General features: G+C 47.8%; 4 protein-coding genes and 1 long non-coding RNA gene across 7 annotated transcripts in view; 3 read left to right on the top strand and 2 right to left on the bottom strand.

Annotated features, from left to right (window-relative positions):
* The window catches only part of TMEM207 (transmembrane protein 207), a 6,218-nt gene extending 4,641 nt beyond the window's left edge, over positions 1-1,577 (top strand). For both annotated transcript variants that reach the window (XM_085069394.1, XM_085069393.1), the window contains exon 5: positions 1-1,577. This exon is cut by the window's left edge and continues 462 nt beyond it. The gene's annotated coding sequence lies outside the window, so the exon portion shown is untranslated.
* A 5,087-nt stretch (positions 1,578-6,664) lies between these two features.
* On the bottom strand, positions 6,665-14,779 carry CLDN16 (claudin 16). The gene is made up of 5 exons (XM_085069392.1): positions 14,448-14,779; positions 9,786-9,888; positions 9,379-9,543; positions 8,114-8,305; positions 6,665-7,779 (listed from the first exon to the last, which is right to left on the bottom strand). The coding sequence occupies exons 1-5, from the start codon at positions 14,559-14,561 to the stop codon at positions 7,640-7,642; spliced, it is 714 nt and encodes a 237-aa protein (XP_084925518.1). The 5' UTR covers positions 14,562-14,779; the 3' UTR covers positions 6,665-7,639.
* A 13,699-nt stretch (positions 14,780-28,478) lies between these two features.
* On the top strand, positions 28,479-39,485 carry CLDN1 (claudin 1). The gene is made up of 4 exons (XM_085069391.1): positions 28,479-28,785; positions 36,894-37,058; positions 37,504-37,588; positions 38,089-39,485. The coding sequence occupies exons 1-4, from the start codon at positions 28,563-28,565 to the stop codon at positions 38,249-38,251; spliced, it is 636 nt and encodes a 211-aa protein (XP_084925517.1). The 5' UTR covers positions 28,479-28,562; the 3' UTR covers positions 38,252-39,485.
* LOC146433256 (uncharacterized) lies at positions 39,404-40,603 on the bottom strand. Its single transcript, XR_014854027.1, has 2 exons — positions 40,530-40,603; positions 39,404-40,409 (listed from the first exon to the last, which is right to left on the bottom strand). It is a non-coding gene; the product is annotated as an uncharacterized LOC146433256 (long non-coding RNA).
* A 36,685-nt stretch (positions 40,604-77,288) lies between these two features.
* P3H2 (prolyl 3-hydroxylase 2) lies at positions 77,289-140,183 on the top strand. Of its 2 annotated transcripts, XM_085069389.1 has the most exons (15): positions 77,291-78,052; positions 124,673-124,819; positions 125,741-125,930; positions 128,325-128,456; positions 129,558-129,700; positions 131,038-131,127; positions 131,612-131,652; positions 132,119-132,213; positions 134,904-135,031; positions 135,518-135,613; positions 135,695-135,845; positions 136,354-136,471; positions 136,632-136,707; positions 137,626-137,766; positions 138,783-140,183. In XM_085069389.1, exons 1-15 carry the CDS (start codon positions 77,603-77,605, stop codon positions 138,873-138,875), a joined length of 2,091 nt encoding a protein of 696 aa, XP_084925515.1. In that variant the 5' UTR covers positions 77,291-77,602; the 3' UTR covers positions 138,876-140,183. The 2 variants fall into 2 exon arrangements, with proteins under 2 accessions (XP_084925516.1, XP_084925515.1); XM_085069390.1 differs by lacking the exons at positions 136,354-136,471; positions 136,632-136,707; positions 137,626-137,766; positions 138,783-140,183 and adding an exon at positions 136,131-136,345 and having other exon boundaries at positions 77,289-78,052.
* The last annotated feature ends 366 nt before the right edge of the window (positions 140,184-140,549 follow it).

The raw sequence follows: 140,549 nt of genomic DNA, 5'->3' as shown, positions 1-140,549 counted from the left end.
TGGTGCAACCCCATGTGTTTTAGGACTAAATGTTGATAAATGACTTGATAGTTGCTTCTCAAACTTGGGCTGCCTCCTTCACTCGGCACTGTGCCAAGAAACACCCTCTGGCAAAGTCATGTTGTTCTAATACATTGTAATGCAATCATGCCACTCTGTGATGAAGGATCATTTGCCACATTTAAAATATTTAGCGCAGCATATCAGATTTGTCTAGTGCAAAAGGCAGCAAATTTATGGCCAGGGAAGAGAAAACAAGAGACAGGGATTATGGGGGAGTAGCAGCGGCAGGAGCTGGTTACAGAGCATAAAAAAGTGAGTTTGCTCATTTGAGCTGTTCTTAATTTCACAGTGACTGTCCCCAGCTACTCTTGCCCTAGCACTGCAGTCCAGCAGGCTTTGAATGGCCCAGGACCCACGTGGAAGTTCCCCAAAGTCATGAATTGGAGGTTTAGGTACTTAGTACTTAGCTACAGAAATCTATCAGCATTTCTTTGAGGTGATCACTGCAGACAGCATGGAAAAAGACTTTAAGAAGCCATCCAGACTTCCTTGTGCCCCAGCAGGATCAACTAAACAAAAGTGATTGCTTGGAGGTATTAGCCTAACTAGTTCTCAAATTACTGAGGAGAGATGCCGAGTATCCCCCTTAGCTGGATTTCAGATGAAAGCAAAGATTTCCTTTTGTTTGTCATGGGCAGGTCACTGAAGGCTGAATTCAGCCAGCCTGACCTCTCTGCCTCTGCTCTCTCAGTGGCAGGGCTGGGGGTTCAGTCACACCTCTCTTGCTGCAGAAGACAATGTCACAGCTGGTCCCATGCTAAGCTCCCATTTGGGCAGCTGGGTCTATCTGGGATTAGTGTCTCAAGAGATTAATGGAAGGCCACAGCCTCCATCATGGAGCACCTCCATGAAATAAAGTGAGGTTAGCACCATTTCCCATGCTCAGGAAGGAAAGTGGGAAGATATATCCACTAAAAGGTATAATATTCTCATAATGATTCTATGTAAGTACATTTGCTAGATAAAGAATTGCAGAATATTTTGAGAGAAAATTATTTGCCAGCACCACTAAAATCTTATTTTAGAAGCAGCTTTAATGTTTGACTCTTGTGTGAAAGGAAGTAAATGTTTCTTGTAGCCAAATGAATGTTTGTGCCAGCAGGCTAAAATATTACTGGGTTTATTAATAAAGGAAATTAGCAAGACTCAGCCAGGGGAGAAGGAAAGCAACTTCTGAGTGTCCTTTTTGCTGGCTGAACTTAGTAAGAATCACAGGTAATCAGCACCTCGCAGGATCAGATCTTTCGTATACATGACTGCTTCCACCACACAACCCCTTCAATTTATGCCCTGAAGCATGAGATTTGATTATGTTTGTCACTGCAGCTTGCATAGCCTGTTAGTGGGCATTAAATCAGCCGTCACTTGATTCCCACCTACACGCCGTGTCTGCTTCGGTGACCCCTCCGTGGCAGTGAGCTCCACAGGTTCTCTGCATTATGTGCTGCATAAAACATTACTGCCTCCTGCTTATTAATGGCTTGGCTCTAAATAAATTGCTGCCTTTAATTTCATTGAATGTCACCTTCTAATCAGATGGCTGGAGAGGCTAACAAGCAAGGACTGCTCTGGTTTCAATGCCTCCAATCCCTCTGCATCCCTCTTTCTCAAGGACCAGTGGTTCCCGAGGTGGTAAATCCTTCCCCAGCCACCCAACAGAGGGCAAGCAAGGCTTTCAGCACACAGAGACATTCAAGGAAACGGGTTTGCTCCCCTGCTACTTGTGTGCATTCAAGTGCCTTCGGTTTCATGTTTGAGGAGCTTTAATTATGCACAAAAGGAATCAAATTATTCCGTCAGAACTGTGACAAGTGGCTCATAGTAAGCTAATGGCTGTCACAAAATCTGGCTCCATCTGGAGTCACCAGCGTGGGAGAACCTGTGTGCTGTGGTACCTGTGCAACATGACAGGAGCCACAGGAGCTTCCAACAACTGCTGAAAGCCAGGAGGAATCTGCAAAAAAATAGCTCTTGTAGGGTTGCTGTGCAGGAGACATAAACTAATGTTGCTGCTGGCATGGGGCAGAGAAAGAGAGTACACTGAGAAGGGGCTCAGGGCCCTGGTCCTTGGCTTCCTGATCACTGGAATGGAGAAGAGGATGGGTTTCTTCCTTCTGTAAAAGCATTTTGGGTGGTCCCACCAACCCATTATTCCCTAAGAAAGTTGCTTGTCCCAGCTTGCCACCTGACTCCCATGTGCTCCAGCAGAGCAGACAAGGTTTCTCCAGACCTGTGTTCCCATTCTTACACAAGCAGAGATTTTGCCTGGTAATTGATATTTTTATAAGCACTCAGCCCTTAATGAGGGCAGTTAATGCAGCTTGGCTGATGTTTCCAGAATCGCAAGGAAAGAAAAGCCATTTCTTTATAATTCATCACCTTAGGAATAGGGTTCACCTTGGAAAAGCACTTGTCCTGCTGTGACTCTCTGGCTGCCACTCATCCTCTGACTTCTACTTCCTGCTGTGTTTGAGAAGAAATGGCAAACGGTTCTAGAAAAAAAGCAGAAATCACTAGAAGGCAGATTTGTGGGGGAACTTGCTATCAACAAGCCTTGTGAGGGGGAAACGGGAGCAGTGTGGAGGAGCTAATTGCTTGGTGACCATCTGGAAGCAAAAGACAAAGAGAACATGGTGAGGCACACGGCTGGACTTTCACCTCTGCAGATTAAGAGCAGAATAATAAAGTCATAAAGTGGCTGTCAGGCAAAATAGAGCAAAACCAGAGGCAGCTGAGCTGTAACAGGGCATCAGTTTGTAATGCCAGGAGGGTTTGTACATGAAAGATGGGAAAATAATTGATATGCTCATTAATCTTTCTTTTCTTTTTTCTTTTTTTTTTTTTTTTAATTGTCATTTAAAATCCTGCATTATGGGCTGACGAGTTCTGCGCAGGGAGGATGAGGACGGGACAGGGGACAGATGCCCGCTCTCTTCGGGTCACTAGATGGCACAATTCTGGCTCTTTCCTTCCTCACTCAAAGGCATTTTACAGCAGGGACCCAGGAGCTGCAGGGAGAAAATTGTTCTCGCTGCCGTAGCGGTGGTTGGACAGAGTATTTCAGTCATTAATCACTTGCCCACAATATTTAGCAGATGCAGAAGAGCAAACCCTGGGAGTCCAGCCCCAGCTGAGAGAGAAAACCTTGCGTTCTTGGTGGAATTTTACTTTTCTCTCTTGGAAAGTTTATTAAATGACTCCAAGTAGATGTGTCTGAGCCGGGATAAAGTCTCCGGCTGCTGAAAATCCATTGTTGCAGGTGTGCACTGGGCTCTGAGGTTTGTAGCTGCCAGCAAAGGTCTAAGCAGCCTCCAAAATCAAGCCTTTCGTGTGTCCTTGCAGGAGAGCAGTGATTCCCCTCACAGGAGTCAAAGCAGGTCGCTTGGCAAAACACCTTCCTGAGCAAAACCTGCATACAGGTTAGAGAGACACAACACTCAAAGGCAACTGCATTTATTCTGTCCCACTGATGTTACAATATGCAGGAAAAACACAATTTTGCATTAATGCTCCTGTCTACTGCAAATAATTGTTCACATCTACTGAATTCACACCAAAATTACATGGCAATGTCTGTGAAAAGGCAGGAAATCCATATCTTGGGAAATATTCCTGCAGCTGCAGTAGGAGATAGCCTAGTTCACGAGGTCACAGTGAGACAGCCCTAATTGCAGCTGGAGTTATTGAAAGCCCATATGAGCAAGGCTGATCAAGGCAGGGAGAGGACAAAATGCTGCATGCAAAAAAGGACAGCCATTGCAGATGTCATTTTTTTACTATCTCCCTCACTTGCCCGTATCAAAATGGGAAATCAATAGCTATCTGTAAGGCATGGAATCAAATTAGCAAAGATCTTAGCTAAACATTTTACTGTTTTCCATAAGCTGCAACCAGCCAGATCCCTGGCAGACTGCACAGAGCTGTCAGTGGAGAGGAAAATGGGGAACCCCAGTTCGAGGAAGGACCCTGGGGAGGCACACAGGGGGGAAAGGTACTCCCAGCTCTCTGCTAAATCCCTGACTCTCCCTATGCCCTGGAAAACGAAGCCTGAATTGCCCAAATGTATAAAAATACCCCTTGGAAGCTAGTGAAGATATGGAGAAACTTAAAAAGCTGTTGGAACTGATGGACTAAATGTCAGACCCCAGCTCAGCTGGAAATTGTAATTGAGCAAAATGCCTTAGTAAGACATCAATGGCCATCAGGAAGGGAAAATCAATCTATTGTCATTCCTAGTGAGCTGCTGCTGAATGGAATGTAGGTAGGTATTAAGGAAATACCTTAATAACTGAGCTCACCTGATACATCTTTAGCCTTAGGGACTGATTGTGATTTTGAAAGAAAAAATAAGTACTTTCTGGGCGGTTTCTTGCTAATGAATATACAATTAAACTAGAACAGATCTGCATTGTTGCCTGATAATGAGCTAATGAGGAGTGAAGCCTGCAGTCGTGAAACCAGTGTCAGTATTAAATCAAACAGGGATTAACAATTAAAAATTAACAGCTGATCAAAACATCAGATAGCCTGTCAGCAGAATTTGAATAATGAAGCAATGCAGTACTGGACTGGTTACAAAACATTAACCTGGCAAAACTAAGGGTTGCTGTGACCTTTTCCCAGTCCTCTTGTGCAGGAGATAGATCCTCAAAAACTATCATAGAGTTTGGCTAGAGGTATGATGAAATAATTAACCCTTATTCTATATAGATACTGAAGAAGAGATGCTCACAAGTGTTGATGCAATGCTCTTCTTCATATGCAAAGAATATTTGTACATAAATTCTTTGTATGTGAAGTGTATTTGAGGAGGATGAGTTAAGGTAGTATTTGGGGTATGCTCTATTTGGTGTATGCTCTGTTTGTGTACCCCCAGGAGAAACACAGGTCTGATGGGAGGGACTAATGAAACTAATCCTTTATATTCACCCCTGATCAGGGCACAGACATCCAGTGCTCACTGAGCCACTGCTTGGTGTGACCCAAGTCACAAAACAGCTCCACCACCTTAAAACAAGCTGAAGACCATTAGGACAAAAGCCCAGAATTCTCTTCAAGTGCTGAATGAGAGAAATCAATGGTCTGAGATTTGCAATTACACCTGCATTTCTTTTCTGCTAAACAAGAAATAAATCTTCACGGCAAGAAATAACCTTTGTTCTCAGAAAAAGCTATAGAAAACAGCAACAAGAGGCTGGCGGGTGTCCCTGAGTGTTTGTGGGAAGGGCTAATGTGCTGGCTGCATAGACTATGGAGGTTTTGATTCAGGGCTGATGATGTCTTTGCTCAGTACCTCCTCCCCAGGAGCATCTCAGCTGGGTGAGCTGGGCTGAGGCTGCCTGCAGCATCTCTCCTCCCTCGGGGAGGCTGAGGGAGCAATTTGCCTCTCTGGGCAGGAGAGGGGATGTGGGCAGTGGAGCAGTCACTGAACACAGCTCTGCCTCTGGGGTGTGTTCACCCTCCATCTCCTTCTCAGTGTGTCTCTAAAGGAGCAGGGGAGCAGGGAAACAGCCCAGGAACCAGACCCAAAAATGTTCTTAGAGTTTCCCTGCCCTGGCAGAAAGTATCAGCAGTGTCAGCTCTCCTGTCCCAAATCCCCATAGCAAACACATTTCTGATGTGACTGTGAAGAAAGTTTTTTAAAAAAACCCACCAAGATCTGAATGCAGCATCCTGCAACAACAGGCAAAAATTCCTGTCGCCTCCAGATCTCTTTGTGCATTCTTGGTATAATCTGTGAATTCATCACATCGCTCATAACTCATCTACTCGTTGTCTCTCAGGACCTTGTAAAAAAGCCTCCATCACCTCTCCTACTGTGTTTACATCTGTTCAATATAGCTCATCTGTTGGCAGTAACCTGCTCTCAGTTTGGCTGACATAAACGCCTGCCAGCCCAAGCAGCACAAACTCTGCAGGAGCAAACTCTGCAGGCATGAGCCTCCCCTGCCTGCGCAGCAGAACTGCCACCAGGGATCTCACAGAGATGGCAGCCCTGAGCAGGTCTGAGCCCTGTGGAGGAGCCTGAGCCTGTGGCAGAGCCATATGGACCTGCTACGTCCTGTCTGTTCCAGTTCCCTGGTGCTTCTTGACTTGGAGCCATGTCAGGGTTGAGTTAGGTTTTGGCCTTGCTGGTCAGTTCTGTGCTGCAGCACAAGGTGCTGCTTCAGGATAATCCATCAGAGGACTCAGCCCTTCGTTTTCCATCATAGGAGTTATCAGAAGTGCTGCCTGGGACACAGCCCACTCCATCCTCAGCCACCCCACCTTCACCTGGCCCACATGACATAAGGTTTCACTTCACACTGTCTGGGAGAAGAAAACCCAGCCTGCCCATCAGGCAGTCCATGGAGGACATCTAACTCTGGTGGTGCTTCAGCACCCACAGCTGTGCACACCCTGCTGAGGCTCCACCTTTGCTTCTCCACTGGCCCTGAGCAGACAAATCTCTGTTCTGGGAGCCTTTTCTGAGCCCCCAGTGCCCATGACATGATCTGGTGCCCATAGTCAGAAAGGACTGAATTTGGACAGTTCCTACCAACCTTAAGAAAACTCTGTCTCAGCTTGTCTTTCCATTAAGGGCATGAAAGAATGTTCACAACCATCCTTAGGGAACATGTTAAACCATACTGGGTTTTTTCTCACCCACTGTAGCAAAGACCTGGCTGATGCTCTAACCTCATCCAGCCCATGGCAGCCTGAATTGCAGCAGGGGACAGCAGTCCTGAACTGGGTTTAAATATCTTTTAACAGAAGGGGATGATAGATCTTGCTATCATTTATCCTACTTTCTCACTAATGTAGATACATTGTAATGCACAAGTTCACATTTTGGATCTTCATTCAGTTTGTCCAAGAAACATTTTTATTAAGCAGAATGAAGCTGGCAGTTTCCAGATTTCAGCAAGTCTAGAGCATCTGTAGTGCACATTTGAACACTGACTGAGAAGGACTGTATTTTGCAAGGAAGAATGCACCTGGATTCACAATGTTTTCTCAGTGCAGAGGCTCATGGATCCAAGAGGGGTCAGACATTTAACACAGGTCTTATCTCCTGAAGGACTCTGCAGGTGCCTATGAGAGGGGCAGACCCCCAAGCTGAGTGCACAGGGTCCAGATGTTGGTCAGACAGTCAGTCCCTCTCTTTGACAGTATTTTCTGCTTTGTACACTGTCGACACATTGCCAGACATGGAGCAGATCCATCTTGCAGTTTGGGGATCTTCATGCAGAACACCGTGGTCTGATTCAGGAATGGCTGATTTATCTCACTTCTACCAATAGTGTTGAGACAAATGCTGAAAGAGTTTGTGTTGGCTATTTCAGTCTGGCTTATGCAAGTGGCCTCAGCACTCAAGGCAGCAGGATTCCATTAAGCAGGATCTTCTCAGAGTCTGCTTTCTTGAAGGAAAGGGTTGGTGAAGCTCTCATAATGCAAACATTGTAGCATACAGTAGATTAAGAGATTCTTGAAATTTAACTGCATCTGTATCACAACCACAAGAGCTTGAGTCTCTGTGCAATGCACTACAAACAAAAGCAGAGCTCTTTCAGGAGCACTTACCTCCTCCTCCTCCTCACACCCTTGTGTCCACAGCATACATTTTGGCAGTGGCTGTTTGCGAGGATGGCAAATGCATGTTTGTTACGACAGTCGCAGCTGAGGAATAGCCTTTTCTCAAGGAATAAGCAGAATGGAGTCTTCCAGAACTTGTCTCTGTGAGGCACAGGGAGAGAAACAGGAACTGCTAATGAGTGCTTGGTGACTTTCAGCTGCAAAGTTTCATGATTCAGGGAAAGCAGCCCTCCAAGATGTGACATAATAACAACAACAACAACACATTTTATGTCATCCTTACACGTCAGCTCTCACCTGAAGACCTTGATGTGCTTTCTAGAGCTGCTTAAGACTATTCCCATTTTACAGCTCAAAATACTACAACTGGAGATGAGCAACCATCCCAAAGGCTATCCCCAAAGGAGTTTCCCCACCCTGTGCACCTGTAGCACACCCTGAGCAATGGCCCTATCCCTGATCTGTGCTTCCTCACCTCTGAAGGGATACATGCAGCAGGTGAGCAGGGACCCCGACAAGAAGCAGCCAAGTGACCCTGCCATGCCCAGCCAGCAGGACCAGCCAAACTTGTACTGGATGCCCAGGAAGATGTTGTGGAAGAGCAGAGAGGAGCGCTCCATGTAGACATCCACAGCGTACCACACAGAGCCAGTGATGCCAGGGAGACCTGCAGGGCGGGAGAGAGACACAGAGCCACGAGGGAACACAAACAGCAAACCTGAAGCTACAGCTGCTGTCTGCTGGGTCAGACTTCAGGAGGGGAAGACCTTCCTCAGACAGCAGGTTCTGGCCCCTGTTCACACCCAGCCTTTGGTGGATTCACCCTGGTTCCTGCTGACATCCCGCACTGCCAGGCAGAGGCTGCACCTCACGGCTTGGCACTTACACACACCACCAGCACACTGGCAGCTTCAGGTTTCTGCAGCAGAAGGCAGAAACCTCCTCCCTTCTCAGCTTGTTGTAAAAATATCTCCAGAAATTAATTTTCTAATCTGTTTTGATTTGCAGAGCTTTGATGAAGTTTTTCAAACTTTGAGAAGTGAATGGAAGATGTTTAAAAGAACCTCTCTAAGTGTTTTATGCATGCTCCTAGTGTCTGGGCTGAGTTATTAAACCTGCTTAGGCTGAAGAAGAGGTAGCTTCTTGATCCTGGCATAAAGTCAAATTATATGATTTGGCACCTAGTTGGCTATTTATTTTTGTATTTAAAATTCTCCCACTAGCTGTAACAGCAAAGCACCTCAGCCAGTCGGGTATTTATCACCTAGAAGGGACAGACATGTTATTATCCTTTTACTAGAGATCAGCTGCAGAGATTTTGGGCTAAGTGACTTGCCCAAGGTCACACAATCTGTGGCAGAGCCAGGAACCAAACCAGGATGCCAGGACTTTCTAGTCCTTCAGCAATTGGTCTAGAGACCTAAGGCAAGGCCTCTTTGCCATATCAACGTCAACTGCTCCACAGTAAAACAGAAATAAATGGAAGTCAGCCAACTCAAAGCCACCTAAAAACTCAAAGTCACCTATTCAAAATATGAACTGAAAGCAGATAAACTCAACTATGTGCTGTCAGAGGCAGGTGGTGAACAGAGGAAGCTGCATTGCACAAATAAATCAAATAAAGATCCTTCCTCGTACAGAAAATCACCAACCTCTCTCCCCAAAATAAAAGAAGGCTTTTAGTGTTTCCCCACTTTGCTAAAGGGTGTCCTACAGAATAGGGACACGGTGGGGAAATACCTGCAATGAGCAACAGAACTCCAGACACCAGGCAGATGCGCAGCTTGATGAGTGGCTCATCAGGAAGGAATTTCACACAGTCCAGTCCCAGGACCAGGAAGAGAAATCCAAGTCCTGACAGGATATCTGCTGTGATCATCATGGCTCGGGTCAGCACCAGCTTCACTGCAGGACAAAAGCAGATCCTTCTAGTGCTCAAGGAATGGAAATGTGGGCAGGTAATGGGGTCAGATCACATAGGAACTTTTTTTCTGGCGTTCAGCTTTCTTCAGCTTCCCCTGGGAGTAATACCTCACTGAGAAAAGCAGCATGCCTCTAATTATCTGGCACTGAGTAGAACAGATACTCTTTCAGTCTACACTCAAGTGTCCTCACCACTTGTAGAAACATTTCTGACTCTTACATACCAGGATGCTCAGCGTAGATGGAGTCGTACTCATCACAAGTTTGAATCCCATCAAAAACGTTTGTGACACATTCCCACCACAGGCCACGGCATTTTGTACTCACCTGTGGATTCAGGAGACAAAGAAGACCATAAGTTAAAATATCCATCTACACAGCAGGTGGCCATCTTAGCCCTTCAGCAGAAATCCTGGTACAGTTACAATGATGCTCTAAACCAGAGTGTTTAGCTTGACAAAGAGAAAAAGCAGCAGGATGGAGGAAAAGAGCAATGTTTTCTGTGTCCCTACTAATGTTTCTACATTAGAGCAAAAGAATTCAGATGAGACATTAGGGAAAAAAAAAAAAAAACAACAAACCAACCCTGCCTACTAGTAAGGATAAAAATTGTGAAGGAAATATCTGGGAGGAGCTGGGGGGTGGCTGACCAGAAAGATCTGAGAGCAGGTTTGCTCACTCATTGCCAAACACTTGTCTAGGCTGAGCAGGGCAGGGCTATGGACCAGACAACCTGAGACTTTGTTGCCCACACTCCCCTTCCTTACACCATCCTCCTGACTGGAGGAACAGCTCTGAGAGTGGGAGAGGAGTGCAGAGGGGTCTGGATACGAGCCCTTCTGCAGACACCTGAGGAGGGCTGCCCCCAAATGACTCAGCTGGAAACACTGGCTGGAAAATGAGAGGCAGTCGTGCTGATCCTGGCCCTGGGGCTCCCAGGGTGCTGCCAGCCATGGGACCATGCGTGGCCAAGCCACAGTCATCACTCAGACATCCAGACTGGGGCAGAGCATGCAGTAGCATCATGGTTAATCGTCTCCACCATCCTGAAGCCGTAGATACCATTCCCAGCCTCCCATAAATCACTTAAATATGGGAGGTGTTTTCATTACCAATGCAAATATGGCAACAAGCACCTCTAAAACATTCCTGGAATTGCTCATAGAAGAAGCAGAGTTAATGTCGGTGCAGCCTTGGACTCCAGCCTGCCTGCTGCTGCCAGCGACACCCTCTGCAGTTAATGGAAGGAGAAACTCCTCCAGCAAATGGGTTTCACACAGGGGAAGGGAACCAGGCTTGCTTGGGTGATGCAATAAATTCATTTTTCTTGCACTGCGTAAATCACAAAGCAGATAATAACATATCTCAGCCACGTAATAAAGTCTTATTCAGGATGTATTGAAGTCTGTAGCCAACCACAATAATTTCTGCACAATACAATGTCTGAGCCAAACCGTGCACCTCCTCTGTGATACTGCTCTGTGGATCAAAGGTGAGCAAAAATGACTCACTACTTCAGACCAGCAGAAGAGATACTATTTATATTTGAATGAAAATAATCTACATGTTTTGTTTCATGAAGATGAAAAGTGCTTAACATTTCTGAGAATTTCAGAGCATATTTAATGAAAAATACACTGAAAAATGAGAAGCAGTGATGGAAAAAACTGATTTCATTGATTCTGTGCTTTTCAAGAGAACAGTATCTTGTAAATAATTCGTCATGTTTACATTCAATGTGTTTTTACCATGGCCTTCTCAACACAGTTGAAGGTCCTCTTCTGTCTTAACTCACCACTGTTCAGGCTGTGCTTGAAATTAACATATTTTTATTAAATTACATTTTGTTCCACTTGTATTTGTATCATTTCTCTTTCCTCCCAAACCACCACAGGCGTATTCACACTACTCTGCATTCAGCTAAGAATGTCAGTTACTCCCTCACTTGCTCACATTATTATTGTTTTTTAAATCTTACAAGCAGCATCTACATCTAAATTATTTATAAATAGACTAACAGGATTCCAGTCTTTGCCATCCTCCAAGCAAAACAGAGGTCTTAAGGCACAACAGTTATGGTCTAGGTTGTGAAATAACCCCTTTCCCAGACTAACAAAACCTTGATTAATGTTTTGCGTTTCTCGGGATGTTTCTGTTGTCATTACTCCTGCTAGAACCAGCGCCGAGCATGGGCAAAGCAGGGACCAGCCCATCCCACACAGCCTGTGCACAGCCAGGGATAAACAGCCCATTGTCTGGTGCAGGAGGGATGGGAACAGGTCAGTGTGGGACCTGTGGATGCCCTGAGCACTGCTGAGCTATTCTGGTTTCTGCTGCCAAGGGGCAACCCTTGCTCCCCTCTGCTTTGTGCACCGTTGGTCCTTCTGGTTGTTAATCTGCTCCCAAGCCACCCTTGGGCATCTTCCCTTGTGCTGACAGCACAGACCTTCAGGCACACAGGAACTCGCTGCTCCAAAGGGCACAGGGGTCAGGGCATGGAGCATCATGTGGGCACGTGGATTTCCCCATCCCATGGCTGGATCCATGCACCGTGTTGGTAGCACTAATTCCCCATCACTTCCTCACCTCCCTCCCCCACAGCAAATCTGCTCCAGCTTCCCTGGGCCCAGCTGAGGACTCCCTGAGCAGCCACACATCACAGCCATGCTCCTCATCTCCTGCTTCGATTACAAAACATATTGCCACGACCTGCTTTCCCTAATTCAAGTATGCATGTAAAACACGAACTGCATAATGACTGTAATAGATATAATTATATCCTATTCATAATGTATAATTAATATTAAAAGAATTCTCATACCAAAAAAAAAAGAAAATAAAATTACAGAACAAGCACACACTTCTCCTTCTGGGGAAAGCGGAGAAGACAAATGCATAAGTGATGTTAGTCACAGCATTTTACCGCACTGTGAAAGGTGCCAGCAGACAGTGATTACAAGCCCAGCTCGAGAGTAAAACAGGCAGCATTTAACAGTAGTGGTGGTATTTATAATCCACCTGCAACAGGGAGGGACCATCTAACCAATACAGATTATGGGCTTTTTCCACTACAAACTCCTGCAGAAACTGACCCAGCCTTGTCTTGATGCTTCACAGGGAGTCACCTACTTAAACAACTTTCTGCGTGGCTGTAACCTGTTGTTTCTGAAAGGTGAGGAGCTGTGAGCGCAGAGCTGGGGCTCCTGCAGCCTCTCTGGAGGGGGCTGCTCCCTGCACTCCCTGGCCTCTTCCTCCTGGGATGCTCCTCTACAGTGGGACCACAGTGAGGGCTTCATCCTCCCCAGGTGCCAGGGCCAGGGTCAAAGCCGAGCAACCAGCCAAGAGCCAGCAGCTACAGCTGCTGAAGGATGGAGTTCCCTTCTCCTGGAGTCAAAGTTGCCTAACTTACCCTTTTTCCAGCTGAAAACAGGAGTCGGTGTGGACTCCACGCCTTTCTAGCCATGGCCATTCCCCTGTTTAGAGAGGCAGTGAGTCATTCGGGTCATTAAGGAGATCAGTGGTCAGGTATTAAGGCTGGGGGCGTTTTTCTCCATTATTTAGTATTCACACTCAGAGCCGGAATGTGAGAATAGTGGCTGCTAATAACCCAACTGGGTGTTAATGGAGCACTTCGGACAGCCCATCGCAGGTGCCTTTGCTCCAAGAAGACAAGGTTACACAGCCTCAGGGTTGGTTCTTTGCTGGACTCAGGAGCAGGGTTTCTCTTTTCTGGTTGTCCCCACAATCGGATTCACTTGGCTTTTCTGAATATACTGACGCCTCCATCTGACTATTCCCAAATGAAGAGTCAGATCCATCCAGGATCACTGGGTGCACTCTATTTACATGGTAAAGAGGAACATTGAGTAGACACGCTGACCATTAGCAACTGCACTGCATTGGATCTGTGGTCACCTCAACATCTACACCCATCTTTAGGGTTTCTGACAGTCAGATTGTCAGGACTTTTTGTGGCATAGAGGAAAATGAGTGTTTTTCTTGTAATCAGTTTTATCCTACTTTCCTTGGATAATTCACCCCTTCATGTGCTGCAGCTAAACTCTGTTGCAATCACAGTGCAGAGGAGTTCTGGTTTCATATACTGGATAGCAGATAGAAAGTTTCCTCCCGATGCATTCAGCCAAACTTTTTGTCTTGGAAGGCATTTCACCTTCACAGCATAAAGTACCTAATTTGCCAGAGAGTAGATTCCTACACTGTGGACATGCAGCTTTTAAATGTACAGAAATTAATTACTATGCTGGGAAGAAAATCACAAATTTGCAGTATTGAGTGCTGGAAAAACAGTGATGATTTGGGGCCTGAATTGTCTGGGGCACACCTTGCATGTAAGCAGCAATCTGCTCCCTTGTTTGCAATTTACTTTTGCCAATACCTTTCTCTAACATGAGAGTGCTATTGTCTGCACAAGTTCCAGGAGATATTGAGTCCCCATGCTACCCTTGAATTTCTGGTAGCCCTGTAGCTCAATGGCTCTTAAGAAAAAGACTTGAAGAGCACAGTTGTACATGCTGGATGTTTCCACCAAGAAGTCTGAAGCACAGAATTAGAAACATCTCCAAAATGTTCATGCAGGTTGGAGATACAGGATAACTCCACTCAAGTTCATGCACATTTAAAACTAGAGCTTTTAGATCTTTCCTGAACTTACTAAGTGAGAGCACAGTCTGGATAATAAAGTCTGTCAAAGAGAATTACACAAAATACCGCTTTTCCCCTGCTCTTGCCACAGTAATTAATTTCATTGTCATACACTTTGATCCAGCACAACAGGGAGAAAGAACATGAGAGTGGAGCAATGACACCAGGAACCAAACTCTCTCTAGGACACATTGGTTTTGGTGATCTCCTCACCCCAGTCTTACCTCCAGGGAGTCATCAGCATTCACCATCCAGCAGTCTGTCCAGGTAGATGTTATCAAAAACCCAGCAGACAAAAAAGCAAAAAAGCAGCCCACATATTGGAGGAAAAACCTCATGCCAGCAGTCACTCAGCACATCCAGGAGAGTGAGAACAACAGTGCCCAACCTAAAGCTGGGGCAGAGACAGAGCCTCAGTGTCCCTGATGACCACCAGCCTCTCACAGTGACCATGAAGAGCAGGACCTCCTCACTCGTGCAGCTGCCATGTGGCAGTGATGGCTGCAGGAGCAGTGCTGCCCTGCCTGGGGTCAGGAGGAGGGAGAGTGCCCACGGGAGCTGCCGCAGCCAATCCGCCCTGCACCGCTACAGCTCCTGTCATGCCTGACTGCAGAGCAACGGGGCTGGCAGAAGAGACATGCAGCGAGCCCTGGGCTGGCAGGGGAGGCAGGTATCATGGCAGGTTTTGTTAAAATAGGGATTAAAAAAAGAATCAAACTTGTCCTTCAGGGCAGAAGATTTGAGCACTGCTGGGGGACACACAGAAGAGCTCTCACATGCACACACACATTTATTTCTGATCACTGGTTTGTGCCCTAGCAGGGAGCAACTCCAAAGTGTCTTGGTGTAGATCCCAGGCCCCTTGGTTGTTACCCAGTTGGTCTCTGTTACAGTGATGATCTAGTTAAATGCAGGAATGTCACCAGGGAGGGAAAAGAAAGGTAGCAGTCATGGGTCTTCAGAGCCAACACCGAGCCCCATACCAGCTCAGACACGGAGCTCTGTATTCTGAATTTAAATCAAACCTCAGTAACTCTTGTGTCATGGGATTCAATTGGTTCATGCTATGAGTACAACTCTCATGTGGAAATCTTGAAGTTTTCAAACCAGTGCCAGTCTGGAGGATTTCAGTTGGTTGGAATTTCCCTGCTTGCTTACTCTGATTGCAAACTTCCTGTTTTGCTGCAGGACTCCCCAGGTGAGCAGGGGTCATACAGGCTGCCAGGTCTGTGTAAGAAGCTTTGCAATGTCTCCTTTCATGCAGTGCTGGGAAAGCCATCAGGACTTCAGAGGACCTTTCAGAAAAAACAAGTGGGAGTGGAACTAGAAATTCCTCCCATCCCAAAGGTACAAATCCACAGAAACCATCGCATCCTCAATAATCTTTATTTTTGAACATATAGCGAAGCAGTGACAGGCTGCATACCTGCCTTGAATGAGCAAATCTTCAACACGGGGCACAGGAGCAGGATCTTGCTCTGCGTTCAGCTTTGCTTCCAGCCCTTGTCCAAGTTCGCTGTGTCTGTCATCTCAGCTGTCACCTCCAGATGGAGCCAAGCGGTACCTTTACAGAATTGCTCAAAGCTTCCACTTCTCCGGGATTTCCTTTCAAATACCACAGCAATGAGAAGTTTATCCTTGCAATGGATTAACCGTACAATTCCTATCATAACCTCATGAGGAGGTTTTACTGTCAGAGATCACAGTTTTTACCCTCGATGCCAGGCTCACTCCATTCCTCAGAGGTGACTCTGTGGAATAGGTCCTCAGTACATCCTCTGAGAGCCTTAAGTGGAGAATAAAAGTCCCAGGTCATAAAGGCAGGGTATGCAAGAAGGTCTGCTGCTTCAGCTTTCTGCCTTCTGTTTCCTAATTCCATTTGTAGAAGCTGACAAGTGAGCAACTTTTCTTCTTCCATCTTCCCCAAATGCAGGCCTTGAGGTGGTTATGTGGATATGATGCTTTCTGCTGAGTTTTCTGGTGTCCAAATGTCTGTAAAAGTCAAAGAAACCTTCATGATCTTCACTTCATGGCTGTCTGTGACAAGGGTAGGTTTGTGTTTGCAACAGTTCTGACCCACAGGAACATAGCAGTGGCCACACGAGTCCCATAAAGGATAATGACTTTCATTAGCCATACATATATATATATATATATACACATAATTTATGTGAGACAGGTATTGACAATAAACATCATCTTCCTGTACTTGTCTTGCACGATGTTCATTAACGTCTATCTGCATCCATTTTTTAAAAGTATCCTAGTCAGTTGTTATTAGTGGCAACTCAGAAAAAGTGGTGTGGTGAGCTCCAGAAAAGCCTGAAAAATCTGAGACAGCCTTCCCACAATTAGCATTAAGTCCTTAGCAGTGTCAAGCCCAGAGTTTAACAGCAACAGAGCCCAGACTAGCCAGGAAATGTATTATAGCCATATGAATCTCTTTGCCTTTCCTTCTGTCCTATACCCAAATACAAGCTGTTTTCATAGAGGATAAGCCCAGTGGAAAGAAAGGGGACATTTTTCTCTTATTTGGTTCATGGTGAAAGTGTCTTGATACAAGCATGACAGAGGTGGAAAGTCAAAATCGCCCATGGTAATATCCAGAGAGGTGTTTTGTGCTGGGCTCATTGTACTCTGTTCTCCAGCTCAGCCCATCAAATGCCCATGGATGTCAGACCAAGAGACAAGCTCCACTAAGGGATGGAGGCAGCAGGTGAGGCCCCAGTGTTGCCTGTGCTTCGCTCCATGTCTCCACAGCTGTTATTGTATTCCTGGCGATGTTTTGTTTATTTTCCGCCTGCCCAGCAATGTGTGTTGCTGTCCCAGGCCCACCCACCTGCCTGTGTTCACCTTCCCTGCAGGGCAGGGCAGGTGAGTGACCCTTCCCAGAGCAGGATGCCAGTGCTTCCCTGGCCATGAGTCACTGGGGACAGGAAGTGGCTCCAGCCATTTGCATCTAGCTCAGGGCTCTGGAGCATCCTGGCCTGGACAGCTGAGCAGGTCAGGATCCTTCAGTTCTCTCTGGTTTAAGACTGCTCCAGAGTATGCATCACAATGAAAATTATTTGTGATTTTTCACCTGGTGGGGAGACCAATCCAATATATAGTCCTTCTTTAGGTCCCTGTCTCCAAACAGTCCCATGGAATATGCTGGAGTTACTAGAAAGAATACAGTATTCTTTTTTTAGAAGAAAATGGCAAGATACATGTTTAATACTCTGTATTTAAAACAAGACAGCATCTTCTTGAAGCAAAGTCTATAGCAGTTTCTCATCATGGTCTGCTTTCCTAACTTGCATGACAGATGTCTCCTCAGCTTAGGAAAACAGCTCTCCCAAAATAACCTCCCAAGATATCTTTGTACAGCCTAAAACCTGGCTGACATGACTCAGAGTAGCTTTCCAGTGAATTTGTAGGCTTTACTACATATGCTGTGCTTTGACACTAACAAAAGCATTAGGGTATCCTAATATTTGATTGTCAGAGCTTGGCTTTGTCATGCTTTACTCTGCTTGGTATCGATGCAGCAAAACTTTGCTAATGTAAGAGTTTTATCACCTTGACTACACTCAGCCCCAGCTCAGGGACAAATGCACCATGGGTCGATTGCTTTTATTACTCATTAACACAAGGTGGTCTGTGCTCTCCGTTAAAGCCAAGCTATTTATGTTAGAGAGAGAAACTGCTGTCAATCTTGGGAGCTGCTTGTGGTCAGTCTACTGACAAACCCATTTTTGCAGCAACACCTCACTGAGGTCACAGTCCCATGAGCATGGAAGGGTGGTGTTCTGCCTTTACTTCCTCAGTGTCTAATATATAGTGTGGCAGAGGGCCTGGAGCAAGAAGGAAGTGGTGATGCTGTGCATTCATGCATGAAATACAAACCTTTCTGCGAGCAGGCAAGCAGCCCATGAGGTGGCTTGTGCTCAGGGCCAGGGGCTTGTCCAGCAGGAAGGGCTCAGGAGTCAGAGGGGATGCAGAATTTTGGAAGGGGTTTTCCTTTGGGTGCCCAACCCTTCCCAATCCTCCCTCCTGGTTGTACTCCCTCCATTTTCCTGCTTCACACACCACCATCCACAGCCTCTAAGTGTCTTCACCTCCAGAGCAGTGCTCCTTGGGCACGAGATGTGTACACACATAAATTACAGAGCAGTGTGTAATGTACCCCTTCAGCTCAAATGGTCACAAAACCCTGGGATTTAGCTTGGCTTTAGCTCAGTAACCCCAAGGAAAACAGTAAGACTTCTGAGCAACCTGTGATTTTTCAAGCAGGCAATACACAGGATTAAAGGAAAATAGGAAAGCAAAGGTGTGTTCTAGTAGATGAGAGCTTAAAAGATTGGTAAGTAAAAACTGTGCTTGTGAGTGTGTGTTTGTGTGTCTGTGTATGTTATACACACAGGAATGATGCTTGTACACACTCCTTTAAAACAGCTTTTTAGTCACTCCAAAGCAATAAATGCTAACACAAGCATTTCATTACAGTCTTTTCAGGTTCTCAAAGTACAATGCTCTCTTCAGTAAAATAAACTTAGTTTTATGGCTGCCTATGAAATCCCACACCTGAGAAACACATAATCTCAATGATGTACTACTAACCCCATTTTAGAGCTGGGGAGAAAACGATGCCCTGCCTGAATGCCTTAAAATCGAGAGCGAGGAGTCACAGTCCCGCTCCTCTTTGGCACCGGGGCAGGACTCTGCCTGGGCGTGGCACGATCCGTGTCGGTGCAAACGTGTGTGATCTCCCGGCTTTCCCGAGAGCCCCGCAGAACACGCGGTGCGGTCACCGCATACCAGCTCCGCGCAGGTGTGTTGTGTGCAGCGCATCGGACACACCTTTTCTCGGCATGTCACAAGTTCCAGTGCACAGCCCTCGTCCCCAGGCACCCCGGGGGCTGTTGATGCCCTGCCACGTCCCTGCGGCGTCATCCTCAGCCAAGCGTGCATTTCCCTGAACTTTCCCGGGCGCTGATACGAGGGTGATTCAATGCAAGTGAAGCACAAGGTCTGTGCCACTATTGGCAGCCGTGCGGGCAGGGAAGGGAGAGCAGCGGGAGCATTTAGCTCTCTCCAGAAGACCAGAGGGAAGCGCGGGAAGAAAGGTGTGGCGGTGGAAGGGGCTTGTGCTGTGCCTGTGCTCGGGGCTGCTCCTCAGCGACATCTTAGCTAGTGACCCCCTTGGCTAGCTTAGCTAGGGGCAGTGAGTGCGCTTCACCTTGCAGGGCTCTCCTGGCCGAAACCCAGCCCCCCTTGTGACTCACTGCACAAGAAACATCCGCTTCAGACCTCTGTGCCTCTCGCTGATACTCACCAACCTGCTTATCAGAGTGACGAAAGACACTCTAGGAGACTCATCGAGAAAGGGATGAAAGTAACTACTGGGTTAGAAATGCAGTTTGGTAACAGGATGTTTGGTCTGCTATAAAAAGCCCAGGAGGACAAGAGCTGAGGCTCGGAGAGAACAGTTGCTGCTGTGATTCACAGACCATGAACACAGGAGAGTTTTGAGATCTGGTTAGATGAGTGGGGGGCAGGTTTGGGTATAGGATCTGCAAGGAGTTTCTCTGCAGAGCTCTGGGGCTGTGACTGTTAAAATCAGTGTCTGCCCACCTGCCTGGCACCTGTCCCTACCCCCTGTCCCCTTCTGTTTAAACACTCAGCATCCAAACTGCACACTGAGCACTGCCCAGAGCTGGCACAGAGTGACCCCCGGCTCTGCCCTGCTCCCCAGAGGAGCCATACCTCTGTGCTCGAACGGGCTCTGGCAAGGGGGAGAAACCAACTGCAAACAAGGCCACCCCTTCACTCCAGCCCTCTCCCTGTGCAGGTAGAGGACAGGGCAGGGATGTGTCTGCCCTACTGCTGAGCAAATGATCATGAGCAGAGCCCCTCATGGCTCACATACACCCCATCACTCCCCACCTTCATCATGCCCACAAGCTGTGCTGTAGGCTGGAGGACAAAACCATGGAGGAGGAGGGAATTGGGGGGAGGACAGCCTACTCCTTGATGAAACCCCTATGGAATGGGGAGACAAGGGCAGAGGTGCAGTCCCAGCCCTGGGACAGGAGACAACAGTGGAAGACTCCAGTCCACATCTCACCCAAGGCATTTATATAGAGTGTCTTGATCTCCTCTCCTCTATTCTCTCCTGTCCTCTCCCCCACATCGGAGTCTCTGTACACTAGGAGAGGAAAGCACAGCATGTCTTTTCCCTCTTTGTCCTGTTCTGTCCCTATTCTGCTCTGGTGGTCCTGGTTCACGTAGGACCCAGTTTCTGTTCTTTATGATGTGTTGTTCCTCACCCAAGCTCTCCCCAAGGAGATCATCCCTCCCCCTTTTTCAGGCTTAAAGCTTCATTTGCACCTTCTTTGTCAACAGCACGGGGTGTGGGCTCTCGGAGAGCTGCCGAAACGCCCATCGGCAAAGCCGCTGTGTACCTCGGGCTTAAGGGAGAGTTTCACGAGCAGAGAGGCACAGCTGTGAGAGAAACACCCCCAGGCTCCGACTTGCAGCCAGATAACTGGGATTTTAAACTCCCTCTAGGTACTGAAATATGACCTTGGGTTTCTAATGTGCTTTCCCAGTCCCAGTGATAAAGGGTGTGTCGGAAAGTCAAGGGAAGAAACTCCTTGTCTCCTCCTCTGCCTACACAGATCTGTGCTTTCAGTGCAGATGGGTCTTGCACTCAGCCAAGGCTTTTCAAATGAAATGAGTTTCATTTCCATGTAAGCACTAGAATAGCTGGCCACATTTAAATACTTCTTAAAGTGTTTAACTCTCCTCCCCACTGAACAATCCAGCCATGTGTGTCACAGCAGTGGCTACTGAGTGCTTCAGAAATACCTGGCTCTGATTTGGATGTCTTAAAGAGGACTGAAGTGTATTGAATGTCAATAATTTCAAATCACATCCTTCTGCTCATCTCAGTTTCCAGAGACAGCTGCTTGTTGGAAGATGGTTGTACAGGGCCAGTGTAACTGAGGATGCTGAGCAGTTGTTAACTGGTTCTGGTGTGTCTTAAGATTTCCTGCAGCACACTAATGTCTGTATCTTGAATTTTTCCAATATCCAGGGACAGCACCAACAGGTTTGGTCTTATTGATCCCCAGAGGAGTTCCTCTGTGAAAGGGACTAAGTTCAGCAACTGGAAAAAAACATGAAACCTCACCTCCCAACCTTTGCATTGTCCCTAACAATTTCTGATTTAGAAATCTGATTTCTGATCTAGATTCTGATCAGATTTCTGATCTAGAAATCTGGCAAGAGTTTATGGCAGAGCCTTTCTAGGAAGGACACTGGATCCCTTTATCTTCCCAGCACCAATTATCTGGCATGTCATAAGGGCTTAGGAAAAGGGCAGAGGTTGCAGTCCAGGCACCAAAAGGTGAGACATAGCCATACCCTGAGATGAGAATCTTTGAGTAATTTCTGAAGTGCTGAGCACAGCTTGGGCTTTTCCTTGGCATGAAGGTTGCCCCCAAAACCAGACTCACAGGTACTTGATCTTGATGGCTCTCTTGGTCAGTGGTTGAGCAATGGAAATGGTGGTAATTCTGACTTCACAGAGGTAACTCTGTCTGAACAGTGATTCCTGTGGAGAACCTCAGATGTAGTCATTAGGCATCTTCTCTCCTTCCTCTTTGTAATATCCTTCCAATGCCCCCTTCCTTCATCTGATTTCAAGAACAACCTGAGGTTATTCCAAAGAGGAAAATTTTTCAGTGGTGATTCTGAAGGTGAGCAGATCCTTACAAGTCTCAGGAAATTAATTCCATAACTAGGGCATCAGGTTCATAACTGAGCATGGACACCACCCATCACTGAGTTCCCAGTGGGCACTTGGTGAGGTTTGGGTAGAAATGTGATTCTTGCTATAACTGCTCCTGGAGGATCATAACCAAGACCTTGGAGGCATCAGGAACATGGTGAGAGCACACAGGATGGGAAGATGGCAAGGGTTAGGTCTTCACAGAGGCCATTTCCTGGAGGATCTGAGAGATGTTTTTCCATCTGCACTTAGAAAACTCTTCCATGGATGTTACTAGGAATGACTTTTATCTTGTCAGGACCTTGGTGCACATCTCTCATGGCTCATGCACTATGACACTCACACACACACGGATCTGCCTCCCTCTCAGTCAGGTCTGGGTCTCACTAATTCTCCTTGCTTCCCCTCTCCTGCCATGGGACTGTGACACTAGGAACTGCTGTGCTCCACGTGTTCCTAGTGGCACATGGTGGGAAAAGTGGCCACACTTTGTGGTTGATCCCTTTGACAGGGCACTTTCCATCTGCCACGTCACTGCTGAGCCTCTTCCCCAGACACCTCACCACACCTGTTCCATCATGACACCATGATTAATTTCATACATTTTGACAATGGCATTTGGTGTTGATATTAGGTAGAGCTGCCTTCTATCTACAACATTTAACTCCCTGCTTTTCCCACCATTACCTCTCTAGTACTATGAAACTCATTGTTTCCAGGAATTTGATTGTGTCTGACTTTTGTTTTCTATCTGGCCTCTGGTACAGAATGTCCAGTGAAAGAACAATGCTAAAATAGAAAAATTGAAAACAAAATAAATCCTACCACACAGGTCAAATCTCTTGGCCTCCAAAGGCTGGGTTTTGTGCCATGGAATCTCTATCAGAGCTTCCAGTATTGCTTTGGCAAACAACATGTGAGCAGCCAAGTGCAGGACCACCTTTATTCCTCAGCAGATCACTGCCTTGCACAGGCAAGCCCTGAGATCTGAGAGCTGTGGGTAATGACACAAAGGGCAGCTTTACACATGCCAAAACCACTTATTTACAGATGAGAAAGATTCCAGTGTTTTTGGGGCATTCTGATGCCTTGTAGTAATTTGTTGGTTGCTGATTCAGAAGAGGAGAAAAAACAAAGGTAACAGGTGAAAACCAAAAAGCTGGGGAGGAGAAATGATTCCTTTCAGAGCCCTCACTAGAGGGAGGTTTGGAGGAGAAGTCAGGAGTTCAGCCTTCAGTGTGTTACATATAAGCACATTTTAACTGCAGCCAGATGAAATCCATCATGTGAAGAGTGGAATTAAACTACTCCCCAAACTGTAACCTTATTACAACCGGTGGGAAAATATGAATGTTTGAATGACTGCAAGAAGAGGGTTGATTATTAGCTTGATTTATCTCCGGCTGATTAGGAATTCCAGGTCATGTCTGCTGACCAAACATAGAAAGGTTTATGCTGTTTCTGTCCCAAATATTTGAGAAGGAATAATTCATACAGACTGTTTGAAATAATATTTTCAGGATATATTCCCTGTGTGTAATCAGTATCAAGTAAGTCCTGTCAGTCCCTTCAACTGATGCTGCTTCCATCAACCACAAATTTCAATACCAAAGAGGAAATCTGAGCTTTGCTCCAGGAAATTGAGATTTCAATTCATCTGTGCAGGTAAAAGCTTTGGTTTTGGTGCTTTTCACCACCCTGTGGTTTTTAGGCAATAAGAGTCATTTGAAGGAAGTCTTCTCTGACAACTTTTTTGTAAAACTTTGTACTGCATGGCAGCCCCACAGGAGTGAGCAGCAGATGAAGGGTTAAGCTTCCCTTGTGCTGCTGCCCTCTCCAGCCCTGCGAGCTGAGATCTTTGGCTGCTTCAGCCGCTATCATGGTCAAACACAGTCTGCCCCTCACTACAAACCAGGCTGGACACAATCCTGACTAATCCCAGGGAAGATCTACAGTGGTTTTACATCCTCCTGACGTCTAGGCAAAGACATCTGGGCGCTGCCTGCAAAACACTGCTTGGAGCTAAGGTTCAGCAGGGGTGTTTCTCCTGGATGGATGGAGGAGTAAGTGGGAGAGAGGGAAGAAAAAGCAGCCTGAAGATAAACAGTGAAGTCTTTTTAAGGTTTTTCTAGGCAATGTAAACCTGAGCTAAATGCATGTGGTCCTATCAGTCTGCCCTTTTCCTCCAGAATCTTGGGGACTTCAAATGAAACAGAAGTCAGAGAGTTCCAAAGAAACAAGGTGTTGCACTTTCCTGTGAAGCACAGAGTAATCCTGCGAAACTCCTTCCTGCAGAATGCTGCAAGAGCCAGAAGTTTAGAAAAACAAACAAAGTTGAATTTATGGAGGGAAAATTGAGTGAACAAAATTAAAGTTAAACGTACTGGCACTGGCTCAGAATATATTCAGACATGGATCGGGGGGGCTGTAACACATTTTGGGGACGGGTCACTGTGCTTGCATTTTTCCTGGGTCTACAGCTGGCTGCCACCATAAACATGGGCTGGGGTGGTGTTGTCTGGCCATTCCCATTTTCTGGTCCAGTTGTGGAGCTCATGCCTTCACTCTGAAACCAGAATAATGCAGCTGTGCCTGCTCTGCACACCTGCTGCTCTGCACACCTGCTGCTCTGCACACCTGCTGCTCTGCACACCTGCCCAAACTTATAATAACTTATAATCAGGTGTTTCCCCCTAATACATGAGTTTCAGCTCAAGGATGAATTCAGGGCAGTCTGGGAGCCAACTTTAGGGGGCACAAGGACAGATAACCACACATGAGCCCACACTTCCTAAACACAGACACACACAATGAGACCTTCCCCAAGAAATGGCTTAGAGAAGAGGAAACCAGGCTGCTCACCTGCAAGTCCTGGCAAGCGTTACAGCTTGTTTTTGCCAGAAAAGGAAACAGGTATCGTTTGCTGCCCACAGAGCTCAGATCTCTGCTGACTACAGCGCTGAGGCTGCTCTCTGACTCACACCCCCCAAGGGAGCAGCATGACCAAGGTGTTGAGCATTTGGCCACTGCAGCCACGGCTGTGGCACACGAGGGCAATCTCTTTGAACAATTAGAGGAGTCTGTCTGCCTGCAGACAGAAACATCCCAGTTTGATTTCAGCGGCTGTTTGTACACATGCCTCTTCTCACTAGAGCATGCTCTTGTGAAGGACAAAAAATTCAACTTGCATGTTTACTTGAGAGCAAGCCAATCACTAAGGACTGTCACCACTGAGTACCTTTAGCCTAGAGAATACAAGGGAGATTGCAACATCTTGGATAAACCCAGGTCTTTCAGCTGAGATTAATGATCTGAAAGAATGGTATTTCCCAAATGTCAGGCATAAAAGCTAGGTGAAAATAGAGTGAGAACTCTTTGGGACTTCCAATGAAAAAAAGACCAAAACTGAAAGAACCTCAGGCAGAGGAGGAAAGACAGTGATTGTCGAGGAAAAAGAGGGTTTATTTTGCCCATTGAAGCAGTGCAGAAAATCATCCAAGAAAAGAAATAAGATATTTCAAGTCTCAAAAAATGAAGAAAGTTCAGAAAAGGAGACTAGGTGCTCTTAGGTATACTGTAAAATCCACTGCAAATTCCAGAGCACTGAGAACATTGATGAGTGACAAAGGGGAAAAGCAGAGTTTCAATGTTTATCTTGCTGTGTAAATTCCTTGTGATGATTCCACAGAAATAGTTTTGGGGTTTTGAAATCTTTCATGAAATGTGAGTAAAAAGTATCAACCTCAAATTGCCCTTGGAAAGCAAAGTACAAACTGGGCATTCATGAGGCTGGCACTCTGTGCATGAGGGGACTGGAAACTCTCTGTATGGATTGTCAGGGATGTTCAGTGGTCAGAGAGGCACTGTCAGCACCCCTCAGGAGCACAGCATCCATGTCCAGGCACGTGTAGGCTGTAACCCCACAGTAACACTCACAGAATATTGCTGTCTCCAGTCTAAGTTCTATGGCTCTCTGGAAGAAACTGAGCCCACATGGTGTCTTACTGGATGTCCAAGCCGTCAGACTCACACTATGGACAGATTTGGCACAAACTGTCCCAAAGGTGCCACCAGGATACACCCTAAGCCAATTTTTTCCCCAAGGACAGAGTGGTCATGAATTTCAGTCCATCCAAGAGCTAGCAGCATAGTCAGGGTGCTACAACATGCATCACATGGTGCTGCATGGATTTCCCCAAGACCACTCTTGATGTCTCTCCCAGTGTGAGTGCAATCACATCATTGTCACCCAGGACTCCTCCCTGTACTTTCCTAGAAGTTTCAGTATGAAGTCCAAGTCCTTCCCTTACAGAATGGTTCTGTTCCCCTTCCTGGCTTCTCAGAGCCTTTAGATAAAGGATCCAAACCTGCTAGAAGTGTCTTGGTAACTTTCAACCCTGTCCAGAGCTGACCTTGCACTGCAGGAGTCAGTGAGGAGCTGCCCAGTCTGGCGGTGTGGGGGCTGCAGGAGGGTCAGGAGAGGGGTGAGTCAGTTCAGTGCTCTGAAGCATTGGGAACACTGCACATTCCTTTGCAGATGGACACTGTTGGACTGAAATGACTACACAAATGTCAATGATCAATTCCAGACACTCCTGACTCTGCTCTCCTCAGGTTTGCACAGGTTTCTGCCCTGTCTCTTCACCAGGCAAGGAATTGTTCTTCACAGGAACCAGCTCCAACAGCCAGCACCATGCTGGTTTCTCTGCTCCCTGTATCAGAGTTCTTCATGATTATGCAGATAAATGCATCTGCTTTGTTATCTCTGCATTGCCAAAGAAAACTTTGCTGCTTTCTTATTCTCCACTCCCAGAACTATAAAACTGTGGTCCACAGAGACACAGGAAAACACCATTTCTTCAGATTGCAGATTCACAGATTGTAGATTTTTCCTTCAAAAGTGAAAAAGGACATGACTGGAAAAGTTTGCTACCAGGCAGCTGGGGTGGATTTCGTCACAGCAGCACTGCTGCCCAGACACTGGGGACCTGCAGCCTCAAGTGTTTTCAAAGCAAACCAGCCTTGCTTTGTCTCTGGCTGGTGGGGCAAGATTGCAGTGGCTTCTCTCCCTGTTGACCCCCCTGGCATTGCACAGGACAGGTCAGGTAATCACGAGCCTGTTTGTTTGTCTGTTTGCAAATCTCAGGAAACAGCTCCAGCAAAATCTCCTAAGTCATCAGAATGCAGCAAAACACGGTGTCAAAACAATGCAACCCCATCCCTACCTCCAGCCTGATAATTCTTTATCAGGAATTATCACCTGTTTATCTCAGAGTTTGGGATTACAGCAGGTCCAGGCTGAACGACCCCATCCAGCCTGCGGTGAGGGCAGGCAGCACCACCCAGCCCACGCCGTGCTCTCTGAAGGAGACAGCATCTCCTCACTTTGCGTGTTCTGAGTCCCGATATGTCAATATTCAAATATTCCTGCAGGAGAAAGGGGAACTATAGTAACTGAGCAAACACACACCCAAGAGAGAGGACACTCCTTCCTGGTCTGTAATCCCCTGGTTCAATAAACCTTAGCAAATCACCGAAGTGAAATTTCTCCCGGTAATGTGGAGGTGTACAGAACATTGTCCTCATTAAAATGGTAGTTTCAGAAGTTTGGATTCGTACGTGGATGATGAGTGTTTGCACAGCTGCCTCTCTGAAAGCCCTTCAAAATCATAGCACTCACTATTCCCATGACTGCTCTCCTGCCTCCTCTGTAGCTGGTTATCCCAAGTGTGCTGCATTTCCAGGAGCCAGGCAGAGGCTGCCAGGAGGGAAATGCCCCCTGCCTTGCCTGGCGGCCCTGAGGTGGGCTGGGGAAGGTGGTCCCACACACAGCAGCTGGACAGGTGGGTCTGGCACAGCCCCGTCTCCATTCCCCTGCCCCGTGCTGGCTCCGGGAGGGAAGGTGTCCGCCGGAGACAACTTTGCAGCTCCAGCAGGTGAAGCCCGGCAGCGGGCTGCCAGCCCCAAGGAAGGTGAGCAGGGCTCATACTCTCAGGACCCGCAGCTGTAGGAGGGACCAAAGCCAGGACACCCGTTGGAAGTGCCAAAACACCCAAGGGTGCCAACACATCCCCCCGCGGGGGGCAGAAAGGACCATCCCACCATCGCTTTCTCCGAAGCGAGGGGCAGCGCGGGGCGGGGGTTACTAGGGACTGTGACTCAGGGCGAAACCGGGGCCGGGGGGGTCACTGGCGGGTGTGTCCGGGGGGTTACTCTCGGGTGTGTCCGGGGGGGTCACTCTCGGGTGTGTCGGTCACTCTCGGGTGTGTCGGTCACTGGTGGGTGTGTCGGGGGGTCACTCTCGGGTGTGTCCGGGGGGGGGTCACTGTCGGGTGTGTCCGGGGGGTGGTCACTGTCGGGTGTGTCCGGGGGGTCACTCTCGGTGTGTCCGGGCTGCGCGGGTCGCGGAAGCCCCGCGGGGCGTGGTCGGGGCGCGGCCGGCAGGGGGCGCGCAGCGCGCGGGCTTAAGAGGCGCGCGGGGGGGCGCGCGGGGGGCAGAGCGGCGCGCGGGGCAGTGCGGAGCGGAGCGGGCTGGCGGCGCGCGCTCTCCGTCCCCGCAGACATGGCCAGCGGAGGGCTGCAGCTCCTGGGCTTCGTCATGGCCTTCCTGGGCTGGATCGGCATCATCATCAGCACCGCCATGCCCCAGTGGAAGATGGCATCCTACGCGGGGGACAACATCGTCACGGCCCAGGCGCTCTACGAGGGGCTGTGGATGTCGTGCGCCATGCAGAGCACGGGGCAGATCCAGTGCAAGGTGTACGACTCGCTGCTCAAGCTGGAGAGTAAGTCGGGGCTGGGGAGTGGTGAGGGTGTTGGGGTGTCCGTCCCGTCGGAGCCATCCGCTCCGCCCCAGCGGCTCTTGCTCCGGTCGGGCGGAGGGTACCAGTCCCGCAGGTGCTGCGGGGTACCTGTCCCACTTCGGTGTCGGTCGCGTCGAAAATCAGGCTGAAGTATTTGGAGTGGGTTTACCAGTTCTGTTGCACGTCCAATGTCCTGTCGTCGTGGTCCGTGTCGTCCCCACAGCCCCGCTGCCCCGGTGTCTGTTGCGATGGGGGTGTCATTGCTCTCGGGTCTCAGGGTCTCTGTCCCGTTGGACTTACTCAGCCTGTCCCTTCGGGGTGGAAGGCGCAGAGCTCGGTGTCCCTCCTCTCTTTCATGATTCTTCATCCTGTCGGGGGTCGTATGCGTGTCTCTCGGGGTTCCCCGGTGGCTCTCCCCGCCGGAGCTGAGGGTCACTCCCCGCTGACTGTCCTTTGGGGTACCCTCGGCAGTGCCACCTCCCCGGCCGGGGAGTGGGGGGCACTCGGGGGGCAGTGCCCGGGCAGGGAGCCGGAGCCGTCCCGCGGCCCGTCCCCCCCAAAAAAAACCCCGGGGGGGAAGGGTCAGATTCTCTACGTGTGCTCCGGAAAGAGCCGTGTTTGCGAACGAGAGCTTTTGGCTATGGAGGTCCAGCCGGGGACTGGGCTGCCCTCGCTGGGCACGGCTGAGTGGGAGGAGAGCTCAGCAGCGTGGCCGGAGTGGGCTTTTCGAGCACCGGTCCTGTTTGCCTTTGGCTGTTTTGGTCTTTTGTTCTCTGGGAAAGTCGCTGCTGCTCCCGTGGCGCTTTTAAGCAGCGGGCTGGCAGGTGAGCTGGCCTCCTGCCCAGAGAACACTGCCTGTAGTTTTTAGTCAGGCCACTATGCCAAGATAATTGTTGGGTCTCTTATCTTGTCCTGGGACGGCGAAGCCATCTCATGCAGGCAGGAGCTGCAGCCTGACTGGCTGGAGTGTCACTCGGGGTGCTCAAGCCGAGCTGGAGCTTCAGTAAGGGCTGTTTCTAGAGCGCTGGGGCAGATAACTTACGCTGACACCGAAAGACATTTAAAAATATGTTCTCCTTTCTCAATACCCCTCACTTCATCCGGAGTCCTGGAACACCCTCATCCCTCCCTAATTAATAAAGTAATAATTGCCACCTTGGTCACCTTCTCTTTCCCAAAGGAATGAGCAGGCAGTTTCGCGTTAACCTAGGTCCTTGGGGAGTATCCCCGAGTCCGATTGCCAGCAGCCCTTCCTGTGTGTCACGCAGTGAAGCCGGACCCACCTTGGCGGCCAGCCCACATCATCCCTGCAGCTCCCTTGCCCCAAAGCCCCGCAGCTGGCGGAGGTGCGGATTGCTCCCATCGGGAATGCTGCGCACCCCTTGGCGCTGGCGGGGTGCGGGGCTGTGCTAATCGGGGCAGGGCTGAGCGCTCAGCCTGAGTGCTCGGGGTGGTAATTAGGTGTAAGCTCAGCATCAAGCCTCTTATCTCTCCTGGGGGTGGGGGGCGAAGATGCCAGCAGTGGCTGAGGAATCTCCATCCACCCCCTGGATGGGTTGCGAAAGGTAAGCTTGCCTCGGGGGCTGTGTGCAGCCCATTGTGCTGTAAATGAGACCCGCCTGCGGAGCCCGCCTTGAAGAGGCTCCCCAAAACCTGCCCCAGGCCCTCCAAACCTGGCCCATTCACGGCTGAACGCCGAAACCTGCTGCTCCCCTCACCTTTGAGCTGCGAACAATATGGGCTCTTCTCTTCCAGGGCTAGGGGGAAGGGAGGTGACAGGGACCGAGGCTGAGCTACTAGTGTTCTTTTCTGCTCTCTCGCCGTGCTCTGCAGGACAGTATGCCTGAGAATTCTCAAGTAACAGGGAGATCACAGGGGATGCTATCCTCACAGGGAAAATCAGCGAGGGCTGGCAAAAGGTCTCCTCGTTCTTATGGTCCTTCAGCTTGTTTAGGCTGTACCTCTCCCGCTTGAAAGCAGGTAATGCCTGGGAACATACACCTTAGCTGTCGTTTTCCCTGTTTGTGTCCCTTCAAGGTCTTGCAGCCACATAGGCTTGGGCAGGGACCAGCAATGCTGGTTTGGGTGAAAGTGGGAAGGAAAAAAAAAAACGACTAACCAAAAGCCCCAAACCATTTATAGCCAATTCAACAGCCACAGCTCGGGACAGGAGCAGCGGAGAGCTCCCTTACTGCATCCATCTGTGTCCTGCTGAAGGTGGTACAGCTGTGTGGGCAGAGCTGCTGTGTGGGCAGAGCTGCTGCCTGGCCACGCTTTCCTGCCAGAGCTTCACATGCCCCAGGTGCTCTGAGCCACATGTCAGAGCCTCATGCGCTGATGGGAGAGGCTCAGATCTGTAATTACTTTGTCCCTGTAGAAAGGACTGAACCTCCTTGCACCTGCATTAACTCGTGTTTGTGGGAATGCTGGAAGGCTTTGCCAGCGAGCTCTGGAGTATCTGGTAGCTGTTGCCATTCCTCTGGATGTGTCAATGTTTGGCTGCAAGGCAGAGATGGGGCTGGCACAGGCTGATGAGCACCATTAGCCAAGAGAAGGGCCTCCAGCTTCCCGTGTGGGCACACTGCTGGAGTGCACCCGTGCTGGCACTTGTCCCGCAGCTGTGTTCAGCTGAGGGCTTATGTCACTGCTCCTATTCAGGCAATAGAAAGGCTGCGTTTTGCTGGCTTACGTGAAAAGCAGTGCGTGGCCACACGCAGACATAGAGGCAACAAATGCCACCCTTGCAACAAGGCTTTGTTGCACAGCCTCAGCATTGTTCTTGTGGTCCTCCAGCATGGTCCATGGAGCTTAGCTGGGCTTTGTGCTCCTCGGGGTCTCAGGGGGATGGCCTCAGACAGGAGGGAGTAGGGCTCCTGGTACCTGTCTCTGAAAGTTTCCAGCCCCACCTAGCCACATTCTGCTGTTCAGAGCAGATGTTGTTCTGGATCCTGTCTAGGCTGTTTTAGCTGAAGATACTCATCGACCTGTTTGGTTTTACTGGGAGAGGTTCTGTGTTTGAGACAAGCTGAGACTCATCTATCACTTCATCACCAAACCTAGTACATCCACAATGAGCCTTTGTGCCCTAGCCCAGAAAATAAACAAGGGTTCGAATGCCCTCTGGGTCAAGCAACATGGCTGAAATGTGAAATCTTCCCTCCTACACCTTTACCACCCTGGCTGAGCCTGTTCCAGGAGCTGGGGAAGAGAATGGGTGGGGGGAAGGAACGGTTCATGCTCAGGTTACTGCTGCTCTGTTCTGATGCTGGGGGAGCTGGGAGGGTGGCCCAGGGAGGGACAAAGCATGAGGGACATATGTCCAATTCTTCATCTTTAGATCTTGATTAAGCAGGTAGAACCTGCTGGTATCTGTGCTTTCATGTGGGCTAAGGGTTAATTTGCTACCATGTTTCTCAATCCCTGTTCCTTCCGGATGAAATATCATGATTGAGTGATAAAACAGTCTCACTTGTGCTGGCTTTGAGAAGGTAGAGGGTTACTTGGAATGCCACCGAGGCTGTTCCTGTGCAGTGCCCTGGTGCGTCTGCAAGAGGGGATGGGAGTCTGTTGCAATACCCTGGCTTTATTGCTCTGCAAGCAGCTTCTAAGCAGCTTTGGTAGTTGGTGTTACTATGTGTTACTAAATCTCTTGGTAAGGGAATTTCCAGGCTTTGTGGGAAAACAGGCCACCCAGGTCTCCTCTGACCAGGAATCTGGAAATGGTGGTACCATGTGCTGCTCGTCTTACCACCAATCTTTATTTGTCAGTGAGTGCAGAAGGGCCTTGAACCTTACTATGTTTTCAGATATGCAGAGTACAAGGCCACTTGTTACCTACTGAGCTTGCCTGCTTTACACTGGACATGCAGTGGGGAGTTCCCAAGCTTCCCTTTTTGTCTAGAAACAGGACCCAGAGTCCCTGTCCTGCCCCAATTCCTCTGTACAGTCTTCTAGACTAGTGGGGTGATGCTTTGAAAGTGTCCAGACGGGAATCTGATGGTGATGGGTATGCAGGGTGGGCCTTTGCAGGGTCTGATGAGGGGTTGAAAGCCTCCAAGCCATTAGCAGCTTTTGGGTGTGAATGACTGCGAAGTGTGAGAGATGTTTGCTGTCCACACTCTGTAGCTGTTACTGTTTGCTTGGATCTTCATTCCCCTGCCTACTGCACAAAAGTAACTTTCACATGCTGGCAGGGCAGACTAGCAGGATCTCAGATCCCAGTCCTTCCAGGGAATCCAGCTTTCCTGAAACCCTGGTGGGAAGGCTTTGAAGGCTGCTGACTTCTCTTGGGAGGTGAACATTGGAACATGCTTCCTATATTGCAGGGGTGCTTGTAACTCCTGGGGAACTTCCCTGGGAAGGATTAGAGGGAGCTGCACAGCATCTGTTTCACCTGTATTCTGTCATCAGTTAGTTGGATGGAGGCCCATGGGAAGGGAAGGAAAGGTCCTTATTTTAAATTAAGGCAGTGAATGAGCATCCCTATCAGAGAATAATCTGCACACAGTGCCATTACAGCAATTTTGCCTTACAGTCATTACAAAAATCCCATGGCACTTTCCCAACAGCTTTTCTATAATATAAATGACATAAACAGATTGAATAAGGAAATGGGATGACAGAAAAAAACTCTCAAACATCTGCAGGTGAAGTACTTTTGAAGTATTTTTTTATATAACTAAGCAGTTATCAGCAATTACTTCTGTCTCAGTTAATGACAGTTGTGGGAAGGAAAAAGTATTACTTAGGCTCCAGATAAACTAAATAAGGTCGTTTGTCCAAAACCACAAACAATAATTCTGAACTGTTTGTTATTATGTTTTTAATGTTTTATTTATTATGTGGGGTTTATTCTGTGAAACAGGTGTGAGCTGCAGCAGCATGTTTGCAGACTTCAGTGGTATTTTATGTGCCTTTATGTGCAGAGTGCATATTTGTTATTTACTGTCATCAGTAGTTTTAAGCCTTTGTTCTTCAGTACTTGCTGCTTTCTTGCTATGGGCTTTTCTCATTGCTACCCAGCAATCAAAAGGCTTGGCTTCAGAGTCAATCCTGGTTTATACTGACAAAATACTTTTGCCATCTGGCAGCTGTTGTTTGGTGCCAGACCAGTTTGCCTCACCTTGTGTAGAGGACTGGTTTTTTTCCCAAGGGCTCCTGAGACTGCCTGGGTTTTCCTGTTCCTGTTGGCGAGACAGTTGCAGCAGCAAGGAGTGTGGGGGAAATCCTGTTTTCCCTCTAATATGGTAGAAGTTGTAAAGTTAAATTGCTGTGAATTACTTCTACTTGCTGCCGGTAGCCTTTCCTGTTCAGCAGGTTGAGACAATATTGTACTTGTATAATTTTGGATTTTTAAAGCATCTGGAAAGGCCTGTGTGAACAACAGAACTATTATTAAAGTAGCTTTCCCAGCCCTTGGATGTGCAGCTCCCATTGACAGCGCGTCTGTTAATGTGTAGTTAATAACTGGGAGCTTGTATGATGATTAACTGTGGCCAGTGCACTGCACACATTGCAAAAGTGGTAGGAGGACAAAAGCGCTGCCTCCCAGGCTGTGCTGGGAGCACAGGGCGGGTGGAGGATGGTTGGCTAACACAGTCATGTCACATTACAGCTTCTTGGGACAAAGGAACAGAATGTTCTGCAAAGGCTCCAACCTGTTCTTCTGTCCCACTGCAAATTTCCTGCATGTTTCTGTCCTCTAATGCCATGGAGCCATGCATGAGGAGGGGGCGAGGGCAGCACTTGTCCCACCACTGCCTGCTGAGAGTGGGCAGCCCTGGGGAATGCTCACAATGCTGTATTTTGTTCAGCTGCTTCTGCAAAGCTGTCGTGGCATGCATGCAGTTAATACTCATACATTTTGAGATTTTAGCAGGTTTCATAGTTGGGTTTTTAGAGGTCATAGAAACTCGTTCCAGCATTTTCCTGTGTTTGTCCCTTAGCACTGTGTGTGAAGGTGAAATGATTCTTCCCATCCTTATAACTGGTTTTCTAGTTTTTAGAGATAGCATTGCCTATTTTGAGCCTCATGAAAGAACTCTATCAAAACTCTCTCCTATAAAGTAATTTCTTCTGCAGCAAAATGGATCCCAACTTACTGTAGTCTTGATAAAACAGGTTTGGAACCTTTGCAAAAAATACTGTTTCCCATGCTAAGGATAAACTTGTATTTAGCCATGGGCCCCTCCAGAGCTGCTGCTATATGGCACAATTTAGCCTTAAATGTATGGCAGCTGAATTGGTTGCCTGGGTGGCAGCCTGTCAGTTGAAGTCTTTCTGAACATGGGCATTACTTTTGTAAGGCAGAAATTACTTTTGGAGTGTAATCTCTGACATTGGAGATAAATCAATTAAAAACGAGTTTGGATGCTGCAGTGGTGATTTATGCTAAAGTGACAAATGGCTTTGTTAATGGGGTGCAGCAGATGGGTTTTGATTAACACATGGGTGGTGCGGAGGTGTGTCACCTTCTCCTTTGAAGGAAGTGAAAGATGACATTAGCCTAGCTGATTGAGGAATTTTTCCCAAGAAAGCCAACACTCATCCTATTAAAGTGTGTTCCTTCCTGTTGCTCTGAATATTGTCTTTTTATTGTGTTGCTTGTAACTGGTTTCATAATCTGTTAGCAGAACAATAAGGTTGTGTGTGAAGGGACAGATCCAATCTGTTTTAAAGCAGAATTAGAGCCTGACAGCCTGGTGTTGCTGTGGGTCACAAGAACTTTCCTGCAGAAGCAGTTCTGTGGGACAAAGTGTAGTGAAGAAGCTGCAAAGGATGGGTGTGTGGCTTTGCTCTCCTGGCCAGTGTCAGGTCTGACCTCTGAGTTCCAGGCTGATCCACAGAGCCCATTGTAGCAGCAGGGACTCAGGTGGGTTCACCATGCCAACCTTGAGTGTTCAGGTGCTCTGAAGGCTTAAATCTTGTGCTTGTTCAAGCCTGAAATGGTTTGCAGAGCTCTGCCAGGATGCTGTCAGGGTGTTTTGAAGGGTGAGCTTCAGACCTGAGATTCTGTGTCAGGGGACATATGTGCCTTGGTTACAGCATGCTCCTTGGAGCTTATTCCTTTTATTACCCAGCCCTGTTTGCTCTCAGGGCTTAACAGGGCTCTATATGAAAATCCATACTGTTCAAACAAACCTGAATTGCCAGACAATAAAACTCAGGCTCTTATTTCACTGCTAGTCAGGTGTTTTGTCACCTGAGGGGTTTTTTTAGTAATGACTTAATTTATGTCACTACTTTTCTTTCTTCTTTGGCATCAAGAAAATCTGAGTTCAGAAGCTCACATTCATAGGGTTAGTGTGTCTATGCCTCCAGATGAGTCCATATAAAAACCAAATCCTGGAATAAAGTACATCAGGTCTATCTGTTGAAAACTCAGACAAATTCAACGCTTGCCTATGGGAGGCATCACTCCATGCTCCAACTCTTCAAAAGCACAAGAGGCTCTTAAAGTATTTCAGTCTTTGAGTCAATTGAGCTAAATATTTTAAGTAGAAAACACCTATTTTTCAATTGACTGGGAAAATCCTATTTATTTTGCAGTTGTATTTTTATACCTTCTGGGACTCAAACTGAGAATTTAGCACAAAAAAAAAAAGAAATCAGCACTGGGTTAATAGTATAAAAGACAAGTTTTGGAAGTGCTGAGCAGTAAAGGGGCCTTGCTGTCTGCTGTGGGGCTATTCATATGTATGTAACTATTCATATTAAAAGGTGTGCTTAAGTACTTTGTCAGGGTAGAGCCTAAATCTGAATAATTCTTTTGATAAACAGATATGTCCTTCCAATTGGGATTCAAATGATCAAGGAACAAAAGATGTCTGAGGGCAATTCCCAGGTCATTTCCTGCAAAAAGCGCTGCATGCCCTTGTTTACCTTTGCATTTTAGAAGAGGCTAAGAGCCTTCTGATCCTGATGTATGACAGTCTTGAGACTAAAGCTGAAAAGGAGTGTCTTGCTTGGATGTATCCTGTGTACCAGGGAGCAGGAATATTTAGATCCATGATTACTGAGGCCAGAAATTTGAATTTCTATTTGTATCTTGAGTTTTCTTTGTAAGTAACTCAAATCCTAATGTCTTCCAGGCAGTCTGCAGGCCACGAGGGCTTTGATGGTGGCTTCAATACTCCTGGGGCTCGTTGGAGTGTTTGTTGCTGTGACAGGCATGAAATGCATGAAGTGCATGGAAGATGACCAGGTGAAGAAGATGCGGATGGCTGTCTTCGGTGGGGTGATCTTCATCATTTCAGGTTGGTAGCACACAGATGTGCTGAGTGTTCAACGTGCTGCTTCCTAGGTGGCATATAGCTTGTGAGGGACGTGGAAGGGCTTGATTGTTGCTCCAAGTGTGTTTTGGTCTGGGAACTCCTTAGAGGACTTTGACACTGTAGTTCAGGTTACATGAGGCAGCTTGGCACTGGCATTGCCCTCTCTATGTGCACTTCATGCTTTCCATATCTGTTGGCAGAGCTGGGTTTGACCCTGCTTCAGTGGAAAAAGGCTGTCAGTGGAGAGCCATCCTGCCTTTGCTGCACTGCAACTGTGGGGAAACCTCAAATCTGTTCTTCTCTCCCAAACAGCTCAGAACTTCCAGGGCTGCAGCAGCTCAGCTTCGCCCCAGATGCTGATTCTGCTGCAGTGATTTTGCTGATTGTTTTTTCTTAAACCATGACATTGTGTTCCCTTTACTTGCAGGTCTGGCAGCACTGGTGGCCACATCATGGTATGGCAACAGAGTGGCTCGGGCCTTTTATGACCCTTACACCCCCGTCAACACCAGGTACTGACCCATTTGCTCTAACACATTATAGTTTAGTGTGACAAATACTCACAAATACTGTACTTTGAGTACAGTAGCTCAGTTCAAAGAAAGGAATTTTCTGAACTAGCTGGGTTGGTTTCAAAACTAACTGGGTTGGTTCAAAGCTGGGACCAGATCTCATTATCTGTGTGGCTCTTAGGTCTTGGCTTTAAGGCAGCATCACTGACAGAGACCCCACTGGTGGGACTTCTGGGATTTTCCCCCACTGCATGCTAAAGGCCTGGTTTGCACAGAGCTTGGCCTGTGGCTGTATGAGGTGACCCAAAATAATTAACTAACCCAGTGTACAAAGCTCTGGGCTTTGAGGGTTGACAAAGCCTGGCTGCTCCAAGCTGCTGCCTTGTAGAAAGCCACATCCATCCAAGTTTCTGCTTCCTTCTGCTTTGTGTGAATGTATTACTACAAGTAATACCTCTGGATTACAGGGTTTCTCACTTTCCCTCTTCTTTCTTCTCCAGATTTGAGTTTGGGTCAGCTCTCTTCATTGGCTGGGCAGCTGCATCTCTGGCCATCCTGGGGGGATCCTTCCTCTGCTGCTCCTGTCCACGGAGAGAAACTTCCTATCCACCCACCCGAGGCTACCCAAAAAATGCCTCCTCCACAGGGAAGGATTACGTATAATGAAACTAAGAAGAGGAGCCACCAGCACTGGTAGTGAAAACATTTTGGAGAGGACACTACAATGCCACTGTCCTGAGCAGAGTCCAGGCTCTAGGTTCTGCCTTCCTCTTCTCCTAAAAATGTGTATATTTTTGTAATCCTCTTTGCTACTGGACGTAACTTTTCCTTTCTCTCCCAGCCCATGGAGGAAGGTTAGCCTAGGTTCATAGGTATTGCCACTGGAAAGATGAAACCTCCAAGCTTGGGTTAAGTTTAGTATTTGGGAGTAAAAGGGAAAATTATACTGTTTTTATAGATGGATGTTGGTGCTTTTTTTAGGGTTTTTTTTAAAAAAAAAAAGAATAGACTGAAACAATTCAGTCCCATATCCCATTAAGTTAGAGCCCAGTGTGGTGTGTGTAGAAATTAAAGGAACATATATTATATACAAAATGATGAAACCAATAGCTTAAGGGGAAACATAATTTTGGGGAAAAGACTTTACATGTAGAAATGTTTGAAGAGATGTAAAATGCTCTTGTACTGTCTTACTGGCATCATCTTCAGCACCCTCCTTTCCATGCAGACAAAGGGTCAGAAAGAAATTGCTGTGACTTAAGTGGAAATCCACAGTCTGTGCACATGCTGTTGGCCAATGGAAGATGCAGTGTAAGGTAGTGACCACAGAAGTTATCAGACTCCCAAAGCATCTGCAGGATTCCCTGGTGCCAAGGAAGAGCTCCAGGAAAAGGATTGCCTTCTGTTTTCACTGTGTGTCTCTGGTGGGGCTGTGGCTGTTCCTTAGACACTGAGTGCTGCCAGTGATTTTTTTTTTTTTTTCTCTATGTTCCCACCCTGGTAGCTGGGCTTGAAGCTTTATCCCCTGGTGTGTTACACATCACCTTTTAACACTCTCCTCTTTCCTCGAGTCTATCTCGTTTGGGCTTAGTTTCCCAATCTTTGTTTGCCTGATGCAGCTAGCTGTGTTAAACCAAACTGAATGCACTGCCACTCCCTGATGTTTCCCCAAGGATACCTCACACGCTGCCATTCCATCCTGTATTTCTTGTAAACACTTTCAGTGATGATATGAAGGCAAATTCCAAGAAAACTGACCCAAAGGTTATGGCATTTTCTTGTTAATCCAAGCTTACCAAAGAGGATGAAACAAACATTTTAAAGGTACAGCCATCCTTGCATCTTCAGTCATATTAAAAAAAACAAACAAAAAAAAAATCAAAAACAAAACCAAAAAGCCGTTTATCAAAGGTTCCCACCCCTTCCCCTGAAACACCCAGTCAGTCACTTGGCGATGGCTGACACTGGGAGTTAAATCTTGTAATTCCTAGAAGGATGTTGCCACTTCTCCAAGGCTCAGCTTCTTTGTATAGAAGGAAACTGGTGCTTCTGACCAGGCTTTATAATTGTGTCTATGTTCAGAGGCATCAGATCTCTTGATTTCCTTCTGTAAACAGGGAGAGTCTCTGGGTGAGCTATGTACCACATTGGTGGTCTGTACAAGCCTTGTGCCTCTGTTTTACCTGACTCCTGCAGCATAGAGTTACTAAAAGAATCCAACCAGAGCATTTTCTTCAGGCTTGAGTTGATGTTGGCCTGTACTTGGAGCTGGGCCATGTGGCTTCCCCTTCTCCATGGGGAATTGCCTGTGCACAGCAGCTGCCTCGGGAGACCTCTTGTCTTGGGAGGTGGCAGCTCAGGTCACGTTAAAGAGCTGCTGAAGTCTGTGCTTTTGTATTTGCATTAACCCTGAGCCAGGGAGCAGACGCTTGTATTGGGAACTTGTACAAAGTGTTTAAACAATTTCAATAAATGGACTTTTTTAAGGAAAAATCAGGCTATTACTTCATTTCTTGTTTTTGAGCAGAACTTGGAACGGTGCGCATGGAAGTGAAGAATGGGACTTGGGCTTTTGGGAGCCTGCCTGCCAGGATGGAGCTTGTTTAGCTGTGTGTATCTACAGCAGACATAGGCGGGGACAGATCTTCTGCAGTGAGTCAGGCAGTTGTGGCCTCTGGCAGAAACTCACCCAGTAATCTGCTCCGATTGCAGCCCAGGAACCAGAAGGTCTGCTCTGCTCCTCGACGAGGCAAGCTGCACCCTGGGTGGAGCAGGAAGGGGCAGGGGGAAGGCAGACTGCTCCCTTGCAGGGGAGTGGGAGCTGCAGGAATGGGGAAGGGATGGGGTGTGGAGCCAAGGTGTTCCCAGGAGATGTGCTCTGTGTTTCAGCAGGGTTGTCTGGAGCTTTATCTGGGGTAGGGTTTGTGCAGGCTCTGGCTACCTGCATGAGATGCTCTGCCTTCAGAGCAGCAAGAGTCCTGCTGATCCATGTGTGTCTCCATCCCTCTCACTCCAAAGCCCTTTAGGGAGTGTACTGTGCTTCTCCTATTGTGACAGCATGGCCTTTTTTGCAGGCCAGGTAGAGAACGGTTCCTGTTGGGCATGGTTTCTTCTAACCTGCACTGATACCTCCCCAGGGTAGCAAGGCTCTATCCCCCTGCTTCTGCCTGCCCTGGAAACCTTTTTCGGTTCATCAGGATTTTATGTTTATCCCTTTCATGTTTTTAAGTACTTGTGATGAGAGGCAAACTTTATTTAAAACATTTTCTTAAGCTCAGTGAAGGAGCTGCCTCCTCTAGTCCCTCACTCTCCAAAGGCTGTTTGCTTTTGTAATTACAAACAATAGGAATAAAAGCTAATTAGGCCTTGTAAAGCTGGCAGAGCAAAACAGCCAGGCATGTGGCTGGCTGAGTGAGCTTGCAGTGCCTGGAGCAGGCTGGTTGCCTGGCATAGTTTGGGGTCTATGGTCATTCTTATTCCAACCTGTCAATTAGTCAAGGATTTCCATTGAGATTAATTTTTTCCCATGTTTTCATGCTCGCTGCCTCTCCAAGGACTTTTGCAAGTTCTACTCTGAAGTTTGCTGGGCAGAAGAAGAGAGAAAAGCAATGCCACCTATAAAATGGTCAGTAGGACTTCTCAGCAGATGGCAAAAATAGAGCCCTGCAGAAGATGCAGATCTGTGTGTGTGGCTGGCACAGGCAGGAGGCAGAGGCTACCCTGTGTGTTTGCTGTATTTTTAATTGGATAAAATTCAAAGCCAAACTTTCATTTTCCCTGCCTTTCTTCCATGATCATGCAATCCTACTTGGCCATGTTTTCTAAAGCCCTTAGGCCATCTCTGCTGTAGGCTGCACAGAAAAGAAGTTGCATGGGTTGAAAGTTGGGGGAGAGTTTCTCACTGGATTTCAGTCTTAGCATGTGCCTGACATTCCTGCTGCTAAAGCCATCTTGCAATGAAATGATGGCATTTGTCTCTGTGGACAATGGGAACTTTGAGTGCTTCTTGGCATCTTCTTCTATGTCATATTTATTATTCACATAGTGCCAGAGCTCTGCATACTATGCAGGGAACTTCACTGTCAGTGGGAATTACATGCTCATTTATATTGCTTACATATTTCAAAGGAATAAGAGAGCTCAAGATGTTTCTGGAATAGCATCAGCCTGTTGTATTTCTGGGCTTCTCCAACTCAATAATTTTAAGAAATCATCCATGCCCAATGCATTTTTCAGATTCAGTTTCTGATTTGCATGTGAGCTTGTAATAAATTTGGCTTTGTTTTCTCTATGGCTCTGAACACATAGTTAAAGAGCATTAAAGCACTGAAGACTGACAATTAAGATTCCAGAAATAGCCAACAGACCTGTTGACAGCTGTTTGTGAAATATTCATACAAGCGCAGAATCATTTTAATGTAAGGCAGAAACAGAAGTAATAGCTTTACTGAGGGAAAGAAGTTAATGAAGGACCTCTGCTTGAGAGAAAACGCCAGAAATGTCAGTAGCCTTCTGAAGTTGCTCAAAAGTAGCAGATTTACAAATCTAGATGAGTAACCAGACTGGAAAGAGCTCGAGCCTTTGTGTCCTGAGCATGGAGAGATATGAAATAATTTTGGGGCAGCCAGTGAAGTGACAGTGATGTAAAATTGTCTCGATGTTTTAACAAAGGACAGCTAAAAGCTGCCAATGGTGGCAGCATCTTCCAGGGTCTTACACATGAGGCTACCTGAACAGTTATTTTGCAGTCATCTCTTTGCACAGTGTCAGGGCTGCAGTTAAATCACAGAACAGCCTGGGTTGGAAGGGATCTCTAAAGGACATTCCCCTGCCATGGGCACAGACATCTTCAATAAATCTTGCAAAATGAGATCTCACAAGTGGCCAGAGTCCTGCCAGCTGGTGTGTATCCCATCAGGATGTTTGCCCACCACCTACCAGCTGGCAGAGATGGCTGGTGTCACACAGCAGAGGTGTCCAGGTGAGCCACAGGCTTAACACAGCATGTGTGCTTCAGCTGGGGCTTTGCATCCAACTGGGCAACTGATCTGAGCTTTCCAAACTGGCCTTCGGATTGCAACACAAACAGCATTGCAAGGGTGTCCTCCCTGTCCCCCTTCATTAGGCTCTTCATTCCTCCACTCCCACTGGTTCTTCAATTTGCCTAGTTGCTGTTTCCCTGCTTCTAGAAGTCCAGCCTGCAACAAGGAGCTTGTTCTTCTATAGCATATTGTTTTTGGCCCTCTCTGCAGCTCCTGAAATCCTGCACTCCAACATCTGCATCACTGAGCAGAAAGGCAAAAACACTCCTTTGTTGAGCCTCATGTGCTTGACTGGACAACATCCCAACTCCTACAGCTTTTCCAGAAAAGCCCTGCCTGGATTCCTAGCATACTGCATCAGGGACTTGGTGTTCCTAGGGTCTCCATTTCCTACAGGGACCTGGTGTGGACACCAGGAGCCCCTGGAGCTATGGAGCCTGTGGTGCTCCTGCTTTGCTGCCTCAGGGGCCACAAGGAGCCATCAGCTGGTCAGTCCTGCCTGGGCTGGGGGCCAAGCCCTGGGCAACCCACCTGGATAACACATCTGCCAGGTCTGCCTTGAGGCACAGAAGCTGCTCTCCCCTCCTATCTGGCTCATCAGCCTGGCCCCGGAGCAGGTTTCATGTTAAAAACTTGAATTTTTATGTTAAGTTTCTCTCATTTTTGCCTTGTTCTGCTTCCATTGTGTCCTGCTTCACTATAGTTGCACAGGTCCTCCCTCCTCCTAGAAGAAGGACTATTTGGAAGTGTTTTCATCACCAGCCAGGTCCATGTGACCATTCCAGGCTGCTGCTGAGCGGCACAGCCAGGCTGGGTGCTGCATTCTGGGACATTGCACAAGTCCCCATTCTTACCACGGTGTTTTTGTTCTTCACCTGCCGCATTATAAAATTCCATACCTACTAAAGCTACATCATTGGGTCTTGTCCAGGAAGGAGAAGGATGTGACTGACATAAAAACCTGCATTTTACATAAGGGCAGAGAACAAATCCTGACAGTGAAGAGCCTCCACCTTCATTGCCAGCAAGGATCCCCAAGACTGAGGGGTACAAAGATAGACTTTGTCAATGTCCTGTAGGTTGCAGGTGGATTTTAATTAAAAAATAAAAAAAAAATAGAAAGTGAGGGAAGAACAACATGAACTAGCTAGTGCCAAGCTTCCTAACTTCCCTGGCTCCTAGGAAAGTCTCAGCTATGTGAAAGCTGCTCAGTGCTATTACCACTGTTCTCTCCTGCCACGGATTTACCTCCCACTGCAGCCAAGGGCTCTGACTTTTAGCTTGGGAACCACACAGCAAGGTTCAGCAGGTGGGAGGTGTGGGATGCTGCTACTCCCAGCCCAGCTCTCCTGGCTGCCCTCGGAGCCAGCTGCCCCAGCAGGACAGCAGCCGTGGAGACTGAAAACAAGCTCAGCCAAAAGAAAAAAAAAAAAAAAGCCAGAAATAGCATTCTTATTACAAGGTAAACAGCATTAACTCCGTCTTGGGGGAGTAGAAACATCGCGGCGGTGATCGGCTTTTCTGCCCACAAGCTTGGAAGGGCGGTGGAACGCGCTCCACCCTCCCTTGTGCAACACTCCCCACGCAGCAGCTGTAAATAATCATTTACCTGTGTCTGCCCCTCTTTGGCTGCTTTCTTTGAGGGCCTCCCTGGTTAAATGCAGCTCCCGGAGGGGTGGCTGCCCTGAGGTGTGCATGGCCAAGCTCTTGGCAGAGCTCTGTCACAGCAGCGGAGCTGCAGCCCTGGGTCACTCCTGCGAGCAAGGCTGCGGCAAGGGGGATGGGAGAGTGTGGGCTGCATTTGTTGTTTTTCCAGGGAAAAGAGCTCAACGGTTCCTTTTAACTATTGTTTTGCCCCGACCCACAATAATATTTCTCCACGCTGCGTTCTCTGGAAAAGGTCTGGTGAAAACACATTGGCCAAAGCACGTCTGTCAGAGAGCCAGGTCTGCTTGTTTACCTGGTGCCAGGATTTCAACACAGGTGCTCTGAGGTCTTCTCTGGACCTTTCCCTGGCTTCAGGTGCTCAGAAACTGGGGGCAGAAAGGGGAAGACAATCCCTCCTATGTGCTGTTTTTTTCCCCAATGAGTAAAAATGCATCACAACTGACCCAGACATGCAGATAATCGCTTTTGTTGAGATTTACTGGTCACTGTCATATTGTAACATGACAAAAGCGTTCTTTGGGAAGTATGTGTGGGATGGATGCTCTGGGAGCATGGGCAGAAATGTGACCATGCCCAGGCAGCCCTGTGCACAGAGCAGGGGACATGAGGAGTAATGAAGCCCTCAGCCACTGCTTTCCTTCAGGGAGGGATGTGGCCTTGGCCCAGTAAGCACAGTCTGCACAAGAGGGAGTCTAATTTACAGTGCCCTGTAATTTGCTGATGCTGTAATATGTTTAGCTTGGGGAAAAGGCTGTGTTGATGTTAACGTGTTCACTCACACTGGAGCTGCGGTATGTTCCATCCACATGGAAAACAACCCCACACAGGGGTGGGTTGGGCCATCCTCGTGAAAATAACGGGCAGTAGCTCAGCTGGGGCTGAGCTGTCAGGGGTTTCATGGTGGGAGCAGCCCCCTGAACCCTCCAGACCCAGGTAGGATGTGACAACCCAGCATCTGCTGCAGTGATGCAAACTCTTTTCTAAGAACTATTGCCCAGGTTAATGACTCCAAGTGTCAGCACAGGACCAAGCAGTATTTCCCTAATGCTTTTGAACTGGCCCCAAATCCCTGATTGCAGTGTCAGGAACATAGCTCCATCCCCCATTTACAACTTTTCCTCTAGCTGGTGCTTTTTTGAGTCCAGGCAATGAAGGTGAGAATATTGTTGTCAGTACCAACAGTGATAGCAGAAATACCACAGATGATCTCAAGACACACACTGGGGTGCCAGGGTGATACCTGACAGACAGAGAGCAAATAATTCCTGCTCTGTGGTCAGGTCCTGCTTTGGGATACAGCATTGGCATGGCTCAAACATGCCTCTCTGTTTTACTGGTAGATTTGTTAGTAGGAATTGCTTACACTATGCAGCACTTGAGCTCCAGGCTGTCTGCTGAATGCTTCAGGGTAAGGCTGCAGGAGTAAGCCCTGCAGATAGAGCAAATACCTGTTTGAAATTCAAGCTAACTCCAGAGCAAGTATTTCTCTCCACAAGACTTACATGGCTTTTTACACCTAAATTCTTCCTCATCCTCAGAGCAGCCAAGTGAGTTAGGACAGCATGTTCCCTCTGCTTACAGATGGGCAGCAGGCAAACTATAGCCCTGAACTTTTAATGCCTGAAACCAAGTGAAGTGTCTACAGATCCAGGAGGCTTTGCACTTGAGTATCCTGTAATCTGTGCTGGTGCTTCTCCTCCACAAATGCACCACAGGCTCAGGGAGCTCTGTGTGTGTTGTGGAGCTGACCAGGTGTGAGGAGTTATTAACTGTCTGCAGGCACAGGACAAAGATGGACCACTCTCTCCTCAAGCTGCCCTGGAAAGGGAGATGTTTTCCTTGCTCCATCCTTGTGAGCTAGATGTTCTTGACTCCTTTTTACCATCTCTGGAACACACTGAGCTGAGCAAATAGTTCTCTGCAGGGTTTGTCAGTGGGTGGTCAGGCCAGCAGAAGGCAGGGAGCAGGGCTGAGACCCTTCAGCTCAGAGGAAAGGGTGAAAAGCAGACTGGGGTAGGACCATTCTTTTGGCACTCTCTAGGCAAGGCAGGTCAACAAGCTCCCAGGCTTTCCACAGAATTCTTCAGAAACTGGAACATTAAGTAAGAGTGTGCCTGGTGTTTTACATTTCAGAGAAATGACCACATTTTCCTTGCACACACCTAATTCTACTGAAGGCAAGAGTTAGTCCTGACACAGAGCAGCTCTTATCACTGCGAGATAGTGCTTTAATAGCAATTTCCGTAAAATTTGTTCCCAGAGCCAGGCTCAGGCCAGCTTTGAAAGGTGATGACATCAAGACCAAAGTTAGGAGCAGATGAAAATTGCTCTTATAGAATTGCACTTGGCATGAACCTTTTTCCAAGGAAGACATATCAGGTGTTTCAAAACAAGTTAAAAATATTAATTACAGCTGTAGCAGTAGCTCAAAATGTGACAGGCCTTTTAGAACTTGTTGCCATAGATCACAATGTCAATATTGCAAAGGAGTAGTTTGTTTCCATCATAATCAAGTTGTCTAGCACTGAATAATGGACTACTGGAGGCTGCCTCTTTATCTTGGCATACACAGAGCTCAGCAGTGTGTGTCAACACCAAGAACACTTGAAGGATTGCATTGCTTTGTCTGCTTGGACCCAAAAATACAAGGGCTTTGGAGGGGATTCAAACTGTTTTGTAAAGTACCTACTCTAAGCCAGCTTACCCCCTTCTAATATGGGCAAACTTGCTTATCTGTGTCCTGGTGTTCAGAACTTAGCCCTCCCTTTCCTCCTATTATTCACCTGGATAATGAAATCTGTGCTGTGTGAAAGGGGCAGCGACACACAGTGCACACCAGCTGGCAGAGGTTTCCATTGGTGCACTGCTAACCCAAATTATTTCAGTATTCTATAAATGGTGTCAACCCTCAGCCCCTCTGAGCAGTGGCTTCAGCTAAGCTGTGCCAGGTGCTGCAAAAACAGCTCAGAGCTAGGAAAAATACATAATGTATTAAGGGTGGGACAGAACCAAATATATACACTTAAATCAACTTGTTCATGCATGACTGGAGCGCAGTAACAGCTCTGGTGGAACAGCCAATATCGAGCTGAGTGTCCCTGAGCCTGCAGCACCTTTTGAGGCATAACTTGACTGTTCCTGCTAATTTTAAAGAAGGAAAGGATAGGACAAATAAAGCACAGAGGGTCACACAACCAACCAGTTGCTGATGTCACATTATGTGCAGGGCAAGATCTGCTCCCTTCCTGCCAGAGCAGAGATGTGCAAGTAAAGGAGTAGATCTGCTAATCTCTTCCATGATGAGATTTAGATAAAGGCTTGTTTGGGACTCTCCTGTGACATGGGTAATATTGATTCACATCTCTTGGACAAATGAGAGCTGTGATTACCACATCCATGACTTCCCACAAGAGATTCTGTCAGGATATTTGAGATTTTACCTTTCTGCAGAACTGAAAGAAGTTCAGGAAAAAATGCTGATAAAAGCTAAATACACACTCTCCCTTCTTTCCACAGAATTCAACTGCAAAACAACTTACAATGTAACTAATAAAAACTGGCAAGCTTCCTTTTGGAGTCATAGCTTTTCCTCTCAAGAGCAATTGAGGCGATTTCCTATGAAAGCTTGTTTCTGCTCAGTGCCAGTAGTGGTGTTTTTCTTTTCAGGATAGGTGGTTGCACGTATTTGTGGAGACCACCGGTGCACTTGCTGCTGGATGTGCCATAATGTGGGAGAAGGTGTGCTTCCTCACAAGCGTGGGTCTGCTCCTAACACCAGTAATCCTTCATCCCCATGATCCTTGGGGCTCTCACTGGCAGTGAAATCTTCCATGTCAGAGATTTATTTTTTCCGGCTGGATGTTTCTCATGTGGCTTTAATTCTGTTTGTGGAGGCAGCTGCAGGCACAGATCACAGGAACAGGCTGGGCGCAGAGTCAGCTTCCCACAACTTATCTCTAGTTGACTAGGGCAGGTGGGGAAGGGAGGATGTGGGCTCCATCCGTCCCAAAACCTGTGGGATGGCTGAGGATGGTTACTGTAGTGATGATATCTTCTTGCAGAGAAGACCAGAAGAATGTGGTGGGTGCAGCCTGGGACACATTCCCACACCCGCCTCTGTGCACTTACACTCATTCAGCTCCAACATCCCATTAAGCTTGATGGAAGCAATTAAAAAAAGCAGCAGTAGCTGTTCTTGCTCATTTGTGAAAACCAGTTAGTGAGATTCTGTTACAGATGAGCAGTCAAATTTTAAGCTGACTGGTGAAGTTAGGCTCTCAGGGTAATTCTGTCTTTTGGAAATGTTTTGTGTGTGTGTGAGTGTAACAACCCAGCCCAGCACAGGGAGCCTTCCAGCAGGGCAAAGTTTAACTGCTCAGCAGAGTGGAGAAAGGGGATCTGCTCTGACTGGGGCCAGCAGGAGAAAAAGTGTGCAAGTGTGCTCATCTGCAGGTGACACACACACACACGACTAACTTTGCAAGGGCAAATGCCAGCATCTGCTTGAAAAAGGCTCCTAGCAGCATCATAAGAGCAATGAAAGCTTGGAACTGCTGCCATTTGTGGGACAATTTATGTTATTTTCATGTGGGGATCCCACTGGGAAAAAGGTTAAGTCCATTTGTTTGTTGTAACAACACAGGAAGGGAAGAGGTTTTCCTTTTATCCTGCTAGCACAGCTACCTTTGGCATCATATCCCTTTTCTCATCTGGTTGAGATCCATATTCAAACTACCAGAGCTTGTCCATAGCTACCACTCAGTAAACAGTAACGAGCTACAGACAGCCTTTATCTAGATTGAATTAAGCAAGCAGCAGATTGAAAATGCAACATGTTCACTTGTCCTTTTGTTACAGCAGGAAGGGGTGTGTTAGACCCCACTAGGAAAGGGTATCCCTTGGTTCTGATCACAGAAACTTGTGACAGCAGCTGATCGAATAAAAAGCTCTTGAGTTACAATAAAACATCCTAAATGTGGTTGATGAGCTTCTGACAAAACCAGTGGCAAACCCCTGCTTCAATTGGGTGCTCACATCAGTTCAAATCCAGAAAAGATCACAATCTCTCCAGACTGCTACCATTCGAAAATGCCATCAGATTTTCCGACCTGAAAGTGCCCTGAGGCAATCCTCGGCTATTGACTCTGGACTTCCATCAGCCACCGAAACTTAAACTAAGTCTTCACCTTTTGGATAAACAAACCACCCTTTGCCTCCCTGATCCTCATCCAACAGAACACTCACTCTTGGAAATTAAAGCCAGCTAATTTACTGATCTCAACTGCTCTTTTCCCAGCATGATATTCCATGCTGTGAGTCATCGACAAAGGCTCTCCCCTTTGCCATTAAGGTCAGCAGCAGCTTTAGCAGGGAGCAGGTGCTTGGTCAGAGCTCCAGGCTGAGCTGGCAGCACCACCAGCACTGTCCACGTGGAGGGAGGTTTTCCACATCTGCCTCTGCCACAGGTACAACGTTGGACCGTAATGTCAGAGGAGGTCAGATACGCAAGATAAGTTGCATTGCCTGAACCTTGTTTTTTAACAACTCTTTTCGGATGCAAATAATTCAGTTTAATACAGGTAGGTGCTGCCCCAGGTCTAAACGTAATTTGGGTGACAAATGAGGAATGGCTTAGAGGCAGGGAGAAGTCACCTAACTTTAGAAACAGTTTAATCTCTCTCTTAGAGCTGCAACAATGAGGACTTTTCTTTGTGTTTCTGTCCTCAAACAAACTTCCTTTGTTCTGGTGCAGTTTCTCCTCTGGAATTTGCTGTCCCAAGTGCCTCACTCAAGTCATGCTCGGGCTTGCTCCAATGCCAGCAATGTCTCAGAAGGCTGATGAAACCTGAATGATCCCTGCTCCCCTTGTATGCCTGTGTCCTGCCACCCAAATAGAAGCCAGGAGGAATTTCCCAAAACTTTGGCCCAACAGTTCTGCGTGAGGAGCAGGAATGGAGGGATTGCACCTGCTAGAGCCCAGCTTTGGGTAGAGATACTGAGTCACTCAGACATCCAGAGTGGTGGTTGACTCACCAGGAGCATGGGAATCTTGTCCTGAGTCCCTGATGAGCGTTTACACACCCAGGCACACCTCAGCTGGAGTGGAGGACAGGGAGCCACCCAGAGAAGTCACCAGCTCAAGGTTAGGACACTGCCTTGAGAGGACATGTGCAGCCTCCAACTGACCAGAGCAGGAACATGAATTAAATCTTCCATCTCTCCCACAGATATCCCAATGACCAGCACCCGAACAGGCTGCTTTTGTCCAAGCTGGTGCTGTTTTTGGCTTTGAGCATGTCTGGGGCAGAGGATGGGGAAATGCGCATCAGTCCTCCCTCAGAGCATCCAGCAGGAACTCAGCTCTTGGACAGCTTGGCATGGCTTGGTGAAAGCCTAGGATCCTTGGGATCAAGGACACCCTTGAGTGAGGAACGACAGGCTAGGAGCCCAGCCCATTCCCACCAGCTGAGACCAGCAGATCAGCAGTCTTGGTGGCTGACTCAGCCCAGCTCTCCCTTTCGGCTTTACTGAGGAGCAGCTTCTAAATCATGGTGTGACTTCAGAGTCAGGTGAATCAGACACTTGATCAAGAGTCACTCTGGGATTTATGGATTTCGGTGCAAGCTTAACTGTGGACATGGGCTGAGGTCATTGGCTGAAGGACAACATCAAAGTGCAAAATCTAAGGCAGTGAGATGCCTGCTGCAAGAACCCCCCTCCATTTCATTGCTGCTCATGGATTCATGTGGAATCAGGGCAGCCTGGAATCTCCTGTGTCATACTTAACCCTTATCAGGTCCCTCTACACATAATTGCAACAGGCAGGATCCAGTCTAGAGTGAAAAATCAGCCCTGTGTTGAGTGAGGAAATTCTTGGTAGTATCTGCACCATGCTGCTTAAAGGGCCCATGTGAAGCTGGGATTTGGAATCATTGGAGAGAGCAAAGTTTCACCTGGAGAGGCTGTTCCCATGGCCACTGCCTGCACCTGCCTGTGTGAGACCCACTTTGAAGCTACAAGTGGGGAGCAGGAAGGAACCCACCGTGCCCCTAGTTGAGTCTGTATCTACACCCTCACCTTAGCTTCTTGCTGGATCCTGGTTTGCATTTTCTCCTGTGCTTTGCGGGAGCAAAACTCAGGTTTCAGGAAGCGTCTCATTAAATTTTCCGTATTTTGAAATGGAGTGACTCACTCTCACCAAGGCAGCCACTGTTTTGTCCTTGCTCTGTGCACTGAGACAAGCACAGGACTCACCCCTGCCCCACGACTGGCCCCAGGATTCTGGGGAGTCAGGGGTCCAGGCAGCAGCAAACACTCATCACCTTCCCCCTCAAAAAATGTCCCTCTGTGGCTTTTAGACACAAACATGAATGCACATGAAAGGGCAGTGGGTGGGGGTTTGTGCTGAATAATAAGCAGCAGCCAAACAAGTTGAGCAGGTCTGTGGAAGCAATTCAGGCAAGCCAAAAAGATCGGTAAGGTGAGATGTAATTATAATCCCTCGGAGCTGGGACACAAGCAGCCGAAGGATCCACGACACAAACACCAGCCATGCAGCCCTGCTGCACCAGGGGGAACTAGGCCTGAGTAACAACATGTTTACAACTTCACATTCATCCTGGCTGAGCCAGCCCCACGGTGATGTAACTGTGAGCACCTCATACCCTGGCCAGGCCAAAATCTTTTGGGGTGTAACAGGAGATGGGGAAGAGACACACAGATACATAGGTCAAATTTTCTTTTTTCCTTTCCTGTGCCCTATCCTAAAAATACTTAACTGAAGAGCAATTAATTCAGGATTTTTCCTCTGTTTTCCATTGTGTGTCATGTGCTTTGCCTGGTGTGTCGATGATGGAGGAACTGCAGAGCAATTACTCACATCCAACAACAGTAAAATGGAAGTTCACAGCCCAAGCAAATGGTCCCCAAACCTGTACTACCCTGTTAGATAATAAAAAAAGCCTAAAGGTACCTTGGTTATCCCCAGCAAATAGCCTATGGAAGCATCCTGCTCATTCAGCTATCCCTCACTCATTTTCTTTCTTTAGCTGTATGAGGTTTCCAGTCTCAGCTGCCCAGTGGCACAACACAAAAGGGGAAAGGGTGGCCCTTGGCAGCCAAGTGCCCAGAAGCTGAAAGAAAACCTGTTTTAGCCAACACAAAGCTTAACCTAATGAGGATCATCAATAGAGAAAAATATGAAAGCAGGAGAGTTTCAAATTGTCCTGTCACTTCAGGTAAGGTCTGACTATGTACACCTAAAAATGGAAATAAAATCAAAGGGATGGGGGGGTAAAGAAGCTTGAGAAGTGCTGAATGCTTTCAGGCTTTGTTCTTTCATCACAAAAAAAGAGGGGCACGTTTTCCCCTTTGTAAGTTGTATTTAAGAGCTAGACCCTTCTTCATTTCGAGCCAAGGGAATTTTTGCTTTTGAGTTTGGAAAAAGCAGAATCAGGGTCATGATTTTTAAAAAGCTTAAATCCCAGGCGTGTTTTAGAAACAGATTCAAAAGCACATGCTCACTGCAATTATCTACGCCTGCGGTGTTTTCAGACATGTGGACTTCAGGAAAACAATAGCCAGCCCTGTTATCAGCACAAAGGAGGATCAGTTTGGAATTACCGTACCTGTAACGTAGGCAGCCCTCAGCTCTGAGGGTTTCCATTCCCGCTGTTGTTCAGCCGTGAATTTACTTACAACATTCCTGAAACAGGGAAAAAAAAAGAAAAACAAGGACAGAAGGGCATTCCTGACTGAAGTGTGGAGCAGTTGAGAGCCGGCACCCTCTAAACAATAACTCTCAGCACAAGTCTTGCCTAAAATCAGGGGGATATTCTGCCACTGGAAACTGATGGTTTTTGAAGTAGGGGAAAAATCAGAGAGAGGATGTCTGAGCACAGGGATGCTCCAGCTCCAGAGCAGGCACTGCACAAGGGTAAAGAGGTGATGGATGCAATATTCCCCTGTACAGCAGTTATGACTCTTGCATCCATTTACAGCAGAGGACCAGGATGAGCCATTGCAGCTCCAGAAGATGGTTTAATAGAAAGGTTTGGTACTCATGGGATGTATCCAGATGTACCCAGTGTGATCACTCAGAGGCACACACACCTTGGGTAGCTGAGCTAGGCTGGTGAGGAACTGTCTCTTGGAAACCCTAAGGTTGTTATTTAGGTTAACTGCATGTGACTATTTTATGTATTTGAGTTTAAAACTCCCGAGGATAATATTGCTGAATCTCACAAAGCTGGATGGGAATCAGCGAGGCATGGGCAGTCAAGCCTTAAGGACTTGAGCTGGGGAATAAAAAAAAAATAAAGAAGAAAGCAATGGTGAGTTTTAGCAGGTCCTGGCTCCTCTGAGCAGCTCCAGAGGAAGTGGTCCCTCTGTGGTGTTTGCATTGCAAACTATGCTGAGCAGGTAGTGACGCTGAGTAACCAGAGTACCAGAAACATCTTAAAAACAGCTTAGAAATCTTGCGTCTCTGTGTCAGGGGCTACAAATCCTCAGTGGCCTGGATGCCTGTGGGGGTCTCTGAAGGGTGATGAGCCACCCTATGTGTGGCTGCTGTGGCAGAGCAGAGCCCACGGCAGCCGGGGGACGAGGGGACAGGACACATACACGGGTATCTGTAGCAGCCATCTCGGCTCCTTTCATAATCGATGGGGAGAAACTGGGAGGGAAGCATGATTCATCCCACCTGCCCGACGCTCCGCCCCGGCTCCCCATGGGTCGCAGCCCTTCTGCCTGGAAAGTGTCCTGCCAGACTCTGCCGGGGCTCTCCTGCCTGCTGTCACCCACACCCGGCACCCCACACTGCCATGTGTGTCCCCTGTTGGTGTCCCCAGAGACCCAGACCCCTGGCAGGACGCTGCCCTCTCCCTGCTGGCAGCTTATGCTGTGAGTTTTGGGATGGAGCAGAAGCCGAGATGCAGAGCAGCACCCCAAACCAGCATCCCAAACCAGCACCCCACCTCCTGCTCGGGTGATCCCTTGCTGGCACTTGGGAACAGGAACAAGCTTGTGTCACCCTTATCTGCACTATCTCAGCTGTGCTTTTCATTTCTCTGTGTGCCAGAGGAGGAGCTGAAACCTGCACCAGGTGTGATTCATGTGCCATGGGTAAGCCCCGTGGTGGCGACTAGCAATCACTTATATAAAACGCCGCGTTTCCAGGGTACTGAGCACCTGGGAACTGTGTTCGATTGTAGGCAGAGTGCTTGGGAAGCTTCTGGACCTCTCTGGTCTTTGGCAGGGGCACCCATGAGCTCCCCCCTGCCCCAGGCTAGCCAAAATTGTGATGCTGCCTGGCAGGCAGCCAAGGTAATAGCCCTGCCAGAGGGCTTTCCCCTGCCTGGGGAGCAGATACCCAAACCTCCCTGGCAGGCTTATGTGGAGAGAGAAAAAAGCCAGCAAGAAAGGACTTGGGGTGGGAGGAGGTAGAGCGAGGTGATCCTGGAAGGGAGGGTTTGGAGAGGGGGAAGTGCTTGGAGGCTTGACTGGGGAGGAGAGGCTGGTGGAGGTGTAGGGTGAGAAGGTGACAGTGGAATGTGGGGACTGTGGGAGAAGCCTTGCCAGAGTGATGGGTTGGAGCTGGGGGAAAACCAGTGGAGGAAGGGCAATGAGGCAGATTGTTTTCCAGCTTTCTGTTGCAAATGAACAGAGGTGGGAGAGGCTCTGAGGGCAGATAGGGAGATTCAGCTAATCTCTATCAAGTTAACCATTCTTTAAAGACTTGCTGAGCAGGTAGTCCCTCCATGGGGGATACCGGTGCCAGTCCTGATCCTTATCCTGCTGTGCCCGTGGAAATGCTCTGCTCACCACTAACTCAGCACGTGCAGAGCCTGAGTGAGTCCAGGCTGATGGCTGAGAGTGCTCCGTGCCACCCTCACACCCCCGGGTCTCCTGGCAGGGGCCACACGGAGCCTTTGATGAGGCTGGATAAAGGGATCTGGGAGAACTGGTCCTGCAGGGAGTCTGGCAAAGCCCACCTGACATCTTGTGCCCAGCTCTGCTATGCACTGGTTAAAGCTGGCTCCATTCTCAGCCAGCAAAACCCCCTGATAAGTAGTAAGTCAGCCAGCTGCATATTTACCTTCCAAGGGTGTCCAGCACTGACACGCTCTGCCGAGCCAGGCCCAGCTCCAGTGAGAGGGGGAGTGCCCAGGAATGCTGCGGTGGGGAAGTGGGAGGATTTATAGCTGTTTGCAATGGGGGTCAGGTGGGTCACCTGAGCTGAGGGGGCCTCCCAGGTCCTTCTTCTTCCTTGCCAAGAAAGACTTTCCTTGTCTGGCCTCCCAGAGAGTTGGATCGTGCAGCCCCTTCCCAGCCAGCGGGGTCACTTCAGAGCAGCTGAGCCTGGGAAATGACCCCATCAGTAGGGTTCCCATTCTGCCAGGAGCAGCACCCTGCTGCTGGGATGGGGAGATGGGCTCAGAGGCTGCTAGGAGGCTCAGAGGCTCAGAGGAGCTAGGCAGAGAAATGAGAGCTGCAGATATGTTCTGTATTGCTGAGAATTTCCCTTTTGCCAGCTGACCATCTCTTTGTAGACCCCCACCCTTCCGGGCTGCCCTCACACCAAATAACAGCAAAAAATAAACATTTTCTGGGTAAAGTGGGGTCAATGCCTGACCCGGGAGGGCTGCACAGGAATGGACTTTGTTTTCAATGTGCAATGGCCTAGAGAGACTGGTTTTACCAGCAGAGTGTTCTGCAGGGATTGTAGCACCCTGATGTTACCCCACCATGGACTGACACACGTATAACTACAGCTGAATTCCCCCAGCTCTGCTCACACACTGCTGGGTCTGCTCACTTGTTTGTTTTTATTTTTTTTTCCCCTCTCTTTTCCCAAGAATGCAGGAACCTGCTTCTCCTGGATGGCTCTGAGTTTCTGTTTGCAGCACTCCCACTTCCAAAGCGGAGCTGAGAGTGCAGCCAGCCGAGCTGCTGGAGAACTGCACTGTGTCAGGGAAGCACTTGGTAGAGGTGCTGAGCACCCTGCAGTGCCCTGAGCAGCTGGCCTTGCACAGGGAAGGGGCAAGGGGTTGGAGAGGGAGATGTGCAAGGAACCCCATGTCCTCCCTGGGCAAGATACAGCTGTGGGGAGTTGGGGAATGTTATTCCAGCCATTGCTCCAGGGAGGTGTGGCAGGAGGGCTCATATTAGCAGTTTTCCACAAAACTGGATGAGGTCATAGAGTGTTTCGAGTGACAACAGGTGGCATGTAGGCTTTTCCTCTGAGTTCTTGCAGGAAAAGACAGAAATCTGAGTTAGGTCTAGCAGGATCTCCTACAGCCAGGCCCTGGGGACAGGGTCAGTCTTTCTGGGTCAGTGAATATTGAATATTTATGCTAATTGAAAAGCTTGGCAAGGTGAAGGCTGGCTCTACAGGTTCACGTGATGGTAGCCCCACTTCCTGTCTTAAACTGTGCTGAACACCATTTTCAGCCTATTTTCTCAGCAAATGCCCTGTCAAGGTTTGGGTGCTTCTGCTGTTGGCAAGGCACTTTTATCCAATCCCCATCGCTGAGATTTCTCACCCTAGTTAGGAAATCAGTTGCAGAGCACCACAGGTTCCTCCAAACAGCACCATTTCCCAGCCTGGTGAGCCTCGACCTTCCCGAGACAAAGTCTGTGAAGGGGTGAGAGTCACTGTATCCCCCTACAGCCCTGCCTGGCCGCTCACCACACTGACCATGCGCTGAGCTTTGCAGGCAGGGGATGCTGCTGCTGCTCCGCAGGACCTGCTCTTGCAGCTCCATCTGCAGGTGCTCATCCGGGCTGTGCCTGCACTGAGCCTCTCCCCGGAGCGCGGATTTCCAAGCAGACTGCATTGCTCATGCTGGGCTTGCACAGTCTGTTGCTGTCTGTCCCTTTCCATCGGGTTCCTGCCCTTGGTTGCGACACTGGGGTGCTGCTCCTCCTGGCTGCCCCACTGTCTGCCTCTCCACGTGGTGTGTTCTCATGTTTTGCCTCCAAACTCTTTGAACCAGTCTGTAAGATCCTTCTTATCCTCCTCCAGATCTTCCCCTGAGAGGATTTCTCTAGGAAAGTGATGAGAAATTCATCGTCTAGCTATGAGGAGAGGAAGGGTGTGGGGTGGTATCTTTATCTCCCATCCCTGCTGGGACATTGGCTCCCGTGATGTGACCCATTTGCTAACAACCACGTTTTCAAACCCTCCAGCAGCTGTTCTGCTCACTGCTGGGTGTCTCAGGAGAACAGGACTGCAAAGCCACGGGCAGCAAAACCTGGGAAGATGGTCTAAGCAGCATGCAAGATTCCTATACCCATCTGCCCATGCTGCCCTGTGTCACAGGCAGCTGTCCCTGGACAAGCCAGGAAGGTGTGTTTGGCCTCAGTGCAAACTCCAGCAGCAGTTAAAGCAGAGCAACATTTCCTCACATTTCATCATCCCAGTGCCCCTCTTCACTCAGTGCTCCTCAGGGCAAGCAGAGCATGCCTCGAGCGTTTCAGAACTCAGAAGGGGCAATTAAGAAGATGCATGCGGTGGGCAAACAGCTGTCGCAGAGAGCTGGGAAAGGTGGCAAAGCGAGGAGGATCCGTGTCTGGGATGTCGCAGGGATCCCGCGAGCTCCGTGCGATAGCGGAATGCCAGGCGGGAGCGGCGGTGGCGGGCAGCGGCCGGCAGGTGGCGCTGCGGTCCCGGGCGCTGCGGGCAGAGCGAGCGGAGCGTTTCCCGGGATTTCGGGATTCCGGGATTTGACCCCAAATCCTGCCCGGCACAGCCCCGTCCCGCGGCTGCAAGGAGCCCAGCGTCCCGAAACGGCACCGGATCACAGCCAGCCCCGCTGTGCTGCCCGTTTGTGCTGCTGGATACCGGCGTTTGTTGCCTAGGCTGTGGCCGAGGGAAGGTGCGGAGGATGGAGGAAGGAATTCTCCCGGGAGCCGCCTGGTTCTGACCTTCCTGCCATCGCCCCTTGCTTCCCGGCTTGCATGCAGGGGTGGCTGCTCGCCCGCCTCGCGGGGAATGAAGAGCCGGGGGCGGATCAGAAGGAAGGCATTGTGCCCTGCTAATCCCCTGCAGCCCACGCTTGTCACTAAAAAGCGTGACTTTGTTCCCAAAGTGTGTTTTCTGCCTTCTTGGAACAGCCAGGCGACTTTGTCCCTAAAATGCTGACTGTCCCTGCCAGCCATAACTTCAAACATAAAATGGGACGGCTGAACCACTCTATGCCTCACCTGTGCCATTGTCCTTTTCTTTGCCTTGCACATCTTAACTCTCTTAGCCAGAACTATGTGAACTTAATCCTTTTATGCAGGCCAAATTAATGCTCCTTTTTATCTTTCCCTGTTAAAGTGATATGTATTTCAGGTGGCAAGGACTCAGTCCTCCAAGAGGGGGAGAATGGAGGGCTGAAGCACTGCTGTGTTTTGGTGTAGTGGATGGGATACCAGAGAGCAGTAGGGTGTGAGGAGCAGCAGCATGTCACCTGGACAGGTTATTACCACTCTGCAGGGACAAGGCAGTACTGGGTGAGACAAGTGCATGGGGAGGGAAAGGGAGGCACCTTCCACCATGGGCTGATATTTTTTCATCTTGTATTTGTTGGTTGTTTGTGTGTTGTTTTTTGTGTGGGCCATTAGCTGCTATCACCCACTCCTGATGGTGGTGTTGTTTTTTGTTGGTGGGTGGGTGGGGTGTGTTGGTTTTTTTGTGGTGTTGGGGGGGGGGGTGTTTGGTTTGGTTGGTGTGAGCTGCCCTGTCTACTGGGTTCCCAGAGGACAGAGCTACTACTGGATCTTCAGCTGGAGAATAGACCTTCACAGGATCACCGCTTCAACTGGACTACTTCAGTTGGACTGCTACTACCACCCTAACAGGGTGTTAGGTTGTATCTGACTTTGTCAGTGCTTTTCCTTGTATTATTTCACTTATTTTTAATTTCAATTTTGACTTGTGATCTCCCATTGGTTTGTTTTCAAACCAAGACATTTTTGGGGTGGGGGTGGGGGGTTTTGTGTGTTTTTTGGGTGTTTTTGTTTTTTTTTTGGGGTTTGGTGTTTGTTTGTTGTGGGTGTGTTGTTTTGGTTTTTTGTTTGTGTTGTGGGGTGTTGGTTTTTTTTTGTTGTGGTTGATTTTAGAGCCATAAACTCTCCCAGGATGAGAGCCTGAGAACCACAACGTTGAATAATACCCTTCCAGGAAGCCCAAGCCAAGGGCTGCTCCTTGCACATGCAGCATGCTGAAGCTGGCCCTGGTTTTCAGCACACTTGTGAGGCCAAATCCTGATTTATTTATGGTCGTTTTCCAACCAGCTGGAGTAGACCAGGACTTCAACTGAGACACACGTTCTCACTAATGTTTCATATAGCTGTACTTTTTCTTCCAACATGATGGTCTTGTTAGTAGCTGGAAGGCTTCAGAAATGTGCAGAGCAGATGCAGGTAATTCAGGATTTCCAGTCTTGGGAATATTTTGTGCCCACTGAAGTCAGTGGGAAAACTACCATCACTTCCAGCTGGTGCTGGAATGCCTCTGAGCTGTTTGGAAGAATAAATTTGATTGTCTTAATGAGTAAAGGAGGGCTTAGGTTTTCCACAGGATAAAACAGCAGCAGTGAGCTCTGGAAATGGCTGTGTTATCACTTAGGTCTCTCATAAAAACAGACCAAACCCAACAGCAGCAACAAAGTCCTGAATGAGGGAAAAAGGAAACATTTTTTTCTTAAAAGCTCTGGAGCACTGGGAATCATCTTCGTGCAGTGACTGGTGTGAAAATGAGGGAGTTTCTTAACCCCAGTTTGTTGTGGGAACGTGCAGCCTGGTGTTTCTGTTCTGAGCAAAGAGTTTATCTGGCAAAGGAGCCAAACTACCCAGAAGGCTTGTGTTTATCCCACTTGTGTGACAGAACAAGGTCCAAGCCCCACTCCACAGACTCACACAGCTGTGTGTGCAGCAGAGCTCATTTCAGGAGGACCTTTGAGATGTAGATTTCTAGGAGTTCCACACTGTCCATGGACTGCTTTTTCCCACATCATGGGTCTTCCATGCACCCATCCCACATGCTGGACTCACAAAGGTTGTGTTTCCTCCTTCTCAAGCACCCAGGGAAGGCTGCAGGGTCAGAGTCAAAGGCTGAGATTCAAACCTTTGCTGCACCTCTTCTTCTGTTCTATTATCCCATGTTTTCTTCCAATAATGAGGTTATTTTTTCCCTCTGAAAATGGGTTCAGGAGAGGCAAAAAGAGCTCTCCATGGAAGAGCCAAACCTCTTGCATGGTGTGATGACAATTCACAGCCTCTTGTTAGACTGATAGGTAACAAGAGTGTCACCTGTGTGATAGAGAGAATATTCCTGGGAGAGCTGAGAAGTCTTGGACTGGATACAAAAGTGTCTCGCTATGGAAATTTTAAATGGTGAGACATCAGAGGCTGTTTAAAGAAGACATGAAAGCAACAGCCCTCTGAGCTTGTTGCTCAGGAAACTGCACGTTTTCCCAGTGTGGGAATAGGTGATGGAAAAGCCCCCTTCCACTATCAAATCCTCATCACTGACCCCAGCCAGGAGAGTTTTCCCTATAGTGCATTTTCCCTTTACATTGCATTATTTCATCACTTTAATATCCCTTGCATGCGTTTCTTCAGTTCACAGCTACAGAAAGTAGCTTCAGCTGTAGCTGTCCTGCAGCCAAAGTGATGTGCTGCACGTAGGAGGCATCACCCTCGAGGTGACCTTGAAATGACTTCACTCAGTGCCTCACAGTAACCTATAGATGCTGCTGCTGTAAAAATGCTTTTGTGAGAGGTATAAATACAAACACTGTGAGATCACATATTCCGGGCTGTAACTGAATGCAGACTCTTGGAAGAAAAACAACTCAAAGCCCTCCTGGAAAAAGCTGTCAGGCACAAGCACACTTCGTAAATTTTTCCACAAACCCAAATGTACCAAGCAACAAACAGGCTTTCAGAAAGTGGGCCTGTGAACCCCACAATGCCTGGGCATCACTTGCATTATTTGTAATCTGTCCAGGATGGGAGGAGGAAGGGTTATCTCAAGTCCTTGTTGTGTTGATGTTCTTAGGGTCTCCATGGGAACCAAGACCATCAGGAAGGAGTCACAAACTTGCTGTGCAAAGTGAGCTTGATGCCTTTGGTCTGGTGCCATGCAGCAGCTCCCCTTGCTCAGGGAATACCCAGCGTGGCTGTTTGGGTATTCCAGTCCCAGCAGTAAAACCCACCAGTGACTCTGGAGATGTTGAGATCAGCCCACCCAGCCAACACTGACACTGGGCAAGGAGGACACAGACTGTGCAGGAAACTGTGCTGAACTTCTGTGTTGCTAGACTTAAGTGCCACCAAAGGATCTAAGAGTCATACACATACCAGTTTAATTTTTCCTGTCTTTGCAAGCCAGAGCAGGGACAATCCAAGCAGGACTCCTAGCAGCTTGCTCTGGAGCCTCCATCCTTCACTTCTCATTGGAAAAGGTTAACCATCCTGGCAGATGCACCTGCTTGCAGTCAGAACAGCCAATATCTGCTGTGCAAGTGATTTAGGGACAGTTTACCTGGCTGTGAGAGGTGCCATAATAATGGCAATGACAATTTGGCCATAGGGAGCTCGGAGCTCCCAACATTCCATCTCACACTTGCCTATTAGTATCTGGTGATGTTGCACAAATGCCTGAAGCAGGCAATCAGAAAGAATTATGAGCTTAATTAAAACCTACCATGACCATTTAACTAAGCATAATGAAGCTATCTGACCTGGAACTTGCCCAGCACTCAAACACTTGCTATTTCAAATGAGCGAGAGTGGCCAGAAGTGCTTTTACAGTTCAGGGGAAAATGGCATGTCCAGTCCTAGAGTCCCTCCACATCCGTGCCAAGGCCTCAGTGCAGCACAGTTGTTTGTGCATCTCCTATCGAGCACTATCTGGGCACAGGGCCACCCTCACACAGCCCCTGCCAGGAGCTTGGCCCCAGCTCAGTGTGCTGCACACCACCTTCTGCTGCTCTGCATGTTTTTCTCCCTCTTTCCGGAGTTACTCTTTCATTATTCACTGGAGCAGGGACTGGATGCTGTGACAACAAAGCTTGTGCCACAGTCCTGCAGAGTCCCTCCCAGACCAGTAAATAGTTGTTGATATTGAAAATAATCTGTCCAGGCTTCTGTTCAGCCTCAGAGCAGGAGAATGCAGAGGCTGCACATGGCCTCCCCTGCCACCTCCTACTCATGCTGCTTTTAATGAGGCTTGGCCATGCTCCTCAAGGCTCTGTCCCAGTGAGGGGCAGCAGCACAGGGATATCTGGCTTGGGAGAGATGCCAGAGCTTGGCCATGATGCAGGACTCTGTCCCTCAGCAGGGTCAGCCCTGGTCACTGCTGCAGAGTTGTCCCTATAGGCACTTTTTGTCCCACCTGCACTTCTGAGCAGCAACTCCCAAACCTTCTGCAACTCTGTTAAATACTCTGAGCTAAAGGTTTCCATGTGGTCTGTCCATCTCAGGCATTTCCGTGGTTTTGGGATGTTTCAGCTATAATTGTCCTATTCTCTGTGGCCAAGATTTGGGGCAGATAAGTAGTTTTGTGCATTCTTGCCTCTGGTTTGTTGCAAAAACAAAGTGCTGCCCAAGTCTGGAGGTTTGGCACGGAGTGCCCACTTTGAGTGGGAGGTTTTCTACTTTCCCCAAACTGGAGAAGTTACAGGTGTCTGAAAAAACTTCTTGTAGCACTTTCTCAGTGTGATGGGGCTTGTAGATGCTCACTGGTGTGGCTGATGTTAATACAATGTGTCTCAGAAAGATTAAATATGCCATGAGCTGAAAAATCAGCACATTGATGCCCCAATAGGTGCACCAAAATTTGTTGCTATATTTAATTTTCATTTAGTGTGGATTAATTTAATACAGCTAACATGGAGCTAATAGTATTTATTTCTTGCACGTCAGAACAGCATTTAGAGACAGCATAAAACAGAGAAAATCTTGAAGAGGTGTCCTCAGGGCAGCATTTAAACACTTGCACTGAATAAGACCTGAAGCTGCATGCTGAAGAGGAGAAAACAAAGGATGAAATTGTTTCATCTGACACGAACATCTACTCTGTGGTGTGAGCAAACCACAAAGCTGAGAGGGAAGGAGGCAGGAAGAGTAAATAATGGACTGTTCTCCTGTAGAGCACTCAGCTCATGGGAACAGAAGGAAGAAAAATGAAATACCCTTAGCTCTGATACCCTCTGATTTCAGAGGGCTTCACATTATCCTTCATTTTGCTTAGCCAGTTTAGGAACAAAGAACTTCCTTGTATGATAAAGCCATTTTTTTTGTGGTTTGCCTTCAGCATCCCCAGCTCTTCGACCTCCCCTGGGCTTGCATCAGTACTCTGGATCTCTGGGTCCTGTGCCTCTTTATGAAACCTGTCCAGGCTCAGCATTGATGTCTTTTCATCTTTCTGGATTAGTGGATGAATGTCAAACCCACCTAATCCTGTAACTCACACTGGGGGTTCATTTCTCCCTCCCATCTGCAAGATGCCAGGTTGGGACTGAGGGGAGGGAAAACAGCTGGAGGCTGGAACCTTTCTCCATAACTGGGGATTGGATTGGATGGGATGAGGGAAGGGGGAGGTTCCCTAGGTTTGTTTTTCATCATGAGCTTTTCATCATAAGTTTCTATTTTACTAATTTTTCTCTGTGTCTACCTGCTTTCTGTTTTTATATTGTGACATCCTGAGGGAGGGGACTGAGTTTTTTTATTCTGGATTTGTACAGCACTTCGCACAAACCCTGCATGCTGTCATAACAGATAAATATCATAAAAGTTCCTGTGTATATAATAGGTTATGTTGTTTCCTGGTCTCATGATGAGGTGCCTAATTAACCTTGCATCTGGTGCTTGGACCAGCTCCATAACTGGTGTAAACCAACACAGTTGCCTTTCTTGCCCTGTGGTAGCAGAGATTAACCTGACAGTCACTGAAGTATTCCATGTGTGGAGAGACTTTTGTCTGATTTTCTCACGTGAAGACGTGAGAAATCTCACACCTGTCACTGTGAGAGATCCTTTTGGGACAGGGCACTGTTGGTTATCTCAGCCCTTCAGAGGGAAGTGGTTGCCTCAGGGGTCTGATCTTGGCTCTGTGTTTCACTGACCTTACAGTCTGTGCTGGAAATCAGCAGAACCTCTTTGAAATAAATGGCTAGCACTGATATATTATAAAAATCCAGCTCAAAACATGTTCAAGGGAGGGACATCTTGGTCTTTTCTCTCCTGGTTTTTTGGGTAAAGGAGGAGAAAAATATAGCTAGGGCAAAAATAAGACAACCAGGATGGATGGAGGCCTGGGGGAGAAGAGGCTGGGCTGTATTCATGGGTGCCTGCCCAGCACTTTCCCCCTGATATGATGAGAGGCAGTTCACAAATGCAAGAATTCATTGTCTGGGTGTCACATTGCTGAATGCCACTGAAATGTCTTAAACTTCAGTTTTTCTGTGCTAAGTGCAGCAGAAATCTCCACGGCCAAACCACCGCAGAGATGAAGTGTTCCTGGCATCAGCTGGAGCAGCTTTCTCTTGTATTTGGGGCAAACTCTGCCCCCTTCTGTGTTGACCCTGCTCATTGTTCAGGGCAGAAGAAACCCAGCTTGACACAGCTCTTGGGATGGACACACAAAAACCTCAAGTATTGCTTTTTTGAGCACAGAAGCTCACTCTATTCGCACAGGAATGTTTGTGTGCTTGCGAAGCTGGGCTTGCAGCATGGGGAAGAATGAGTTCCTGTGATGTTTTGTGATGAAAAAGTGGACACACAGTTGAAGAAAAAAGGCCTCATTTTATCCCAGCCAAGCCTCATTGGGGAAACTCCAACAAAATCAGTGGTGTTTGGCCCAGAGAGTGAGCATGTTGGCATAAGCATAAAATGAAGCCTCCAAACAGTCATGGATGATTTATGAGAATTCCTCATGCCTTTACTGCCACTTCCTCCAGCTGTCCGAACTCCTTCCACACCATCCTCTCATTGGAGAGCAGGAATTAGCCTCCTTTTTCCTAAATGTCACATTTGGGGAAGACATCTGACTGAGCCTGCCCTCTCTGCAGATGGGAATGGCTTCAGATACTGAAGAATTTCTCTTAACATAAACATGCTAACTCCAGCTCCCCTGGAAAACCAAACACCTCCCTTGGGCTCCTTTAGCAGGCATGGTTTCCCCTCATGGAAAGTCTGTGTGGAATGGATACAGCATTAATTAGGGAAAATCTAGCACCAGCTGATGGGGCATTTGGCACCTCTCCAGTGTAATATGGACAGAGTTATTTTAGTTTGGGTTCTCTCTCTTGTTAATTTCTTCCTGTCAAGTTTGTCCCAGAGTTGAAGAATGCTTTTATATGTGTCCTTCTCAAGTCTTCACCTAACAATCTTCAGTTGTTAGGGCAGGGTCCCCTGGGACCTCTGCAAAGGCATGTTTAATGTCCTGCAGAGAGCTGCCATGACTGGTGACAGAGGAAGAGGCTCACAGACTTTTGGTGTTCCAGTCAACCTGACTATCATGAGCTTGAAAAATCACTTCAGCCTCCCATTGCAGCTGGGGCACAGCACTCCTGGTACATGTTGCTGCTCCCTCATGTCAGGGGAGCAATGCTCAAAGCTGCCTGCTTTGCTCCCAGGTGACCTGTGGCTGGAGATGTGCCATGCTGAGCACAGGAGCCAGAGAATGGCAGCTTTTAAGCAGTGGGGGATTGAGGGTGGCACACCAAGACCACAGCACTTGCTTGCTTCTACTGGGTACTGATCCTGATGTCAATATTAACCCTCAGCACTGTCATCACAGCTGAATTTTGCCATTTTTCCTCAGGTTCTGAGTCTGGCTCTGTGCTGTCCATGAGCCATCCCCCTGGCTAGGGACTTGCAGCTCTACCAGGATGCTGCTCTTTGGGGAGGGAGAAGTTGAAGAAATAAGCTGTGGGCACAGCCTTTCTGGGTGCCACTGATATGCAGGATCCTGATTGCAAGCTGCTTTCATGAAGTCAGGGAAAATGCCCCGAAGCCCAACCTGGCAGTGAAGCTCTGGCCAGTGCAGTATGAGCTGTTCTGCTCAGATGTTAGTGCAGAGGCAGGAAAGTTTCCCAGGGATGACTCACAAATTCCTGAATGTGCTGAATGTGCTGAGGTTTGTCTGAGATGAGGTCAGCTCTCACAGAAGCAGGACTGCTGCAGAAGGGGGTTAGCTGATGGCTTGATCTCCATCCTGTGTGTGTTCAGAGACACCACAACAGCCCTGGTAGAGTCCAGTACTGGCACACACCCCTCTCCAGTGGCTGAGAAAATACAAGGAACTCTGCCAGCCTCCCCTTTGCCACTTCTCCCACTGGATTGGTATCTGCAAACTCATCTGGAAGCAGAATATCAGCAGCTCCTTGGGATTTGGCCACTGCTTATAACCAGCAGTGTAGCAGGCTCAGAGGCAGACACAGAAGCAGAAACACAAGGAAACACTGCAGGCAGTGCTAACATCAGACATGCTTTTCAGGTGGTTTTCCAGATCTAATTGTACTCAGTAGTTAAAAAGTGCATTAATTTCTTCGTTACCCACAGCATATTGGATGCCCCTGTTCTAAAGTTGTTTTGATTTCTAGGTATTTGAGGGTTTAATAAGGTTTTGTGTTTGTTTAAGGAATTATTGCCCACCCAATTGAAAGATAATGGGACGCTGTAGCCTTGCCAAGTGTTTTTATGCTTCAATAAAACAACAAGCAATTTACACAAGGCAATAAAACGGTACCCTGCCTCCTCAATGAAGAAACACAAAGCAATGTTTGAAACGATGTCTAGCTCAGAAAATAAATCCACCCTTACTCAATGCACTCCATAAAATTGACTGGGTACAAAATCCCCCACACGCTCTCCTTTTCCCAGAAGTTTGGAAAATTACCACAAGATGTGCTTGAAAATCCTATAATGTATAGGCATAATTTGTCCCAAGATACGTTGCTGTCTGTAAAACAACAGACTGAGTACTCATTAAGACTTCCAAAGGGGCATAGGTTTGATCACGCATTCTATCAATCCCTTACTTCTTTTCTCTTTGGGCTCTGTCACTCCAAGCCCTGCCTGGTTTTGTGAAATGCTGAATTCCCTCCGATGTAAGGAATTGTCTCTTTACCCACTCTGCTGCAGGGCTCAGGCATTTGAGGGCATTTTCCACACTGGCATTCAGAAAATTTTGAAGGCTGTGCTGACCTTTTGCCCTCTGAACAGCTCTGTCATTTCTATTCAAGGGCTGGGAGCATCCTTGAGCCCTCAGGGGTGAGCTCCTGTTGCCTTGCCTGCTTCTTCTGTAGTAGCAAAGGAGGATTTTGGAGTCCCATGGGAACTGATGGTAGCAGGGAAGAGCTCTGTTCCCTCAGAAGTGTCTTGTCATGTGTCTTACCTCAATTTCAGCTTTGAGCTCCTAAAGCCTTTCTAGAGGTCCATCTCAAAGACCTCCTGGCCATAAAGATGCTCTGCTCTGCCCCTTCAGGGACTGCCAGAGAGGAGAGATTTTAAATTCTGTCTTGACTAAAGTGGCAAGAAGAGGTCTGAGCCCAAAATGGAGTAGAACCTCCGTCTTGTTCTCACACAGCTATTTACTCTCATCAGGAAAAGATTTCTGCTGGCTGTTCCAGTGGGAAATACCACAACAAAACCTGAGCTTTGCATTTTGCCTGTGTGCAGCAATTTGCACCACAAGTGTGGCTGTTGGTGGTACAGCAGGGGCACCACCAATAGAGGCTCAATATTAACTCAATATTAATTAAATTTTGCCTTTGTAGATGCCAACTAAACTGAGGTCCTGAAGCACAGGACAGCAAAAATTATAGTAGAGACTCACAGTAATACTGCCCTTAATTCCAGCTGGGATCCAGTGAGGAATCACATTCCCCACACTCCCCAGTGCAGCCTCTCTCAAAACCCACCAAACCCAGCATATCCCAGCATGTGCTCTTTAAAAGCTTGGAGTCATTCACAACAGCATTAGCCCTACTGGTGCAAGTAACCCCCAGAGCAGCATCCAGCTGTGGCCAAGGACCTTCTGAGATGCTTTTTTAGGCCTGCATCTCCACCCAAGCAGCTGCTAATTCTTTGGAAGTGCTCTGGTGACCTTTGCTTTGGGGCTCCCTCCAGCCTCTTCAGCAGCTGCTGCTCTGAGTGACCTTCCTGGCTTACAACAATGGAGGCTGTTTAAAGAAATAAATACACACTCTGGCCCATAGCAAAGCCAGGTTCACAGCAATCTTTCCTGACAAAAAAAAAGGTCATAATCTCCTTAAATAGAAACACATCCTGGCCCTAAGATTTAAGCTTTCACATATCTCTTTTGCCATTAAAATCCCACTTCTCATGAGACACCTCTTCTCTCCTTCCATAGAGGATTCAGCCCATTTGAGCCATTGGCTTGTCAAACTGTGATGGATTAACGCAGCAAAAGGTTGCTGAAGCTCTTAGCTATCCTTCTCTGAACATACACTTCAAAAACCACCCTTGGCCTGGCACATGGAGCAAATTTCACTCCTAATCCTGAAGGCTTGGCCAGGGGGATGCTTGTGAGACCAGATCACTGCTCTCTGCACAAATTACAGGGGTCAAAGAAGTAACCACAGTCTAATTTCTAACAGCTGAGACCTCCGATGCAAGGAGCTGATACAAAAGCAGCACTGTCTGTGCCTTACTTATTTTCCACTAAAAGCTGAAACAGAAACTAGAAAATTAAGGAAAACTGAGTCCTTGCTACTGTGCTCAGACATCATCTCCTCTTGGCTACCCTCCGGAATCTTTTTTTGGACAAGTCCCAGAGGTAATGCAATGTAGGAGAGAGGGAGCAAATGCACAGTAAGGTCTATTTTTAGTGATTACAGTAAGGCTGAAATCTGTTCCCTCCCCCCTAGTCCATCCTCAGCCAAAAAAAGGCCCCAGAGAAACTGCTGAAGCTGTACTGAACAGGCTGTGCCACTGACATCCTCTCTGCTGGGGGACTCACCTTCCTTGCCTGACCCAGCAAAAGGTGTAAGGAGAGTCAGGAGGGCTGTGCCCCCTGTCCTGGGAGATTTCAGGCTGCTTGCTTCCCTGCCTGGGTACATAGCACCAGGTGTGCTGGGAATCTGCTCCCTCCACAGCCTTCTCCTGCTCCCCTCAGAGAAACAGCCTCTAATCAGAGAAACATCAGCTTTCACAGAGTGCTACACCACAGAGGCAATTTCCCTTGCCATTCTTCGAGAGTGTTTCTATTCTGCAATTTCTGTAATTATAGGGAACACTTCAGTGAGACAGGATATTTGCTCCTCTCCACTTCATTATCACCATCTGGATTTGCTGATCTTGCCATATGTCCCACAGCTGACGTTACAGTCACCCTGTGTGCCTCCACCTCTGGCTGCCATGCAGTTGGTGTCCCTGGAGCTTGGCATCCCTGAGAAGGGTAGGACAGGGTGGCACAGGGGAGCTTGAGATGGATACTGATCTCACAGTGTAGTTCTTGAGCAAACCAGAGTCACTCTGTATCCTTACACCATTGCCCCACCATATCCCATGGTTTGCATACCCAGTCTTTCTGTAATTTACACCACTGGTGTAATGAAGCCAAAGTATTAGCCATGGGGGAAGAGAAGGAAAGAGAGAGAATGAGGGAACCTGTCATTGCTTGGATTGGAAGAATCTTTTCCTAACTGAATGTTTTCCACTGGCCTGCAGTAGTTCTGAAAATAATGACATTAATCCACTCCTTCCAAGTCTCCTTCCTCCATTCACCCCTTCCAGCCCTTCCTCCAGAAGGAGCTCTCCTCAGTTATTGACACAGGTACAAGGGATGGGATGAGAGGAGGAATGATGCTGCAATCTCCTGCACACCTTAGCTGGCCACAGTCCTTCTGTCTCCTTATTCCTTTAAGCTGGAGCTGACCAAGCGTTAGGAAGTTTCTCATAAACTGGTGGCAGGAGGTACCCCTGCTGCTCTGTGTTCCCAAGCTGGTGCCAAGAAAGGCAGTGTAGGTGCTATGGACCCACTGCCAGGTGAATTTGGATGTGGTCCATCACAGGCTCCCAGCACAACTCTGAAATCTTGGTGCTTCCTCTCATTTTACCCAGGGCCACACAACTGGCTGCAGCACTCTGACTCCAGGATTACATTTATAAAAAGTGACCAAGACCCCCAGAGGACTCCATTTCACAAAATGTTAAGAATTCAAGTTCTGCTTCCTTTCCCAGGAGTAATTTCCCTTAAAACAGGATTTTGCTGAGATGTCCTGGGTTGGTTATTCCCTTCCCACATCTGGGTGGGAAGCAGTGTGCCAGCAATCTGTCTGCCTAGCAGCTGTAGTGAAGTGAGTTTAATGTGTATAGCATTAGCAGAACGTTTTAGGATTCTCTAGGATGAAAACTATGGCCATATAAACCTAACACCTTGCAGTAAAAACAATTCAGCCAAATGTGCTCTGGAGTGTAGTTTTAAGCACCTTTGGGCCTCTCTCTCTGCATGCACAGTGTGTCTGTGATTTGCCCCAACAGCACTTCACCCTCATGAAGATTTTTGACTGTTAACCAGGGCAGGTCTTTAAGGAGATCAAAAGCTGCTCCAGCTTATATTTAACTGCATATCATTTCTGGATTCCCTTGTGCTGCAGCTGCTGGGGCTGTAGATGCTATTGGCACCTCTTGGTCAGCTCAGTCAGAACTGTATTAATGTGCAGGAAAGATGGACTGTGAAAGGGGAGCCACAGGGAGCCCAGTGCTTGTGAAAAAAGTCAGCCTAATGTATTTCATAGTCTCTCGGCCCCCCACTTTTTCACTGAATCGTAAAATTAAAGTTGGGGAGGACTGACAACACAGGAGTCTCCTCTCTGCCTCTGCCATGGCACCATTGGTGAGAGCCTCTGGTGTTTGCTGTGGTCCAGGTGGGGATGGCAGCAGTGGGGGATGGATCACAGTTATCACTGCTGGTGCATAACCAGGGAGCTCCTCTCTGCTCTGTGTGTCCTACCATTGCCAGATAGTTTTCTCATTCCCTCAGTGGACTTTGTCTTTTGGGCTTCCACTGCTGCTCTCTGCACCCCTCTGATTTCCCAGGCAGGATGCTGGGTTTCCCACTGTGACAACTCTCCATTCTCTCCTGCTGGGTTGCCCTCCTTGTGGGCCTCTTCCCCCTGCCTGACATTTCCGTCTTCCTTCAATAAGTTGGGGTCTGGCTCATGTGGAGAGTTCTGTGGGGAAGACAAATATTTACTCTTGGAGTCACAGTCTCTGACTGCTGGGCAATGCAGGGAGAAAGGTCTGTGGATAAAACCCTGCTATTTGCAAATTCTATTTTGGGTGGGATGCAGCATCTACCTGAGCTGGCTCAGCTGTTCTGTGGCTTCCACATAATCTTATTTTTAGATGTTTTCTAAGTCCTGAATGATATTTTGAGACCAGACAAGAGTTGATAAGGGGGATAACAAAACCAAAAAAAAAAACCCCAAAAAGACCCCAAAAAGCATCAATGTGCTCAGATTATGAGTTAATGCATATGAAAAATAAGCATGAAGTCATAGAGAGGAAATAAATGGCCACGCTGGATTTAAGGGCAGTTATATTGATTTTAATGAGGGTTTATTTAACACTTCCACTAAAAGACACAGACTGTTTCAGACAGCTTTTGAGAGGCCCTTGAGTATTTTCCTGTGGTCTCATTTCGATGCTCACATCTCACTTTCACAAACTGATTCTCCCATGTCACTCCACAGCAGCTCAGCCCTCACATTTCTGGCACAAACACCCCCATTGCAGGCAGCAGAGCTGCCAGCACAAGGAAACCTGGGAATCCAGTCCACCAGATGTTTACCCCAAAAGTTTTCACGGGTAGGATTTTCATGGGGAGCTCTTCCCTGGAGAGGTGCTGACAAACATCCCCACCAGCTGCACAGGAGCCTGGGTCACTCCATCAGCACACACACATCTCCATCCACCTCATTTTGGGCAGAAAAGGAGGTTTGCTGTGTGGCCTCTCTCTGCCATCCCCTGTCTTTCTTCTCCCTTCACACACCACCACAGAGGGCTGCAGTTTGTCAGACACAAGTGCCTCCTGCCCCTCCTAGATGAATTTTGTGTCCTCCAAACCCTACTCCAAGAGGCCACTTCAGCCATCCTGTGTCACCCCCATCCATGCCCATGTGTGTGACCTCCCAGAGCTGCAGCCAGGCTCCGGCTGTGCGAGCACACGCTCTGCACTTGACCCATCATTTTGGCAATGTCACCAACTTCGGTCCAATTACAGCAGTCATGAATTGGACCCTGTTCACCCTCTGGAAGTGCCACAGCTTACAGCTAAAGTGCAGACAGTTACACAATGAAACCATTCACACGTCTCATTAACTCCGGACTATGCGTTGAAAATAACTGTGCCATATGAGTCTACAATTAAATTTTCCCAGTTTATATCATTTATAGGTACCTTCCCATTCAAAACAGCAGCTGTAATTATGTAAAACTTTTTGTCTGTCAGTGTAGGAAAAGTCAATATGTGGAGCACAATATAATAATTTTTTAGAGTTATAATTATTGTCATCCCAGATATATAGGCCATGGAAATATTGTAAATCCAAGCTCAAAGATACAGGTATGGAGCCAACTCCTTCAAGACACACAGGTTCTGTATTTTATACTTCTTGAACTTTATTTGTATTGTTTATTAAATTTATGACAGCAGTCAAGTCCAAGTTTCCAAGTAAGCAAAGTGTGAAGGCACTTGGAATTCGGTAAAGTTATACTGTTGCTTACACATGGGAAGACACAAGGATCTTCTGCTCATGTGATTTATAGGATTGTATTTCTCTGCCGAGTGCCAACAGCAAACCTTGTGTTGTGTTTGTCTGTGCTCTTGTATTGAGGTTTTTATAGCAGATGCAGCACAGGGGTTTCTGTGTATCACAAAGCACTTGCAAACTAAAGCACATGTCCAATGGAGGGATCATTGCAGAGATGGCTTTGGGGAGTTAGTTTTGGTTTGTGCTGCAGTAGAGAAGCAATGGCAAATTCTAGAACACAAAACCTTGTCCAAAATAGGCAGAGGTACAGTAAGTCCCATGAAATGAAGCAGAGAGACAGGACAGACCAGGACAAAGAAAAGAATGAGTTGTCAAAGCTGGTATTAATAACAGTGTGCAGCAGAGAGAGAAGTGAACAAGCCTGTGCCAAGGCAACTTTACTGGCTGCTGCACAGGAGGATATGAGATGACCCTGACAGTGTGTTTGAGGATACACAAGCTGGTCATACACTTGGAGCAATGCTGTAGTAGGCAAAGCTTTGCTGGCAATCATTTTGTGCTTCTGCAGAGGTAAGGTCAAGAGGAAGTCACTAAAAAAAAAGAGGCTGTCATCAGCAAGATATGAGATGGACACACTTTGGAGAAATGTCAGGATAGAGGGCTGCTAGGACAGAGGACATTCCAGGTTCTTGAGATTGTAGTTTATGGGAGAACAACTGCCACTGTTTGATCACAGGTCAGATATCTGGGAGGAAGCCATAGCTGCTCCCAGGACCTGAGCCTACAGAAATACTGGTAGAAGGAAGTAAAAGTTAAAATGCTTAGGAAGAAAAATTAAAGACCTGTTCACATGTGCTAACCTCAAGTTTTCAGCAACCCTTGCAGAACAATGCATCAGAGACAGGTCCAAACACATAGTGACACAGCTGCGGGGAAGCACATCTGCCAGTCATCAGCAAAGAAACAAGAAGTACAACCTGGGGCAGATGCAGTGGCATCCCCAGCAGGCACCTTGTGTTCTCTCCATCCATATTCTACACTGTTGCAGTGTGCACATCTTGCTACAACAAGAATAATAATTTACAGAGAAAATTCCTCCTTGGTCACTCATCCTTTCACTCTGCCAAAACCCAGACTAGTTTTATACAACTCTGATGATGGATTTTTCCTGGAAAGAGAACCCCAAAATATGGTGCACGATTATTATTGCAGCACATCTTTTTATTCAGTATTAATTTCCTGATATTTACTGACATTCACAAGCACTTGATCAAAAAGGAAAAATAAAAAAGGTGTTGGGTAGATGGAGGCATTCAATGGAATTCAGGTGTGGATTTGGGTATAAATCATGAAGTACTTAACCAATGGATGTGATATATTTAATTAACTTGCGCTTTTGTTCATGAGGCAAAACCCAAAGCCCTTCAATAAGGGTATGTTGTACTTTTCCATCTGAAGCAAAGCTCTCTCTCTCCCTACAGTACATGGCTTAAGAGGTCACCTGTGTTTGATTTGGAATTATAAAGTTTGTCAATGATTAAATACGAAAGCACATCCACAAATGAAAAAGAGAGGGCCTGAAACCTAGGTCTGCTTGTAAAGTGCATGTTGAAAAGCCATTTTGAAAGGCATTTTAAATTTTGCTCTTATCTTGTTGCCAAATTGTCAGTGGTTTGACTCACATATCAGAGTTTTAAAGGAAAAAATAAGCTTCAGATGAACCTATTTACGCAGGAAAAAGTTTTTCAAAACAACTGCACAGGGGCCAGGATCAACATCTGAACACGGGCTGAGTTGTTACATTTTTAGAATTATTCCTTTCATTAAAGGCATGAGGGATATCTCAGGCATCTTGGGGCCTGATTCAGAGTTGTAACATCCTAAACCAGTAATTGCTGTACTGGGTGAAACCCTGTCTTTGTGTGTGCAAGGCTTCTAGACTCAGTTCCTTTCCAGTTCCATGGAGGCAAGCTCACCTTGCCTACGAGGCTGATTGCTGTAGCAGCAGCACTGCTGGATGTTTTTTGGTAGAGACCTTCTTCAAGAGCAAGACCCACAATAAAGGGACCAGAAAACTTTCCATGTGTTGCTGCTCTGGCAGTGAGCAGAGTCACAGAGCTAAAGGTGGCTGCTCAAGCAATTGCACTGAATGTGGAGAGATACACAGAGTCTTGTATGTGCCAACTCTTGGTGAGCTCTTTGCTGCAATTAGGTAGCAACAGACCATCGAGGTGAGGGAAAGCCAAATGTTTGTGAGCAAGAAAAGCAGGACCCCGGGCAGGGAGACTGCAGAGTGGGGTGGTTGCAGTCTGGTCCTAGAGTGAGTGGGTGCCTTCAGAGAAAACCCTGGAGGAAGTGCAGCAGAATGGGGCTGCAGGGTGTCAGAAGTAAGAACCTTTACTGTTTTGAAAAGGACTTTTAATGAAAAAAGAAATCTGGACCAGAACATGCAGCAGTGTGAAATAAAATATTTTGTTTGACTTCCTTCTCTCTCCAGTCTCTCATACACTTTCTGCATTCCTTCCTGCGCAGGGCCTCTGTTATCACTGCAAACGCAGAGATGTTGCTGACTTGGAAGCAATGCGGAATTACATGCAGCACTTCTGCAAATAGATCATCTGAGATGCGTTGTTCACAAACTGCACTCAGGGAGCCAAGTGGTTGTTAATCTCTGTGATTTGGGGCAGAGCTCCCTCCCACTCTAAACTTCTGCAGTCATCAGTGGCACCTCTGTGACCCTTGAGAAGGTTTAAGTAGCACTCTCATAATGTCGCCTCTGCTCCCCAGGAGTGCTGATAAACTTTTCTTTGCAAAAGGCTTTCTCTGGAATTGAGACCTTTTTTTTTGCACAGGCAAGTAGTTGCAGCACATACTTCTCTCACTGCAGATATCCCTTCAGGGTGTTGGGTTCCCCCGTTGTGAATACTCTCCCCAGCCTGCCAACCTGGCAGGAAGGGTGGAGGGACACCCACACCTTTAAAACATTTTGTGCCAATTTGCAAGAAAGCAACAAGGACAATTGTTATGAAATCTTTGCCAGATGGGAAAGATCTTCACCAAGAACTCTAGTAAATCTCTAGCCATGTGGAAAAAAACTTCCTTTATGTGAAACTGTTGTAAACTGACTCCATAATCTGATCACTTGCCCGATGAGAGGCTGCTGAGCCCTGTTTCTGATCCTGGACACAGCAGTATAAACAAGGCATGACTTGATCAAAGTCACTGGAGCAGCAGAGGGGGATGCACAGCATGACTGTGAGGAACATCTGGCTTGGTGCAGTAACAAAATCTGGACCAAGTGGATTCCAAGCATCTCCCATTTGCAGATATTTTCGTCTACAAGAAGACAAGCAATATCTGTAGAGATATTCCTGAAATGTCTGAAAGAAATAACGCCACAATGCCTTGTGAGAGACCCTACTGAGCACAGTGCTGTGTGCACAGACTTTGGAGTAGCAGAGTCCAGAACAGCTTACAGTAAAACATCTAGCCAGATCCGGTGTTTGGTCATTCCCCCTCACTCAGGAACAGCTGATTTCAGCCAAATTAACTGTGTTAATACGAAAAACTTTTTGTTGACAGGTGTTCAACACTGAGATTATTTAAAATGCCCGCTAAGATTTTTTTTTCATGTGTCACCAGACTGCATTGCCAAGCGTCTCGTCACAAGAAAGCAGTAAAATTCATGCAAAAAAATGAGTAACATTTTTGGCCGGGCAGGGCACTGCAGCATTGGAAGAGAGAAATCTTGGAGGAACAGAGACAAACACACAGCTGGAAGCTGAAAAAGCTCTGCCAGCCACTCACTCTGCCCATCCCAGATTATTTATTTGCAGAATTCCCAAGTGCAGGAGCCTGCCGGGGTAAGAAGGGCGAGGGGGTGGAGAACCCAGCGAAAAACTGCTCCAAGCAACAGCCTCGCAGGGAGGCAAAACCAAGCATCCTTCGAATAAGGACGCCGGCGCGGGGATGCGGAGCACGGCAGGAGGAGGTGCGGGGCACGGCAGGGAGAAGAGGGAGGAAAGCCTGCTGCCGCTGCTGCCGCTGACATCACCTCGGGACGATTTACATTTCCCGACGTCACTCGCAAAGCCCCGCGGCCGCGGCGAGCGGGGATGCTCCGAGCGGCCCCGGCTGCCGTCGCGCCCCCTCCGCGCCCCCGGCTGGCTGCGGGGGGGTCGGGGCCGGGCCGGGGCAGGGCCGGCGGCGCTGGCGGGGCGGGCCGGCGGCGCGGGGCCCTTTAAGAGGTGCCGGCGGCGCGGGAGGGCGGCACAGGCCGGGCGTGCATGGAGCCGCGGCCCCGCCGGCACCGCAGCCGAGCCCCGCGCACGGCCCCGGGAGCCCCGACCCGCCGCACCGAGCCTCGCTCGCACTGACGGACCGCCGCGTCCCATCGCACGGATCCCCGCACGCCGCCGGGCGGGCTGCACGGCGCGGACCCGCATCCCAGCACGCCGGGATCCTCCGCACGGACCGCACTGCACCGAGCTCCGCTGCGCACGCCCCGCCGGGAGCCCCGGACCGTCCCGCATCCCTGCTGCGAGCCGCATCGCCCCGAGCGGGGCATGGCACCCGGGGGGCGGCCCGGGGGGGCCCTGCTGCTGCTGCTGCCGCTGCTGGCGGTGCCGGCGGCGGGCGGCGGGTGCTGGGCGGAGGGCGGCCCGCTGGAGCCCTTCGATGCGCTCTACGCCAGCGGGGTGGAGGCTTACTACGGCGGGGACTTCGCGGGCGCGGCGCGCTGCCTGGAGCGGGCGCTGCGCAGCCGGCGGGAGCTGCGGGCGGCGCGGCTGCGGTGCCGGCGGCTGTGCCGAGCGCAGGTGCGGCTGGCGGCGCCGGGCCCGGGGCCCGGCGGGGATCTGCCCTTCTTCGGCTCGGTGCTGCGGCGCGCAGACTGCGTGCGGCGCTGCGAGGAGCCGCTGCTGGGGGCCGTGTCCCGCCACCGCGCCGCCGAGGAGGTGCGCGCCGACTTCCAGCGCAGGGTGCCCTACAGCTACCTGCAGCGCGCCTACATCCAGGTAGGCACCGCCCGGCCCGGCCCGGCACTCCTCCCCGCCCTCAGCCGAGGGTCACCCGCGCTTCCATACTCCGAACATCCCAGGTGTGCCCCCTCTGCCATCTCTCTCAAGCTGCCCAAGTTCGGTCCCGCCCAGCGTTCTCACTGGTGTGTGCGGCCAGTGGTCATGGCCAGCTCCTGAGGCCGAGAGTCCTGGGGGGCAACATGGGTTCTCTCCAGCCTTGGATCACCTGTGCTTTTCCTGTTTTGTTTTGGGTGGCTTTTCTATTTGTTTTGGGCAAAGGATGTTTTTGTTTGTCTTTTAGTGTAAAATAGTATAATTCTGAAAATTGTCTGCCTTCGGTTGGCAGAGAAAAGCCCCCAGAAACACCTCGTAACCCCCAATGCCCTTTGCCAGAGGTGTTTCCCTTTCAGACAAACTGAACTGATTCTGTTTCAGCAGCTGGGACTGTGTGTTCCAGGGATCTGATGGTCATTATCCTGATGTGATGTGAAACACGTTGCAGTATTTATGCAAAGTAGCACTGTGCAGTCAGTATTTAGCAGCCACTGACATGCTGAGTATCATCCTCTTATCCCAGTAACTTCTGCCTTATAACTCTCACCTTCCCTGAGAAAAATAGTGTCACTCTTTGAACTTCCTTGCCAAAAAGAAGGAAAAAAAACCCAGAGGAAAAAAACCAAACAACAACCCTCCCAGCAACCCACATCAATACAGTTAATGGTGTTTTTCTTTTTCATTCAAGGCTTGTGCTCTGTCAAGCCAGCTACCTATAGTAAGTCTTCCTGTTCATGACTAGTAAGGACAGAAACCATGAGAATTTTGTTTCATGACAAGCTGAATGTTTAAAGCATTTCTGGAACATCTCCCTCTGGATTTCTGTTTTGTTTGAGCACATTCATAACCTTTTAGTTGCTACAGGCAACTTAATAGGTGAAGATGTTCAAAATGGAACACAGGGAGGGTGATTCTGCTGAAATCCATTCCCAACTGGAGAAGCCAGCATCTTTCCTAGGCAGGGCTGGTGCCTGTGGTGCAGTGCCTACACAGCAACACAACAAGGAGGCAAATTATCATCACTCTGAAACCTAGTGGAAAATCATAGCTACATTGCTTTTTCTGTGCTTCTTTTTCTGCCATTGCCTTAGCGTCACTTTTACAAGTCAGGGACTAGAACTTCATTGGCTTAAACTCTAGTGGCCATGTGATGGATGGAGTTCCTGAAAGAAATCCTGGGAGTGAACTGGAGCTGTAATTTGTCTTGTGTGCAATGCCAGTGCAGCTGCCAGTCCTTACAATGAAAGGTGCTCTATGTAGTGTCAGCATCTGTGGGAAGTGACACAAAATTTGTCATGCTAAAAAATTAAGTGATTTCTTCTGATTTCAAAGCCTTTTCCAGAGTCAATGATTTCAAACTCACTGAAAAACCTTCCTCTAAATTAAGCAATAGGGGTTTTGTCTCCCACTTTAGTAAAATTGATATATAAAACTGCAGAAGATTTTGGGATATAGGCTGCCCTTGCATGTATGCTTCTACTGAGGCTATTTTCCTCATTTGAAATGGCACTCTAAGCTTATCAAAGCAACGTGTTGAAAACAGTCCTTGTAAAATTTATGTGTGACTCATCTTAATTTGCTTTTGCAACATCTGGGGATTTTATGTTCATGCTAGCACTGATTTCACTGCTCTCTGATGGAGTAGTGGATGTTCTTGTTATCTGCATGGCTGTCTGGGTGTTGGACACCGGAGCCAGGGGAAGGTACTCTTTGACTAGACTTGTTTGTGTTTTTAATACCTTTTTATTTAGCTCTTTCTGATGCTCTTGGGTTTTGTAAACAGCACTCTGACCAGTTTTGTCCCACAGAGCACCCTGCAGTGATTTGTCTGCATCCTCACCTGGCTGCTGCCTGTACCTGAGCTCTGCTCCCAGCATTGCCCTTTTGGCTCAACAAGTCTGTGCACAGGAGAAAATACCCCTCATGGGATTTGCCTGCACTTGCACCAAACACGAGCCCTCATGTCTTGCCCTCACATACACCCAGATGTGAACCATCCCCTCATGCCAAGGCTGAGTGCCAAGGCTTTGGCATGTTCCCTGAGGGTTGGGATGCATCAGCTCTGTGCTCTCTGCGTTGACTTTGGCTGCAGCATCTGCCCAGCATTTTGTGTGAAAAGGGGAGCTGCAAAGCAGGGCTCTTGCACAGCCCTCCTGCCTTGCTGTGGGTGTGGGGACAGGCTGCACAGCTCTGGGGTGGCCATTTCACCCTCGTGTTTTGCTCCTTGAGACCAAAGAGGAAATGCGATGAGGTTAAACACCCTGCTGTGTACCCTGTCCAGCTCCTCCCTAGGGTGCATGACGAGGCCAGGATGCTGGGCACTTGTACAAAGCACTGGGAGGATGGCAGCGTTTGGTGCCATTTGTGGTTTGAGAGAAGAGGAGCAGCCTGGAATGTTCTTCCCACCTCCCACTCTTGCTGACCTCGTGCTTGTTTGTTTCTCAGGAGGGGAGAAACACATCCCGTCAGGAGGGAGTGACAGAGCAAGGAACAGATGAAAAAAATCGAAGGGTTTGGCTCTTGTGCAGTGCTTTGAAAAACGGTGCTGAATATACATGAACTAATCCTTGCAACACTCCTGTGGGGTAGGAAAAGCAAAGGCTTTCAGTCCTGCTGGACAGATGCACAGCCAAACGTTGGCCAGCACTGCCTGTGCCTCTGCTGTTTTGGGAGCAGCAGAACCACCTAGATGCCCTGGGAGCAGGCAGGGCTCCTGCTGCCTTCTGGTGTCCTGGGAACAGGCTGGGGGCTTCCTCAGAGCTTTCTCACTACAGCCTGGCCCAGTAGTGATGAGGTGGATGAGACTCTGCTGTGAGTTGGTGGAAAACTGGTGTTAGAATTGGAAGTTTTGGAGGTTTTTTGGCTTCTTTTTTTGCCTTTTTGGGACTCTTTATACTGGGTGATAGCAGCAGCTGCACTGGGCTGCATTGCTCCTGCTTCTGAGCAGATGCTCAAGGTATTCCTGCATAGAATGCTGTAAATGGGGTGGGGGTGATGATGTGTTTAGGTGAAATACCAGTGTTCTCCCTCTATAAGACCATGTTCTATCAGCCTCTGGTGTGATCATCCGCCTCATCTTATCAGTTCCCTAAATTATTTCCCAATTTATCTTTTTCTCTGTACTTTTCTGAAATAGAAACAGTGGTCTTCTTTTCTATTTCACAGATGTGATCTGAGTGGTTTTGGTGACTCTGGCATGATGTGAGGGGAGATTGTGGTACACTGCAGGAAGGGGACAGCTTGTGGACTCAGCTGAAGGTTTCTGTCAGCTTCAGGCTCTGAGGCTGACTGCTACAGAGACTGTAGACAAATTGCACTGAACAAGCAGCCCAAGTCCAAATGTGTTTGCAAGTCTTCTTTGCAGCTTCTGAGTATGTATTTAAGTAGGAAGACTCCTTTTCCTAGGATAGCTGATGTTTTCAGGTAATTTAGAAATATATTGGGTACACTATCTGAGGCAGTTAGGGTGGGGTGGGTTTGAGAAGGTGTGGAAATAGAGAAGGAAATGAAAACACAGGATTTAACTCTTGTGCTGCATGTAGTGAGCTCTCCAGCCCACAGAGAAAAGGTCCTTCAGTGGGTTTCTGCTTTCATGTCGTACGGGCAGAAGGACAGTTTGCCAAATGCTGGTGGGTCTCTGCTGTGTGCTGGCTGCTTGGTCTTTGTCAAAGAAATGCCCTCTAGGCTTGGCAGGTGGGTGTGGTGGGATCTCTTTGCCCTCTTAAATATTTTATTAGTCATGTCCTCCTTGCTTTGCTGCTTTAGTCATCTTGTTTCTGTAAAAACCTAGCCTGCAGGCCATGATGTTCCTAAAACATCATGCTTTTTGGAGTTTTTGTAGCTCTGAGAGTGAGTGGAGGAGGAAATGTACACAATGTACACTGTGACAGCATTTGCTGCTGCGAGCTGCTGACTCAGGAGCCGTGTTGGAGCTTGCCCTGGATGGTCTGCCATGAGTCCTGGGACAGAGCATTGCTTCCAGTCCCCAGTCTAACTCCTGCAAGTCGTCTTGCTCCAAAAACAAGTAACCTGGAAAAGCTGATAACTGTCAATTGCAAAGCTAGGTCTCATTCCTCTTCTACCCTACCAACCTTTCCCTTGAGGTCTCTTTCCTTGGTTTCATCCTGGTCCCAGCCACAGCATTCCCTGGCCTGTTTGCTGGGTAGATGGCTATTTTAATATTCCATGTATGTTGTTGTGCTGTTGCTGAGCATTTCCTCCCACTTTGTAAATACTGAATTGCAGTGGTCTTGTCTTCCCACCTGCCTGAATGCCTCATTGCACATCGGTGAAGCATGGCAGGAATCGTACATATGTAGTGTGTAACCACCAGCCTTGGATCTAGAGATGAGAAAAAGACTTTTAGTCTGTGCTTGGGTTTAAAACAATAAATAAAACAAGTCCCCAGCATGCTAGACATTGCTTGTCTCTCAGTAATGCCAGATTTTAGGTGGAGCAAAAAGGGACAAGAGTCTGACCATGTCTGGTTTATTCTGTCTTTGGCTTGAGTTCCTTGCCGTGTCTGAGATGTTCTTCACTTCTGCTACCCCCATGACTTCATGTGTTGCAAGCATAAAACAATAATGTTTAGGTTTTCCATGTTGTAGGAGAGGCTGTTTATTTGTTCTTTAAAGCTGTTTTTTTTTTTTTTTTAAAAAAGGTCTTGTTTGGGGAGAACTTCCACTTTTATCTTCACTGCCGGGTGTTCCACACTGCAGCACTGGGGCAGTGCTGGAGGCACCGCTGGGAACATGTCCTTGGGTCACACCCTGCTGTCCTGCCCACCCACACCACCAAGATGTCTGAGATGCAACCCAGACACAATAATCACTTGATAAAAGCCCATAGGAGAGAAACAAAAGAGACAGAGCGAGAGCCCAAACTTCAGAAACACTTGCGGTACAGATTATTGCCTGACTCCCATTCTGCCTTTGAAAACTCCCTGTTTATGAGAATCCAGACCCAAGGAGGAGAGCTGTGTATGTAAACCTTGGCCTTTAACCACTCCAGGCTGATGGTTCTGTCCTCTGCCAGTGCTTGTGTGAGTCTCTCCACCAGCCACGCTTGGGGGTCTGAGCAACCCTCAGGATGCTAGAGACATCTCCACCAAATTCTTTCCACCTCGAGTAACTACTCACTGCTTCCCATCTATCTCTGTGTGTTCCACAGGGCCAGAGACTTTGTTCTCTGTGACAGACATCTGGATCACCTATCTAGGGGTTGTGGAGTAATTCTAGATTAACACCAACGTTGTTGCATAGGGATTTTGGATTGTTTCACTTCAGGACTGACATTTTCCATGAACATTTTGCTCAGTTTTCCTTCGTGCCACAGTGCTGTATGGACCTAAACAGAAAATGGGGTCCTGTCCTGGGGTGAGCCACAGCCTTTGGGGGGAATGTGGTGGTTTCACTTGCAGCATCTATTGGGTAATGACATAGAATAATGTGTAAAACTCCTTACTTTAAAGTTTTTGGGGGAGCAGCTGTTTCTCACCACAGCCACCACCTGTCCTGCAGGGTCTGCCTGTGCAGTTGGTCTTGTTTTTGTAGGATTTATATGACATCCCAGACAAAGACCTATAGTAAAACTGTCAGATAATCATTATTGTTTGGATTTTTACTATTAGTGGTGTTTATTTATCTTCAATCTTGAGAATTGGTATTACTCAGATGCTAGATAAATAAACAGATCCCAGAATTAATCTCTTGGAATGTCTCTTTATTTAGATTTTCTGAGAAAGCATTCCTACTCCTCAGCAGAGGGTAAATGTTAGTGCTCAGAAAGTTAAAATTATTTAGGACAAAAATAAACTCAGTTTATGGGGTTGGAAAACTCTGAGTCTTGATGGTTGGGTCAGTGTCCTGGGTTTAAAGCAGGATATTTAGTCCTGCCCTAAGCCTGGGACACTGAACGAACTGGCCTTGCTCCTGTTCTTGCTGATTATTTCAAATGAAATGTTTCTGAAATGTTTCTAAAATATTTTGTGTTGAAAGTATTGTCAGAGAGGGAAAGAGGTGACCCAGTAGCTCAATTCTGCTGCCAGCAAATGCAGACTAGGCATGTCTTTGTGGCCAAGGTGTCTCACTGTCTTCACAGGAGACTCTATCTTGACTTTTTGGATTTGACTACGGCCTGGTGATGTACTCAAAATTAGACTAGGTGGTTGTAGTGATTTTCTGCTGCTGTGGTTTTTAATTTGTTTTCCTAGTGTTTGTTTTTTTCTTTTTTTTTTTCTTTTTCTTTTTTTTTTTGATAGAGCGAATACAAAAGCAAAACTAAAGTGTTTGCAGTTTGCCACGTCATTTCAACTGGTAGGAAATTAGCACAGCTCTGCCCAGCAAATCAGGACATAACCAGTTAACACAAACTGCTCTTAGACTCACTAAGCTCATTTGATACAGCCTAGTAATCATCCATTTCATAGCCAGGGCTGCTTTCTTTGTCTTGCCAAATTCCTCTTTCTCACCTCATGGCTGTGCAGTCATGCCAGGTCTTCAAAATTTACTTGCAGTGGGTTCCAGCCTGCAATATTTCTCAGTCTTTTGGAGAAAATAAGGTAAGCCTGGATTCGTCCTTATGTCTTGGCAATCCCTGGTGACGTGGCTTGGATGATGGATGAGACAGGTGTGACTCACATGGATTTTTTTGAGATCTTGATCTAAAGGCCTCCCAGTGCACGAGCTAGGTTAATATCCCAACTGGAACAAAATTTGGCACCAAAAATAGTGCAGGAGAGCCCAGACTCCTGCTGCTGGACTGTGACCAGGGAACCTGCCTCTTCCCTGTCCTTGTATCTCCTTAGTTTCTCGTGGTTTTTGCAGCTTCCCCTCTGGCTGCTCCTTGGCAGAGCCTTTCTGCTGAGCTGCCCTGTCCGTGCGCCTTGGTGTGCTGGGATTTGTTAAGTGGCTTTTTGTGCTGCCTGTTAAATCTCATCCATACGTCCTAGAGCTCTGCTCTGGCTTCTGCAGAGCCCTTTTGTTGTCCTTGGCCGCAGGAATAACAAACGGCAGCTGATGATGAACTGCATGTGAATGAGCAATGCAATTTAGCCCTGCTAAGAAAACTTATGCCTAGTACTCTCTGGTTTTGACTGAGGTTTCAACAAGGATTATTCCCTTTTCCTTGTACAACTGGTGACTTCATCGTGGATGGCAAGGGCAGTGGTGAGAAACCATCATCTCAGTAGCTGAATCATTTGCTGCCAACCTCCTGAGCACTGCTGGAGCCTTGCTAGCAGGATTCTGGGCTCAAAGCACTGCTGGACGTCTGGAGCAAGGAATTGAGGGGTTATTTATCTTGGTTTTTTCCTTTGGAGGTGGTATGAATTACTCATTGTGATTGGGTTTGTTCCCAAGGAGTAGGAACCCCTGTGCTCTGAGCAGGGCATATTTCCATGTGTGTAGTCTGGACTGAGGCCAGGCTGAGTTTGGATAAATCGATGTGAACCTGGAGTGACCTAGCTGAGGGCCATGGAGTTTCTCTGCCTTAGCACTGGGGAAGCTGAGCTCAGGACTTGGCCTGTGCTTTTCAGCAGTAACGATGGCAGGAAGGAGAGCGTGAACTTCCCTGGATGCTTTTGTTTCCCGCCAACGGATCAGCAATAAGGTATTGACATTTTTATTTCTTGGCCACGAGCTGGTGATGACTAATGAAGGCAGGGGGTCTGCCTGTGGGTGGGTTCAGGCAGCAAAGAGCTGTTCCTCATCAGCCTGTACCTCCCAACCAGTCCTTCTCCTTTCCATGACAACTGGTCAGTTAAACAGACCCTCCAGGGCTGACGTCAAGGGTCAGGGATTTGGCCACCAAATAATTATAGCAGCAAAAATAGCATCACTTCCCCACCCCTTCCTTCCCACATGATTCTGCTGAATCCCAACTCATAAATGTCCTTTTTTTTCTTTCTTGGATGAGAAGCAAAGCCCACATGTATTAGCTGGAACATATGGCAGGGTTTGGCTGCAGCCCATCAGTTGTGAAGGCCAAATACTCACTTGTAGCTTCTTGTTCACTTAAAAAAAAAAAAAAAAAAAAAAAAAAAAGAGGAGAAAAACACGTTCTTTCAGGATTGGATGAAAGGCTGAGTCTGTGCTCATGCTGGGATGGGAAGCAGATAGGGTGTGGGACAGCATGCTGACCGTGCTGTCGTGATGGGGAACATGTTCTCCTCACAGCATGGAGGTGACAGGCTGGCCACTGAGAGGTGACCTTGTGGCCGTGGCCACCATCCCCTGCACCCTGCCCTAATGCTGGTTCTCAGCTCAGGCAGAGTTTGCAGACAGGCTGCTCAGGAGAATGTCACCAGCACCAGGGGCACAGAGCAGTCAGCAGGTTTTAAATGTGGGTAAGCCACAGGCAGGAGAAAATTCTGTCTTTGCAGCTCTAAAGGTTTTATTAAGGGTCATGGGAACATCTGGGAGGTTGAAGAAAACTTGAGAAGGAAAAGAAAATGTGGGGACATTGTCAGAAATGGACTGTCTGCACCATCAGAATGTACCTGGTGTACCTGAATTAAAAAAAAAAATCTGAAAAATCACAAAAATTGTTGTTAGACACCAACGTGCTGCTTTTCACTGTGGGCTTTCCAAAGCAGCTGCAGTGGTGGCTTTGATCTCACATCATGTCCGTGGAGAAAGATGAGCCTGAGACTGTGCAGTGTCCTGTCAAAGCTAGAGGTGGGAGCACAAGAATTCACAGAGCCTTCTGGCAGAAAAAAGAAAGGGTGGGCAAATCTTGCCTCAAAGTACTGCAGGTTGGGCACTGCCTAAACCCACAGCTCTCTGAGGTCAGGGCTGAGCTCCCGAGGGTGCAGGGGGGAGATGTGCTGAAGTTCATAGCCCAGGGCTGTGGGTGCAACTTCTTTTGAAGATGGAGCCAGACATATTCCTTCCCAGGAAAGATCGGTGTGGTACAGCGAGAAAGAGCTTGGAAAATATCCTTCAAAATATTTGCTGAAGGTGTTGCTGTGACTGCCCAGGGACTGAAGCACAGTCTGTTGGATCCCTTGCTTAGAAAGCTGCTTTTAAAGTGGTTTTTGCCAAGGCACTGCCTGTTCTAAGGTTTATATATATTCTGGGGCATCTTCTGTGACCTGAGTTACTCTGTGTCTTTGGAAGCAGACAAGAAACTGCAAAGTTTCCCTGAAATAGCCTGAAAGGAAGAGCACTGACTTGGGGTATGTTGAACTGTTCTGCTACCGGAAAGCACATCCCCATCCAGGGCTGCCAGCCTCATCCAAAGGATTGTGATGAAGGAAAATATTTTAGTGAAAGGGAGGAAAATCTATTGGAAATCTTACCCCATTTTTCTTATTTATGGAGCTGCTGGTCTCTGTGTTGCAGGGGCTGAGAATGGACAGTTTTTTTTACCTGTGGGCAGCACTGATCCTGGGGATGTTTGCAGGTTGTAACCAAGAGTTGTGAGATGCACTGAGCTCCAGAGATGGGCAAGGAGAGGCTGTTTGTGTAGAGGGGACTGATGCTGCTTTGGGAGAGACTTTTATTGCATGGTGATACAGAGTCCTGATATGTGCTGCTGCTGAGAGCAGGTGGTTGGGACAGGGTTTGCTGAGTGAGTGGTGCTGGTGCATCCTGTGCTCTTGATTTTCCTGGTACACTCAGCATGCTGTGTTTAGGCTCTGCAGGGTGCTGCACTAACAGCAGATGCCACTGTGGGCTGCTGGGGAAGCTGGGGAACTACTGTTCCCTTTGCTTTAAATATTAATGTCTTTTGGCAGATGGTGGTTCCTTGACTGGCAGTCCTACTCCATTTTCTCTAACACAAGTGTTGCACCCTGGTGTCCAGATGTTGGTGGTTCTGCTGCCTCTCTGGAGTTGTCACTCCAGGGTCAGTGACAGACTCCCCCAGCCAGCTACCTTGGCTCACTGGGGTGCTGCTGGCAGAACTTGGTTTCGGCTTGGATCCTGTTACAAGGCAGGCAAAAAGCAAATAAAACAGTGATGTGCCACTTTAGGAAGCAGCTTGTCCACTCAGGTGTCCATTGCGTGTCCCTTCTGTGCAGCCTAGGCTGGGCTGCCAGGTTGTGGCAGCTCACTGCAGGCATGTCCTGTGTGTTGTGAGGATGCAGAGGACATCCTCAGGCTCCCACCCCTCTGCTTGCTGCAGAGCTCCTTCCCCAGGTTGTGTCTGTGTCTGGGCTGTAGTCTGCAGCTGAGTTACAGCTGAAGGCTGGTTCAGAGAGGCTTCATTGCAGTATTTTTGCCTGCATGGGGAGCTGAAGCTGTTGCACCTCTGTCTGCCATCAGCATGGCCTTTATGTGCTCTGCCAGCCACCCTTCCTGCTGCTGGAGTTTGCTCTCCACCACCCAAACTGGCTGAACCTTTCTCACTGTAGCCTGAGCATTCCTTGCCAGACTCACCACCCTATAAAGGTGCAGATCCTACACACAATCAGTGCTTCAATGCTGCATTAAGGTCTCATTCCTGTAGCCTCAAAAGCAAAACATGGGACATCGGTGCTTGGTTGTTCCTCAGTGCCCAGGCAGATTTCAAACCTGGATATGGGGAAGGCTGCAGAGAGCACTGCAAGGGGAGGCAGCTCTGCAAGGCATTGCTTTGTAGAGGACGAGGCTTGTAGCTCCCTGATGGCCTGGGATGTGCAGGACAGTTTCAGTTTTGGCAGCTGAACTCTCCAGTGTGACAGCTAAAGCTCTGGGATTTGGACCAGGCTATGATTCTTTGAATGTTGCCAAACTCAGATCTGAGCTTAACAAAAGAGTTTCCCATCTTGGGAGACTCATTCCAGTGTGATTATTGTTTGGGTTGTTCAGCAAAGCAGTCCCTAGAAAATGACTTTTGCACTGTAACACAAGGCTTCCCACAGTGGTGTTTTTAACTCCAAATCACTGTTTCTATAATCACTGTGCTTCTGCTTTCCAAATATATTTGGAAATCTGGTTAGATGATAGACTCCTAAATAAACCATTTTTAGCATCTAATTTTTTTAAAATCAAACCAAACCAGGTAGAGAGCACTGAATAACCATTTGTCTGGATTTTTTCTGTGAAACTTACAACACTTAAAACTGTCAGTGAGTTTCCAGCAATCAGTACACTGAGCTATCTTGGAAAGCATGATGTAGAAACCATACTGTCCTTTGTGATTGTTTTGAGAAGTATTAGATAGGGAAGGTTTGCGTGTTTTGGGCTTATTGTTTGCATTCCTGTTCCTTTGCTGCTGTTTTATGTGGTGGATGTTGCAGTTCAGCTCCCAAGTGGTGGAGCTCTGCTCAGGTCCTTCAGGTTCTTCTGTGCTGCCCTTTGGGGTTGCTTTGGTATTGCAGCCAACCTGTGCTGAACAACAACGTCCTGCTAAGTAGGATTGACAGCTGAGCCATTGCATGCTCCAGCTGTGTGTCACAGGCTTGTCTCAGGTGCACAGATACTCATGGAGCTGGGGATATGAACAGGGAAACCCTCCTGGTGTTTGCCTGTGCTGCACACCTGAGATGGGAGGGAGTGCTCAGGTATAAGAGCCAGCAGTGCTTAGCCCCTGCGTGAGGGATTACTTCACTGGGGTGAGGATGTACTCAAGCCTAGAAAGGATTGTGTTTGGGAAATGATCAGGATCACTGTGCCAAGTGAAAGAATGCTGGTGTAGCTATCAGAGCTTTCAAGTGCCAGCTGTTCAATGGTTCAGCTGGGTCAATAGTGCATTACGTGAGCCACTTCACTGTCCATTTTATTTAAGCCACTTAAAGACAGCTTTGGAAGTTATTCTCTGCTATTGAGGGAGAAGAGCTAAGCCCAGACAGCTGAGAGTTCAACCATATTTCATTTTGTTCTGTTTGCTCTTGAGTCCTAGGGTTGGAAAGGTGAAGATAGTAGGAAGACAAGGAAGGGAGAATCTGCTTTTCTTTTCACGGTGTTTCCTCTGTGTCAGGAGGATCATCAGGCATTTTGGAAGTTGTCCTTGTAGATTCCCCTGTTGCAAAACTGTAGGAGAATTTTGGCTGTTCTGTACTCTCCCTTTCATGTGCCAGCAGGCTTGGCCCTCTGCTCTTATCTACACGTAGTGCTTTAGCAGTTATGAGCACAGAGAACTGGATCTGCTTTTGCTCAGCATTATGAGCCAAAAAGCAGCACTCAGCTATCTCTTGTTTCAGAGCCAGGATGCTGCTTAGTGCAATCAGAGACTTTGTCCCACCAGTGACAGGTGACAACAGAAGGATGTCAGTGCTAGGGAATTTCAGACAGAGATATGTACCAAAGGCTGCTGAAAATAGCAGGGTTTGAAGCCTTCTGAGTTGTACACTTTGATCTTGGTCCGTGCTGAGGACAACTGCTCTGACTGATGGACTGCACTGTGAGTTGGTGATGGATTTAGCAGAGTCCTCGCAGGTGTCTGGATTTGAGATCTGCTGATATTAGCAATAAAACTGTGCAAAATGTGTAATGGTATAGGTGTATCTGTCCTTTCATCTGAAAGCACCGAGATGGAGGCTGTTAGGATAAATGGAAGGGAGTGTGACGCAGCTTATGCAGAAAGAAAAAGAGCTGAAGTGGTGCCTGTGCTTGCTGTGGACTTACATCTGTTCTAATGACTCAGGTTGATGCCTGATGGCTTACTAAAGCACAGCTGCACTGTGCATTGAACCATGTGTAGAATCCAGCCTGTTGGGTTTTCATTCTGCACAGGGCTCAGATGAGATCTGGCAGACCTCAGGCTTAGACGTAGCAACCGCCTGATAGTCCCAACTGTGTTTTATTTGGGAGCGTGTGACCCAGACACCAGAGCAGTCCGTGAGGCAGGACAGGCGTGGCTGGGTTTGCTCCAGCCCAGCACTCCGTGCCCTGATTTGCCCATCTGTGGAATGAGTTTGATGTGCAGTAATTACACACCAGGCATTGTAAGACACGACTGACATCACATATTTGGGGAATGTCAGATGCGCTGCGTGGTGTCCTGAGTGAGCTCCAGAGGGAATAGCACACATAAACAGTAGCAGATTAATTAAAGATGTCCTGTGCTGCAAAAGGCCAATTATGGAGCAGTTTGCTCAGAGTCAGTAGTGCTGGCTGGTTTATTAGCATAGCCTGAGCTAACTGTCCCCTCAGAGGAGAGCAGCCACACAGCAGGGACAATTCACTGTCACAGCTGTCCTGCGTGTGAAAGAGGAGACATGGATGTCAGCAGGTCCAGGGCAGGTCAGCTTCCAACATAGCCCTTTGTTAAAGCTCCTTCACAGGCAGCAGAGCAGTGTCTGTGCTGTACATAGCAGACATTTGCAGCCAGGTGTTCCTTACCACCTTTGCAGAGTTCTTTTTGATTTTGGGACCTTCAATATGTTTTATGCCAGATGTTTTTCCTTGAGCTGCTGCTGCTGCTGTTTAAAGGGCCCTCAAAACCTGATAATATCCCTGGGATCTGGGGGAAAATGAGCATTTCAGATGAGTAGGAGTCCTAAATCATTGCCAGGTTGCAGAATAATGGTTCTCCTTGTTTTGGGCCTTCAAAGCCTGATGGGATCATTGTAGGAAATGTGACTCAAGGGTTTTCTTTGGAGTGGTTCCTGAGTTACAAACATTTTCTGGTTGGGACCTGGACTGAATCTGGAAGGTCAGCTGCCTTGTCCAGGGGCAGCAGCTTTCCTTTCACAGAGCAGGATGCATGTGGCTGAGGATGAGGGGTGAAATGGGTGTCCTCAGTGTCCTAAACCCAATCCCATCCCTCTGTCACACCACTGCCCAATGCCATAAATCCTATTGAATAGCTCACCATAAATTACCCTGGGAATTTGCTCTATACACATCCCTATTTCTTTCTGGTGAACCTCATCAGCAAAACCCCTTCAATCAGCATGAGCTACTGTAAGGGGAGTCAGACCCATCAGCCATAGGGCTGAGCAGGGCTGACAGCTTGTCCTGTTTCAGCTGCACTGAGTTGCTGAGAGGGACTCTCTCTTTGCAGCAAGATTTTATCTATTTTTCATATTGCTTTACTTTAAACAAACAAACAAAAAAAAATCATTGCTGGAAAAATAATTATTTCAACATCCACTGAGATTTGTTTTGGAAAGCTGATATTCTGCTTGATTTCAAATCCATGAGGTGAACTGAAATTTCAGCTCCAGAGCATATTTCGGTTTGTCTTCCACCCATGGGAGAGTCGAAAGAGAAGTGTAAGCAAGAAAAGTGGGGCAAGGAAGAGAAACAGCAGAAGGATCAAGGGAAAGAAGTCACAGCATCAAATGTGTTTGGCAGACTCCTGTGCCAAACTGGAGGAGTTGTTCATGGGGATGCTGTCGTATTGAGGGGCACTTGCCTCTACCAAGGTTTGAGGAGGATGAGTAGTGATGGTTTTGGTTTGTTTTGAAAGGAAGAGCTTGCCAAAAGGTTGGATTTGAATTTCCTGCAGAAAACTGGAGCAGGAGTTCATGCTGGGACTGAAGCAGCCCAGCAGGCTCACTGTGGCTGGGAAGGAGGGAGCTGATGGTGATACCTCAGGGGCCTCAGCCCTGCACAAAGCAAACAGCTGTCATTCATGCATCTCAGCTCATCACTTTGGAAGGTTTTGAAAGCTGCTTAACTTTGCTTCAACTTCCTGAAGCCTGCATGACAGGGGTCTGGCAAAGCCAGCACTGTCTCACAGGGAATTTCGTCCTTCCTCAGGAGGGACTCATCCTCCAGGCCAGGTAGGCAGACAGATTTAGTCAGGGTTATCCTCAGGTAGTGTGAATTGGGTTTTCGCATCACTGAAATGTGACCAAAATTTGTTGTTATTTTTCTTCCTAGATCACAGTAGAAGATTTCATATTTACAGTAGAACACTGGTCTTCAGAAGCAAGTATAGACACGTTTCTTTTCTGAATTACAGAGACATGTATTGTTGCAGAAGAAAATTCACAATGGGGTTGATTGGTGCTTTGATGGGTTCCAGGTTAGCAACTCGTGGTGTCTTAGCCTGTCCACAAACACCTTTTCTACCAGAAAGTGAGGATTTCCAAGAGCTTTTGGCCTTTGTTTTAGCAAAAGGGATACACTTCCCTGGCATGGGATGCAGTACCCCAACTCTGCTTTACCCCAGACATACATCTTTGTATCCAGTTGCACAAGTGTTCCTGTGTTAAACTGCTGTGTGATATTTTCCACAGAGCTGGGCAGGGAGGCTTGTAAATTTGGGAGATCTTGGAGCTTCCTCGTGCGTACACACTCGTGTACTCCTGGGTGCAGAGCTTTAGGAATGAGTCTAACAGTTGTATTCCTTGAAATTTCCATAGTTCCCCAGTAGAAGAAAACTTGGCAAAAATATGGCACCCTGAATTTGTAACTGTTTGCTTCTTTGTTCACATTTGCTCATATCCCCAGAGGAATGAAGTAATTTATTTGATTTGCCCTGCTGCTTCACACTCCTGCTTATGAATGGCTGGGGCAAGACTGGGAGTATGAACAGCCTGGCTGCATGTGGTTTGGAAAGACGTGTTCACTTGCACATTGGTGTCCAAACAGAGTAGCTGGCTCTGAAATCCTATCAGTAAGGCTTTTGAGTAACTTAAAACCCTTCTCGTAGATGCTTTGAATTTCTTCCACTCTGACATTGTGTAAGCCCCTGTTGAAGTTTCATTACCTCAGTAACCACAGAAAAGCAGCCAGCCTTTTCACTGAAACCTTCCCCACAAAGGTCTGGATTCATTCCCCCACCCCCCTTTTTTCCTTGAATGCAGAGCAGAGTTTATTGTAGTTTAAATAACAGGGTAGAGGGCCAGGACTGCCTATGGATCTGGGTGGCATCAAGCTAAAGAAGCAGGAATGTGTCCTGTCCCTTGGCTCTCTGTGCCACTCTGTACTAAATATGGAGGGTGACCTGTATAATTTTCAACATAATTCAGTGCTTTCTTTAGAGTAGCTTATAACAGACCAATCCCAAACAGCTGCTGTTCCATTCAGGGCCATTCTTGGTATTTTCTGTGCTTTAAATAACTCCAGAGTTTCGTGATGTGCTCTGGTGAGACTTTTCCCTGCTTTCTCTCTAAAATTTGTTCCAGAGCCTTGTGTATTGAGTCAGTGATTCACCAGTGGGTTAGCAGAGCATTGTGATGTGAGCAGCCACAGGATTTCTGTATGGCTCCCTCTCTTAAGTGCAGTATTCCTGGCAGAGGAATTTCAGCCCTCCCCAGAATGGTGTGAGTCCTCCTCAGCACAAATATCCCCTTCCCACACTCACTACTGAGCTCCATCCAGGATGCTTCCAGCCTGATTCCTCCTGCTACTTGTAATGTAGATCAGAAGAGTTATCCAGGAACAAAAAATGTGGGGTTTTTTCTGATTTTTCATCTCATCTGGTTTCACCCAAGGAGACAGTGGCAATGTATGCCACTGCTATGTAGAGAGCCTAAAATATCCTGTTAAAAATTTGAGGCAAACCTCTGCCAGCAGCCACTACATGGAGGTGCTTAGGACTTTTCCTTGCTGTGGAATACTGCTAGAACTTGGGAAAGATTTTAATTTTTGCCTTTTTTCTTTTTTTTTGAGTGGCCTGACCCCAAACAACTGAAATCAATGGCAAACTGAACATTGAGTGAAAAGGTTTTTTATTCGAACCCCCTAAGCTCCCAGTTTAAATCAAATCACATTCTACTTGCTGATGCTTGGAGAGGAAAAGGAAAGACCTTTTTAGAAACCAGGCAATGCACTATATGTGTCTCCCCAGACACTCTAATTTTCAGCCTTTTTTATATTCAGACACCTATAAAATTAAGGGATTATTTTCTTTGGCATAAGAACATGTCTATTTTCAGAAGCATCCAGAGCTGCTCCAAATGCAGCAGTTACTACAGCTGGGGGAATCAGTGCCAGGCAGCTGCTCTTCATTTCTAGGGAATTTAAGAAAAGTTCACAGTGCTTAGCTGATGTTTTATGTTTAGTAAAGCCTCTGCTTTCTCCCTCAAAATTTCATTAATCACATTATTTGTTGCTTAAGCAGCAAGGCAGTGATTAGGGAGAAATGATTGATGTTATTTGCTCTTATCCAATACAAAGTTGGTGAAGCATGAAAAGATGAGAAGACTTCTTGGTCCTGACAAGGAAAAGCTGTTACTTCTGTGCTGTGGGAGGTCCAAGGCAAGAAGTTTACCTTAGCTGAGCAAATAAGCACAAAAAGCCCATCAAACAGCTTTCCTCCTTCATGGTGGTTATGGCTTTTTTTTTTCCCCTTCCAAGTAATGATTTTTTCATGTGTAATCTGCACAGAGCCAGTGTGTGATTCTGCTCTGTGCTGGAGGATGGGATGCTCAGAGCCAGTAACAGGTGTACAAACTGCTGGAGTTCTTTCATCTCAAAGAGCCTGCAGTGCTTACATTGATGTGGTAAATAAATTACTGAGAGTTTACCTGTTCAGCGAGGTGAAAGCAGGAATGAGAGTTCCCTACTCTTGGTTTGTGCCTGTGGTCAGAATCTGCTAGGCATCAGGCACTCACCAGCCTGGTATGATGAAAAGATACAAAGGCAATCCAAGTTTGATCATGTGCTTTGTCACAGATCACACCATGTCTTGTTAGCATTATTCCGTTTACAACACTAAAAGGCCCCAGTAAATTACCTTCCAGATAAAATGTTAAAAAACAAACCAAAAAGCAATGTATGCCACAAAGGTGGCAGTGGGAAATGGACTGACAGGTCTTCTTTCTGCCCTGCTCTGGACAGCATGGGTCTCTCCAATGATGTGAAATCCATCCCTATCTTAGTTTTTAATTAATTTCAGTGGTGCAGACACAGCCACACAAACTCTTGTGCAGGTGGGAGAGTTTGCTCTGCACATTTGCATTGCAGGTAACTGCAGAAGGAAGGAGGCTTCACCACACTCAAAGAGAGCTGAGCTGTGTTGGCAGGAGGACAAGAATTATCTCTTCATTAGCAAGCTGTGAATGTTTGATCTAAACTTGTGGTGGGGAAGCAGGTGTGAATTGACACCTGCAATTCCATGTCCTTCCCATGCCAGGTGCTGTCAGGCTCGTCAGTACAGCCACTCTTGGCCACCCTGTGGTTCTGGTTAGACCTAACCAAACCCACAAGTGGGGTGTGAGGGGAAAACAACTCTGGGTGCATGCACACTCATGTATGGGTGAGATCAAGAGACACACTCTTGGTCTTTCCCTAATGTTTCCAAGACAGAGGTTTGCCATGTTTTCAATGGATGCTGGCATTGCCTCTGGATCCCTCTCTGGCTGATTTGCAGTAAACCATTTTACCATAAAAGTTGTGGTGCTAGAGCTGCTTCCCTGAGACAGCTGACATTCCACACTCCTTGCTGAGAAAGCCTTGCTGTAATCTGCTAGATAAGGAAAGTATTTTAATTTCACCTCTGAATACACTGCTTGCTCAGAGTCTGGCTGTGCCACAGCTGCACATTTTTGCAAGGAGAGGAGGAGGCTCTTGGTTACCACAGATGCTGATCTCACAGCTTGCTGAGTCAAGCAGATGCAGCCCAGACATGATGAAGGTTGCATCTCAGACTTCCCAGATTTTTCCACCCTTGCAGACTTCCCCTGGTGGTTTCAGCTAAAAATAGAATTGAGGGACTTGATTCATCATTCAGGGACAGAGCAGAGGGACGACCTGGGTTTTCATGTCTTTTTCATGAGGGAATTGAAGTTCCAAAGGCAAACATTAGGTGTTGGCTTCTTGGAGAGATGATTGGCTTCCTGCTTCATTCTTGGGGACTCAGGACCCTTTCTGGCTGTCATGTTTTGGGCAGTGTGCTAGCTGCTGTGGCATCTGGAGCTGGGAAACCTTGCTGGACTGGCAGCTTGCTGTGGTACTGATTCAGGAAGGCAGATGGGGAAGATGCTAGACGATGCCTATATTGTGACATATGACCAAAAATGTTTCCGGAAGGAGAGTTACCACTCTTCTTTCACAGCTTCAGTTATAAGCAACCAGCCTGGAGCAGAGCCTGGAAAATGTAGAGAGTCATGGGCTTTTTCATTCTTGGTTGTGCACAGCTTCTTCATCTTGGCCCTTGAGAAAGAACAGAGCTCTGGTTTATTATTTTCCAGCTCACAGCCAAGGCAGACTAGTCTCATGGAAACTGGATCCTTGGGGAAAGAAAGTTTCGAGAGTGTTGGTTTGTTTTCTTTGCCATTTATCTCGCTAGAGAAGAGGAGATGAAGCACTGGGAACGAGACAGGTATATCATCCCCTGATTAATGTCAATTGTCCAGTGTGTTTAGGGATGAATCCCAGCTTCCTTTGGCTATTTTTGTCCTAAAATGTGTCAAGTGCTTATGTAAATTTCATGAAGTGGCTTGTTGATGCTTCTCAAGAAATTGATGCTTCAGCTGAAATGAGGCAGGTTTTCCAGCATGAGGAAACAATCAGAGGCTCTGTGCCTGCCCTGGGGGGAGCAGTAAATTAGGCAGAAGCTGGAGGTACCAGCTGAGGAGAAGGCTGATGGAGGCAGTGGTGCACCAGCGGCTGCCTGCCTGCCCCTGACACACGGATGTTGCACTACCGATTGATTTTCTGCTTCTCTGTTTTCAAAGATGCCCATGATATCAGTCAAGCAGCTCCTTTTCATCTATTTTCCCATGTCTGTACCATTGGGCTCTACTGGGTGCCAAGGGGCAGAGGTGTCTGGTCAGCACAGGGATCCTTTGATTTCTGGTTTCAGGAGGAGGCAGAGTTGGATGAGAAACAGTTTCCTACCTGGAATTTCCTGTTTGGGTGCTGGGAAGATTGTTAGGGATTCCAATCTTAATTATGAATTTTCTGTTTCAATTAAGATCCCTCCCAGATAAACTAGAGTCCAATACCAGATGTGTCACACGCTGTTCCCTGCAGTTCTGCTCCTTTGAGTAAGGCTCTGCTCCTTGCAGTGAGACTGTGGGCATGCAGTGCAGAAACCACATTTGGATTTTCTAGTGAGAAAACCTATTTGTCCCAGGCTTTTTGTTATTGCTGTTATATTTGTGTGAACCAGAAAACACATGATTAATGGTATTGGGGGAGGGGAAGGTTTGCTTTTTAAGTTTTTGTTTTTACGCAGCTGACACAGAGAGCAGCTGTATCCAGTTAGAATAAAGGTCCCCAAGGGTGGCCAGCACTGGGCACTCGAGGAAGGACAGAAAAGCATGTTCAGAGCACAAACAGGATGCTTGTTTTCAATATAAAAGGCAGTTAGCAGTTACAGGAATTCATTAAGAACTGGGGCAAATGATGTGTCCTGGCAAATTTTCTGAATTAAAAGTGCTTTCAGAAATTGTAATTAATTCTCAAAGATCACAGATATGTGCTGATGCTGCATTGAGAGGTACTTAAAAACTCATGGAGTTCAACCATCTGCTTTAGATAGGTACATGCCAGATATTTATTACATGTGTTTTTAAAATCCTCCTGAGGAGAATCCTGAATTCCCAAAGGAAAATGTCCTTGAAGCTGGGTATTCTTTTTCCTGTTACCTAGATAAACAGTTTTGCATGCTACAGACTAAGCCATTGGCTTTACTCTGGTTCCTCATCCCCTTTCTTTTTATTTATCAGCCTGCATCTGAAGTGTTTTCAGCTCCCCTCTCTGTTTTCAATTCTAGCATGAGAAAGCCAACTGTGTTCAGTCCTCCCTCCTGGACCAGACCTTCCAGAGTAATTTTCTCTCTCTCTTTCCTTCTGTCCCAGCTCTGCTGGGTCTGTGTTTAACTTGGTTCCGGTTTCCCCAAAGCACAGTTTGGCATTTCTCACTGCTGGTGTTCTGCAGTGGGAATATGCCAAGACTGATGTTATCGTGAGATAGGCTGTTTTCAAGAGCAGCCCACATTCTTCAAATTATTCCAGCACTTCCATTTCTGCAGAAATCAGATCATTTGCTGGGCAGGTGTGGCCTTTGCGTTTGTTAGGAGCAAGGCTGAAGAGGGGAGTGCTTGTGAAAGAGCTTTTGCTGCTGAGGAAGGCTCTTCCTTGTGTCACAGGCACACACAGGGGGGGGATGGCCCTGCTCGAGAACACTGACAGCACATGCAGATGTTTTGGAGACAATGGGATCGACAGAGGCAGCATTTCCTGTCAGAGAAGGTTCTTTTGCTGAGGAAGTTGGCTTCAGGGCCAAAAGAGCAAGAGAAGAGTCCCGTGGGTGGTTTCTTGCCGTGTTTTTTCCAGTGGAGATGCTGATTTAATACTTCCTGTTGTTCAGTGGGATTCTCCAGTTCCCAGGGCAGGAGAGTTCATGGTGCTGAGCCCTTGCATAATGCTGTGCAGTGCAATGGCTACTCGTGCTCCACACCAGCAGAGGTGGGAGATGCTAGATGCTGCTGCCTGTCAGTCAGGCTGGAAAACACTGCCAGGTTCATGAGGAGGGGTCTAGAGAGCAGGGGCAGGACTGCAGGGTATTGCTCTGGAAGCAGATGGCATTCAGGGAGCCTCCTGCCTTGCTGGGAGCTGGTGAACAGGATAAGGTCATAGCGGGGGGTCTGAGGCAGCTCCACAGCAGCTCCATGAAACTGCAGCTCCTGGTGAAGACAATAGTTCCTTAGTGTTTTACTTATAAGCAAATTCTCCTGCACTGGATAATGAATTATCAGATCCAGACAGAGGAAGTCTCTCCTAATTCTCTTCCTCTGAGGTAACTCAGATTCTTTGTGAATTAACTTGTTTTACAAACTAGAAGCACAGGATACAAAAACAGTGGTTAAGAATCTCCTCCAAGTAGTACTCCAGTGTATGGAAACTTAATATAGGTCAGGCAGCTATGCCAAATCCCAGCTATCCAAACTGGGTAGCAGACTTTCTGCTTTCCTATATCCCTTCTCAGATGTAAGCATGAATAAGCAGCTCGACACATGTATCTATTGCAATCCTGTCAATGGATAAAGCCACAAAGAATATGTGCTCCCTGGGCTAAAGCTCTCTTTGGAGAACTGGAGATGGTTTTCCACCTTTTCCCCCTCACTCTGTTATCTCCAAAGAGAGCAGATAACCCGTCTTCTCTTCCTCCTGGCTTCTTACTTGCCATAACCTGCTGACAGACAATAGCAGAGCAGTCTGTGAGCGAGCTGTCACTGCAGCAGGGTCATCATCCCACACCATTGCAAAAGTGACAAGTGTTTGATACCATTTGCTTTTTCCCTTTTCCATTTTCCATCCTATAATGAAGTTTAAGTTCACTTGTTTATGGCTGATCACATTTTGTCAGCCTTCCCAGCAGCAAGTAGTGCTTGGCAGGGTAATGCTGAGAGTGCATGGACCAAAAATTATAAATACCATGAAATTTAGGTTGTATGCTCCAAATTTCAGTTTTTATAGGGGAAAAAGTATTGCTTCACGTTACAGAAGGGAAGTGGAAGAAGTGGAGAAAATCAAATGCTTAAAGCAAGGTTTTGTCCAGGAATGGAATCCAAACAAGTGCTGTCAGCTTGTGGCCTCTACAGACAGAGGCAATTTGGGAAGAGGACGTGAGCTCTGCACTGTACTCCTGTGTCCAGGGATTTGGCTCTGCTGCTGCTGGAGGATGGGGAGAAAGGGCCAGTGAAGATGCTGTTTCCAAAATGAGGAAGCCTTCCCTAAATGAGGAATTAGGTAACAAGGGCCCTTCACACTGACTAGGTGAAGGAGATGGACAGGTGTAGATGTCCTCCACAAAGGTGACCTTTGTGAGTGTTTTTCCTATAAATTCTGGATTGTAATGAAGCCTAGGTGCGAGGGAGGTGTTCATGTGTGACATCCTGCAGAGTTTTGGGATGCTCCAAGGTTATTCTGGAGTGTTGACTACCTGGATTTATTGCTTCAGTGTAACCACCGAAGTTCTCAACAAGTGCCTCACCTGTGAAATGAGGCTTGTAGCCATATAATTATATTATCCATTATATTTCGAAAATTTTGTAATACATACCTATTAAAAAAGACCAGATACAAACCTGCATAAAATTCTGGGCAAGAACTGTTAGAAAGAAGTTTTAGTAGGAGATGAGCGGTGATTTAGGGGAGAGATGATAGTAGGGATTATGGAAGAGTTGAACTGATATGTTTCTGCTTTGTTAATTGAAAAAATATCCCGGGGGAAAAAAAAACCGAACCAGCACAGTAATTTCTGTCAGGAGCTGGACACCAGTGTTTAAATACCCATTTTGGTTTTGCCCTGTGGTGTGAGAGAGTAACCCCATTCAGCAATACATTCTGGCTAATGTGTCAGTTCCCTTCTCTGGAACACAGAGATCAAAGGTTTTTAGAAAATTCTTCCTTCCCACATGGAGGGCTATTCCTAGCATTATTTTTGGAACTGGGGTTACCAGAAGTCTTCCAGGAAGAAAATTGCAAATCTCAGTGCTCTGTGGGCCATCTGCTTAATTTAATTTAATTTTTTTTAAATACATGAGACATTTTGGAGCCTGTACGTAACCAGACAGTCATGTTGACTGATTCTGGCGTGTCGCAGAACGAACACCTTGTAGCCTGAACCAGATGTGGGGAGGCTAATGAGGTGTCTGTAACCTGAGTGTGAAAACCTGAAGCTGCAGCAAAATTTGGAATTTGATACCTCTTGAGGTAATGGAAATTAGTGCTTTAGGCAGAAGAGAAAGTGCAGATTTGGGGGAAAGTGCTATTAAAGGCAATGAAGCAGTACATTAATTAGAAGTGAGGGATGCTACTCACTTTTGAGAGCTGAATACTGGTTAGAAAGTGAGATCCCTGGAAAAGCTTTCATTATAGTTCTTTATGTTTGGTTATTTTTAACTGCTGACAAAACACAGCTTGCAAACATGGAATTTAAATCCGTAGTCTGCTTTTACCTGGAGTATGACTTCCTCTTTTGCACTGAGAGCCAGAGCAGTGCTGGTGGGGATTGTGATGTGAATCCCTGAGAGTGGACCATGAGTGGTGACACAGCCACTTGTCCCCAGTAGCCACATGGAGATGGAAATGGGGGCTAACCCCCAGGCATTGCATGTGTTACAGCTATCTAGACAGATAGAAATAACTACTTTAAATCATCCTTCTTACTTTAGGGCTTTTGCTTTCCTTTGGGAGAGGGCTCTTCACTCATATTCCTTTGGGAAACTTCCTATGTTTGTTTTCGTCTTGTCTGTTTGGCATGTTGAAGCAAAATGATGTGATTGACCTTTAAGGTTACAGATGAAGCCTGGTTTCCGATCCTTGTTAATTTAGGATCGCTGCAGGAAAATCTCAGAAGCACTGAGATAGATATTACAGATGAAAGCAGAAGCTGAATGGCTTGAAGAGGTTCAGCACTTTGGAAATTTGTAAATATTCATCTAAGGGGAGTGGATCATGTGTGTAATTAACTGGGTGTCCTTGGCAACCTTCACCTGTTTATTGAAGCAGAGCAGGAATAGTCATTACTTTAAAAAAAAGCCACCAAAAACCAAAAACAAACCAGGAAATATTTTTAAACTTTGCTTGAGGCTTGCGTGAATATATAGCTTAGATAGACTTGATCTTATGTCATGTGGAAAGGCAAAGGCATGGAGAGGAGGCAGAGGAGGCACAGAGCAGAGCCGAGCTGGCACTGCCGTTCCGTGTGGCTGCTTCCCCAGGATCACAGCCTGGCGCCTGGGACACCATCCTGCAAGCAGTGCTCCCTCTGCAGCTGCTCACACTGTCTGTGGGAGAGCTGCTCAGCGTTTTTCTCAGGGATCTTGGAACATGTTTGCACACCACGTGGATCGCATGAAGCCCCTGGTTCCTGTTGGAGTGAAGAGGAGAGCTGGGTCCAATTCCCTGTCCCTGTGCTGGAATCCTCCCCATCCTAGTTATCTGCTGGGCTCCTCCCAAGGAGTTCTGAGAAGAGAGCAGCAGTCTCTGAATTCAGCTCCAAAGGAGTGGGGAAAACCAGCCTCCTATGCAATCTGCTGTAATAAACATCAGCCTGTGGGACAGATGGATAAATCCTCCAAAACCGTGCTGAGAGGGACCACTCCATGTCACTAGGTTTGGAAGGCTGTTAGTACAATAGTGAATGTTCAGCAAAGTTGTGCCTGTTAAGTGTCCTGGGCTTTGGTTTAACCCTCAGACAAACCCCTGCTTCGTGCAGCATCCCTGTCTGCTCTCTCAGCCCCCGAGGAAGTCGAGGCTCTAACAGAGCAAAGCCGCAGCAATTCACTGGAAGGCATTGGGGTAATTACTGACAAGGCTGTTTACATATCAAGTTCCCTCGTTCTGATGCACTGATTTGGCACTTTGTACACAGCTGCTGGATTAATGCTGAAGCCAGCCTTTTCCCAAGCTCGGCTGTGAGAGAACCGCTTAAAAATGTGTTGCCTAATTGCTGTTGCTTAATTAACGGGAAGAGCGTGCCAGCTCTGCATCCTGGCTGTGCCAGAGAAGGGAAGCAAGCAAAACTGGGAGGGGGAAGCTCAGAGGAGGCCTGGAGCATAGTAGGTTTGTGCAGGTCTTAATGATCTGCCAAATGCTGTTGAGCTTTTTCACTGGGCAAAAAACTTACAAACTTTTCTTTCTCCTGTCCCTTCTTCCCCACATGGAGCCAGCTCTGAGATCCATCAGCTTGGTGTGGTATAGATTGGAAGGGAAGGTGTTAGGCTTAACAAGTCACAGAATCACAGTATATTCTGAGTTGGAAGGGACAAGGATCATCGAGTCCAATTATTATGTGAATGGCCCCTCCTGGGGGTTTGTTTCTGGGTATTCCCATGTTTGCTTTGAGTGTGTGCAGAGTGGGTGTCCTGTGGTTGGCAGCACCTGGGGTAGCAGGTCAGCGTGGAGCAGTGCAGCACCAGCAGAGCTACCAGAAGGGGCTGGAAGTAGAGTGGATGTGTTTATTTGGCTCTAATTTCTTTTTTTTTTTTTTTAGTATTTTACTACCTTGTGCTACTGAACTTGAACTTATAGAGGCAGGAAAGGCTTGTGTAATCTCCTCTTCACTGCTTGTGCAGGGGTCCTCTCCTGGGGAGCTGGAGGCTGAGCAGCACTGGCCTGGCTGCCTTCGCTGGTAGGAAATGCTAACAGGGAGGTGTTGATGTTCAGCCTCAGTCAGCAGCTCCCAGCCAGCCTGTTTTTAGCATTAACTGTCTGCTGCAACAGAAAGGCCACGTTCAAGCAGAACATCCCTCTGTGGGTCTTGGATGACAGTGGTATGGATGAAGGTATGAATGAGTGGGTGTTCTCTTGCTGCCTGGAGTATGTGCAGCTCCTGCCCTTGGTGTTCAAAGAGGGGTTTAGGTCCATCTGCAGAAGTGCCCTGAGCCTCTGCAGTGCTTAAATGGCTGTTCAGTCTTGGAAGGAAGGAGTGGAACATGAGATCAGAGGTAGATGGATGAGGCTATGGGTCTCAGACATCTGCTAAGTGCATTGCAACTGGCTGTGCTGCAACATTAAATTCCCAATGCCTCTTGCAGAGGAGAATTCCCATTGCCTGCATTACATTGCAGCCCAAATACACAGCTTGTGCTGCAATAGAATTTAGTTCTTTTTCCAGACCAGCTTTTAATCCACTTATTTTTCAACAGACCTGTTTGAACATAAATGAATGCAATTAAATGTGTGTTTCCCAGTTGGATGAAGGCAAGGTAGAGGGAGGCAGATGGCCTGGAAGGAAACACAAAGACTTTTTGAAACAAGCTGCTGTGCAGTGCTTGCATGCAGTTTTTGGAGTTCATGAGTGTCCAGTGAGGAAGATGCCAGGGAAAACGTGGCTTAAACCCGTGTGAATTGCCTTGATCAGAATCCTCTGTTTGTTGCAGAAGTGCGTGGGACTTGTCAGGGGAAGTGGTGAGGAAATTAATGTCTTTGGGATCTCGGTTATTGCTCTGTAGGAGTGTGAACACGTTGTGCTGTTGCTGTAGATCTGTTGCAGCTGTGTCATCTGAGGAGGTGCTGAGCAAAGAGCTCTTCAGGCCAAGGGGTATTGGTGTTATTTAGTGTTCAGCAGGATTTACCAGAGTAAGCTATAAGAGACCTCAGTGTGTGTGTGTGCATGTGAAAGGGAGCATCTGGGTATGAACACAGGTCAATTTTAATTCTCACACTGCTATGAGGGCAATTCTTCATTTCTCGTTGAAGAGTGGAGTAGATCAAACTGGACCAGTGGAAATTCCCTCAAGTCCTTTGACTGGTGTGACAGTGGAGTTTAATGCCTGCCTGTGATCAGACAAAACCTGAAGCTTGCTACATGGACTGAGGAAAAGGAGTCCCAAAAATTTGTCCATAAGTTGGAGTTGCTCAAAAGACCTCCTGGAACTGAATCTCTGGTTTGCTTGCCTGTGATTTTGGGAGGTGAAGTGGGATGCAGTTTCAGTGCCTGAGTTCAGTACTTTCAGAATCAGACTGAAGATTTTTTGATGAAAATCCTCTGCAAGCTTTAAGGGAAAAAACCATGGTTTACCATCAAATCTTCTCCCCAGGATAAGGTTCCTGCCAGCAGTGCTCTCCAGAATGCTCCCACTCATGCTGGCACCAGACCAGTTTGACACTGGGAGAGGCTCAGGGTGCTGCTGGGAGCAGCTCAGTGGCCAGCCTGTGCTTGGGGAAGGTGGCATGGGCTCAGGGTCAGCTGCTGGAAGGGAAGGTAGCCTGAAGATTAAGCTGTTGATAGCTTGGAGCTGCTGGCCACTGCTGGCTGGTAGGAGATGATGCATGTGTGTGAAGCTCTGGATTTCTTTCTCTTTTCATGTGGCCAACACTGAGACATTCATGCACACTGAGGAAACAGTGCCAAGATGATGTCTCAAGCTGCAGAGGACCAGTTTGTTTCAGCTGCAAGGTCCTAACATCTGTAGAATCTCCCGTCAGCAGAGCTGGGAGAAGGGGCAGAAGCAATGTTTGTGAGGTTTTGGTGGTGTGGGGTGTAGCTGACCTCCTCCCCTCCCCATGGCAGCTCAGTGAGGACAGGAGCTGTGCTCAAAGCAGTTTGCTCACCCCATGGTGATAGCAGCAGCATCAGAGCTGTGTGTGGAGATGGAGCACAGCTGCTTGGAGTGGGTGACAGATGAGAGAGCTCCTGCCATGGCCTCCTCAGGCCTCTTGGCATCAAACCCAGATCTGCTGCCTCAAAGCTGCAAGGGGGACAAGGTCAGGGGAGGGGGTGCAGGGGAGCCAAGGACCCATGAGCTGGGGCAGGGTGACCTCAGAGCTGTCCTGTTCCCTCAGTGAGGGCAGCAGGGCACTGAGGGGAGTCAGTATTTCCAGTCTTGGCTTTTATGCTTTATTGCTGCTGCTTTCAGCAAGCTGGCTTGGCCGGAGGAGCTGTGGGGGGTTGCAGACAATGGCTGCTCACATTTTCCAGCTGTCAGATACTTAATGACATTAACTCCCCAGCCTCCTGTTTTTTTTTAAACTGACTTTATTTTTTTCTGTCTGGCACAGCCAGCTGAAATGCTGCCAGCAGCCAGATAGACCCAAATCCTGGCCCCCAGCACTGCCCTTCCACTCTCAGAGTCCCTGCTCCGCCAGGCTTCCCTCCAGCAGCAAAGGGGTTTCTTGCTTGTTGGAAGCAGAATGCTCAACATCTGAGGTGAAGTGGGGATCCCTGGTCTTTCCCTCCCCTGGAGGAGCTGTAAATGTGCATTAACCTGATGGATGTGTGGGAGGGAAGTATCTCCTCCTTGACAGCAAGGAAATAATTTGTTCTGTGCATGGAAAAGGCATCTGTTCTCTGCACAGACTACTAAAAGCAGCAAAAGCCACACGGTCTGAGCATCCCAGAGAAGGGGGGGGGAAACAGGGGCTCCCCAGCTCCATGGCCCTGCTCACACACAGCCATCAGTGTCCCTTCCTGCATAGGCTGGCAGGTTCCCATGGCTCTGTGTCACTCCCAGACCTGTGTCAGTCACTGGGCTGCAGGGTCAGTGGAGCCATGGGCAGGATGAGCTTTAAGCCTCACACCCTAGTGTCTCCAGTGATTTTCTTGAGCTCTTCTGTGCTAGTTTTGGGTCGAAGAACAGCTGAGCTGGGAAGTGTGCTAAGCCCCTGATGCAGCCCAGTTTGTTCTGTTATTTTCGTGAATTAACAGACAATTTGCATTCAGCTTTTCCTGGGGTAAGGGTGATGGGGGAGAAGACAGCAGAGAGAAGAAAAAGGAAAAATATCTTTGAACTCTGTCCAGCTGCTTGAATTCTGGAGCTGAGGTGTATCTCATCCCCTTCTAAACTGACCCTTTCCACTTAGCTTTGACTCCAGGCATGCCGTTTGCCCTTGTTACTGTATATCCATTATATATAAGTGCATGCAGGTCTGCAGACAGTTGCCATGCTGTTACAACATGCTGCTGCTGTGTGTGAGCACACCTGTGTGTTTAGATGATAAGAGCTGTAATGCTTGAGGAAGCTTTGGCCTGGGAAAATCCTGAAGATTTACAGTGCCTTTATGCCCTGTTGTGGGGTGAACCTGCTAGGTGTGTGCTCTCATATGCATGCTGCTTCCCTCCCATCGTGTGCTCTGGATTTTGCACAGGATCTGCAGGAAAAGAAAAAGCCAGCTCATTAGGTCATTTAGGAACACTCTAGAGAGTTTCAATGAGTTACTTCAATTATTCTTTGTTATTCCTGCTTTTTGTTTTCTTTCTTCCTTATAATGCTGTAGCAGTAGGAACTACTGCTACAGCATTATAAGCAGTAGTCACAGAAAGTCAGCACTTTAGTTTATTAATCAGTGCACAGGCATTTTAGCAAACCCTCCTACCCAGAGAGCCCAGACTCTGTCTGTGCTGTGGGGTGGTGGAGTGTGAGTGACCCAGCATGGGAGAGCCACAGCACCAAAGTTTAGCAAAGTCTAAGCTGTCATTCTGTGTGGCAGCAAGATGTCCTCTGCAGGTCTTGATTTAAGAGCTGAGAGCCTGTGACTCAGGCTCTTGAGCCAAAATTCATTATTGGAGTTAAATGCCAGCAAAAGTTCCTTTCCTCCCTTTGCACCAAAGAAAGTGCACTTTAATGGCTCTCAGAGGTAGCAAGTTAGGATGTTCTTCCTGCAGCCATCAGTGTGGGCAGTAGGACCAGCTGGCTTGTGTTTCCCGGGGGTTTGCTTTTTGCAAACACTTTTTTTGCAAACACGTTTGCAGACACTTGCCAATTTACCAGTGCAAAGGCAGGAGTGTGGGAGGATTCCTGTGCGGTGCTGAGTAGGAGTTGATAGCTTGTACCTCACAGACCTCCCGATGTGCAAGAGAAAAACTCACTTATTAAAGGCCCTTGAGGGCTGTTGTTCCTGCAGATCCAACATTATTCCAGTCCACTTCACCTGAGGCTTCTCCTTTTTGCACCGTTTCATTTTCTGCTTCACTGCCAATGAAAGCAATATGCTATTTTGATATTATTAGTGGGAGAAAGCCTAATCAGCCCTTTTCTCTCCTTGACAATATCTGCCCTGCCTGTCAGACAGCTGATCCACCCTGCCCAGCCAGTCACACAGCAGGATTTCCCAAGGGCTGTGGCATCCTCCTCCCTTTCTTGATGTTTTTCCCATTTACCAGGCACAGAGGGCTGTGGGAAAGTCAGCTTGACTTTGTCATCCTCTTTGCTCTGAACTGACACATACTGAAGTCATTAACTTGGCTATCAAATCTCAGCTGTGGGCTGAAATTTGGCAAAGAAGGTTTTGGGGCAAAGTGTGTGTGTGGGACAGGACATAGTGGATTTTCCTGTAGGAAGCCACCTGGATCAGGGACATAATCAAGAGGGGTCATCATCACTATGCCTTCAGATTTCTTCACAGCAATATGATTTATGGGTAGAGCACTCATCCTAGTTCAGATTTCTTATAGCACCATTTGTGGGCTGTGGTTCACACTGGTCTGCTGTTCTTCTGACCCCTTCTTGCCAGCTAAACACATGGCTCAGTCTTGTTAGGGTCATTCATTGCAGTGGTCAAAGTACAGTAAGAGAAATATGGATTTCTCCCTGAGAAACTTCAGAAGTGCCCCTTTCCCCATCTGCAGATTTGATATTACCATCCAAGAAAGCTGTGGAGTTAAGCTACTGAGAAACAGGCAAACCTGGAGCATCTGTCTTTTGGGCCAGTTTACCTGGGGTTGTATTTTGAGCCCCCCTTAGCATTAGGAGATTTGCCATTGACTGTCATGGTTCCAAGCCTTGATGTTTTCCTGCACTTGTAGGTGAGCTCAGAACCATCCAGCCTTATATGTAGTATTTGGGGAAATACCTGGGGCATGTGTTACTTCTTCTAATGTTCTCAGCAGAGGTAGGGAGGGAAACGCACCCAGCAGCAGTGTGGTTGGCAGCACCCTATGGACTGTGGTGACTTGCCCATACAGTGCATTGGCTTGCCAGCTGCATGCCAAGCACATGGACATGGCCATCACTCCCCTAGAGCAGGTGGTGAAATGCTGGAAAGGGTGTTTTCCTCTGGTGGAAGAAAGGGTTGCTTGGCCAGAGTTGGTCTGTGTGTCAGTGCAGCACCACCCCATTCCCTGGCACCTCTCACACTTTGCACACCCTGTTTGCCTGCTGGATGCAAGCAAGGAGAGCTCAGGAGGATTTTCTTTCATTTTGTTTCACACGCTTTATAATCTGAGTCTGCCTGTCACTTTCTTGCTCCAAAACTACTTATTTGGCAGGGCTGGGAGCGTGAGTCACAGCTGTGGCCTGGGATCCTGCCTCCTGCTTTGGCCAGCAGTGCTGCAGCTGGGGCAGAGCAGATCTGCTCATGGTGCTCAGGGGGCTGCTGGCTGCAGGGCACTAACCTGGAGCAGGGGAGAGAGTAAATTAATAGGTTAATGGGAAAAAACACTTATTCTGATGTCTGAGCCCAGACTGTTCCCTAATGTGTTGCCTTGTAAGGTAAGCGTTGTGTGCATTCACTTGGTAACTTCAGCAAACCTCTCCCAAAGGCAGGATCACTCTGAAAAGAAAAGGTTGGTGGCAGTGGCATCTACACAGAGGCTGTCTCCAATGTCATGGGCTGGGGAATGAAACTAGATTCTAAAAGGAGATATCCCTTAGAGATTGAATGGGCTTTGTAGAATTTGTGCTGAATAAGGGTAGCTGTTCCATCAGGCTTGTAGAAAGCATGGGTTTTGTTCTTTCTGCTGGTATCTGAGTATGTGACTTATGCTGGACCCACTGCTGGAAGAAGAAAAGCAGCTCCAGTTGGCAGCACAATGAATACAAGGTTTCCTGGAGATATCCCTCCTGGTTTCCATCATGGCAGGACCCTGTGGGCCAGTCTTTGAGGATTTGGTTCTTACTCCCCACTGCCTAAAAAAGCAGAGAAAGCAAATATGCAGACCCTTAGAAAACTGCCTGGCAGTTTTGTTGATGAAAATGCCACTGCCTGCTTCCAGTAATAAAGACAGGGAGAGAGGAAGGGAGGAATATTTTGTTTCTGGTGCATAGTGTTAAAAGCAAACAAAAAGCCCCTCTTAGGGATAAAAGAGACTCTCAGAAGTGCTGTAGCGTGCTTGAGACATGCAGAACTTTGTCCACAACCTTGAGGACTTCCAGGCCAGCTTCAAGACAACAATGAACCCTTTGAACACGCTCTGGGTCAGAGTACTGTTTTCTTGGAGGGGAAAGGGAAGGGAGGCTAGTGCTTTGGTCTGGTAGCAGCCATCTGTGGTGAGCCACAGATGCTTTTGGTGGATGGCAGGGCTGGCTGTGGCTTCTCTGTGCACACTGGTTCCTGAGGCACTGAATCCACAGCAGCAGGTCTGCTGCAGAACCATTGCTGTGCAAGACTTGAAGTGCCTCTGCCCCAGCTCTGTGGTTTCAAAGAGAGTTTTTAAACTAACGTGGGAGTCTGTGAAATTTTCCTGCTGTGATGTGTCAGCTGTTGACACAGCAACATGACAATATGTCATCACTTATTTCCTGCTTGAGGGATCATAAAGCCTTTTTGCATGGTTTGGGCCCATCTGTTTCCCAAAAGCTAAACTTTATTGTATCTCTCTCGTCCTCATTGTGCTCCTCTTCCAGACTTGGTCTCTGGTGCCTTTCCTGAACCTTGCTCTTGAGCTCTCTGGGGTGAGGTGAGAGAAGGAGTTACCCACCTTCTTGTACATGTTTGGGGCTGCACTGGCCTTGCTCTGAGCCATCTCTTTGGGCTGCTCTCATCTGCTAACAAAGAGGACTATTCTGTGCAGTTAATGGATACCTAGGTCTGACCTCTTTGCCTGAACAGCCTGGGACCAGAATGCCAGCAGGCCAGCTGACCTGTTGACCATGAGACAAAAACCTGTGATTTGGCACGTGAGATGCAGCAGTTGTTTTGCAGCCCTTGTTTGAGTATCCAGGCATGGTGGGAAGCCCTCAGCCCATACCTGAAGAGGATTTTGAATTTCTAGCTGCACTGGGAAGCCCTCTCTGTCCTGTCCACACCCCTGGGCAAACCAAGGGGTGCAGCTATTGAGCAGACCCTGGTGCTTCACTCAAAGCAGCTCTTTTTTCCAGGAGTCAAAAGCTGCTGTTGTTGGTCTGGTATAAAATCCAGCCCAGGTGTGATGTAAAATTGGCGGCTGTTGTCCCTCCTGCCCCATCACAAGACAGAGCTTTTGCAGCCACTACTGTCCCGTAAAGCAGAAGCTTTTCACCTGGCCAGGGCAGGGACAGGCCTGTGCAGCTGGGAATTGGACGTTTGGTAAATCCTTCGGAGAGCTGCTGAAGGAGCTTGGCTCAGGTCTCGTGTCAAGTGGGATGAGGGAGGGAAACGCCTCCAGCTTGTTTGTGGTCTGGCAGCCAGAGAACTTTCTACTGCTGTCACTGGAAACCAGGGTTCTTTTTCACATTTACGTCATTCCTGGAATGTTTCTGCTGGAGTGCCTGTGCCACAGCCCGGCAGCATGAGCGCTCCAGAGCATCTTGCTGCGGGGAAGAGCTCCGAAGAGCAGGAGGGGAGGGATGCTGTCGTCATAGGAAGCATCTGTAAATAATAACCCAGAGAGCTGAAAGCAGCACTGGTGCTAACTGTGCAAGTCTGCCCATGCCTCCGTTTGCCAAGTCACCATTTAGGTCATGCAGATTTTATTCTGTGCCCCAGATTTATTTTGGATGGAAAGCCACGTGTTTCCAGTGAAGTTACACCTGCAGGATTTATGTTTTGAATTAGCTTCAGCAATGACCAAAACACATTTGTTAGAAGTTCTTCATATTTGTACTTTTTAAAGTACTTTTTTTTTTGTAGTGTTAGAAGGATGCTCTGCTTTTTTAACAGTAGTCTGATCTGGAGGCAGATGAATGTTTTTCCAACAGCTTCTTGAAATGAACAGCTGTTGTGCAGTAAGTCAAACAGAAGGATTTTGTGGAAACTAAGTCCAAAGTGATTCTTTTTAAAAACACAACCAAAATTAGATGCGGTATTATGGTTGGGTGCACATGCCAGAGGCTGAGTAAATGTAACAATAGACTTGTGACTTAATCTTCACCCTATTTAGTCCATCAATAGTTGGCTGTAAATCTGTGTTTAGAACAGAAATGTTGGGAAGTGCTGCAGCTCCTGTGCTCTGCAGCGTGGGATGCTCTGAGCTGTTGTTAGAGGTGCATGGTGGCAGATCCTTCTCACTGGTTGTGATGGGATTTCTCAGGGCTTGTAGTTTCCACTCAGGGGTTTGGGCTGAGTCCCATAGGTTGTCATTGCATCTTGCCTGCCTCGCTGCCCTCTGTGACTTTTCTTCTCTGCCTCTCTGTTGTCAACCTGGATTGTGTTTAATCAAGTTAAAGAATCTTTGTGAACCAGATGATGATTAGCATCCTTACCAGAAGTTTTGTTAAAATTCTCAGCTGTATTTTCTTTTAAAAATCCCTGCACTGACATATTCCTTTCTTTAAGCATTCTCTTCTGTGTGCCAGGGAAAACCAGACTTGGTACCAGTGAGAGAGACACTGGTTCAGTTCTGCTGCTCCAGGCCTGGAAGAAGTTGGTGGCATGAAGTCTGCTAGATGGCAGAGTTCCTCTGCCTTCACCCATGTCATATGCTCCCATTGGAGTGGCTTGCAAGCTTTATTTTCTAAATAATTTTTTTTTAAGGACTCCTGAGTTTGCTGATTGGGTTTTCAACAAAATGGAAACATTTGCAGAAAGCAAAAGGGTGAATCAACATCTGGCAATTTCCTCAGCCACTATATTTTTTGTTGTTTCTTGTGGATAAATGCAAAAAAGAATTTAAGTGAAGCCTTTGTGCACATAAAACCCTCACTGTCCAAGCATGATTGATTAGGGACGCTTGCTGTTTCCCTAATTCTCTTTCTTAATCTTGGCATCATCCATGTTTTCCGTCTTAGCTATTTCCACTGGAGATGAAATGTTTCTTTGCGGAGGGGCAGGAGACACCCACCCACGTCGGAGGCTCCTCAGACAAACGGGTCAGTGTTCCCTGCAATCACAGGGGGAGCAGGAAGCCAGCCCCTGGCCACAGCTCAGGGCAGCAAAGCCATAGAGAGCCTGACCCTATTTGACTTCTCTTTTCTAGATCTCAGTCTCTATAAACAGCCTTTTATGGTATTTGCCTTTCAAAGAGGAACCAGGGTGTGGATGGGAACGGTGACAAAGAGCCACTTATGAGGACTGAGTGAGCTCTTACAGGAGTCCAGTGCATAATTTTCAGATCAACAGAAAAATCTCGCAATGTCTTAAGCCCTGACATGTCATCTGAGGTATTTAAATGCTGTCATTCAGCCTCCCAGCAGTCAGGGCCAAAAGGTTTGTGCTCCTGTTTAACAGGGAAACTGAGTCACAGGCGTGCTTAGTGCCTGGCAGAAGAATTCCCAGTAAATCAGAACCAGAGCCAGCAATGGAAAGCAGAACCCCAGTGCTTGGAAAACACTGGCTTCTCGCAGGAGTATGACTTCAGCTGTGTCCTCAGCAAAGGCAGGCAGCTCCTTGATTTTTGCACAGCCGAGCACAGCTCTGCCCCAGGCAGCAGGTGCCATCTCTCAGGGTGACAGGGTGACAGTGCTGGGGACACAGAGCGTGCCAGCGGTGTGAGTGAGAACAGCCTGTGCCCAGGGGGTCCCCCAGCATCCCCGTGGGACACACCACCCCCGGCTGTCCTGCTGCATCCCTGCCTGGCTCCCCGCAGGCTCTGGATCCCCCTGCAGCGGCTGGCAGAGCTCCCTCTGCGGAGGCAGCTGCTTTCCCCATCGCGGGCAGGCAGAGCAACGCAAGCAGTGATGGAATAAACACCTGGGTTGTGCCTCGAGTGACACATGCATCCTGCAGGGTGTTGCTCCCTGGTGCTGGTTGAGAGCTGAGAAACTGAGGAGCTCATGCTTGGGTAGGAGACCAGTGAAGGTCATCCATCACCAGGGATGCTTTCAAGCCCTTGATGTGAAGAAGGCTGTGGAGGAGTGTGTCTGTACAGGGTTTCCAGCAAGCAGAACCACAAGGGTGCTGGAGCTTAACACTGTATGCGATTGAGATCATCCAGGTTGTGGCTGGCATCCCATCTGGGTCTATCCATATTTGCTCCCAGTGCAGGAATCTGTGCAGACCAAGTGCCCAGACTGTGCCCAACTCTTGCCCAGGGTAGTGCTCTGTGTCTTACTTCCACCTTGTGCCTGTGAGGAAGAAGGGTGAAGGTACATACCTGTAGGAGAGCACTGAGTCAGAAACGTGGGGTGTGCCACCGATCAGCCCTTCGCACAAGGCACATCGCCTGGCTGCTCTCGAGGAGAGACATGTGCCCACTTCCTCTTGGGTCACTCACTCCTTTGGCCACATGTGAACTGGTCAAACTGGCAGCTGGCACATCCCACCCATGGCATTCTACTAATTCTGGTGAAGGGGAAGCTGCACCACTGGGATGACCCACAGCTCTGCTCTGCCTTTCTGTAGGCTCTTTACCAAGCCAGGATAATAGGATTAGTGAGAATGCCTGGAAGCCTCATTCAGAGGAAGCAAAACCCTTTAGCTCAAGTCTCCTCACCTTTGTTCTCCAAGCAGGTTTGCCATAGGTCGCTCCCATTGGATGTGGATGTTTGGCAGCTCTCCGGGATGGGCAGCAGCTCCTGGGCAGCTCACAGGGTAAAAGTGATGCTGCTGCAGCAGCAGATCTTGTGATTCGGTGCTAATGGCTCTATAACTCCATTACTGTGCATTTGCAGGGCGTTTTTTATACACTAATTAGCTAACAGCTTGATTTGATGGCGATACTCTGGGCTCTATTACAAGCGGGCAATTGTAACTCAACATCCCAGTGGGCCCCGTGGCACAAAGGAGGGGTTTGAAAGCTCTGTGTCCAGCGCATTTGGCAGAGGCTCCTTCATCCCGCCGCTGGATCGAATGTCCTGATAACGGGATGGAGCCTCAGGGCTCGGTTCACTCCTTCGAGGAACGGAGTTAGGAGCCGGCAGCCCCGAGGTCTGGTTCTGATTTGCTGTGAGACATCAGACTCCTTACCTGCAATTCAGGGAAAATGATACCTCTTTGCAGGGGCCTCGCAGGGCTCTGCTAAGATTAATAAGGGAGGGAGGGGAGGTGAAATATCTGTGGCATTTTGTTGTTATTATTAATGATGTAGAGTGAAGCCAGGGCATCCCTGCGAATGATCACTGCGTTTGCCTCTCCAGATTTGGCTGTGTTTTTTCCATCCCCTACCCTCTACTAATCAGAGCAAAGTTAAACTTTGTAGTAGAAGGGCTCAGGAACCAGCATTTCTCAGTGTCTGAAGGAAAAGTGGCACGTTTCCTGGTGTAATTAGGTCCAGGCTCTCAGGAAATGAAGGCTGTCTAGCTGATAAGTGTTTAGTAATGATTACCAAGCCAAGGCTGGGGAAAGCAAGCAAAGTGTTTTCATTTCAGAAGCAGCAAATCCAGCTGAGCCTTGTGGTGCGTGTCATGTATGGAGGCAATTGTCCAAGTGGTATGTGGCCTTGTTCACTGGAGCATGAGCCAAGCCTGCCCTGGTGTAACTCCACAGGAGCCTCTGGAGCTGCACCAAAGCCTGAACAGCACAGCACACTTCTCCATACTTCTCCCTTGGGCTGGCAGAGGTGTCATTCTGGGGACTGGTGTTATTCTCTCAAAGCCAGCAATTCCTCTCTCAAATTAGTTACAGTGCTCATCAAGGCTGGGGAAGCCAGAGCAGGATCAGAGTCACATTTGCAAGGGTAGAATTACATCCTCTCCAAATGAAATTCACGTTTCTTCAGTGGTGCTGGGTAAACTGAGTGGGGCAGGGTGTAAAAGTGGATTCTTCAGCATACATTCATTCCATGTGTCAGCTCTTATCAAAGGGAACCTCTCCTCCAGAAGTTTCAGGGTTGGATTTTGCAGAGAACATGTCTGGTGGCTGCTCTGCTGTGAAGTCGACGCCATGCCAGCATAATCATCCTGTCAACAACCCTTGAGACCTGATGTGCTCTCAGTGCTCTGGATGAGAGGGTGGGCTGTGGGCTCCTTCCCCTGCCCTGTTTCGTGTCCCTTCATTTCAGAAGATGAATTTTAGTGGGAAACCCCATCCCTGTTTTGCTCAGATGGGTTTGGGTTTTAGTGCAACAAACACTGAGCATTGGAGGAACCTGAGGAGATTTGCAGTGCTGCTGCAATGCCTCTTGCCTTCCAGGTGAGCCAGCATGTACTTTGCAGTAATTTCCATGTTTTCTAAAAACTCTGACATAGCCTAGTGGTAGGTCTTTCTCAATCACAGGTGCATTCTGGTGAAAATAATAGACTGATGTCTTAAAATCTCCCAGATTCCTTATTTATTGCAGCCTGTATAAATGAGTTCCAGAAAGGATTACACAGCTGCCCAGAGGACAGGTCCACCATGGCTTTTAAGCACAGTGGTCCAGAGGCAAATCCTGGTTCAGGAAGCCTGTAAGCTGGTGGGCATTGCTGACAGTGCCCTGTGTGAGAGGGTCACTGTGTACCTGCCATGTCCTTATGCCTTGCTCACAAGTGTCCACCTCTGGCCACTGCTGGGGGAAGATTCCTGGGATACTTGAGCCTTTGGACTGAACTTGGCAGCTGATATAGGTAGTGTTCCTGGCAAGACCTGTCCTTTGCTTTTCAGATCAACCAGAATTGTGGATATATTTCACTTTCCTCCTTGCACTCTCTCCCATTCTCTGAAAACTTTGCCTCCAGTGCAGTGCTGTGATGCTGGCCCTGTAGTTGTGAACCAGCACAGAAATTTCTTATCAAATATGACAGTTTTCTCCAAAGCCAACTAAGGTATAAGCTGAGTTTGCTTCCCCTTGGTGTCAGTCAGTTCCCCTCATGGTGATTCAGAGGATCATGTAGATCTTAAGGCTTTGCAAAATGCTTGAATTGGAATGGTGATCTGATGATTTATTTAATCAGATCTGCAATGCCCTAATGTCCATCACCATCATGATGGTTTCCATGAATTCAGCAGCTCTGAGTCATAATCCATTGGTTTATGAGTTGAGCCCCAGAAAAGGTATTCAAGAAACATTGTGAATTAAAACCATTTCCTCAAAGACTGTGAGAGGCTTGGGGTGAGGGGACAGTGCATAGATATGCTGCAGGTCTGTTTTCTCCTGGAAATTTATGGCTTGTTTGCTTCTCCCTTTGCTGCCCCATCACAGCTCAGGGCAGGGAGAGATAACCTTTTCCTCAGATAGCACAGTCCTGTGTGCAGCCCACCCTGAGGGCTCTGCACTCTGCTTTTCAAACCAAAGCTCTGCTGCCAATACCATAAACTGACCAGGTCACTGTCTGAGTCCCTCAGCACCTTTGGAAGGTAGGGAGGCAGTCTTCCGGCTGGCACAGGCTTTAAGCCCATTGACAAAATTCCATTTACATCATAAAAGGGCTGCAAAAAACAAGTATCATTTATCCCCAGGTCACTGTGGCTTCCTGGCTTCAGGATGGTCATGGAAAACCATGTGTCCTTTGAGAAGGGCGTATTCTGGGGACACACATAGCTGTTTGGATGTTGTTAAGTAGCAGCAGACAAGCTTATGCATTTGCACAGGAAACTTTGGCTCCCAAAGGGCATTCAACAGCTCATCATGTCTGACTCTTCTAAGAGGTGCTGAGCCATTGCTAACCGTAGAAAGGGAGGAAAGTTTCTGCTGTAAGAATTTTTCTGCTTGTCTCAGATTTTTCTGTTGTGTTTTTCTTGAGTGTTTTAGTAATTATTTCCATAGAGATACCAGAGTGGAGACAGCTGGGTTAGGAGTCTGACCCAGTTATCAATCAGTGCAGTTTGATTAGCTGCAATGTCCAGGGAGGCAGGGTGCAGGAGAAAATTAATATCTTAACTACAGAGCTCCTTTTAAGTGCCTGCTAAGCTTGTTTTGTTCTGGTTTTCCCCTAAAATACGTGATCCTCCTCCCCTGCCAGGAAAGGGCTCCCTCACTCCTTGTCAGTGGGTTCAGTAAAATTCACCTTTCTTCTTGCAGGTATTTCCATGACTCTGGGGACTGCCTGCCTCTCTGTTATTAGTCAGTATATCAGATGAAAGCTCATTATTTGTCTAACAGGCAGTGGCCTACAGGAGTGCTAGTGGTCCCTGGGGAGAGGACAGTCACATCCTGTTTGTTCCCAGCTGCTCAATTTCATTAGCTTAAAATGCCTGGGCTAATCTTTGATACTTTTCCAGGTGAGCACCAGCTCAGGCTGCCAGAGGGATGTTATACCAACAGGAGGAAGGACATGCAACAAAAGATTCTGATGCAGAAAGCCTGGTTGGTTTTATCCTGTCCACCTTTTAGTACCAAGCACTGCTTGTTGCCATTAGTCTGTGTTTTCTTCTCCCAAGCTACTCATCTCTGAGGGCAGTGGTTAATTACCTGACCCAGGAAAACTCTGGGGTGTAAGAGCTTCATGGGGAACCATCTGCACACATTCCTGAGGGCTGAATACATCCCACCTTTTCCTCACTGAAAATTCTGTTTCACACAGCTGCTCTCAGAGTATGTTAGACAGAATTGAGTGTCTACACAGGGCAAAATATGGCTCAGAGTGTGTTTCACAATCACTCAGATCGAAGGTTCAGTAAACACAAACACATTTCCCACTGCTTGCTCTGCAGATGGATCCTGCAGTGCTTCAGTGTGTTGGAGATTTATATGGGAAGGGTCCTTCCCACTGGGAAGTGGTTTTGCTGTGAGTAATGCCCTGCTCCTTGTGCAGGATTTGTTACACAAGTGTGCACTGAAGCATATAATGCACAGCCAGAAATGTGTGGAAATCTTCATTCTTACATGCCTGGGAACAGTTCAGGAGGAGCATGTCAGAGAGGGAAAGAAGGGAGAATGTAAGGGTTAAGCTAATTTGCTTTCTCAATGCAAAATGGTCTTTTCAGACAGGGTTATCCAGTCAGTCTGCTCAGCATGGACTCATTTACCCTTATCTAAAATAATGCCAGCATAGCTCAAGTGAGAGATTCATTAAAAAATATGATTTCTGTCTTGATTAATTGAAATAATTTTTTTTCTATTAAGAATATTGAAGTGGTGTGTTCAGTTTTGTTTTAAATTTCCGAGTATCTCCCACTTTCTGGAGACTAATTTATCATCTAGTCATCTCTTTTGACCATGTACCTACCAATCCACATATGTTTGTGTGCTGAAAATACTAAAAAACCCCAAACCCTTTCTAAATTTCCTTTCTCATGAAAGATTTTCCCTGTGCCAGTTCTCCAAATTTGTTCTGCTTTGGATTTGGGTCTACCAGAGTGCTTGGTAGGCAGCAGCACACAACAAGCTGGGGTGGTCTAAGAGGAATGGTCCAAAGCAGGATGTAGGTTGTCTTCATTTTGGAAATAAAAAAGACCTCTGAAAAGATGTGTGTGGAGCCTGCAGGAATGCATCATTATTGCCCCCTGTCACAGCTGTTGCAGGGATAGGAGCAGCCCTGTTTATCTTGAGTTGGAAGACAAGGAACTGGTAAAAGGTTTGGAGAGCAGGGGATGGTGTGGTACTGAACTCAGAGGCTCCTCTCACCTTGGGGTCTTGGCACTTATTCCCTGCACTTGACTAAGGTCCCTTCCTGCCGTGTGCTTGCCTTGCTCTCTGAGTTTGGTGGTTCTGTGGGGCCAGTGGGTGCCATGGGGGGCTGCAAACTGCTCAAACATCGTTCTGTGAATGTGTGACCCATCAGCAGAGCAAAAATCTTCTGATTAACTGCTCTGGTGAATTTCTTCCTTCTTATTTGTAATAATAAAATAGTTGAGGCGAGGTCACATGCTATTTATAGGCATCTCACTGCTACTTGCTCCTACTCGCCTGGGCAGTAAGCTCTGCACAGACACAACGAGATTAATCCTTCATGACACTGAACCTTTTATTTCCCTTGTTGTGCTTGCAGACTCCAGAGCCTCCTTCCTCTGCAGAGCCCAGTGCACTAAGCCTTCAATACAACACAGCAGCAGTGGAGCTATGGAAAAGTTTAGAAAAACATTATCTGTTCAGCAAACCAGGGATTGTCTGTAACATTGGAGACTTTGGTTTCTAGGTCAGCTGAATGGTTTGAAATTTTTCCTCATGAGCTCCAAGCTCATGCACTCTGCAATTAACTGAAGTTATGTGCAGGTAGGTCCAGTCCTGGCATGGCAAGAAATGCTGAGGGATCTGACATATTTTCCAATCTATAAACCTTGTTCTCTTCCCCGCAAAAAGAAAAGCTTTAAATCAAACTATATTATATGCGATGAAGATACCTTGATACAGAAGCAGGTTGGATCAGGACAGTCTGACACAGAGTGCATGTCAGCTGCCAATATCTGATATGTTCAAGGCAATCAGAACTCATTATGAAAAATTGTCTGAGGTCTTGGTTATATCGTTCCTTTGGCCCCTTGGCTCAGGCAGTCAGAATCCCTATTGCTTTGCCTACATTGTCTCTAAAATCTTCTGACTTTTGCACCTCTTTCATCCTTGCTTTTGCCATGAAAAGCTCAGGGTTAGTTGGGAGCAGCTGAATACCTGTAGTTGCTCTGGCTGCAGCTGCACCTCCCCATAAGCTACAGTGTGTCAGTGTTCAACACGAGCAAAGAGGGGGTGGGAGGGCAGCCCTGGCTGCATGGACTGACTGTAAAGCTGTGCAGTGCTCATCTCACAGACCTGGCACCCTGCCTGTTCCACTTGCTTGTCCCCACTGCCAAGCCCCAGAGAGCAAACTTAAAGGACTGCAAGTTTTGGGTCACTGTAGCTGAAGGCATGGCACTGCTGGGAGGCCTCTCCCCCAGGGAAGGAGCCAGGGGTTTGTGCCAGCTTGCCGAGCATCTGGCACGAGAGGGGCTTTGGTCAGGATTCATTTGTCTGCAGGCAGTGAAGGCAAGTGTGAATCCAGAGCCTGTGCCTGCACATGGAGCTGAGCCAGCCTGGGGTGTTCTGGGTCCGTGTTGGGATGAGGTGAATCCTCTCTGTTTCTCTTTGGGGGACTTAGCAGCCCAAGTGGGGGCAAAGTCAAGCAGCAAGTCAGACGTTTCAGTGAGACAATTCGTTTCTTAAGCCCAGCAGGTTGCTGACTGTGGCATCACAGGTACAAATCAGATTGCTCAGCATGGAGTTTGCTGGTTTAAACATACCTTGACAGGTACCAGAATGACAATGAGCTATTAAAGGCCTGTTAGTGTTATGCTATGTGTCACCATGCAACCCATGGAGGCTCCGTAAAGGATTTTCTCAATGGTTATCAGAATTGAGTTCAGTTGTCTAGTGATGCCCAAGATGCTCACTCAAGGTCCTTCATCCAGCCTGTGTTTGTTCCTGCACAGTGCTCCAGTTACAGCAGCCTTCCCCATCCAAGCCACCTCTGCAGGCTGGAAGCCACAATCCCACTGAAACCCAGGCCAGCACTGTCCCAGACGGGAGTGAAACTGAGCATTTGCAATTTACTGAAATTCTTTCATCTGAGGTTCTGTTGCTTAAAATGTTTTTTTCCCTATTTTTCTGTGAAATGAACCACTCCTAAATCTCAGTGAGGAAAATAAACATCTCCCAGCATCAGAACCCAGCAGCACTTATGTGTTGTGTTTTCCCCTTCTCGGCTCTGGCTGTTGGCATGTTAAGATCAAAATGGACAGGGCAGGCTGTTCCCAGGGCTCTCTCAGTGCTGATCTCTGATTTCACGTGTCTTCCCTGGCTGAAATACACAGGGTTTGGTGCAAAGCTGCAGCAACAGTCCAGCGATTTCATTCCAGTGGGGTGAGCAAGCAGACCTTAGAGCACATACTGAGGTTGTGAGTCTACATTTGTCATTTTTTCCTTGTTGATTTTCATTCAGCATTTGTTGTACAAAGATCAAAATCTCCTTGTGTTATGTGCTTACACATGCTTGTGGCCCCCAAGTTGCTTGCCATCCAAATAAACAAAATTACTACTCTGTGGGAGAAATGCTATTATTTTTATTGTTATTAGTTTAAAACAATGGAAAATCAGGCACAAAGAAAACAAATTGATTTTTTCCAGTGGCTGCACAGTGAGATTGTGACAGGGCCAGGAACTGAGTCCAGGTGTCCTGAGTCCCAGCCCAGACCTTTAAGCACCAAAATGTCCTGCTCCTTGGGAATTCAGCGTTTTGGCAAAAGTTTCCCCGGAGTGTTTCATAACTAATCTCAGAGCTAGACTCTGAACGTGTCTTACCAGTTAGGAATTTTGCTTTTATATACACTCACCCACTTAAAAACTCCCCCAAACTTAGCAGTTGTTGGCTTCTTTGTATTACTTGAATGTTTCTAAGGCAAGTAAGGGACATGATAAATTGAAAAGCATTGAGTTGAAATGTTCTGCTTTGAGTCCACTTAGCAAACTCCAAAGGTCATCTCTGCTCTGAAGAGCCAGCAGGATTAGACACAGTGTGAGCCTTGTTTGAAAGGGACTTTCTGTTGTCTAGAAATCAGGCTTGTCCTATTTCACAGGGGTGGATGTTATCCAGAAGGACTAAGCCCATCCTGGGATCTGTGACAGTTTTTGACAGCTTCCTGAGCAGGAGCTAGAACTAAGGGGAAAAGGAACATCCCACAACACACTGTTGCAGGTTGTGTCTCGAGGGACCAACTTCCCCTGCTGAGAGGCTTTCAGCCCCTTTTTAAGTCTGCACAGACAGGGTGCTGTTCATTAATAGAAATCTGTGATGGAGGAATGGAATTCCCCTAAGCAGCTCAAACAGTGCCTTCTTAGGAGTCCTCTGGATCAGGTCAGCAGCTCCAGCATCTTCAGCAAATCTCTTGCTCCATCTTAACTCTCTTTAATTACCAGCTGCAGTGGCATTCCACAGACAGTCATCAGGACCTGAAAATTTCCATTGTAAGATGCTCTGGTCAGTCCTTTATCCCATATCTGATGGTGTCCAGCTGCAATGAACTTTTCCAGAGTGGGATTATGTTGAAATGATCTATTTCAAAATGGAACATATGTTTCTGAATAGGAATGTCTCTTTTTTTAAAAAAAAATATTTTTACACTGAAGGAATTTTGGTTTTTTATGTGCTGTCCTGGATAAAAATTTCTTACAGTCATTTTTCATGCTTGTTGGAAAGCCAAGGGATTATTATGGTGAGTGGTGTCCTTTGGAAAACTCCAAATGAAAGACTGGAATAGATGTTGTTTTTGCAGTAAAATCTGGCTTCCCTGCACATGTTGTCAGTACAGAGATAATCCTTAAAAACTTCTGAAGTTTACACAAGGCAAATTTTTTGCGTTTCTGGGGGCACTGCAGCACAGCTGTGCTCTGGCATGCAGACCTGGGGAGTGGGCTGGGATGCTGTGGCATTCACCTTCCTTTTGGGGATATCCCTGTGTGTTCTTGGGCAAGCTCTGCCCTGGAGCCTGTCTGCCCTGCTGCAGGGTGACAGGGTGTGAAGCTCAGGCTTCCCTGCAGGTCTCAGTTCTCATTCTGCTGGTGGGGTTTGTCTCTGGGTGCCTGGGCAGGTTTGAGCTGCCATATCGTGACAGCAGCACAGCATGGATGTGCCTGAGCCTGCTGGCTCTACTGCCTCAGGAGCAGCTCACAGCAGTGGCACAGGGCTTGGTGTGAGTTTTGCTGTCAAGGAGAACACTTGGGCACAGCCTAGCCAGGGCTAGCATTAGCCTGGTCCTGGCTGACAGGCTTGGGTCAGGCTGCAGGTGTGTCCTGGGGACCTGACTGCAGCTTGCTGGTACTCAGTGGGGTTTGCTTTCTTTCAGAAGCAGCTGCATCAGTGACTCCTCTCCTGCTAGCTCGTGCAGATGTTTTACCTGAACATCTGTTCTGCTCCCCGTGCTCCCAGCAGCTGCTATGGATGTGTTTAGCACTAACAGTTCTGTTTGTTTATGAGGCTTTCTCCAGGGTGAAACTAATGTCTGGTCTCTGTTCTAAATCTCTAAACCCAAAATAACTTGATATACAAAACCAGGCTTCTCTTTATACCTCTGCCACTATCAGCAGAGTCTGGCCTTTTGCAGCTATACACAACTGAGCTGAATAAATGGTCTTAAGTCCTCATCTCCAAGCAGAAACTTCAGCCTGGACATAGCTCAGCCTGGAAAGCAGGCTGGATCCCATCACCAACAGACCATATTGCAGTAACTTGGTCTGGCTCTCAGGAACTCCAGCTCTTTCCATTTCACTCATATGGGGCTTTCATCTCAATTCAGCTGTTTTCCTTAAGCTCTACATTCAGGTTTTTCTCAGTCATCCCATCATTTCCCAGTCCAGTGGTGTCAAAAGGATGTCAGAGGATGCAGCATAAACCACTGTGTTCATTTTCCTACATCACCAACATCATTTGGTCTTTCTTACGTTGTTACAGTTGAACAAGCTGGAGGAGGCAGCAAATGCAGCTCACACCTTCTTCATGGCAAACCCTGAGCACATGGAGATACAGCAGGACCTCGAGAACTACAAGAGCACATCAGGGAAGGTCAGCTTGATTGACTGGGAGGCCAGGCAGCACATGGTGAGTCTGAGCTGAAGAGGTGCCCAGCTTAAGTATCAGACAGTCTGGAGAGAAGAGACTTTGGAGGCTAAGAGAGATTAATTTATGAATGGGGAGATTCTTACCAATGCAGCAAAACAAACTCTCCTTTTCAGTATTTTTTTCCTCAAGGCAAGCCTGCTCCTGGCTTCTCAAGGCACTCTGCTCTTTGTTTGAGTGCTACATCCCCAGCCTGGTCCCACTCTTCAGAGAACTCTGGGGTCATCCATGGCTGTCAGAACACACCAGCAGACAGCTTTGATGGATGTTTCCATGAGAGATCTTGGCTCCTGTGTGTTTCTTTTGAGCAGAGTTCTTCCACCTGGGCAGGGTACATGCACATGGGTGGCTGTGCTGGTGAGGGTGCAGGGTAACAGGCAGGAGAGTGTCAGCTTTTTCCACCTCCCCAAAGCAAAAACCCTAGACAAATGCCAGGGCCACTCCCAGCTTCCCAGTTTCACAAGACTCAAGGAAGCAGAAGTGGCTGTTTGGTGTAATTAATAGAGATGCTCATTAGGGGTCATCCTAAGAAAGATCCTCCTAGGTCAGGACCAACCTCTTCCCTTGGCATTCAGTGTTGTTGTTTGGTGGGAGGGTAAAAACAACAAAAAAAAAAGAATTTTTAAAATATAATGCATAATCTAGGAATGGCATTGAGGATTCCCTAAGTATGGAGGAGCTCAAAAGAGCATTTGGGCAGGTTTGTTAGGTTCCAGTAGTCCAGAAGTCCACTGATGGCTTAAGCATGGTTTGGTACAAGGGGTTATATCTGGTAGGTGTCTGGGGAGGTTGTCCTATCCATGCCCCCTTGTCCCTTCTTTTGAGAAGCCCCTGCAGGTGGCAAGGGCAGGATGCTGAGCTCCAGGCAGCACAGCCTGCTCATGGTTTGTGCCTACTTTGCAGGAGGACTACAGTGCTGGGGTGAGGCACTATGACAAGGAGGAGTACGAGCTGGCCATTGAATTCCTGGAGCGTGCCTTGCGAGGATACTACTCTGAGGATGAGGATTGCCAGATCATGTGCGAGGGACCACAGAGATTTGAGGAGCACGAGCACCTGGATTACAAGGCTGGTCTCTACGAAGCTATTGCAGGTGAGATCTTTTTGCATTTTTAGAGTTCTGACCCATGGCCCTGAAATGTTTTTAATTATTGAGGTTGGGGCTTTGGGTGTATTTGGTGAAATGTCTTCCCTTCTGTCTCTGCCGCTGGTGAGTAACACTGCAAGAGGCGCCTGGAAGCCCAGAAAGTGCAAACTCAGAGAACAGTGAGCTAGAACATTTCATTTTGGTCCTGAATAGAAGCTGGGCTAGAAGAATTGCATTTCCAGATGTGTGGAGCATTTGCAGCTTTCCGCTAGAGCTGGAAGTTTAGGTGGTTTATCATAAACTGCTTCCGTTTCCCTGTACACAGTCTCACACACCTCCCTGGAATCTAGACATTGCTGGCCTCTGTTTATGTTTGCTGTTTCTGAGAGCATATGAAGAGAGCAGCAGAGTCCTCTTGGCCATGCTCCAGGTGGCCAGGAAAGTTGCCAAAAAGGCTCGTAACATGGATTTTCTCCCCATCCAAAAGGATGGATTTGTCATTAGTGGAGGCCCACCTAATTATGATCTTGACTGAAATCTCTGGAGAGAGTTGAACGTTGCTGTGTAATCTTCAGATTTGCATGTGTGGCTCCGAGCCAGAGGGGATTAAAACAGTTCATTCTCAGTAGAAATGAGATTACATTTAATTAGTCGTAAGGGAAGGAAGAGCAATAAATTAAGGTTTGTTTGGTGACAGAAATCTTATTTATCTGCTTATGGGCTTGGAGTCGCATCAAGCCCTGGAATCTTGCTGCTTGTGTGGAAAATACTTCACTCAGATGCAGGCTGCTTTTTGGGTTTGCATAATTCTGTTTGTGTTGAGACAGGAAATCTAATTGAATCAACCAAGAGGAGAAACCACCATCATACCGGATGGGAAGCTGCCTTTGCCAGCCTTGTTTTCCCTTGTGGAAAATAGAAATGTTGGAAGAGCTGCTGTGGTACCAGTGGGGCTGTCAGCTGATCAGGCCTGATTTTAGACACAACAGGGAACTGAGGGCACGTGGAGTGAAATAAGATATGTGATGCAAATGCCTTTCTGTAGGGAATTAGGTGGTTCCTTCCAGGACAGCATAATCCATAGTTCACCCCTGGTCCAAAGCACTCAGGCCCAGATGTTTCAACAGGGAGTGGGAACACTAATATGCCAAGAAAAGAGAGTTTAGGTTTCTTCAGGATTCGTTTCTCTTCAATCCCAAACTGATTTGCTGTGCTGCTGCTTGGGGTTGAAACACTCTCACCTTTTCCCCCCAGGGACAGACACATTTCAGTGAATTGAGTTCAGTCTGTATGGCCTATTTGTAGGGCACTTTGGCAGTACCATGAAAAAGAAGTGGTTCTCGGTGATGAATTGATTATTTCAGATCTAGGATGCTTAAACAGGTTTAAATTACAGCAGTATGATTTATGTCCTTTCCCTTCTTGCTTTCCTTAATGTAATACCCTGGGTGTATATGGTAAGTCAGATAACTACTCAGACTATCTGTCAAGAGCAAATAGGCACAGTTCTGAGTTCCCACTTGATTTCCTTGCAAATTCCTCAGGCGGTTTTTATGGCAGCTCTAAGACATGCTTTGGTAGCTGAGCACATGGTTATTTTCAAGCCTGTGTTTGTTTCTTAAGGTTTTTAATGGTGTGCAGAGGCAGAACAAGCAAATTCGTAAGTACATTGCAGCAAAGGCTCCAAAATGGAATCAGATGTCAGTGTTGGCTTTGAAATTGTACAGCTGGTACAACGCCTATGCTGTGGACTCCCACCAATTAAGAAACTTTGTTAATGACAGATGTTTAGCATGTGCTTGTGATTCCCTGAGAGATACCCCATGTTTGAAAAGCAGCAAACATGGGGGATTTCTGCTTCCCAAATTTGCACCTCAGACCTTTCAGACAGGTGGTGCACCAACCTCTCTTAGCTAAACCTGCCTGTGCCCTCACAGGAGCTTTCTTGCTGCAGGAAAGGAGAGGACTAAAGATGAGCTGAAGGAAGGGAGTCTGGACATGGATTTCATGTGGCAGCACATGTGGCCACCTTGTCTCATATCTCTGCTTTGCTTTGTGGGTTTGTCTCTTGGGGTTGAAATGCTACCTGCCACCTGCAGTGCCTGCACGCCGCCAGCCTCCCTGGGCAGAAACAGCAGCTCCTGCCACACAAAAGAGATGCTCAAGCTCCCTCTACAGTTCACAGAGGGAGGAAGGAGTTTCTGCGGGGGGGCAAAAATCTAACTGCAACTCTCCATTTGCTCTGGGGTGGAGCCTGAGCTCTTTCTCTCGGTGCACTGTCACCTGCTGGAGCAGAGCAGTGTGAGTTGCGCATCGTTCAGCCTTGGAGTTTTAACCTCTGTCTGTCCTTGTCTCAGCACCATCACCATCCTTCTCACCTTCTCCCTCTCTCCTTGGCAGATCACTACATGCAGGTGCTGGCCTGCAGGCACGACTGTGTCCGAGAGCTCGCCACGCGTTCCGGTCGGATCTCGCCCATCGAAAATTTCCTTCCCCTCCACTACGACTACTTGCAGTTTGCCTATTACAGAGGTAAAGGCTCTTGTGCTCTCCCCCATAGCCCCTGCGGAGTTTTGTTCATGTTGTGTGAGTTTGAATTGTTCCATGTGGGAGTAAAGCTATTTCCCCCTGATGTCTGCACTACAGTGATGCAGAGGCATGGTCTGAAAGGGTTGGGAAGCAAAGGACATTGGAAATTGTCTTTTCAAAATTAGGTTGGCTGAAAAACCATGAAGTAGTTTTGTGAAGGTGTTTTAGATCATCAGTGAGGTTTTAAAAGCCTGGTCTTTAGCTTAAACATTGCTATTCTTTAAATAAGTAATGGTTTTTTAGGGTCCTTTCATTTGCCTTTTGACATTAAAATTCTAGGGATTTATGTGTTTCACATTTTCTGAAATGAACTGATACATTTTCTATATTAATATATAATAGATATATGAGTTAGCTTAAGCTTATCCCAAGATGTCAATTTTTGCTAATTACCAAATATTTTATGACTAACAGTAAAGTTGCAGGAGCTGGCAGCATGACAAAATGTCAGGAGTCAGCAGTGCTAAAAAGCAATGCCAATTGTGTCGGTCTATGTTCTATTTCACTATGTTCTGTTACATAAAAGAAAATAGAAATCTGCAGAAATCTGCTCTCTCAGGCTTCTGCAAAGAACTCTTTCCTGAAAAGGGCAGACTTTGAGGGTCAAAATTTCTACTCAGACATAAAGATTCTTCACTCATCAACACAATGGGAAGAAAGCAGGAGGAGCCAGAAGCATTTCATGTGTGGTTTACAGGCTTCTTTATTCCTCTGCCCAGTTAGAGGTTTAATGTGGGTAAAACCCACCTGGGCCTTGAGAGATGCTGCACAGATGAGAAGCAGATTGATGCCAGGCAGTATCCACATCCTGCCCAATCTAGTTGGACTCCATTTGGATACCATCTGATCTGTGCATGATGGCAGAAAACTCTTGTCTCTGTGCCTCAGTCTCCTTGCTGGTGAAATGGAGTGGTTAAGACAAAGTGGAATCAAAAGAGCCCTGTGATGGGGAGCTCAGGCTGTGCCTCCCTCCCTGCAGAGTCCCCTCCTGGGCTCTGTGTGATCCCCCTGTGTCCCCCTGACCCCTGTTGTGTTGTCCCCCAGTTGGTGATTATGTAAAAGCCCTGGAGTGTGCCAAGTCCTACCTGCTCTTCCACCCGGACGATGAGGATGTCCTGGAGAATGCAGGTTATTATGAGGGTCTCTTGGAAGGCACAGTGGATCCAGCCACCATCAAACCCAGAAAGGTGAGAGGGAGTGGCACCTGAGAGCTGCTGGTGGGAGGCTTTGACAAAAGCATCTGCTGGAAATAAAAGCAGTTTGGCAGCTTTCCCCCAGTGGGACCACTTTGCAAAGAGAAGTGGCAGTGCTGGGCTCGCTGGTGATGCTGAGGTGGTGATTTTCAGGGTGCATCTTCAGAGTCACTGGTGTGGGGGTGAAGCTGGTGGGCAGGATCTGCTTTAAATGGGGACTTCAGCTTAGAAGAGCCTGAGCAAGGGCAGGGAGGGCAGTGACCCACAGATTAAAGCCTTCTCTTGTCCAGTGCTTCAGAGAAGGAATGCAGTGAAGCACTGAGCAAAGGGCAGCATCTCTTCAGGGAGGGCTGAGAATATTTTCCCAGGGGAGGCTGGGATCTCAACATTACTCTCAAGCTTTTTAGCTTGGAGTTCAGGGCTCAGCCAGTTCTGCAGGGAGTAGCTGTGCTGTCACAGGGTTAGGCTGGGGTCAAATAACCAAACAGCATGTGTTCCATCACCCAGCAGGACAGGCTTCCTCTCTGGTCTGGGCAGCCTTTATCTGTGGCCCTGGGGCTGCCTTCCTCACCATACAGAATTTTCTCCCATCTCGTCACAGCCCTGCTCCTTCCCCTTGCATCCTAAGTAGAGTGTTGGCAGGAATTGGTTTTTCCATTACTTTGGGAATTCCTTGACTTCCAGGCAAATCATGGTGAATTTGTAAAAGTACTAAAAAAATAAGTGATTTTATTTGTTGTTTTTCCTCACAAAATGAATCTAAGAAAAAAACTGAAGTTGACAAAAACATTTAATTGTTTACAGTGGTTTGAAGTTTTCTGTTAAAAATGAATTGATTTTTGCTTTGCAAAGTAATTTTCTAGGAGGAGTCACAGTGTTTTGTTTACAAATTTTTCATTCAAAATTAAGCCCTCTGATGGACAATTTCCAGCTGGCCATGCTTTGTGGTCCCCATCCAAGCACTCTGAGTGCATCCCAGGGCCAGGCTATGGGCTCCATGTGGGGAGCTGAGGCACAGCCCAGCCAGGGTCCCTGTTCTGCAGCTGGGGCTTCTCTGGCCAGCCTTTTGCCCAGATATTTGGGGGCTCCCCAAGCTGCTCTGCAGTGCCTGCCAGCTATGGATGTGTGTTTTGGGGATTCAGGCTTCCCAAAGCAGTTGCTGAACACCTTCTGCCATGTACTGAGTGGCTCAGCCTTGTGTCTGGGGTTGCTCCAAGCATCCCTCACCCCACAGGAGTCTGCAAACCAAACCCCTCTGAAGCAGAGAGCAGTGCCACTGTCTTGTAAAAGCTTGCCATGTGCAACTACTCCCATTTTCCTTCTCTTTTCAGGAAGCAAAGGCGCTGCTGAGGCGCCACAAGCTGGAGTCTCACCTCTTGCGGGTGGCTGCGGCTGGTCTGGGATTTGCTTACACAGAGCCGGTAATGCCTGGGTGTCCTGAGGCCAGGACATTTAGGGGTTCACAGCTGTAGGAACAACCGTCCCCTCCCCTGTCCTATAAAGCCAGTGCTGTGTAGGTGATTCAGGAGCTGGGTCTTGGCCTGGTTTGTTCCCTATAGGAAAATAGGGATGGAAAAGCAAAGGAGGCAGGTGTTCCTGGGGTGAAGGAGAGTTACACACAGCCCAGTCCAGCTCTTCTGCTGTGGTGTCTGAGTCTCAGGCACTGCCATGGTGATGGGGTGAGACAGGGAAGACTGGGCAAGCTGGGCTTCCTAGGAACTCATCACACTGTGCCAGCTTGGGTTCACTTTTTCAATCTGGTGACCTCAGGCTGCTGCCCAAAGTTATGTGGGGTGGATCCAGAGAGGCTGGCTGATGTCCCTGGGAGCCAGACAGAACAGGCAATACCCTGGCTTTGGCTGGAGCATTAAATTCAGAAGTTTTACCTCTCTCTTTTTCCCACAGAACTACTGGAACAGGTACGGTGCCCGCCAGGATGAGCACAGGTGAGCCACAGTGAGCCCAGCTGAGCTGCAGCTGCAGCATCCCACGGTGGGATCAAGGGGATGTGCTCATGATGGGCAACCAGCCTGCCACTCAGGGGTACTGCCCATCCACCCAGCACACCATCATGGTTGAATTAGGGCCCTTTGCCCCTTACTGTTCCCACAAGAACTTTATTTCAGCTGAGTGCCTCAAAGCTAGCAATGGTCTGGAGGGAACTTGATTGATGAGGTGCTGGTCAGATTTATTGGTGTCTGTGCTTTGCTGGTGGGAACTGTTGTTCCCATTACCAGAAAAGCAATGTTTGCCACACGACAGGATGAGGGCTTCAGGTTGTGACATTTGTACAAAATACTAATTTGCTTGGGGTTTTTATGTATTAGTTTCCAAAGAGTGCAAAAGTGCAAGTCCAAGAACTGGAGACCTGTGGCCAAAGTCATGATGTTCCTCTTCTCTCTTGCTCCTCAGTGTCCCATCAAGTATCAGCAATGAGCCAGAGGATGGGCCCAGGCTGTCCCTGACAAAGAAACCCATGCCAAAGCCAGATCGAGAGCTGAAGGAGGGTAAGTCTGGTGAAGATGTTTCAACAAAATCCAAAGATTTTTTTTCCCTATTGCTAGAGACTGCAGACTGCAAAGGCTGGCCACTGAGCAATGAAAAACACTCCTGTTTAAGAGAGTTCAAGTTTTGTTTAAGAGACAGCGAAGTCTTCTGTGCTGCCACAGCATTTCTGGGTCTGTGGATCCCAGGGCACTGCTCTGCCCTTGGAGTTGTTTTTCCCACCTGCTGAGCTGCTCAGCACAGAGCCCTGAGATGTGGAGCTGGGAGGCTGAATCTTCCTCACCATGGGGAAAGTGACACCAGCAAACAGTAATCTTTCCTCCAGGTACTTTACAAATCAGGTGTTGTCCAGGCTGCACAAGGATGGATGCTGGAAGCTTCTGGTTCTGTTTTGCTAAATGTGCTGGATCACACCATATTAACAACTACTTCTCTTTGCAGACTGGCTTATGATTTCATGCCTTAGCTCACATGAAATCACTTGTTTATAAGCCTGTCAGCAGACATTTCAACTGATTTCAGCACATTTTCGGCAACTGCAGAAAATACCATAACATTTCTACTAAAGACAGGATCTTTCCCCTTAACAATTTTGAAAAACAATATTGTAGCCAAGCACCAAAGCACAGTCCTTGCTGCAAAACAACAGGGTCTCAAGCCAGGAGGTGTCTTGTGTCTCTAACTAGCCAGCTCCACAGCAGCAGGCAATTAAACCTCCCTGGAATGCAATGGGTGGTAGCACTTTTTGGGGAATCTCATAGTTTTCCCCAGCCCAAGTTGAGTCCAGCTGCTCAGTGTTGTGTTCAGAGTGTTGTTGTCTCTTCTCTAGCCATACATAAAATAGGCAAATACCACAGGAAGATCCTGAAGATCTTGCTTAAGCCAAGAGCTGGTTGAATTATATTTGTTGGCCTGTTTGGCATCTATAACTGAGTAATTTCAGAGTCCTTCTTTCTGTTTTTATTTCTTTCTATGCTCTTATTCTGGTTTACTTGCAGAATGTTTTTGTTTACAAAGAAAACTGAAACCATTTAAAAAGAAAATGGGATCTTTGTCCATCCAGCTGCTCCCTTTCTCTGTTGTCTTTTTTCCTTTTTCTTTTTACTTGGAAAAAGAAAAGGCCAAAAGAGAAAAGTCTATTTTAATTTTGTACTCTTCTGTACTTCTACCCTTTCCCCCTTCCTCCTTTCTGCCAATTCCTTCACTCCCAAAAGTCCAAGGAATTCCTCACTTTCTTTGGGGTGTTTTTCACAGTACAGACACAGGAAGCAGGTCTCTCTCTGCTGGTGCTTAGAGGAGGCAGAGGCAAGGAAAGCAGGTGGGAGCACCCTGTCAGTGTGGGACAAGGGTTCACTGGCCGTGGCACAGGGCCACCCCCTCTAGTTCCCTGGGAGGAACAGAAGAAATGGTGGAAACAGTGAGTGATGCCTTTTGTGTTCATCCATCATGTGCTTGTGGCTGGGGAAGAGCAACATCTGAGCTGGAGAACTCAGCCCTGAGTTGGAGCATGCCAGCAGTTTGGATTTGAGAGTCCTGTTTCTGCTCCAGCTGCATTTGCAATAAAGTGCAGTTATCAAGCAGCAAAATCAGCACAGTGAACATCAGGAACATCCCATCTTTTCCATTTCCAGGAAAGCTAACTCTTCAGAAACAGAGCTGTGGGCTAATGACAGGGCTCTGTGGGGGTTACATGTCCTCCATAGGCCAAGGAGACCTTCCAAAAACACACAGTGTGCCTCAATAGACAGGAAAAGTAAAAATTTTAAAAGTGGTGTCATGGAGAAGTTTCCTTATGCCACATAGTGAGAGGAACTCTTTGGCTCTGTTTCCTCTATTTCATTGCCTCTCTGTGACAACAGATAATTCTCCCCCACAGTTTAGATGTATTTCACATTTCTCCTGGCGGAACATCTGGTTTAGGCTTTTATTGTTACCATTTATTTCCTTTTCTCTCTTGGAGAAGATGCAAGGAAGAGGTGTCAAAAGATGGTGGTTTAGGGGCCTTGCTCTGGTTTTTTGATCAGTCAAATTTGATGGGGATGGATTGAAACCTATTGTAAAAGGCTTGGGGGCAGAGGAAGGCAGCTCAGAGGCAGGATGTGAGGGGTGGCAGGGACAGCCTTTGCCTCAGCGGAGGAGGATTGTCCTCAGAGTGCTCTGGCTCACCCACTCCCTGCCCCTGTTCTTGGAGGAGAGCAATGCCTGCTGCAAGCTCAGCACCACCTGAGGCTTTCTGTGTGTGAAAGACAAAAACCCACTGATGGCAGCTGCAGAGAGCAGCTTTGCATGCCAAGCCAGCAGGATCCACACAGCACAAATGCAATAGGAACCTCCAGCCTTGATGGTGTTGACAGCTGGGCAGGAGAGCCAAGTCAGCCTGTGTCTGTGTCTCCTTCTGTCCCATTTGGGGTTTGGTGTTTTCAGGCTGTGCTCCCTGCATTTGCAAGGCAGCTGTTGAGAAAGTAGAACATGCTGATGGTCCTGCAGCAAATTGATTTTGTCTCCTATTGATTTCATCCCTCCCATTGCTTCTGTTTCTTGTGTTACTGATGGGAGGCCAAACTCTGCTCTCTGCTGTGGAGCTCTTTGCCTGTCAGCTCATGTGGGTGACTTCAGCTGGTCTCCAGTCACTGTACAAGATGTCCGCAAGGCCAGGGCTCGTTCAGCAACATGGTTTTGTGTCTCTCCTCAGGGGGTCCTCTCCTCTACAGCGATGTGAAGTTTGTCTACAACTCCCAGCAGCTGAATGGCACCCAGCGAGTGCTGCTGGACAATGTCATCTCGGAGGAGCAGTGCCGGGAGCTGCACAGGGTGGCCAGTGTGAGTGGGCAGTGGCCCTGGGCTGGGGGCCTGATGCTCTCCCTGCATCAGGCTTGTGACAGCTGAATGTGGCATCAGCCTCTGGAGAGCTTCTGTGTTCATGCCTTGCTCTGGAGTGTCACAACTGATGCCAGGGTGCCTGTGGAGAGCAGGTGGATGCTGATCCCCACAGCACACCCATAACTGCAGCACAGGAGCTGCTGCTCCATGCTGGGCTGTTCCTTTGAACCCACTGCCAGACAGCCTGTGCAAAAAGAGTGCTTTCCCCATGTTATACAACCTCAGAGGATGTTCATCCATCCACAGGTCTGGTTGAACCTTCTCATTCACCATTGACTGAGCCTGGGAAAGGACTGAGGGTGCTTAAACATCCCTCAGTTGGATGCAGCCCTGGGGCATTTGGGGAAGAGGGAGCTGTGTGCTTCCATTGCAGGTCTCTCTCATCTGATGAACCAGTTCAGCCTCATCTGTATTTATGTCTTCCAGGGGATCATGCTGGCTGGAGATGGTTACAGGGGCAAAACCTCCCCCCACACTCCCAATGAGAGATTTGAAGGAGCCACTGTCCTCAAAGCCCTCAAGGTACAGCTCCATCCTCCTGTCCCGTGCCCTCCCTCCCACTCTGCACATGGCACTGACCCTCCTGTCCCTTTGCTTGCCCAGTATGGCTACGAGGGCCGTGTCCCCCTGAAGAGTGCTCGGCTGTTCTACGACATCAGCGAGAAAGCTCGCAGGATTGTCCAGTCCTACTTCCTGCTCAACTCCACACTCTACTTCTCCTACACACACCTGGTGTGCCGCACTGCCCTCTCCGGTGAGGAATGGGGCTGGAGGTGGAGCAGGGGGACAGGAGGGGGTCAGGGTTTATGGGTGGGGCTGCCAAGCTCAGGGTAACTCTGGTTCACTTTATGCTTAGACTGGTGGCCAAGGGCTGGGCAAAGTCAGCATCCTCACAGCAGCAAGGGGTGGGCACTGCTGTCCCAAAGGAACTGATTTCTGGGATGTCTCTTGATTTTCATGTCTGCAACTATTCCTGTTTTCTCTTCCCTCTTCTTTTGCCTCCTGTCACTGTCCCTACTCCTTTCCACCTCACCCCCAGCTCTCCATCTCGCTTCCCTGCAGTCAGGAACAGGCAGAGCTGTGCAGATCTGAGTCCTCAGATGTTGCCCTTTCTCCTCAGTAATTCCTTTGCTCCTCTCACCTGTGAACACTACCCAAAGTGGGGTCAGGGTGGTCATCCCATGATGAGACCCCACAGAGCATGGCATTTCCATCTCATCCACCCCTTCTCCTTCCCCCTTCCTCCACATGGTCCTGCCTAGGCCAGCAGGAGAGAAGGAATGATCTGAGCCATCCCATCCATGCTGACAACTGCCTCTTGGACCCTGAGGCCAACGAGTGCTGGAAGGAGCCTCCTGCCTACACCTTTCGGGATTACAGGTGGGAAGGGAGGGAGGGGATCTCCCTAAGGGCTTCTGTCCCTCTGGCTGTCCCCTCCCATGTCTTAGTGGAGCAGTGTGGGGTCTGTCCAGGAGGTGGGGGTCAGCTTTGAGATCTCCCCAGTGCTCCCCTCACGGGGGTCTCCTGCTTCCTCCTCCAGTGCCCTGCTGTACATGAATGCAGATTTTGAAGGCGGCGAGTTCATTTTCACTGAGATGGATGCCAAAACTGTCACGGTGAGTCAGTGCTGTGAGCCAAAAGCTGTTCCTCAGTCCATTCTCAGGGCTCTGAGCTTCCCCAGGCAGGCTGTGGCTCCTACCTGGCAAACAGCCTGTACAAAATCCTGCTGCAGAGGTGCACAGACTCTGTTCCCTCCCTAGAGGCTGTACCAAGCAGGAAACATGTGGATCAGGGGTTCTCCCCACCCCTAGTGCAGGCAGAGGGATGGCTAGGAGTTGTCCCTGCCTGGAGGACTGCTGAGCTGCCACCCCATCTCGTAGTCAAACATGAACTGGTGCCTCCATAGAGATGCAATGCCTGATCCAGGTCTCTTGTTCCAGAGTGGGTCACAGTGGTGGACATCAGACCCTGAGAGGGATGTGGCCCAGGCATGAGTCCTCACCTCTGTTTGGAGCCATTAGGGAAGCTGGGCACCCACTCTGTGGTTGGACAGAGGTCTGGGCAGCATGCTGGGGTCTCTGGAGGTGCTGGAGGGTAGATTGTGTCTACCTAAGTACCTGAGGGTTGATTTGGTTGGCATTTCTGCTCCTGAGGTCCTGCAGGATACCTCTTGTGGACTTTGCCAAGAGAAGAAAGAAAGAGGTGTTTGACAGCCATGCCAGCTCATCCTGAGCCTCTCTGGAGTTATGCCATGGCCCCATTTTGCTTTAAGTGCTCATCTGTATTTTGCAGAGACTCCATGCCATTATGTCCTTTCTGCATGATGTCTGCATAGCTGGAGCAACTTCATACCTCCCAGTTTTCCCCACACATTTTCCCGCCCTGCCCAGAGCTCTGCACATCCCCCAGAGCAGCTCCCCAGGTCCTGGGGCGATGCAGAGGGATGCCCAGTGAGGTCCCAGGCTGTGGAGCATGGTCACCCCAGCCCCAGCCATGCTGCTCCTTGCCAGCCTGGCTCTGCTGTTTCCCTGCAGGCCTCCATCAAGCCCAAGTGTGGCAGAATGATCAGCTTCTCGTCAGGTGGTGAGAATCCCCACGGGGTGAAGGCTGTCACCAAGGGCCAGCGCTGCGCCGTGGCTCTCTGGTTCACCTTGGACCCGCTTTACAGAGAGCTGGTGAGTCCCTGCATTGGGCTGTGAGGGACCTGGGGAGTGCAACATCCTACAGGAACCAGGGCCATCTTATTTTTCAGTCCCAGTACACCTGTTTTCCTCCCATCACACCCCACGTCCCTGGCCCTGGACAGGTTTTTCCTGCCAGCTCTGCTCCTGGGCACCCATTGCCCCGAGCCTGTGGGGTGCAGTGCTGGGCTGGGGTGCTGAGTGGGGTGTGGAAGGGCTGGGCTGGCCATTTTTAACAACAGCCTGAGGGATGGGGAACTCCTCTAGAGCCATCTACAGCTCTGAGTGCAGTGCTAAGTCCTGCTGCTAAGTCCCCATATGCATTTTGGCAACCTGAAATCCACAGGTCTGGGCACCCAAGATGCCTTGGGAGATCTGGGCTGTGATGGTTTTCGCCAGGCACCCTCCAGATTGTGTTTTAAAAAGCTGCTGTACCAGCCCCTGCCTCCCTTTGGTGGCAATTCTGGTCTGTAAGAATAAAAGATACAAGACCAAGCAAAACTAAATGCAGGGAGAGTGCAAAATGCTCGTGCCTTTGCCTTGTGACGCAGGTGAGCTTTGAGGTTTGGGAAAAAGCTCATTTTTAGACATGTACTTCAATGTCTCTCAGTTTTTTTGCACTAGCAGAAATTCCTCCAGTCTTGGTGCCTGTATGGTAGGAGATCAGCCCTGCCCAGGGAGCTGGAAATCAGCCTCAAGTGGAGGGGACAGGAGGAGGGTGTGCTGTGGCAGTGGCTGCTAGTGGAGTGGGATAAGAACATCAGCTCTGCCCCAACCACTGCAGCCCTGCAGGGAGGAGGGAATCAGGTGTTGACATGGAAAGGGATTTGATTCATTTTGCCCAGCAAATTCCCAGATCAAGTCCCAGGCTCTCCCCCATCCACTCACCTACACTGCTGGCTCTGGGGTAAAACCCTTGCTGTGTGTCCTCCCAGCAGCCTGAGCCTCGCTGAATTAGCTGAGAGCACTGAAGCTCTGCTTTTACCATTTCTTCCCTTTCCCTCTTGCAGGAACGAATCCAGGCAGATGAAGTGATTGCAATGTTGGACCAGGAGCATCTAGGACCCAGTGAAATGAACATCAACCCAAAGGATGAGCTATGAACTAGGCCAAAGACTTTTTCTATTAAATATTTATTTAATATTGTTAATCTTATTAGAACCCTTCTATTTTTGTACAGAGATGCTGTATAAATTAACAGGTTAATATGATTGTGGAGTTTCAGGAGTGCCTCTTCTGTGTTTAGCACAGCTTTTGCTGGAACCTTCATCCCTGTGCCAGCACCTCCTGGTGGGGCAGACTCTGCTTCCAGCATTCCCTCTTCTTCTCTAGCACTTCTCAGGACTCATTCAGGCCCACTCTACCCCCTTGGAGAACCTATATTTTTTCTTTCTCAACCAAAAATAACTGCTTCTCTGTAGCATCTGCTGAAGAAATGTCTCAGGTGTGCTAATGCAGCAGTCTTCCTGCTCCTGCTTCCTACAAGGGGAAACTTGAGTGCAAAAACTGGAGTAATGACCAACCCTCACCATTTGAAATATGCTTTTTGGGGGAAAAAAACAAAGGAAAACCCAAGTTGTAGCAAAATGGAAATACCTCTGTAGCCATGCAAAGTTGCTGTTTGGGCAGCTCTGAGCAGAGCTTCCAGAAATCAGCTGCTGAGCAGGGGCATGAGCTGTGCAGGGGCACAAAGGGATGTGATTTGCAGCTGATTCTGAAATGGGGTCTGTCACTCATGGTCAGTCCCTTCTCGTGTTAATGGCCTGGGAACATGAAGGAATCTGCTTCACACTGTATCCTTTGAGCTTCCTGCACAGTCTGCTGCTGGTAGAACCTGAAGTTTGTAGTCATAATTGCCAGGTCCCTGTTGGAAAGCAGCTTAGGGAGTTCCAGTGCCATGGTGTGGTTTGGTCATGCTGCACTGCTCCCACAGTTGTTTCCCCTTCCTCACAGACTGCTGGAAAGATTCATCATGTTGGCTCCCCAAGAGCTGCCCACAGTTCTCTGCCTTCAGAGACCCTTCCCTGCTCAAGTGCCTCTTCTATAAATGCTTAACCCTCTCCTGCTTTCCAACACAGCCAGAGGAAAAGCTGGGGGGAAGAAGGGGAGGGCAGCTGTTCAGTTTGGAGAGCTGACACCAATTCATTGTCCCTCCAAGTGCATCACGCTGCTGCATCCAAGGCTTGGCTCTGAATGCTGCATCTTCTGTGTGGATCTGTGCTGCCATCCCTCAGGAACTGCTGCCAAGTGCATCCTGCAGAGCTGCCCCTCGCTGCAGCCCCAGCCCTCCCAGGGATCCCACAGCTGATTCTCCTGTGGGGAGGTGCAGGGGCTGGCACAGTTTGTTTGCTGCTGCGGTGGTTAGCCAGAGCTGTGTCTAAACCCAGGGAAAATAAACTAAACACATCTGGGCCTGTCTTTGTCTTTCTTCAGTCAAATAGTAGGAGAGATGGAGGAATTTGGGGTCTGCTTCATGATGGTACCTGTGCCTTTGGGGTTTCCTCAGACCTTAGAGCACAGCCCTTTCTCCATGCTGGAGGAGCATGGATTGTGTGTGTTTGTGTACTTTTGGCTGCCTGTCCATCTCCCTTACTCTGTACCTGTAACTTCCACACCCTGGACATGCTTCTGGCAGTTTGGTGAGCAGGAGGGAGTGGCAGTCCCTGTGCACTGCTGGGGTGTGCAGGGCCACAGACACCTCAGGTGAAACAGCTTTGGTGCAGGGCCATGGAACAGCCTCAGGGGGATGCAACACTTCAGGACTCTGTTGCAAACAG

The sequence above is a fragment of the Lichenostomus cassidix genome, chromosome 9, assembly GCF_008360975.1.
Source record: "Lichenostomus cassidix isolate B80296 chromosome 9, HeHo_3.0, whole genome shotgun sequence".
Lineage (NCBI taxonomy): Eukaryota > Metazoa > Chordata > Aves > Passeriformes > Meliphagidae > Lichenostomus > Lichenostomus cassidix.
This window is presented reverse-complemented; position numbering and strand designations above follow the sequence as displayed.

What these genes read in the sequence shown, in the direction of transcription:
- CLDN16 (XM_085069392.1), bottom strand. Translation starts at nt 14,561, where the DNA reads ATGAGGTTTTTCCTCCAATATGTGGGCTGCTTTTTTGCTTTTTTGTCT. An exon ending in CATCTACGCTGAGCATCCTG is followed by an intron (nt 9,544 to 9,785) that starts GTATGTAAGAGT and finishes TTTGTCCTGCAG; the next exon opens with TGAAGCTGGTGCTGACCCGA. An exon ending in AGTTCTGTTGCTCATTGCAG is followed by an intron (nt 8,306 to 9,378) that starts GTATTTCCCCAC and finishes CCCGCCCTGCAG; the next exon opens with GTCTCCCTGGCATCACTGGC.
- CLDN1 (XM_085069391.1), top strand. Translation starts at nt 28,563, where the DNA reads ATGGCCAGCGGAGGGCTGCAGCTCCTGGGCTTCGTCATGGCCTTCCTG. An exon ending in CTCGCTGCTCAAGCTGGAGA is followed by an intron (nt 28,786 to 36,893) that starts GTAAGTCGGGGC and finishes AATGTCTTCCAG; the next exon opens with GCAGTCTGCAGGCCACGAGG. An exon ending in TACACCCCCGTCAACACCAG is followed by an intron (nt 37,589 to 38,088) that starts GTACTGACCCAT and finishes TTTCTTCTCCAG; the next exon opens with ATTTGAGTTTGGGTCAGCTC.
- P3H2 (XM_085069389.1), top strand. Translation starts at nt 77,603, where the DNA reads ATGGCACCCGGGGGGCGGCCCGGGGGGGCCCTGCTGCTGCTGCTGCCG. An exon ending in TCTCTACGAAGCTATTGCAG is followed by an intron (nt 125,931 to 128,324) that starts GTGAGATCTTTT and finishes TCTCCTTGGCAG; the next exon opens with ATCACTACATGCAGGTGCTG. An exon ending in TGGATGCCAAAACTGTCACG is followed by an intron (nt 136,708 to 137,625) that starts GTGAGTCAGTGC and finishes GTTTCCCTGCAG; the next exon opens with GCCTCCATCAAGCCCAAGTG.